At 48.8% G+C, this 128,939-nt stretch overlaps 8 protein-coding genes across 8 annotated transcripts in view; 4 read left to right on the top strand and 4 right to left on the bottom strand.

Annotated features, from left to right (window-relative positions):
* Positions 1-13,481, top strand: part of LOC144728731 (uncharacterized) — a 25,365-nt gene extending 11,884 nt beyond the window's left edge. Inside the window, exons 7-12 of the mRNA XM_078608338.1 lie at positions 1,635-1,707; positions 2,571-2,682; positions 5,751-5,875; positions 7,434-7,509; positions 11,243-11,358; positions 12,448-13,481. Of these exons, the coding sequence (XP_078464464.1) occupies positions 1,635-1,707; positions 2,571-2,682; positions 5,751-5,875; positions 7,434-7,509; positions 11,243-11,358; positions 12,448-12,576 (631 nt within the window). The 3' untranslated portion in view covers positions 12,577-13,481. The remainder of the gene's footprint in view (positions 1-1,634; positions 1,708-2,570; positions 2,683-5,750; positions 5,876-7,433; positions 7,510-11,242; positions 11,359-12,447) is intronic.
* A 14,549-nt stretch (positions 13,482-28,030) lies between these two features.
* LOC144728784 (potassium channel subfamily K member 1-like) lies at positions 28,031-36,450 on the top strand. Its single transcript, XM_078608425.1, has 3 exons — positions 28,031-29,153; positions 32,167-32,568; positions 33,063-36,450. The coding sequence occupies exons 1-3, from the start codon at positions 28,841-28,843 to the stop codon at positions 33,419-33,421; spliced, it is 1,074 nt and encodes a 357-aa protein (XP_078464551.1). The 5' UTR covers positions 28,031-28,840; the 3' UTR covers positions 33,422-36,450.
* An 8,536-nt stretch (positions 36,451-44,986) lies between these two features.
* SLC35F3 (solute carrier family 35 member F3) lies at positions 44,987-63,899 on the top strand. Its single transcript, XM_078608422.1, has 7 exons — positions 44,987-45,248; positions 52,155-52,527; positions 53,310-53,529; positions 55,882-56,016; positions 59,137-59,329; positions 61,142-61,231; positions 62,675-63,899. Exons 1-7 carry the CDS (start codon positions 44,987-44,989, stop codon positions 63,058-63,060), a joined length of 1,659 nt encoding a protein of 552 aa, XP_078464548.1. The 3' UTR covers positions 63,061-63,899.
* A 2,968-nt stretch (positions 63,900-66,867) lies between these two features.
* Positions 66,868-71,746, top strand: LOC144728782 (uncharacterized). Its single transcript, XM_078608423.1, has 2 exons — positions 66,868-68,319; positions 69,319-71,746. Exons 1-2 carry the CDS (start codon positions 67,975-67,977, stop codon positions 70,054-70,056), a joined length of 1,083 nt encoding a protein of 360 aa, XP_078464549.1. The 5' UTR covers positions 66,868-67,974; the 3' UTR covers positions 70,057-71,746.
* Positions 70,392-92,362, bottom strand: LMF1 (lipase maturation factor 1). Its single transcript, XM_078608424.1, has 11 exons — positions 92,054-92,362; positions 89,374-89,692; positions 88,373-88,383; positions 87,739-87,887; positions 86,874-86,939; positions 78,164-78,331; positions 76,788-76,959; positions 76,016-76,169; positions 75,191-75,374; positions 73,357-73,469; positions 70,392-72,784 (listed from the first exon to the last, which is right to left on the bottom strand). The coding sequence occupies exons 1-11, from the start codon at positions 92,247-92,249 to the stop codon at positions 72,595-72,597; spliced, it is 1,722 nt and encodes a 573-aa protein (XP_078464550.1). The 5' UTR covers positions 92,250-92,362; the 3' UTR covers positions 70,392-72,594.
* On the bottom strand, positions 79,727-86,052 carry LOC144728780 (uncharacterized). Its single transcript, XM_078608421.1, has 2 exons — positions 84,635-86,052; positions 79,727-79,821 (listed from the first exon to the last, which is right to left on the bottom strand). Exons 1-2 carry the CDS (start codon positions 85,904-85,906, stop codon positions 79,810-79,812), a joined length of 1,284 nt encoding a protein of 427 aa, XP_078464547.1. The 5' UTR covers positions 85,907-86,052; the 3' UTR covers positions 79,727-79,809.
* Positions 92,363-95,735: 3,373 nt separating the features above from the next.
* Positions 95,736-104,934, bottom strand: AP5M1 (adaptor related protein complex 5 subunit mu 1). Its single transcript, XM_078608420.1, has 9 exons — positions 104,556-104,934; positions 102,283-102,718; positions 101,755-102,030; positions 100,685-100,915; positions 99,690-99,937; positions 98,882-98,967; positions 98,029-98,138; positions 96,197-96,293; positions 95,736-96,059 (listed from the first exon to the last, which is right to left on the bottom strand). Exons 1-9 carry the CDS (start codon positions 104,624-104,626, stop codon positions 95,974-95,976), a joined length of 1,641 nt encoding a protein of 546 aa, XP_078464546.1. The 5' UTR covers positions 104,627-104,934; the 3' UTR covers positions 95,736-95,973.
* Positions 104,935-106,102: 1,168 nt separating this feature from the next.
* LOC144728778 (protein FAM89A-like) lies at positions 106,103-128,533 on the bottom strand. The gene is made up of 3 exons (XM_078608418.1): positions 127,703-128,533; positions 121,864-122,206; positions 106,103-112,412 (listed from the first exon to the last, which is right to left on the bottom strand). Exons 2-3 carry the CDS (start codon positions 122,140-122,142, stop codon positions 112,065-112,067), a joined length of 627 nt encoding a protein of 208 aa, XP_078464544.1. The 5' UTR covers positions 122,143-122,206; positions 127,703-128,533; the 3' UTR covers positions 106,103-112,064.
* Positions 128,534-128,939: the final 406 nt, after the last annotated feature.

The raw sequence follows: 128,939 nt of genomic DNA, 5'->3' as shown, positions 1-128,939 counted from the left end.
GGAAGAGCATTCCAGACGGCCGCAGAACCGCATCTTAAAGCATGCTTGGCGGTGACCGCCTTTGTTTTTTTTTGACGAGGAAAGGATGGGCAGTTTAGATGACATCTTGATCTTAAGGAGAGATTCCTTGACCATGAATGTTCAGGAAGTCTCTCTGAGTCTAAAACAATTATTGAACGATGAATGTTGTAAGGGTGGGCACTAGGGTGTCAGTGGGATATTTTCGTGCATAAGAGGGACAGTATTTCCGATTGCGGAGGTCCTCGGAGGAGACGTGAAAGTGCCTGCAAAGCTCCGCGCTGAGAGAGGAGGACGGGGAACTTTGGGTCGGAGCGAGTGAAGATGCGGCCGCTGGCAAGGTGGTGCGGCAGAGTGGTGTCAGAGGAGACCGGGGAGAATGGACGGACGCTGTGATGGGGGGGGGGGGGGACGTTTCTAACATCGCAAAGTTGTAGAGAGTTCGTAGTAATAGGGGTTTTTTGTATAAAGGTGTCAGTTTTGTTGCCAGGTAAAAGGGTAAAAACCTATTACTATATCTTGCTACTGGCAAAGGAGGTTCCATAATGTAATTGTAGAGTTATCGTTGTCGATGATCTAGAGTTAAAAGTGTATCCATTCCTTCAGATGTTATCTTGCCGGTAGGCTGAGGCTGGGAACGCTACGGCACTGATTCCTCCGTTAATATTTAATAAGAATTACTGAAGGAAGCTTTGTTTCCACGCGAGAGTAGAAATTGCAAATCAACCTCGACAACAACAAAAGGTTTTAGCCATTCGCTGTATTAAGGCTTCGGTTAATGATGGGATAAAAAAAGACAAATATCCTGGTGCAGCCTACACAGACTATTGGGGCAAGTGCTGTTAGCACCCACCTATGTATAAGCTGGCACGGCACATGAGTGCGTGGTGCGGTCAGGACCGTGCATGCCCAGCCACCTTTGTCTCCCCAGTGTCGATGTTTACAAACACTGGGTACTAATGTAAGGCTGTGTCGCTCTGGATGATGCCCAGGGTCGGCTCAGATGTTAAAATGTCACCACTTGATGTGAGCCAGGTTCATAATGTTGCGTGCAACTTCTGCACCGCTGTTCACTTAACCAATGAGTCTGGTGATCGCTACAAAGGGGTGTCTTTGTATTTTTCCTTCAAATAATTGTCAGCCAAAATTAATCCACTGCTGGATGAATGCCTTCCCAAAGCCACCACGGCCCTGGGAATCGACAATACATCTCGCTCGATAACCATTAGTGATGACACACGTACATTAATGATGGTACACAAATACAAAGATGCCCAGTATAGGCTTAACAGACTGTCGGGGCAAGGGCTGTTCACGAGCACCTATGAAGGCCAGCACGGCACACGAGGAGGTGGGTGGCCAGCACCACGCCTTTGTCTTTCTAGTGGAGATATTTACACACCGCACCAGGTATTCATTTGAGGCTGAGTCGAGCTAGGGGAAGCCCAGGACCGGTTCAGATAATCGTCACTGGTGTTGACAATGAGCGGGAATCGAACTCGGGTCCCCAGGTTTCGTAGCGCAGCACGCTCACTGTTACACTACTGCTCCCCTACTAACAAAAAATGCCCACACACACACACAGAGCGTGCATGTGTGTGCACGTGTGCGTGTAGGACCGTGCGCGTGTGGGCGGTCAAAGGCGGCAGGTGCTTGCACATTCTGCGTGGGCATGAAGACGAGATACAGGTGGGGGCCATCTCATACCATCCCATACTGGCCTCGAAAGCCAATAGGCCAACACCACTCCGGTTCAGATAATCGTCACCGGTGTTGGCCGTGAGTGGGAATCGAACTTGGGTCCCCGCTTTCGTAGCGCAGCGAGCTAACCGCGACACAACCGCTCCACACACACTCACTTTCACACGCACACACACGTGCGTGCGCGCACACACACACAAACACTCACTCGCAGTGCGAGGCAGACTCATTACGTCTCGCGGAGGATCGCTCCGCTGAACAAAATAGTTCCATGGTTCAGTTTGCAAGTGCGAGGTCGTGTTTTAAGTCAATGTAAAAAAAAAATGATGGAACCTGCTTTGTAAGTGCGGGTATTCGTAAGTCGAGGACTGCCTGTGAAGTTATTTGTATGAAAACTAAAATTATAAAACATTTCTGGCACATTGCATTCTGGGTAACCCTGTTGCAATGAGGTCAACACGACCATAACAATCGTTTGATGAAAATTAGATGTAAATTGTATCTTAATGCTCCATGTAGGCTAATGGAGTGAGCAAAAATATGCAAGCAAGACAAACAACAAACAATACAGACGAGTAGATAAACACCGAAATAGCTTCTCGCGTCGAATCGTGGCCCTGCATTGCACAAATGTATCTGGCAGTGAGTCAATTAGTTGCCTACTTAAAATTCAGAAAGAGACTCAACCTGATACCATTGGCCATAGAAAATGATTGAGCGTAGTGTCATCGTGAGTCACGCTTCCAATGCAGTAGCATACGTGAAAACAATACGAGAAAGGTCAAATGTGTGGGAGGACGCTGCTTGGGCTGAACAACTCTGAGCTTCGCCCACTGCCCCGTCACTTGCAGGCCCTTCATCAGTGTGGACTCCTGGCCCTCAGCGCCTCCTGGGACTGCAGCCTGCGACTGTGGGACACGGAGCGTGGAGTGTGCCAGGCCATCCTCAGGGGTCACTCCGAAGGTATGCTGGAATGTGTGTACCTGCTAGGCTCGCCGCGATACGTGTGTATGTTGGACTTCTTTTACACCGTACGTAGCCAACCGTGCTAATCGGAGGTGCCGGGGAAGGACAATAATACATCCACGACTACGATACGTCGTTTGATATGGTTTCCACGGTAATCGAAACGCCCATTTTTTCTGAATATAATTTTTAATCGTTGCTTATCCTATACAATTTATTAACTTATTGACAAAATATTATTGAAATAACACACTCAACAATTTAAGTTCTCGATAAATAGCTAATGTCCATCATTAAAGCCGTGCTTTGCAACATTTTCCGGAGGAAGTGAAGGCATGTCGGTTTATATGACTCAAGTCATTTTCGTAATCCGTGTAATGATGTATTTACATCTTGCGTAAGCCAGCCAGAATGTTATGAGGCTGGGTGACCACCATGCACGCCAGGTTGGCATGCTCTGCCGCGGGACTTTTGCAATGTAACATCAACAGAGGGCCTTGCAGCAAAATCCATTGTTGTACTGTAATTCAATGTTCCCGTATACATGGACGTATTGGTGGTACAACGGTGCAGCATAACACACCGGTCCTCATAAAACAGTATAAATATAAATTTGAATCAGCACATCTGTTTATCAGTCTTTAATTGACCCTGTCGACAAGTTTGACGCGATTCAAAGGTTTATTCAGTCTACTGTGACTTGCCAAAAAACGGGTCATTATTGGCCGTTGATTTGGGTCCTTTGAATGGAGGAACCGTTCGACCAAGTTTAAGGCACGAAGAATCAAATCTGCCTTCGGAACACGGAGCCAGCCAATCGTCATCAGGCTGGGTGCTGCTATACGGCAACAGACTGTGAAGCTTCTTCGTGTTCAGCCGCTCATGTAAAGATTTGTCTTCCGGCTGCTTCGACATCACGAGAACTGATTTTGACTCGCACCACCACACCTCAAGATGCTCTGACCGGGGTTGCAAATCGCGGGAAAATAAATGATTGAGTGCGAAAATTTAGTTTAAAAAAATATCTATACCGTGAACCACCGGTGTGCCGCCAATATGATCATACGAATATCCACGTTCCCCAGTTCGCCCTGACCAGCACTATGAAGTATGGTTGTATTAATCACCACGACCCATACGGCGCGGGGAGGCCCTCATCCAGCAGTGGATAGACCCACACACATTGTGTTGTAGCTGATTTAAATCGCCAGAGAATACCCCAACAAGAACAACAACATTCCGGGTTTTATAATACCTCTGAGCTCAATTACAATTCGGCTCACCAACTGCGCATTTCAAATTCAATCCCCAGGGTAGCAGTTCTTGGCCGAATGTGATCACATCTAACCCAGGTGTTAAAAAGCATTGACGTCATCTTGCACGGCACCGAGCCAGAAACCCCTCCGTTGAGCCTGATAATGTGAGTCGGAGAAAATTGCCACTTGAAAAAATGCTAAAGAAATGAATAAATAACAGCAGGGCGATGTTAAATATTAAACATTGGGCTTTGGTACCAAGACCACTCTGTATATGACTCCAGTGAGACATTGTCAATAGGATCCACATGAGTTCCTTTTTCCAAAGCTGTCATAACAGAATTAAATAGTGTGGCCACTGCTGCAGATGACACATCTCACGTCGTGTGCAGTGTATATGTCATGGCTATATTGGGAAAGTGGTGGCGCAGTGGTTCACGCATTGTGCTTTGAACCTGCTATCCCGAGTTCAATTCCTGGCCATGGCGAACATCAGTGGCGAGTGATAGTTTAACCCTTCCTGAGCACCCTCTTCAACCCACATGGTGAAATATGGTCAACACACCCCCTTGATTGACACAGCATGATGAGGCATCAATGTTGTGGCTGTATTTATCATGAATTGCACCTTGTCTGCTCAGATACCATGATATATCATGAGTAGGCTAGTGCCAAAAAATGAAATACGGTAGAAGCCCTCTTATCGACGGTAACTGGTTTAACGAAACTGTTCGTTAAGTGATTTGGTCGTTAAGCGAGTTGATGTTTCAACTTCAAAGTGCTGCAGACACTAAATGTAAACAATGCCCCAATGCTCACGAATGAACGTTGCTGATTGGCCGAGGCCTGATCAGACCACTTTGGAGCTCGCCGATTGGCCGAAATTGGCGGTCGCATGCTCATCTTAAGCCCGTCGTTAACAGGGGAATGGTCGGTAAGCGAACACATTGTGTTCTAGGGAGGCCCGTCGTTAAGAGATTAGTCGTTAACAGGCGGCGGTCGTTATGAGGGGTTCTATTGTTCTCGGAAAATTAATGAATTGGGTAAAACCACGAAACAACATCGCCCCCTGCTCTCAAACTAAACTCGTCTGTGAAGCGCAGCGCCTCCGTGATGGCCTTGCGCTATGGGGATGGCGCAAATACCAAATGTAGTGAAATATTACGAACAATCATTTAAATAAATAACCCACAACAGGGTTTCGTCTTCATCGAGAGCAAAACTGCACCCTGTAGGTAGGCTCTAACAGGGCCGTATTCTCATTCATGGCTCAGCTCTGGCTTGGCTCAGTCCTGAGCCGCCCGGTTGCTTTCAGAGATGTGTGAGCGAGCGGCTGCTCAGCCACGGCTCCGCTCACTCTCAGCTCACGGAAATCCTGAGTGGCTGGGGACCATGCTCAGAGCCGGCTCAAGGTTGAGCGTGGCTTCGTTGAGCCGGCTCGCTTGAGCCAGGGCCAACACGCCTGAGACATGCAGGGACTGGGAATAGGGGCCAAACAGTATTGAAACGTCGTGAGTTTTTTGGTTTTTATATTTTTATGATTTTTATTTTATTTTCTATCTACGTGACTTTACCAAAAGAACAATTGAATATGAATTCCTGCAGTCACGAAAGTTTTAAGTAAAAATTATAAAAACATCCATAATAAAAAGCAATTTTTTTGGCTGCGTCGGGCAGTGGCAGGTTTAAGGACATATGACTATTTACGCAATCTAACCCAAAAAAACCCTTTGTTACGGATAACATTGGTCGGGAAAGCCTCCGTGTTGAACATTATCAAAAGAATGCGGCTGCTGCGCCTGTCCGCAGCGGTGTACTGCTGCCAGTTCGACGTGGCGCGCGTGGTGAGCGGCGGGGGCGATGGCCTCGTCGTGGTGTGGAGCACCGCGAGTGGGGAGCGCCTGGCCACGTGCACGGGCCACACGGAGGAGGTGGTGAGCGGCGGCGTCGGTGTGGCACCGATGAGCTCATGTCTCTGATCCAAAACTGACGTGTGTGTCTATCCGCACTCTCAATCCAGTCCCCTCTCCTCACCGCCCGCTGTGAAAACAGACGCTGCACCTTCTTGGTTCTTTCGGTAAAGTCACGTAGAAGGAAAATAATAAAATAATAAAAATAAAACATAATAAAATAATTCTCACGACGTTTTGGCCACAACGCAAGCAGCCGTCTTCAGGTGGAGAACAGGTCTGTCGAGAAGGCAGAGTCTGCCTTCTCGAGGTGGAGAACAGGTCTGTCGAGAAGGCAGAGTCTGCCTTCTCGACAGACCTGTTCTCCACCTGAAGACCTGTTCTCCACCTGAAGACCTGTTCTCCACTTGAAGACCTGTTCTCCACCTGAAGACCTGTTCTCCACCTGAAGACCTGTTCTCCACCTGAAGACCTGTTCTCCACCTGAAGACCTGTTCTCCACCTGAAGACCTGTTCTCCACCTGAAGACGGCTGCTTGCGTTGTGGCCAAAACGTCGTGAGAATTATTTTATTATGTTTTTTTTCCCTTCTACGTGACTTTACCGAAAGAACCAAGAAGATGAATCCCTGCAGTCACAAAAGCTTTAAATCGAGACGCTGCACCGTGCAGCGTAGATGTCCTTGTGCGGCCTCTCCCTGTCCCCATATTTTCTGACCTTTTGCTCCAGTTTTTTTCTGTTCTTTTCCCATCCCTTTCATCTCATTTCCCATTCTTTCTCTTCTCTCTTCCTTCTCCCGTCCCCTTTGCCCATTCATAACATCCTTGACTCTGACTTTTCCTTCCCGCGGTGTGTGCCATGGATGCAAAGCTGTTTGTTCATGAAGCAGTCTTGTATTGATTCACACACACACATACACCCTGCTCTGGCGATTTGATTAACAGTTCAGTTCTATTTGGAAACGCGGCTGAGTAACACTCAGCCATAGGCCGCTCTGCAAGAGAGACCTGTGGAGTATCATATCACTGCAGCTGTAAGCTCACGCCACTGCTGGAAGAAGGGTCTCCACTAGAGGGAGCTCTAGAGGGCCTCTTCTATACCCTATTGCGACCTACTCTTCCACATTCATTTCCATATATTCGGCATAAATCATAACATCATTTGTTCTACAGCAAACAAATTGATGCATATGTATGGCGAGTGCAAGGATTGAGCCCGATCTATTGTTGGGTGCCTGGTAGGCATGTAATGGGTACGTTTTGGGTTAATCAAGTGTGAACACGAACACACTTAGGTACGTGTAACGCGAGCATGAAAATATTTTATTTATCGACTGCATCGTTACATGCCTAGCAGCCGATTGGCAGGCGGCGTGTGGTGGGGTAAATTGTGGGCACTCCCACCTCTTACAAGTGTTTGCAGGGCTGAGCCTTTGCCTTTACAGTAACATTGGGTGGAATAAATGAGGACATTACCATTTCAAAGGACCGCTCGTTTGGTGGCCAGGCATGCAAAATTCACGGTCGTGCTTCTGGACTTTAATCAGAATTTCAAAGTCACGTGTGCCTCTTGGTTTTTCACAGTACTGCATCGCCTACAATGAAAATGTCATCTGTTCCGGATCTGCCGACAGTTCCGTCCGGGTGTGGAATTTTCAAGGTCTGTACCTGCACACACGGCAACAAAAGCCGCCCATATCGCCACTCTGCCTTAACACTTCATCCATTTGCAAAACGACGCTATGATGATGATGGCGGTGATAACATTGCGTTAACCACAACAACAACATCTGTTTGCATTCGAAAGAAAAAAAGTCACCCGGCTGCTTTATTTCACATCATACGCCTCTGGATGAAAAGGGCCAAACAAATTAACGCGTGTCAGTCAAACCTCATCAGACGAGCCTTCATCACGAAGACGGTCAAACGGAAAAGGCCGAGGGGCCTCCCTGCCGTGACCTTTTGCGTTTTCTTCATTTGGCCGCGTCGCTGCCTCGTTGTGATCAGCAGCCGCTACGACTGTAGGGGTTGCAGGTCGACATCAAACAGGCGCCACGGTGAAGGCGACGTACACAAAAGTGTCGGCAGCGCAGCGTCTCATCCTTGCGCTTCCAACGCGGCACGGAGGAGATGGCGGGCGTCGTGCAGCGAGCAGTCGTCCGTGATTCATCCCTCTCACGATTCAATGAACTGTCACAATTATAGGCGTGTAAGAATTTAACGTTAATTTTTATTTAAAGCTTTCGTGACTACAGGGATTCATATTCTTGGTTCTTTCGGTAAAGTCACGTAGAAGGGAAATAATAAAATAATAAAAATAAAAAAGATACAAATTTCTCACGACGTTTATTATTTTATTATTTCACTTCTACGTGACTTTACCGAAAGAACCAAGAATATAAAAATAAAAAAGTGAATGGTGCAGCCCTGCATTGTCTGGCTCACGACGCTGCTGGCAGAAGGGCCTCCACTAGAGGGAGCTCCAGAGATGACCTCCTTGTAGGCTAGAGGGCACTTTGGCCTACTCTCCCACACTGGCCAGATGTATTTGAAGAGGTGGGAGTGTATTGTAAGAGGTTGGAGCACACACACTTTTAAGTCTAGGCATGTACGATTACATTCTACTATAGAATCACTCACTCCATTGCACTTGAGCCACATATGCTGCTGTGCCAATCACAGTTTGCTCACTGAGCCTCGTACCAGTGGTCAGCTGTATAAGGCAACAACAACAATTAATTTGTGTTTTACACGAGCTACTTCATGCATCGAGCTGCTTAAAACATTTTGAGTGGAGCGGTGGCATTGTGGTTATGCGTCCTGCGTTATAAAATCGGTGATCTGAGTTTGACACCCGGCCAAAGGCGAACATCAGTGATATGGTCCTGGGCCTCCTTTTTACTCACTGATCAACGCAGTGAAGTATGGGTCAACAACCCCCATAATCATCATGACATGGAGAGGCTTTCATTCAAAAGTGGATTGACGATGGGTCTGTACATTATTATTATTATTATTCCATGAGAACACCGCTATTCCACTGCAAATCTCAGTGCTTATTTGGAGAAACGGAATACAGGGAGCGACGGAATTAAACTCATTTATGAAGAAATAAAATGCCAACGGACCTCAAGAGCAGTCTTTCTGGCAGACATCGCTAGGCGGTGTGCTGAATTAATTATGCTTCTTCAATACTCTTTGGTTCTTTCGGTAAAGTCACGTATAAAGAGAAAATAATACATTAAATACTAGCTTACGACGTTTCGATTGCAACACAAGCAATCATCATCAGGTATAAATGAAATTGAAACACAAATCTAGTATACTTAGAAATGTAATGTAATACACTAGAGAGTCGGATAACATAACAGTCAACACCCTACCTGGTTGATTACGTTCTTCCTGAGAATGCTAAATTTGAGAGAGAGATAAAACACAGAACCAGAGACATATAGACAGACATATAAGTAGGGACAGATATCACAGAGATACATAGAGAGAGACACATACATAGGCACACAGAGAAACTTCTTCAATAACCAATGTGGATGGAGAGCACGGGAGGTGCTGGGCGTAGGGCCTCAGGTAGTGCGAGGGGCACCCAGAGTACTTAAAAATTATAATCTAAAATGCACATCTTCTAAAACACAAATCTTATTAGCATAACGAGTCACTTCATTTCTATCATCATTTTTTGGTCTCCATCTCCACTATCAGTTTGTCTTCTGTCACCTCAACAGGATTTGGGTTTTTGTTTTAATGGGGGTAGCGCCGCCACCGGGGGAGTTATTTTTTCAGGTGGAGCCACTGAGAACACGGACGTGCTGGGATTTGCCCGCGCGAGACTCGATAGCGTGTGGCATCACCACCTTGTTGCCTGCAGCAAATCCACGGACGCATTTCCAACGCTCGCCGCCACCGTTCGCCACTTAAGTAGTGGTGACAACACCACAGCGTCTCCCCCAGGCTTTGAGGCCACGTGAAATGTCGAAGGCCGGCTGGCAGGAGGCCACGCGGCAGACCCAGGTGTTTTTGAGTTAGCTCAGAGGTCGTCGGCAATCCGCGGCTCCAGCGCCGCGAGCGGCTCTTTAAGGACTTCTTGGTGACGTTATTTATGCACGACCACCGTCTGGTATTCATATTCTTTGCGTCTCTTGAAATATTTCGTTTTTTTTATATTTCGGTTGCCGACCCCTGGGTTAACTGAATGAGATAGTTGGCAGACACGTAACGTGTATACTCGGCGTGCCAAAGTTACGATAACCACGTCTGGAAACATAAAGAAATATGCCAGGTAGATGTCAACTCTGGCTATTTCGAGGGTATTTTTTTTTATAGCAGAAGGTGGCCATACCCATTGGGAACCCCACTGACAGGAGGCAGTCATGTGAGTCGGGCACGTCAGAGCACCGAGCTGGCACCGCTGGGTTCCTGGGTCTAAATCCTGGCAGCCGCCTACAACGAAACGAGGCTCTCACGTGGGGTGAGCTGACAGTGTCAGCATGGTCAGCGATGAATTATAAAAAAAAGTATCCGTCATGTTATACGTGATGTTGGACTTAATTTCGGCTGGGTCCAGCTATGAGAATTGAAAATGTTGGCTTCACTGGCACGTGACGATAAAGAGGGATTAAGAGGTCAATGAAAGTGACTTCAGAAGGAGCCTTCTTATCTCATACACCAGAGTTGTGCTCCAACACAGGGTGGTGCACTGCTCGCCGTGAGAGTTCATAACAGAAACACAGTACATTTGTTTCATAGCATGACACCAATGAGACAAATTGAATAGGGAGCCACTGGCTGATATTGCCGCTGCTGCTATTATTATTATTATACTGGTAGGAACCTCCTGGTTACACCAGCCCACAGGGGATTATTGTGTCCGTCGTGCAGGGAGGGGCTGGGTGGGGAGGGAGGGGCTGGGTGGGAAGGGGAGGGTGGGGTGGGGAGGGGCTGGGTGGGGAGGGGAGGGGCTGGGTGGGGGTGGAGAGGGTGGGGAGGGGCTGGGTGGGTGGGGAGGGTGGGGCTGGGTGGGGGGTGGGAGGGGTGGGGCTGGGTGGGGAGGGTGGGGCTGGTCACGCCGTGGTGCCCTTATAAAACTCAACGTTTAACCTACTCACGCCGGCTTGTGCCCGCCCTCACAGTCGGGCATATTTGCGGAATACACCATGCCGCCGTTGACCCTGGCCATTGACCGAGCAACCCAACGTTCCTACCAGCTCCCTCCACAGGAATGTGTTTATTCTGGTATTATTTTTGTTGCTGCTGCTGTTAGCATATCTGGTGTCGCCGCTGCTGTCGGTATCGCTGGCGGCGTTACTGCCGCTGTCTGGTATTGCTGGTGCTGACGACCGCGAGCGTGACAACTGGGCGCGTGACGCGTCTGCGCGCAGGGCGCTGCCTCTTCACTCTGCGCGAGCACGTGGGGGTGGTGCTGTGCCTGCACCTCCTCCGCGACCGGCTCGTCAGCGGCGGCAACCGCAAGAAGATCGTCGTTTGGGACGTGAAGGTGAGAACCGTGTGACACGATCCGAGCGGTCGCGCGTTCGCCGCTTGCTGCAAGAGGTTCGCGCTCAGCGGCCGCCTGGGTTGGTACTGCGCGTGCGTATTAACTGTCAAATACTATGCGATGTCTGCTTCATAGTGGACATTAAAAAATTGTTGTTGCACTTCAACAAGAGTCTGATACAAAGCGCTGGTTTACCGAACGAAGGGCGGAACATGAATGCCGCAAACAGCAGCGCGCGTTCGATGCGACGTGTTCGATGCGACGCGGCCGAGTGAAGGGGGGGACATGGTGGACGTTAAAGATCCCACGAGATTCCACGGCTGGGCCGTTCGTGCAGGGCGTTATGGGTCACGACGTTGGTCGTGACATTTTGATACATTACTCGCAAATTACTTCATTGGCAGGAAAAACAATAGTAGATTCATCCTGACAGACCAGTGCTGCGTACAACCTGCGTACAACCTGTGCCAGACTGGGACAGCTGCCACTCGGGGTCCCCTCGGCTACTCTGCACAGGGTGATTGGAATGGTTGAGACGGGATGTGCCGTCAGGCGTTTTTAATTGCCGAGGCATGTTAAAGAGAAACACCTGTAAATGCACGCCCTGATCATCATCATCATTATGATTGCATGGTAATGCCCATGTCTCCAGTAGTGTCGCAATCATGAATACTTTTATTATAATAATTTCCTAATTTACATTCATAAAGTGCCCTGAAACAATCTTTCTCAGGGCCCTATCGAGTGTGCAGGCGGTGCAACTGCTCTGGCTGGAGGGGTCAGGCCACAGGGCTACGAAGAGGGGCTAATGGACACGGGGACCCCATCGCTTTCCTCGCACTAACACCCATAACAACACCCGTACAACCAGGCGACACCACACTGCATTCCCACCCCTCTCGTTCGAGGCGATATTTCATGGGTGCCCACAGTGAGCGCTTTTGCGGATGAACTGAGGATCTTTGCATTTGAGCCAGACACGGTGGTAAGCGCCCCGTTCACCAGCGCTTGAGAGGCGAGGCTTGGTGGATCGCGCACGTTGGCGGAACCTGAATCATCACCGTACGTACCGCTTGTCTCGGTTCACAGAATGGCCGCCTGCTGAACGTGGTGCACAGGAACCCGTCGCTGCTCCACCGCATGTGGGTGAGCGAAACCGCCGTGGTGATAGCCTCCCCAGAAGCGCCGGGCACGCTCACCCTCCTCACCTACTGGTGAGCGTGTCGTCAGAGCCGAGTCGAAAGGGAGGCGGCCGGTCCAGCCTCGAGCACCCACGCCCACGAGCGCCGTGACAAACCGATGGTGCGGCTATCGAGCACGCGGACGTTGCAACCGTGCCAGGGTCTGCCAGGCCTGGAGGAGTCCCGGCGCCGGGTTACGAAGATCAAAATTGGACGCAGCACCACATTGCATTTCATTCCTTGCACCAGGGCCCGTGCCAAGCACGCTACGCCCACCGGACTTAACCGTTCCCCTGCAGAGACACGGAGCGGTAGGCAAGTGGTCACCGATACGGAGGAGGAGAGTGTGTGTGTCTTGCTTCACAAAAGCCAGCAACTTGTCTGCCAGCATTCTGACCTCATATTCGTAGCTTATGTCATTCAACCCAGAAGCCCCAACACTGTTTTTGGTTGTACTGCATTTGAAATTATTGTTAAACGGACAACTTATTAACTGCTGCTGAAACCATTATCAAAGTGCCTTTAATGCACGTTTTATTTTTGTTTTTTTGCGATGAATAAAATCAATAAGGATATAATCTTGTAAAATGTTTACATTACATTCCACTGAATATGTTTGTGAAACATGTAATTGACTGATGAGCAACCGCAACGGTCACTGGATATGATGAATTCAATATACGGCTCAAGAACTGCAATGATGTAAATCAAGCTTTTAACCATTCTCACATAAATGATACACCCTTGTTTACATTGACATACATTATACAACCCTGTTTACATCTACAATCCATACATTGATTTCAGACACAGGACGCTGCCACAGCGGCGTGATGGGTCAGGACACCGTAGTGTACTTGCAATCCAGAGGACGCCTGTTCAATTCCATCTTCTGTTGCAGCCGTTCAAATATGGACAAGATTCTTGATTTCCTCCGACATCGTCCACCCAGCAGTATAAACGGGTTTACGCCACAGCAGGTCGCGTGCGGTGGGGTAAAGTGTGGGTACGTCCACCTATTCCTACACGTGTGGTCAGCGTGGAAGAGTAGGCCAAATACCCTCCAGAGTTCGCTCTGGTGGAGGTCCTTCTACCGGCAGTGGGTTGAGCAAGGAATTGCAGGGCCGCACCTTTACCTTTTTTATGCACACACGATTAACATTTGAGCAAAATTCATTAAATACGAACATTGGCAACCGCAATGATGAATTATTACTTTTTTATATCCAACAATTAGATCCGACGGTGCGTCACGTGCACAGTTTTCGCCTCCTAAACGGCAGCTGCACGAGGGATTCGTTTTTCGTGGGATATTTTCCAGACACCAACCCCAGATAACTCGAGCTGAAATTAAGTCCCCCCCCCCCCCCCCCTGGGTTCTACGTTTAAAAAAATCACGCAGGAGCGTTCGCGTTCTCAGCGGTTTGTCGGTGAATCAGAATTAAGTCAGTCGGCAGCCGTTTTGAAAGAGCTCCGGTTAGCACGATTTGGCCACGTTACGGTGTGCGAAAGGAGTTAAACGCGCGGTAACACAGACACACACACACAGTGGGCGTCCCTCGATCTGTCTGCGCATCTCGGTGGTAGTTGTTGGTTTTTTTTTGCCAGCACTCATCTCTATGCACAGCAGCGCCTCTGGGAGGGAGCAACTCGCATCGGTGGCACGGCACTGGGGAAACATTGCGGCAAACATTGGCTCGGGCATCCAAGTGGCTCAAGGGGCCCCCGGATTCACGAATAAAGAAACTACGATCCATCAAAGAACACCTCGAATTCGACTCCCAATAAATGTCGACGTTAATTCGAATGCAAAAAAGCAATGCACATCTCACATCCCTGTCTTGGCTGTATCTCCCTTATCTCATCTTCATATGTTTATAATTAAAAAACGAAAAAACAACGTAAGCTGATTATGGTTTTATAAAGCCAATAAATTCCTCTCATCGCGATCTTGTCTGCTCGTATCTTCTCTCAGACCACCGTACAGTTATTTCATCCGTTGCTCTCTCCCCTGCCTGCATGGGCGTTCTCTTGTGTCTGCATCGCTTCTGTCACGCACGAGGGATGCGACCAACGGAAATGGAGGAGAGACCTGAAAAAGATTTTCTGCTTAGGGCCTCCCACTGGGCTAGCAACCACCACTGCTCCCCCACCCCACCACTCTCCCTTTATAAATGATGCATGGAGGTTGCAGGCTCGGCAATTGCACACACGGGGATAAGGAGGGCTGTTGGTGGGGGGGCGGAGGTAGCCGCGTGCATGAGCTGGTACGTGTGGTTGTGTGGGGCGGTTGTGTGCACAACAACGAGCGGAGCGCGAGAGGGCACGGTGGTGGGGAGTGGAGCTGGTGCCTCCCTACCGGTCGTCATCATTTCGCACCTCCTGGCGCGCGGTTGGCTACGTACGGTGCGAAAGAAGTTCGGCGTGCGTACATCTCGGTCAGTCAGCCCATGGGCACCTGGATCTGTTCCGTGACGCTCCTGTCAGTGAGCCTTCGACAGTTCACGTGGCCTCAAGGTGCACCTAGCCTGGCACAAGCGCGCCGTGGTGACATTGCTGTGCAGGGCAGAGAGCTGCTGCTGCCTGGCAGCTGCGTGTACACCCTCGCCGTTATATTAAGTACGTGCGATCGGGGTGAATACAAAATGTCGTATTTGTTCACGTTGCAAGTGATTGCTTCTAAATTATGATTGTTGTTTGTAATGTTTGGTTAGAAACACTTCGTCTGTGCTCTCCAGGTGCCTGGGTGAAAAGTCACGTGATACGTTTTTGCCCAATACTGGCCAGCTTGTTCCAAAAACTGAATAAACCAAACTAATTCTCTGCAGATTTTCATAAATCAGTCACGTACTTAATGTCACGTACATTCCCTTCCGAAGAACAGTCCAGCCTTTTTCCCCGTCCAAGGAAGTGTTTGCTCTTCACTTTAGTCCAGTCACCCATTTGTGTTGCACGGTGCAACTGACGTTTTCTATTGATGTTCGCTTATCCGACCTTTTATCTGCTTATAAACCTCAGCCCCAGCGAGACGGGTCTGTACCGGTGTTCTGTTCTGCAAATATTGTGTTCAATCGATGGGCTATGGGTGTCACGTGACGAGGACATGAATCTCACGCAGCAGTGCAAGCCCTTCGTGATCGAGAATGGCCCACGCAAGCGGACACTGCAGAGCTACCTCTGAGTTCCCTTCAAGTCACTACGTCCATTCAGTAGACGGGGGGCATCACTTTCCCGCCAGCCCTGAAATATGAGAGTGATGTTTGTCACGACGGGCAAAGCAATTAAGGCAAATTAATTCAAGAAGCAAAAATGTACGTGTTGGGGTTGCTTGTACAGTCATTGGCGACCGGGTTGAGGTCATCAACTCAGCACACTTGAGATCCTGGTGAAGTCAAAAACTATTTCTAACAATCTAATTTTTGAATGTGTTATTATTTTGTTGCAGTAAAGATATCTTCCGTTTAAGCAAGTTGGGTCAAAAATAATTCCGAAGGCGACGGTCATCACATCCTAATTTACGAACCGAACAAATTGCAGCGTTGCGTTTGTTGTTGTGGCATTCATGTTTAAAAATAAAGTGCTTTGTATCTGCAATGCACGTGTGGCCCTGCATGCAGACATGAAGACATGGGTGGTGTTGCAGCACACACAGGTATAACAATTGATCTAAAGCCAGGCAATGAGTAGCATTGGGGTGTATTACATTTGTAATCAATGCGTTTGCAATTTGCTTTTGTTCACCGTCATCTTTCGATTGAAACGCGTAAGATTGCCTCTGTTGTCTTGAGAAGCAACACCGTGTATAATGTAGTTTTGTGTCGAACTCGGAGCCATATATTACAGGGAGAGTGGTGGGGGGGGGTGTCGTTGCCTTTTAACATCTGCAAGTTAATCGGTGGGACGCTTAGTCATCGGTGAGACACTTAGTATCGAAACCGGACCAGTTTGCTTGCATTGCACCAATGCTGCTGATATGATGAACCCCCAGAAGGCGCAGTGGCTGATGGGAAGTGTACAATATAACTTATATATTTTATGCAGAGAAAGATCTGCTTTGTGTGCTTATTAATTTGGTTATTAACTTACCGTGTGTGTGTGTGTGTATATACGTGTCCATTTGTTTAGTGCACCTCAAAGTGCACCTGGCCTGGCACAGTCGCGGTGGAGACGTCACAGATGCTGCATGTTTTACGCAATGGCTTTGCGTGATCCCCGCAGCAACGAGAGAGAGAGAGGCCCGCTGCAGTCAGCACAGTGTTACAATCAAGAGGTCAATCTTGCATCAAGCTATGATATCGCATCCTGGCACTTCGCGGAATTGCAAGGCCGGGGTCAATGTGTTTGACCCCCCGCCCGTGTATGATCAATACAACATCAAGATAATTCAATTTTCGTTTTTTATACACGCAAATTACAGTTAATGTAAGATTAATGCAAATATATGTGATGTCGTGCTTAGAGTCTTAGACGGTGGATTTCCTATGGATGGATTTGACCCCACCGTCGTTCCTATGGATTCCCACCAATGGCATCAGAGTGGTGTTGAGTGGCAGCTGTACTCATTTGAACAGGAAACCACTGTTTTTTTTTATTCGCATCAAGTCTGTCCATGGGAACAAAACAGTATGTTCGACAGCATGAAATAAAGACATGAGACACGTCTTGTTTTTAATCCTCTCTCGCCTTAAAATAGGCGTTATTTAACAGACCCTGTAAACTGCGTGTGTGTGTGTGTCCGCTACCACCCACGGCTATTCCACTGGGACGCAATTAATTCCCTCGTAGCGTGTGGTCTCAGCAACGGGGTTTTGTAACCCACCAAACACGTCCGATGACACATCACTGCACCACCACCACCATCTCGTAAATGGGCCAGAGCTGAAATCGGTACCACCACAGGCGGCATAACTTGAGCCGCAGCAGCGCTGTACTCATGCGGTCAAACGAAGAGCGAGGTACACGCTAGCCCCCCCCCCCCCACCACTCATTTCAAATGATGATCACATTCATTGGTTCACAACTTCGATTTAAAGCTTTCGTGACTGCAGGGATTCCTCTTCTTGGTTCTTTCGGTAAAGTCACGTAGAAGGGAAATAATAAAATAATACAAATAAAACATAATAAAATACAATTCTCACGACGTAGGTAAAAAATTAAAATTAATAAAAGTAAAATAAAAACCTAAGAATAAGAAGATAGTTCACAACTGTTTGCGGCCAACAGCGAAATGCCGGAGACGAACGCCGTGTGTCGGCCAAGAGGCAGCTGCCGCTGCTGCTGCAGGCGGCGTGGCTCGCGCTCATTAGGCGACACGTGTTGTGTTTTCGCTCGAGCGAAGGACGCGTGGCTTTTGTTTATGATTCAGGGTTAGATGCCATTGGGGGGAGGCAGTGGCGCAGCCGTTAGCGCGATGAACGGGCCCACCCGAGTTTGAATCTCGGCCATGGCTAGCATCGGTAGGGAGTGATATAACCTGGCCTTCATCCAGCAGTGAATAAAACGAGGCTGTACGTTGTTAATTTTATAGTGTGAACCTGGATTTAATTGGCGACAAGGTGGTTTATGGACGGGAGTACAGCAAGTAGACCTGGTCATGCGTGTTGGGTTTTTTTTCCTGGGAAATCCTGCTTCGTCTCACACACATCAAATATTCTGGAATAGTTAATTAAAACATGTTTTATTTTTATTATTTTATTATTTCCCTTCTACGTGACTTCACCGAAATAACCAAGAAGATGAATCCCTGCAGTCACGAAAGAAGCTTTAAATCGAAATTTATATTTAATTTGGTCAAATATTCCCTGTCAGGGTCGTTCTACAAGAGCATTGAGGCTTCGTGATATAAATATTATTATTGAAAGATGAATATTATTTCAGCAGTATTATTAAAATGGTAGTAATTATGAGATGAATAATGCCCCAGGGTATAGATATCTTAGAATTCACCACATTGTTTCCTCGTGAGCTGCATCGGCAATCAGCAGCTTACTGGGTCTTATGCATAATTTCTAAGGCCCAAATTGGACAGGACGCGTCATATTAGAGACGTAATATTGACTGAAGTGGGCTTGGGCAGGCCCAGTCACGAGAAGAGACACTGGCCAGTGGGTGAGAATGACAAGAGTGACAGCCAGAGGAGCGACAAAGACCAAGAGGACATGGGAGATGGAGCGTCACCTTTGTAACTTCCTTCCAGCTATGTAACTTACTCTGCCATATTCCACGTTAAAATAGCTTCATAGCTCATCGGGTTCCTCCAGCTTACTAATGTCTATGTGTCTATTGATATCGAGCGTTTGATTCAGCTCATGTGCAAGAGCTAGATGGATTGTTGTATTGAAATATCATTAGAGATGGTAATGGCTTATGGGAATGCCTTCATCCAATAGTGTATCATGGCTAATGATAATGATGATGAAATGGTTTGGGACACTTCTTCCATTAATTCTGATTAGATAAACTGGACTGGCACGTCGACCAGTCCCGAGACTTAATCTCAAAAGGACAGGACCAGGGGTAGCATCTTAGGAAAAAGATCAAGATTCTGTAACATTACCGCTGGTTTCCGATGCATCTTGTTGCTGGGCTTTAGGAAATTACGCAAGGGCTCCTCTGATCACTCAAGCTCTTGTGTGCGTGTGCTTGTCTGGAAAATCACTTGTTACTGTAAACATTATATAATACACTTGGAGGTCCAAGAGGGGAAATGCACCATTAAAATGTTTCACGAAATACATAAATGCATGATTGTGTCTGAACTATTGAGGTCATGGTGCTATACACTCTGTGCCCTGGAATGATAGTAACTACAAACACAATTAATTATAGCTTGTGAGCTTCGCTTACCTGCTCAAGCAAGTGAAAGTGTGCTGCTAGACATGATACCACAGCAGCCTTCCATGACAGGTTATTTAAAAAATGCATCGCGGGTTATAAAACATTTTTCAAGGACACCCTCCTATTATTGGTTTGCAGTAATTTGACCCAAATAGACGCGGTTGTTATTTTTTTTCACGCTGTTGACAGCCATCTCCTGCTACGAGTAACGCGAGGAATATTTTCGGTGCACGCACAAATGAAGCGGTGGGAGAACAAACAAAAAAACCCGCGCGATTAAGACGTTGTCGGGGAAATATAAAAAAAAATACATCGGAGATACAGGGTTGCATGTGAACCCGTGACCTCTGAACGCAGGTGGGGGGGGGGGTTAGCACGCTAAGTGGCTCAGCCACACAAGCCCTCCTTTTCCACAACACGGAGAGGAATAAAAGGAGACTTGACATAGCAGTAAATTATTCAGCGGTCGGCATTCACGAGTCACATGAATACTATCAGCCGGAGGAATTTTTGTTTGAAAAATATATATCAGAGATTGCTTTCCCGCCATTCTAATTCGGAGTTCAAGCTGACAATGTTTCTTTTCTGTTGCCACAACATCATCTGAGCAGACCACACGCAACACACGCAAAAGCCCGTGGTGCCAGGTCTGAGGTCGTGGCACCAAGGGCTCTGTTCCTCCGAAACAAGGGACCAGCTTCCCCGGGAGTGCAGTAAAAATGAAAGTGTCTGGTGTCTCCAAAAATTACTGTCACCACCACCACCAGCCAATACAGTTGCTATGGCAGCGTGCTCTGGGTTTGCTCTACTTGAACCTTTCATACCTGTTACAAAGATACCTCATCTAGGTTACTGTTTACTATGTCAAATTATAAAGCTGCAGCCTTTTGTCAATCCACTGCTGGATGACGCAATAGCCAGGTGGGGTTTAAACCATACTTCACCACGCTGGTCAGTGTGGGTTTGCAAAGCTGGGGCACTAGGACCGGTTGAGTTATCGCTCACCACTGATGTCAGCCGTGGCTGGGTTCACAGTGCAGTGTGGATAATTACCACTGTGGTATAGCGCCAACCATAGTTTACAATATAGGGGTGTGTATGCTGTCAATTATATAAGCCTCGGCAGACTGAGAGCAAGTATTGTTATTTAGCACCTATGAAGGCAGGCACGATGCCCGACATTGTGGGGATGGTTATCACCACGCCCGACCACCTTTGTATCCCATTCTCACACGCACTGCACCATATCCACACACACACACAATATGTATAGTGAATGAGCAAGATTAATACTGTATCTTGAAAAAAAAACTGACAAAATGTCGTAATCATAAACGGGAAATGGCTTTGGCTAAGCAATGATGCACATTTCGACTGTAAGCGCTGTGTAATCAGCAAAGGCGTGCAGACCAACAGCGACTGTGAGAAAACAGCTGCTACTGCTGCTGCGTATTCGTGGCAGATGTGAAGTGGTTTAAACGGCCGTCTCATGGAATGCTGTGCTGTAAACACAAAGCGCGGATACAAATCATTCATCATTTTTGACGCTGCTTCTGTCAACCCGCTGCTGAAGTCCACCCGCGCGCGTCTCCTCGTCGGTCTGTGGCTGGGGCTTGTTCGTTTGTTGAACTTCTTTCGCACCGTACGTAGCCAACCGTGCTAATCGGAGGTGCGGGGAGAGGGGGGACAACAAACTAACACACGAAGAGCAATACACCAATTTTCAATCTGGATTTAAAAGCGCATCGCTCCGAGCGGCTTCCTAATATCGGAAGGAAGAGCGTTCCAGACGGCCGCAGAAGCGCAACCTGAAAGCGGGCGATGCGGTGGCCGTCTTTGTTGGATCGGGCCAGCCACGCTTCCTCAACGCGGACCGATGAAGGCTGTGGGGAGCGGTGGAGCTGGGCCCAGGATACAATCTCTCAGTCGCCACTGATGTTAGCCGTTGCTCGGAGTCGAACTCAGGTCGCCGGGTTCATCGCTAACCACTTGCACCAACGATCTACCAATAAAAACGCAAAGATAATGATGAAACGATAGTTTACAGGCTGAAGGAGTTCTGTAAGGATGTTATCATTGCTTCATGATACAACTCTAATTACACATTTGGCATACAGTATCAGTAATAATAATAATAATTTACAGGCCTTTGTCAATCCACTGTTGGACGAAAGCCTCCCCATGCCATGACAGTCATGGGAATTGTTGGCCATACTTCACCATATTGGTCAATATGGGTTGAAGGGGTGGGGTGGGTGACAATACCTATTTAGAAATCACTCACCACTGATGTCAGCTATCACCGGTAATCAAACTCGGGTTGCGGGGTTCGTAATGCACCGCGCTCACCACTGCACCCACCGCTCGACCCAAACCTCTAATACGTGGTAAAGAAATGTTACATTTGATGTTTTATTTATGATGTAATTACCCAATAAATGCAATCACACACATCTTCATTGTATTTCCTATGTAGTAAAGTGATGCTTAAATAATTGATGAATACTAAAGCTCTGTGAGATTTTTTTAACGAAGGTAGGTTAAAGGTCTGCGTGCACATAATGCACTTGGAAAAAATAAATCAATGACGTCCTGCTTTGACAATTCCTGTAACATTCCAGTCTGGTTCAGAAAAGCCATTGAGACTGTGAAATCAACTGCTGAGCACACGTCACTTTACAAACGATAATACTTTGCAGGACAAAAGGATAACACATTATGAATTATGCTTTTAACTTACACAGGATAGGCTCTCGGAGTCTCAAGACTACTTCTCAGCCTACTAGCCATCTGAGCCAATATTATGAAGCGGCATCTGCTAAAGCGAGCAATCCATGGCCTGGTATTGACATTCTGGATATCCCGAGCCAGGCGTGTTATACAACTGATTCAGGTTTATAGTTATAGATTATTATTGTTTGACATGATGTAGGAAATCTAGCAGTGAATGGGAAAAAAACCCACATGTGTGTGGGAAGAGGACACGCTACCTATTCCAACTTTGTGCATTGTCAGAGACCAAACGCCATGGTGTGCAGAGGTATCCAAAAATAACTGTATTCACTCAAGGGAGCCTCACTGGGTGTCAATTTAGATCTTCAGTAGGGTCCTGCTACATTTTGATATGAACGAGTGTTTGACTTTGTATGGGAGGAAACTGGTGTTGTCAGAGAACACCGACCATGCATACTCTCACTTTATTTCAGCTGGTAAGGCCCCATTGAACTAAGCAGATATTTTATACAATGATGACCAGCCCCAAGGCCACGTCACGGAACACATTTTTACATAAGAAAACTGCATCTGTATTTTAGATTAAATTTTATTTTTGCTATGCCCCACATATGCAGAGCCTGGCTTTAGATTGTGTAATTCAGATGAGATGTAAATGTTGCCATTACTCCTGCAAAATTTTCATGAATGCCAATTATGACAATTTATTTAGCATAAATGCTGGACATTACTGGTTCAATTTGCACGACACTTTGGAGTGAATTTTCGCTGAAACTATTGCATGGTTATTATTTGCAGAGTTGGCCAAACATTCCAATAGAGGACCACATAGCTTGGGCAATTGTTGGCATCGATTCTGGCTGCCCTCCGGCTTGTCCATAGTCTCCCCTCGCACCTCCGTGCCAAAACTGCGCACTCTACAAATTCTGCTACAGCATTTTCAGATGCAATTTTCATGAATGCTGCAATGTACAAATAAATCATTAATATTTTTCGATGTAAAACGCACTGTCTCTGCATGGCCCGAGAATATCATCCGAATGTTGTTCAAATTCTCGACGAGGCCCTTTTGGGCAGCGCTTCAAATCAAGTCCAGAGCACTGCTCTGGGAATGATGTTAGCACTCCACATCCATCTCGCTTGACTTTGTCCTCATTGTGCCCTATATTCGTGTACACTTCATCATAGGAGTATATGGATATTGGGTACAATATAGGATTATCATGGATAGACATACCTTGTACTCTAGTGGTAGTACCTTATGCCAACAATCCCTACTCCGAGCCAGGCCAGCAGCATTGCAGAAAATATCGAGTTAGAAATGATGCCCTGCTTACACAGCTGACGAGGACAGTGCCTGCGGATTAACGATTTGCTCGAGCGGCGTCTGAATGCTTCTGGTATCTCCGTAGACGAATGGGAGGAGGTAGCTCGTGATCGCTCACAACGGAGGAGTTTCCGAGGCGTAGAGCAAATCGTGGGGACGAGGATGGAGAGACACCGAGTCTGCAGTGGGGCGGCGTGTACCCGAAGCCTGATCACGAATCGCCTTCCTGCCGTCACCTGTGATGTCTGCGGGAAAAGGCTTGCTTCATCGAGTCGGGCTAGCCTCCCACTCTGGGTCTCTATGTGCTTCTATGTAACTCTATGTGAGAATATGAGTCTATGGACCTGTATGTGACTCTATGGGTGAATCTATGGATCTCTATGCGAGTCTATGGGGCTCTATGCGAGTCTATTGATCTCTAAGAGTCCAGATAGCCATTTGTAAGTCTATGGGTCTCTATGCGTTTGACGCTATGGAACGCTTACTTGAATCTATGGAACTCTATGTGAGTTTATGTAACTCTGTGTGAGACTATAAATAGTTGTGCCAGTCTACGGGTCTCTACGCGAGGCTACGGGTCTCCTCTCTATGTGGGTCTCCACAGGGTCACGCTGCCTCGCACTGGCGCCAAGCACGCGGCACATCCTAACTCTTGTCATCGCCGATGCGACGGACGCCAAATCTACGTGGCAGAGTTCAAAATCAATGGCCTGGGGCAGGGTCTGTATGCGTCGGTATGGCACCACTTGCGGTTAAATTGATGTGATGTTATTCGAGGATATACTGCCAAAAAATCACGATGTCAATTCCCAGCCTAGGCGCCTCTGCTCTGCCAATTAAGAGCATTCCTTCAAACGTCAGCTTATATTTCTATTTTTTTGTTTCAACTGTCCACCAGTGTCATTAGCTGGGGAGTGCCTGCGCACGACTGTAACTCGGCAATTCGGGTGGCGTGCACCATGAAGGGTTGATGGCGATGGACGAGACTGGTGACTTAACGCAGCCAAACGAGGGAAACCTGCCCATAAGGACCACCGCCCTGGAGATGGATCGATGAAACCAGTTGAACCGCATTCCTACGGAGACACCGTATCCCTAGTCGTTAACTCTATCATCAAATTAAGCGCACATTATTCCAGCTGAAATGTCAATTAAAACCCTTAATATCGTTAACTTTTCAGATTGGCCAGACATAATTTCCGTGGGGACAAAGCAATCAACACGACTGAAATGTAATCCACAGTAAGTGCCATCAGCACCTCCGAATTATCACGATCGGCTACGTACGGTGTGAAAGAAGTTCAACATAATACTGTGCCAGAGACATGCCCCTGCGTTGGCTCAATGATCATCAATATACCCGGGTCATGCCGCGGACCGACGTGTGTGTGCAAGCCGATGCAGTATCTAACAATGAGAGCAAGAGTCAGCAGAGGGCAATTACAGAGCACACCGACGCCACCCACAAACTGCCCACAGTTTCGAATGGATCTGTGCGGGGAAGAAAACAAACCGATCCGTTATTTTGTTTTTCATTTGACCGGACGATAGCACGATATTACATTTCAAGATGTACAGCGGTACACGATGTCGCGACGATTATCGCGATGTCAGACACGAAAGGGGACTAAATGTCCCAATTCTGCTGGAGGCTCGGCCGACCTTCTAATATCTTCATAATCAGCCCATGAACCAAGAAGAAGAATCAGCCCATGGCCAATCCACTGCTGGATGAAGACCTCCCCAAGTCGCCGCCGCCTCTCACGAAGCTGCGATGGAATAATAACACTGTGTAACAAACACAATTGTTCCTGGGTAATAAGTGTTATTTCCTAATTGCTAATGCCTCAAAAGTACAGAACATGGCTATTATTCCCCACGAACTTTTATTTTGTCACCAGGACACAAAAGCAAAGTTAATAATCCACTCCATCAATAACACTGTGTAACACATTTAATTATTTTTTGTTCCTGGGTAGTAAGTGTTATTTCCTAATTGCATATGCCTTAAAAGTACAGACAATTGCTATTATTCCCCACAAACTTTCCTTTTTCTAGGCATAAGCAATAAATAAGTATAACCCGTAAAAACAAAGTTTTTCACTATAAATCCTTTATATGCGTGGCAGCGAACGTAATATAAAGGATTTAAAAATATATTCGCCTGTGGAGGACGCGGGGATCGATCCCGCGACCTTTGGCATGGGAAGCGAGGGCGCTACCAACTGCGCTACTCCGCCACGGCCTGTGGAGGGGTTACGCTCTGGGCTCTTATACTGTGACGTTCAGCCAAAACGATGAATGAGTTATATTTGAATATATGTAAAATAAAAAAATTTTGCCTAAAAAGTGTAAAATTTTGGGAATTTTTTTTCACGAACATTAATTGTCTGGCACAACGAGTCTGTGTGGAAAATGTCAGCTCGATTGGATCACGGGAAGTGGGTTAAAAAAACGACCGAAAGATTTGCACGGTCGTAAGCAAGCAAGCAAGCACGCAAGCACGCAAGCAAGCAAGCATGCGAACTTAATATAAAGGATTTAAAAAGAACACGTACTACCCAGGGACAAAAATCGTGTTGCATCACGAATCCACTCAGCCACCTGCAATTCCATGAAGCGATCGCATCGCTCCAGGCAGGATTGCTAAATTAGTAACGAAAATCTTACCCCCACAAGCATCATCATCATCATCGCAAAAACCCTTCCCCATCTCTCTCTATGAACCTTCACAGACTCGCAATGGACCAAACGGGTCCGTTCAGGTCCCATTTTAGGATGTGATGTGAATGTTAAAATACATCACGTGGGGGTGTACAATAATAATAGCTTACACGCGTGTACCGTCCTAACACACACGCACTCGTATGTGTGTGGTCATGCTAATACAAGGGGAGTGGGTGGGGTGTTTCTATGAATTGTTCATCAATCGCACCTTCCCAATTAAGGCATCAAAGCCCTAATTGGTATGCATTCTCAACACAGAGATAAGCGTCCGCACGCATATATTGAAAGTAACGTTTACCGTATTCTCTCGATTGCAAGACGCACAGATTCCACTGTGTTTCTAAGAGCAATGCGTAGTTGGAGATTGCGTCTTAGAGTTCGGTAGGAGCGTGTGTGTGGGTGTGAGATGAAGATCTGAATAACTTTAGTGACACCAGCCACACGTTTGGGGTGCGTCTTACCTGCCAGACAGTCTTATAATCCGTAAAGTAAGATATAACGTGCAGTCATTACACTGAATGTATGACACGGTACTGACATTGCACATTCACTGATATATGCTGACTACATTTACTTGTACGCAAATGAATACAACTGTAATGTCCACATCTTCCTCCACGCCGTGTCGACCACGGCAGTTGTTTGGCCATACTTCACCACTCTGGTCACTGCGGGTTGGTAGAGGCGGGGGAGGTTGTAGGGGGGGGGCTGGGCAGTTGGAGGCAGTCGCCCTCCAGCAACAACGGAGGGCAGAGGAGCGAAGCTCACAACAACGAGCGGAGCTCCGGGCGGATAAAACACAACAAGTTGGCATTGGAGGTGACACGGGCGGTGCATCGGCCACTCATCTCAGTCAGTCAACCCCATGGCACCACCTGGGTTTGACCCATGACCTCCTGCCAGCGGGCGTTCGACACTTCACGTGGCCTTAAAGTGGTGCACCTAGCCTGGCACAAGCGCCGTGCTCGCGTCGGTTGTCACCGATGTTGGCCGTGGCCGGGGAATTGAACTCAGGTCGCCGGCTGAACAGCGCAGTGCGTTAACCACTGCGCCACCGCGTCTCCCCCTGCCAAAGAATAAACACATTCAGTACAGTATGTAAACATTAACATATCGGTGCAATTAATGCTAATTACATGTACGGTAACCTCGTAACGCTTAGCGTATGCCACACACACAGGATGTTGCCTACGATTAATTATGAATTAATTATTGTTTTTATTCAATAGAGTACTGTATATCCCTCCCACTTTGAGCACGCATCTGACAATCCAACCCACGACAATCGAACGCACACGAACAGTTCACCACTTAATTGGCGTACTACTTGTAATGTAATGTTGTGTTTTTACGTGTATAATTATTATAATCACGGAACAAGATTGTAATCAGCTCGTGTGCAGATGTTGGCACGGTGGATTACCGCATTACATTCGCGAGGTCGCGTGAGATGATGCTATAGTGGATTAATACATCCCAGAATCATGACATGATGATAATGATAATAGGTGGATTATAAAATGGCAGGATCGTGAGATGATGATGATGCTAGATGATTATTAAATCGCAGGATCGTGAGATGATGCTAATGATAATAGATGATTATTAAATCTCAGGATTGTGAGATGATGCTAATGATAATAGATGATTATTAAATCTCAGGATTGTGAGATGATACTGATGATGCTAGGTGGATTATTAAATCGCAGAATCGTGAGAGATGGCGAAAGCTCGGTGGGGTGGGGGGAAGCGGGGGGCGGGGTGAGGGCTTCATCCAGCAGTGGATGTACCACGACCGCTCCTGCCTATGATGAGACGTAATTGTTTACGTGCCGTTCGGCATCACCAGTAAATCAGTGGCGACATGGACCAGGCGGCGGGTGTGGTTTTTCATTGACTCCTCCTCTCTTCAAAGGGCTCCCTTCCCCCATTGTTGGTTTGCAAGGTGGGGATTTTTTTTTCGCGATCGCGTGTCAAAGAGACGCGTGGCCAACACGGGGAGACAGCGGCGAGATCGATTCCGTGCGATTGTTCGGCTCTAATAAATACATAAACAACGTGCACATTTTATATTTCAAAACCGCCGTTTCTGGTTCTCGCTCGCTCGCTCGCTGTCTCTCTCTCGATCAGCAGGCCAAGGTCGCTCCAAACTCGATTAAAACCTCCCCAGAAAGATGTTGGGCTCGACACGCTTCGCGTTCAGATCGTCGGCTAACATTTCGGCAAGTTGACGCGCGCAACGTGTACCACGCGACTTGCAAGCCGGGATGATTTAAATAGCGCCCGCCTCTAGCGACTTGTACGAATGCAGCCGTAGGCGGCGATAGGTTCCACGGAGACGCACAGGGTGCCAGGGTGCCGCGTCTTCGTGATGACACAAAACGACCGTGCGTAACTCGGCCGCCTAACTTGCGCGTTCAACAACAACACATCGTTATTTTAATTCCGTGGGTTATTCTGCAACTAATATAACAACACGCCAGGCTTGCCAGCCCTTGTATATCCGTACACGGTAGAACACCTCCAACGCACGACACTGCAGTAGACGTGGAGAGAGAGAGAGAAGGCAAACGAGAGAGAGAGAGCTGTGGAAATTAAAGTGTCATAGGGACAGCAAATATCTTCTGCAGGGTGGGTTGGGTGGACTTGCTGCTGTCGGAAAACAACAACTCACACGATGGCTTCGAGTTCGCTGGTGTGCTTCGTCGGCTTGCTGGCCACCTATGCCTTGTACCTCATGCTGGGAGCCGTCGTCTTCTCCATCCTGGAGCGGCCGTACGAGGAGCGCCTCCGGAGCGACGTGAGGAGGCTCCGGGACGAGTTCGTGCGGCAGCACGCGTGCCTGGCCGACGAGGCGCTCGAGGTCTTCCTGCGAGACGCGCTCGAAGCCAAGGCGCACGGCGTCTCGGCGCTGCGCAACGCCACGGCCGGCCCCCACTGGGACTTCGTGTCTGCCCTGTTCTTCGCCAGTACCGTACTCACGACAGTCGGTAAGGAGTTGGTTGTTGTTGTCGGTTGTGTGGTGTCCTCCCATCCGGGCAGTCGCACACAATTCGGCGACCCTCAAAGAGTCCGAATTTCCGAATGGCCTCCTTAATCCTGCTCGCAATAGTCGGGGAGATGTCGTCTCGCTCCCCTTGTTGTTGTTTGTTGTTGTCCGTCAATGCGTTCATTCATCCACGCGGGGAGTTTAGCTCGGGCGGTGGTGGCTACCCACGTGGCCTGTAATCCAGCACTGGAGGTAGCAGCGAAAGTTGGGGGATCACCGCGCCGATGTTTGCGAAACAAACTCTTCTCGCGAACGCTGGGGAGGTGCCATGGCCCTGACATGCCAGGAGAAGTTGGCACGGCAAACAAATCTCGACTCCACCTGCTCCGTCTGGATGGGATGAGAGTGTTGTCTCCTTGAACGCGTCTCCTTGAACGCGTGGGTTTTCTCCAGGTGCTTTGGTTTACTCTCGCATGTATACCGTGCGCTTATCATTGGGCCGATAACACTTTAATATATATACAGGACTGCAAAGCTTGGGTAATTGTTGGTGCTGGCTCAACGCTTGGCTCCGAGTTCGTCTGTGGCTCCTCGTGCCTCCCGAGTCGTCGTCTCTCATCGAGAGTGAATTCTGTCTGCTCCGCAAGTTGATATTATAATTGCACGGATTAGGCGATGGTCAAAATATGCAAATTGTTCTAATAACACAAATGGGGTGTCATTATAATCAACGGTTTTAGAAAATGTGGCCTACAATCTGGACTGAATCAATGGATTGATCTCTCCATAAACATAAATGCACCCATCGCCATCAAAATGTGTCCGTGTCTGACATGGTGGTATTTTATGAATATGCCTCGTCTGGAAAGGTGGACAAATTGTTTTAAATTTAGTGAGTTTTCATTGGTTGACATAGTACACCCACACATGTGCACTGGACGATCATACGTATGACCCACATATTTAAAGCGTGTGCAATGTACCCCTGAGTTTGTGGAACTTTCCATCTCTTGTCTTTGAGCGCCTCTAAGTGTCTCGTTCTAACTTCTGTTCAAGACTTAATGCCGGATTTGGAGGATGCTCCTTCATCCATGACATAATTTGGCGTCTAAGCTGGCACTTGGTATTTTCTCCTTCACATGGACTTGTGTGATTAACTAGATGAATTGCTTAAACATTTTGACATTGTTGTGTCGTGTATAATTTGTTATTCTCTGTTGTGTGTTAAATTCCCTGCACTCCCCCATTGTTGTACAGTGCTGTCTTTCCCTGGCCACTTCGCACCCAGTAAAACATTGACCGATTTGCAAATGTAGTATAGAATCTCTTAAATCCAAATCCCAGTTCTGTATTAGATGATGTATGTTGGGTGGCAAAATGGCAGCCACAGCCATAGATGATTTAATTATTACGTGCAGAGATGGACGTACGGTCACTTTCTTTTGCACCATACATAGCCAAACCGTGTTAATTGGAGGTGCGGATGTTATACCCCAGGAATACAATGGTGGGTTTTCTCTGAATACGGTGATTTCCTTTGACATACCAAACACCCAATATTGGCATTGTCCAAACATGTCAATACAGGACTTGAAAGCGCCTGGAGTTAAGAGGTGTTCACACGCGTGGGTTTTCTCAGAATGCTGGCAGGTTTCCTTATTTCATGCAAAATCCTTCAACATGCAAAATCTGCAACAACAAATTAGCCTGAACGGGTTGTTTAACAGGTCTGACTGGATGAAATCAGACCATAGACAGATTGCTAGCTTAATTAAATTAATCTGGCACTTAGTATATTCTCCCTCAGGCTGCTGAACCACAAATGTATAATCTTACAACTTTTTGTCAAGTTCCTGCGGGAGGATCGCCCCCCCCACCAACACCGTGTTGGTCACGTGGGTTCTTTGACCATACTTCACCACGCTGGTTAGTGCCGGTTCGTGAGGCGTGGGAGGTAGAGGGGGGGGACAAGACTCACTTTAAAAATAAAAATATTCTGGAGAGGATTCGCGCTTTTTCTAATCTATCATTTGTTTTAATCCACGTGAAAAGAGGTTGGCAAAACATCGCCAAGTTGAAACATCCTAACAATTCCTGGCTGAGTGGATGATTATACTCCGCGTTGAAATGTCAGTGCATGCCCTGCCATTTGCACAGTTGGTAATGTCTCGGCAGTGACTCACTTTAATGCCTCAATTATAGACGTCGGCAAAATCTGTTCTCGGTGGAATAGGGTATCTGGGATGATGATAATGATTGTTGTTATTTGTAGAAATTCCTTTCACGCGTGTTAGCCTACAAATTGGATGTCCTCACACAATTGTTCGTTTCTCAGTGGCTTAGCTGTGTGCCTTTTTCGCCCAAGTGCGATGGATTCTGCACTGGTTGGTGGCATCGCCTCGCAGTGTGCGGGCAGTGCAGCTGCCGCTCGGTGGCCCCATGGGCCGAAGGTGCTTGCGTGGAGAGAGGTGGGGGTTTGGGGGGGGGGCACCAATTAAATTTCACTGGGGCCCAGGACAACCGCACTACGCCCCTGGGTCGTGGACATAAACAAGTTGCTGTGGTTGCTCTCCTGTCCAGTCGTGGCTCCCGAACTCTGCGACGTCATCTTGCTGCTGCTGCTGCCGCTGCCTCCGTCTCTAGTGCCCTCTTACTCCGTTTTGGTCTCCGCTCCGCAGTTGACATGGCCTCTCATCTCTCGCCGGTTTGCTGTCCATGTGCACGCTCTCCACGTGGTCGCGTCTGGATTTTTCACCAGGTCCTCCGGTGTTTTCCCCTCACCATTTGAAAACATGCATTTTTTTGTGAGTATTTGGCTGCAATAAATACTAAGTTGAGCTGTCATTGGTGGCCAGGTCGCTTCTGAAAACGAGCCATACAGCACGGTGGGCCTTACCGGGTAAAATAAATAAAAGAAAAAGTAAATTTTTTCAGTTTATTTCCACTTTATGTACCATCCGCTCCTCTCCGCCGACTCCTCCTGCCCTTGACTGGCGGACACGCTTTTGCCGCAGGCTACGGGCACACGGTGCCCCTTTCGGACGCCGGCAAGGCCCTGTGCATCCTCTACGCCGTGCTGGGCATCCCGTTCACCCTGCTGCTGCTCACCTCCATCGTCCAGCGCCTCATGGAGCACCTGACGCGCCGCCCGCTGCGGTCGCTCGCCTCCTCCTCCTCCTCCTCGTCGTCGCCCGAGCTGCTGGCGGCGGCGCACGCCGCGCTGCTCCTGGCCTGCGTCGGCGTGCTCTTCTTCGTCGTGCCCGCCGCCGTCTTCACGTCGCTGGAGGAGGGCTGGGGATTCCTGGGCGCCTTCTACTTCTGCTTCATCTCCCTGAGCACCGTCGGCCTCGGCGACTACGTGCCGGGGGAGGCGGACCGGCAGCCCAGCCGCGAGCTCTACAAAGTCTGCGTCACCGGTGCGTGGCGCCGGACCGCGCCGGCACGGTGGCGCGAGCTCTTTTGCGGCTGGGCTGTGGCTGGGGTTCGCGGCTCGAGTGCAGCGGGTCGCGCCCCGGTGAACGCTTACGGGTGTATTAGCCGGGAATATGCGCAGTCTGCTTTGCGGTGGGCGTTGATTGGGTGGCGATGCAATTCACTGCGTCCGATCAATTTACGCAGCGAAATAGAAACGTATGTGATTGTTTGTTTCGCTCGCATGTCACTGTCCTGCGATTGGCTGAAATGGCGATCCCTTGAGCAAACCTTCATTTAGCTGTGGATTGATTTTGGCTGATGTTGATAATGATACAAATTTATCCACCGCATCCAAGTTTTAATTCGATTAAGCGACACTTGTGTTCGGGCAAGACGACATGAATCGTCGCCCCTCGTAAGCGATTAGGTTTCTCATTCCTTCTCGCTGCCCCACTCACTCCGTGTCCCCCCCACCCCCACCCCTGTCTCCCATCAGTCTATCTGCTGCTGGGCCTCGTCTCCATGCTGCTGGTGCTGGAGACGTTCTGCGAGCTTCCGCAGATGCGCCGTCTCACGGCCGTCTTCCACCCACAGTGGGAGCCGCCCTCTCTTCCCGAGCAGCAGCAGCAGCAGCAGCCGCCGCACGGCCTCGTGCGGACCCACCGCGGCGACACCGTCAAGGAGACGGGCGGCGAGGCTTCCGCGTCGCCGGCGTCGCCCGCAGAGGCGGCGCAGGCGGAGAGCGGCGACGGGATGCTCCGGCGTCTGTTCGATCGCAAGCGCGACGGCCCGGCCGTGTCGTACCAGGCGCTGGGCGGCTCCGACGCCACGTCGCCAACCGCCGGCAGGAAGTGAAACGGATTCGTTGCGGTTTTCCACGCGACCGGTTCAAGCCGCGGTGAGCGTGGCGAAATCTCAACTCCGTTGGGTTACATTCGTTTTTTTAAAGCTGTGTTTTGTTTAACACCCTCTCGTGCGCATATTGTTGGGAGTGAAAGCAAACATTTTTAAATTGGTTATGAAGTGATTTATTAATTGGCAACGGAACCCAACCCCGCCTCAAATACGCAAAAAAAGCGTGCACGTAATTTATCGCAAGAATTCCGATAATGTCTCTCTACAGCGGGTGCCAAGCTTCCAGCCGCCAGCTTGTGAATTCCAAGCTCCGCTTTACCCAACGTTTGGGCCGTGATCTTCAATTTGTCCATCGCCACCAACACCGCCGCACTGATGGACCACGTCCGAGTTGAGAGGGCTGCGTGCACCACAAACGCTTTGGGGCTTTTGTGCACCGTTGCTGAAATGCCGCCCCGAATCGGAGCGGTCCACCCGCGGGGGACTTGATGCATGACACGGGGAGGGCTTTGGCGTCTCGCCTGTTTGCATGTAGAGTTTAAACAAAGCGCAGTGTAAAGTTGGAGTTGACATTTCAAAGCATTTAACAGAAAAAAATTATTTAACTGTTCATGAAATCTTCACGATAAGAAAAAGGGGAAATTTTTTAACTCGCAAAACAACACAGAAGCTAACTTTACAAACATAACTGACCCTGTTGAGTTCGGAAATTAACTGTTGGATGTACATTTTTCACTCAATGTTTAAAGCCATTGGATGGATCTTGAATGTGTTTGTTTCTCTGATTACCAAATTTCAAACCGTGAAAGTTGCACCCCGTTCGTTGATGCGAGATGCTTGAGCACACGCGCAGGCTCTTGTGCCAGATGGCGTTCAAGGCCATTTAAGTCCGTCACTAGAATCCACGACACCTTTTATTCAATTTCGTTCTCCGATGCAGTCGTGAGCTATGTGCTTGGTTCATTGATAAAAATGTATTTCTTGCGCTCATGGAACAGCAGCAAGTTGTGTGTTAACGTGAAAAACGATGGTTTGCGATTTGTGCAAATTTGACTGAGTAACATTGAGTATACCGACGTGAACAAAAACTTGACGTGAGACAGAAGAAATAACATGCAATAGAAACGAGATTGTTAAAACGAGACCTAATTATACATTTTTGGATTCGCATCACAATCTGGAGTTGTGACAATTCACGTGATCTTTGCTCCGGTGAATTGTTACGTTTCTACTGTGCAGTGCATCGCATCTCAACTGAACGCCCTTGGGCAGCATGAAGTAAGAATGTAGGAAGCATTACATGGATGCAGTGCATGTGGGTATTTATCTGAATAAATGATGTTTTACTTATAAATAATGAAGTTCACTTTGTTTACACAAAAAATAGCATGCTTCGCATTGGAAAACGATCGTGTATTTAAGCTACAACGCAACCAACCGTATGAATCTAACTCCATTGTTGGCCACAAAGTGCCCTATGGAATTATTATTTTGTGTTGCTGTATGCACTAAGACGAGTCTTCATAAACTTTGCATTATTTGGGAAGGCTTTTTTAACCTAATTTCTGAGCTGAGATGTGCAAAGCTATTGCTAGGTATTTTGTGAACCTGGCTGGGAAGCTATTGGTCGCATTTTTAGTGCAAATATACGGACTTCAAAACGAGAGAATGCTGCTTAGAAAGTCATTGTTTACAAATCTTGTCGGCGGCGACTGATGAAACGCCTCTGCGGTGAACCATTCGCGAAGGGTGGCAAAGTGGTCGTCTTTGCTGGCCCACACACTTTGAATCGAGGTTGTTTACAGTCACGCTGCATATGGCTTTAGGTATTTATGTCTGCACTCTCGGTCGGCATGCCTCATTTGACTCGTCGGTTTCGAGGTCGAGGGTTTAATTCTCGCGTAGCGAATGCCGTACAATGCGCTTGCGTATGTATTTGCGGTTGTTCTCTTACGGGGCTCTCCGATTGTAGGTTCCACGTGCTGTTCAAGAGTGGCTGCCCGGCGTTTTTATCTCTTCCCCATGTGCTGGGACAAATGAACGATGTTAAGTCCTGCTGTAAAGCCTGGATAATTCGGCAAGTGTAGAAACAAACAATGAGCAATCGTAATAAAATGTGAGCTGGCAAGGGTAATGGGCACCAGTGGGTCGAGGGAGCTTTCATCGCGAACGGAGATGAATGTCGCGCCAAACGAAACGCGGTGCAACTCGAACACTCTTGGGATAGCAACACAACATTGTCAGCATCTTGAACGCGCCATGTTTTTTTATCGCACGAAAACAACGTTTGATGTCCGACAAGAGATGCGCAGTGAGCAGCTAAAGGTTCCGTTCGCGAGACTTTTTTTTTTAATCGGGTCACGTTTGTCCCACGACGCTGTGGTGTAACGAGCTAACGATGCAACGAGGAGGCATGGTATTACCAACACAATGCGATTACCATTGTTGCTGCTGTGCAATTTGCTCATTGCGCTATCGGTTAACGCTGCCTAACGCCACATTGGCGTTACGGGAGTTACACAACTCGTGAATTGTAGCGGTAATTAGACGCTCTTGATTACAAAGTGGCCGATGGCAAATGTCTCCTTGAAGGCACTCCGTCTCACCCAAATTGACGCATTCCCCAATGGTTGTAACGGGAATTGGAGAGTCATTTTTTAGCCATTTTTCAACGGTTTGATCTCAAGTTTGCACGTGCGCACTTCGGCAGCGCCTTGCGTGGGTGGTGAAATATGAACCGCAGACCACTTCAGATGGAGTGCGTGCCGGTTCTCTGACTTCGCATTCATATTTTAACTGCAGTCTACCCCACCGGTTGTGCCGAGTTGAACCAGCGCGTTAGATTAATAACGAATCGTGTGTTTGTGTGGGTGTTTTGTTTGTATGTTGCCGCACGGCCGAAGGCATTGTTCAGTAGAGTCGTGGTGACTAACGTGCTGTGGTTGGTGATCGGCTGGCTTTTAATCTATGGTTGTTGTGTTTGTGATTGACTGCACAAGAGAACAAAAAATAAAGGCACCTTTTTTTGAGCTTTGTCATACGAACGTGGCGTGTGTTCTTGTGCAGAGGACGATGGGTAGTGTCGCGAAACAACCGGTCTCCAATGTGGTGATGTCGTCTCATGAAGGAGTCAACCCATTTTGGAACTCTTTGAGCAGCTTCACAACTAATATTGTGCCTGCTGTTCAACGAAAACAATTCTTCCGGTTTTGCTGATGTGACAACTTGATTTGTTTTGCTTTGTTGGATGGTGGAGGGTTATACTTAAAAAAAACTATCTTAACATGCCTACAAGAAACCAACTATGAATTTGATTAATAATAGGTCCGAAAAGTTTCTAATTTTCGGACGTTTGATGTGCAGTTTTAAACTTGTGTGGACACCCCATTCAGAAGTTTACTGATTAAACCAGAAGCGATGAAGAGGCTTGTGAATATGATCGGGCCCTTTGAAGATTGAAGCCTTTTGAAGGTAAGGGCCTCCACGAAGCGCTTCCTATAATCTGGCAAATGTTTGCTGCGCAGAGTGAAGACTACTGCTTAATTATAAATAATTACAGAATGGCAAACGTGTAGACAACGGAGCCATCTAACCATTCTTACCTCCCACATGCATAATCTATAGCATGTCTACTACAAAAACATCTCCCATTTAGCCTTAACAGACTTGGCAAGCGTTGTTCGCGAGCATCTATGAACGTTTGTATGGCACACGAGGGGGTGGGTGGCTAGCACCACACCTGACCACATTTGTCTCCCCAGTGCTGATGTTTACACACCACACCAGGTACTTTTTTTAAGGCCGAGACGATTCAGATAATCGTCACTGATATTGGCCGTGAGCGGCAATCGAACTTGGGTCGCCGGGTTTGTATCGAAGTGCGCTGACCACTACACTACTGCTGCCCATCACTACTACGAAAATGCAGAGATTCGGGATGTAAACATGCTGCATGAATGTGCAGTGGCATAGAATAACAGTTATGTAGCAGCATAGCGCTGGCTGCTGGCAGGGAGGGGGATCTGCGGCTTACGGGCAGCCCTGACGTCAGCAGGCCACGTGATACACCAGAGGAGGATCTCGGGGAAAGGTCACAGAAGGGGCACAGAAGGGGCACACCCAGAACCTGCTGGTAGCTTCTAGAAAGGGGGCGTGGCCGGAGGCGGAGCCAGGCCACGTGACAGTATAAGAGGGGCCCCTATGGGGGACCTCGGGGCTGTCGTATGGAGTGGGATCCACATCGTGCTGCTCAAGTCTTCATCCTTCTCGTCGTCTTCACCATCCTTCTCGTCGTCGTCTCCGTCTTCATCTCGGGGCGTCACCAGTCAGGCAGCCTACCAACTCTCCTGACTGAGTAACGTCGCTGATCATAGACGAACTAATTATAAAAGTGTAAACCCCGATGGTGCTTGTTAATAAAGAAGTGCCTCCAACGCTTAGTGTCTCCGAGTTGGTCACTACAAATGTAAAAGGGGATTGTCTATATAGGTTTACTGGGAAAGAGCTTCACAGCTCATCGGATTTCTCCAGTCTCAGGATTATGAGAGGTAGGCGTCAAGGCCAAGATGCTCGTTCATCCTGAGCCTCAACGTGAGTCTTGCCTCTGACCGAGAGAATTCATCTGTTAAGTTGGGCAACAGACCACATGGTTATCCGATGTGTTTTTGGGTTGTGCCACGTGTTGTTCGGCCTGGTGTCCCACGTTTAACTCCGTGTGATGGGAGATCCTTCATAAACGATGGCCAACATGCGAGATACCCCGAAAACAAAGCACAGCCACATCATCTTAGCTAGCCACATGGTGACTGCAGAGAGGATGTGTCCCCGTGAATATTAGATATTCTGTAACTCGTGAGAGTGTGTGAGGCTGGGAATGGCGAGAATACTTGGTTCGTTCCTCAATCTGTCTGCCAGTCCTTTTCTGGGTTTCACCGATGCACGTGGGCGAAGTTTCCACATTGGTGTCGTGCATGTGAACTGATGTCTCGCGTAGAAACATCAACTGCGTTAAGTCCAAATGACCTAAAAGTGCAATTGACACTGATACTACCACCACCACCGCCATCATTATTATACTGACCAGCATGGTGAATTATAGAATCATGGGTGGTGAGACGTGGCGAAAGCCTTCATCCAGATGGGGGGGGGGGGAGTTGATGTAACCGCATTGTCCCTCTTGGACTGATGGGAGGACAACAAGAAGCGAGATAAAGTGGAAAACCACGAAACACTGAACACTGGGCCAACTTTTGCCAACGGTGCCAACAACCTGCCAGCAACGTTTGGCCCCGCCCGTTGTACGCTGAGAGAGAAGTGCGCCGACACCGCAAGCCAGTTCATAATCAAGGTTTTGGCTTAGATAGCGTCAGTATAAATGTTTCGTAACCCTCCACCACCCACCCGACACAGCCAACTAGTAAGGGATTTGCCACGTAAACAAAACGCGGCAATTAGTTACCACATCAGCTCACCTGTGTGTTGGAGAGTAAATCTAGAACATTGACAATTTGAGTAGTAAGACGTTTGGCTGGTAATTACATCCAGCATCATCGGGCGATTTGTCAGAAAGCCCACACGCGTGACGCTGACCGCAAGCCAGGATGCTGCAAGTCTTGCCAATCGGCGTCAGCTTTAAAATGTGCAACCCGGGTGTTTATTTTCTGCACTTGGTTGCCGGAAAGGAATGATTATAATTCGTCTTAAAATTGAACTGACGAGCTACAAACTCGACCGTGTATATGCAGACGACGATGTTGTTAGTGATGATGTCTGTGGGTATTCCTCATCATTGATTTGCGTCCGAGGCGAATGAGCTTCGGGTTTCTGTGTGAGTCAAGGATGGAGGTTGCACAGCACTGGACTGGACAGCCAAACCTCACCGCTACTTTGTAAGCGATGGGCAGTGCTGCACTATCCAGTCTTGTACTGTACTATGCTCCAACGTTTCTGTTCCCACCCCTCCCCCAACCCATACTGACCAGCATGGTGAAGTATGGTCAAACGACCCCCACAACTCGCACAGCTTAGAGAGGCCCTCTACCAGCATTGGTTTGACAAAGGGCCTGCACATCTACATGGGACTTACATTTCTCATGGAATCTTTTCTGCAGCTCCCAGTTCATTGGTCCGAAGGTGGGAAGGGGTAGCATGTTGTTGGTATACAGAGGTGGGACAAAGTCATTGTTATGCAAGTCCAAGTCGAGTCGCAAGTCATCAAATTCATGACTCGAGTCTGACTCGAGTCCAAGTCACATGACTCGAGTCCACATCTCATAGGTGGGACAAAGTCATTGTTATGCAAGTCCAAGTCGAGTCGCAAGTCATCAAATTCATGACTCGAGTCTGACTCGAGTCCAAGTCACATGACTCGAGTCCACATCTCATAGGTGGGACAAAGTCATTGTTATGCAAGTCCAAGTCGAGTCGCAAGTCATCAAATTCATGACTCGAGTCTGACTCGAGTCCAAGTCACATGACTCGAGTCCACACCTCTGTTGGTATATATTTTGCACCTCAGCCCCAGAAGCTTCGGTTGAATTTCAGCCACGCGTTCACACATATACTACACGTACAGTATATGTGAATGTATGCCATCGATGAACTTGCTTGCTTGTGCAAGAGCAGCTTGTAACAAAACAAATTACTCCCGAGAATCGAATCACCACATTTATTGCACGCACATCCCCTGGCACGGTCGATTTCACAACGACACCGACTGTGGGTGGACATAATGAATCTTTCAAATGTGTCTTTGTTTCGCCATGCACTGCAGAACAACATTAGTATTATTATTTGACAGCTGACACTGGACACAATCCGCTCGCCCAACCGAGATCATTGATCTTATCTCGCCTATTTCACAAAGACGTTCAAAAATAGATTTCTTTGATATGTCAGAGCATCGCTTCTGATCAAGCCATGCACGAGAGGCTGTGGGGGGTTAACGCAACCAATGCCAGCACTGCTGGGGCTGGTGTAATGCTGCTAGTATCATACAATACATATGAATATGCTTGTACGTATGTTGCACCGTACGTAGCCGACCGTACGGAACGGAGGTGCGGGGGGGAAGGACAACAAACGAAACACATAAATCAGTTCTCAATAAATGAGTTTTCAATCTAAATTATGTAAAAGTGCATAGCTCCAGCGATTTCATAATTTCGCAAGGCAGAGCGTTCCGTATAGCCGCGGAAGCGCATCTGAAAGCTTGTTGACTCACGGAAATGAAATCACCGAGGCTCATGAATATTTTTCAGCAGGATCCTGCCAAGTTTTTTTACAGTAAGGGGCGATAATCTAATTGCTCTGTCTGTTCCAAATGAGCAATTTGCGGGTCATTTTTCAAATTTGTCCAAATTTGGATCATGGCACCACCACATAATGGCCTAACTCTTATGCTTAACGTCAAATACAAAGCAGACGGCGCTTTGTATTTATGTGGTTGTTCGACCCACGGTAATAATCAGGGCGGTCGCTGGATTCGAACCGTGTACCTCTGGAGCCAGCGGCGACCGCGCTACCCGTAGGCCATGCCATGAATACATAATTTTGAATTAATAAAACATCATGCTTCCTTCCCATATTTGTCTCTCACATCTGGCGGTTTACCAGCTTTGGCCAAAGCAAGGCTGATTTTTTTACGAGTCAATGAATGTCAAGACCGATCTCGAGTCTGCTTGTATCGGACAGATGCCGCTGATAGGGTGCGCTCAGAGAAGGCCGTGTGACCAATGAGTAGAGCACAAAATAAAACACATTCCTCCTGCGGAGGGAGCTGGTAGGAACGTTGGGTTGCTCGGTCAATGGCCAGGGTCAACGGCGGCGTGGTGTACTCCGCAATTATGCCCGACTGTGAGGGCGGGCACAAGCCGGCGTGAGTAGGTTAAACGTTGAGTTTTATAAGGACTCCACGGGGTGAGCAGCCCCTCCGCACCCAGTCCCCCCACCCAGCCCCACCCTCCCCACCCAGCCCCTCCCCACCCTCCCCTCCCCACCCAGCCCCTCCCCACCCAGCCCCCCCACCCTCCCCTCTCCACCCAGCCCCACCCCTCCCATTTTTGGATGCACGACGGACGGACACAATTATCCCCTGTGGGCTGGTGGAACCAGGTGGTTCCTACCAGTATTATTTGTTTCTTCCTTGAGCTGAATTCCATCACCAGTTTGGTGCGCATGCTTCCATCTCTTACAGTACGCATGATGCTTCTGACTCATGTGTTCCTCGTTCTGTCTCTCAGTGAAATTTCCAGCATGCATCTCTCCAGGCTTCTGTGTGTGTGTGTTTTCAGCTTATATCCATGGTTTTTATCAGAGTCAACGTATTCTGATTCACGGGTCACAGCAGACAATATAAGTAATAATAATGTACTACCATGTCCATCATGGGTGGTGATTGACTATACTTCAACCACGCTAGCCGTTGTAAAGCGCATCCAGGAGACGTTCAGATATCACTCGCCACTGAGAGTAACTCCAGGAAAAATGTTCCAGACTGTTCTGGACTGAAATAAATGACTGGCTATAATGCGTCAAATGTTGCCATGTTTTTTTTTGTGTTGAATTCCCGTGCAGCGAGTGATTCATCCTATAAACTCAAACTCCAGCCCGAGCGAGCCCCCGTGGGTAGTAAAAACATCTAACGGGTAGTATATACATCTAACGACTGTGCAGCGCCGGTGGTGAGATAGTAGTAGTCGTGGTGGTGCAGTGGTTAGCGCACCGTGTGTGCGATGAACTCGGCGACACGAGTTCGATTCCCGCTTACGAACAATATCAGGGACGAATATCGGAACCGGTCCTGTTCCTCCCCTAGGTAGACTCAGCCTTAAATGGGTGTGCGGGTGTGCGGGTGTGTAAACATCAACACCGAGGAGACTAAGGCGGTCGGGCGTGGTGTTGGCCAACCACCCGCTGGTGGTGCCGTGCCGGCCTTCATATGTCCTCCCAAACAGCACTTGCCCCAACAGTTCGTTAAAGACTTTACGGGGGATCTTTTCCTTTGGTGTTGGTGCACGGGGAGTGGAGGCACATTGACAGGTGGCGGCTCTTCTCTGTCCGTGCATGTCGAGATAAAAGATAATGATGACACATTGTGTTCTTGCTTGACACCGATACGCGCACGCCTGGGGCAATTCGTATCGGGCTATAAATAAACATCATGAATTAGCTATCGTCGAGAACACTTGCAAACTGATTCTTAAATTGGACGAATCGTGGTTTCTTTATCATGCCGCTCGCATCGCTTTGCGCCTTCAACGATGTATCAGCAGACCGAGCCGCAGGCGCTTCTGCGTAATTCTTTGTGTAATTTCAGCATTATGTAATGCGTTTTGGGAGAAATTCTCCCCCTTAAAAAAAAGTATTTCGCCAGTGGCCAATTAAAGATGAATGTAAGTAATTTTAATTGGTTATTCTGGGGCATATGAGACGCGCGGAGGGGAGTGAATATTCATCGTTGACCTATAAGCGCGTGGGTGCTGCTGCTGCTGCTATTGCTGTTGTTATTGCATCCGCTGTTGTTGCTGCTGAGGCTGCTGCTGCTGCTGCGTCTGCTCATGCCCGCCACTGCTGCTGCTGCAGCAGTAGAAGCAACACGCTTATCCATTTCCCACTTGCTCGGCCGTGAGTAGACGACGCCGCTCATTCGCTCGCTCGCTCGCGGTGTCACCGCCACTCACTCGCAGGTGAATTGTCGGGAAAGTGCCACGGATGCGACCGCGCCGCGGAGTCATTCACGAAAGCTGCAAGGGAGACACGGAGCGCCCTGCTGCTGCTACTGCTGCTACTGCTGCTGCGCATTCGGTTTGCAATTTGACGACGTCAGGCAGGTGAGACTTGGGAAGGAGTGGAGTCGATTTTACGCATTCACGTTGAGAATGCAGACGGAGAAACAGATGCACAGCGGGCGAGACAGAGAGTTCGGCACGGACGTGATGATGGTGGGATAAAGAGAGGAAGGTTATTCGGCTGTGGCATCGAGTGGCAACTCATCCAGCAGTGGATGGGCAAATGTCTGTACGTTCTTTAGCGGATCACTCAAGGCACTCTCGAATGGGGTTGCCGTAGACCCATAGATTAAAGAGACAGAGACACTGGGTCAACACCGGCGTGCGACTTTACACGAACCACACTCGGACGCTCGGAGAGGCGCGCCGTCACATCACGCAGAGGCAGGGGGAAGCGCATCGGAAGAAGCTCTTAGGAGCAGGGGACTGTGAACGCATTAGCACGGCGGTGCTGCGTGGCTCGATACTACACACAGCAGTTGCGGAGAGCGTGAGACAGCGGCCAAGAAGAGGCGGCCACCCCTGTATTGTAACGCAGCTCTGCGTTGGCAGCGGCGATGATCGAGGCTTTGCGAGTAGAGTCGGCAATTGGAAAGACCGCGACACTTGCACGCCAAGCGCTGGGGTCGGCTGGCGTGTGACTAATATCGTGGCCGCAGCTACAGCGAGAGGTGATCCTGGATGCGGTGTGCCGGGTGAGGACACTTAATTTTCCTGGTCGATGATTGACACCGGAGTAGGTAGCAAGTGATCCTGCAGACACAGCCACAGCGAGAGATATACTGAGTGTGGTGTGCCGGGTAAAATTGCACCTGCAGTTGCAGCCGGGACGCCTGCATGAGAGGCTTGCTGTCGAGAAACCTGCATCAGACGGATAGTTGCTTCGAAGTTACCTGCAACGCGGAACAACTGCAGCTCGGACATCTACATCAGAGACGTACAGCTGGGACACATGCATCAGACAACACACAGCCAGGACAACTGCAACAGAAACACCTTTATCCGACACACATGCAGCAGGACCACTTGCAAAAGAGACACCAATACACGTGAGACACCTGTAGCAGGACAATCGTGCACCAGCCGTTGAAGACATCTGAAACAGACACCTACATTGAAAACAGCCGCATGCGAACCACTTGCAACAGGACCATCATCATACGAGACACCTTCATCTGAACCACCTGGAACAGGATCATCTATATCCGTGCCATCTGCAGCAGGACCATCTACATCCTAGAGACCTCCACCTGAACCTCTTGCCACAGGATCATCGGCATCCGAACCAGCTGCAACAGGACCCTCTACATCCGAGACACCTTCATCTGAACCTCTTGCAACAGGACCATTTGACATCCGAGACACCTTCATCTGAACCTCTTGCCACAGGATCATCGGCATTCGAACCAGCTGCAACAGGACCCTCTACATCCGAGACACCTTCATCTGAACCACCTGCAGCAGGACCATCTACATCCGTACCAGCTGCAACAGGACCATTTTCATCCGAGAGACCTCCACCTGAACCTCTTGCCACAGGGCCATCTGCATCCGAACCACCTCCAACAGGACCATCTGCATCCGAGGACACCTGCAGCCAAAGGCCATCCTCGCAGCAGCAGTAGCCCCAGCAGCAGCAGCAGTAGCCCCAGCAGCAGCAGCAGCAGTAGCCCCAGCAGCAGCCCCAGCAGCAGCAGTAGCCCCAGCAGCAGCAGCAGTAGCCCCAGCAGCAGCAGTAGCCCCAGCAGCAGCAGCCGTGCCTGCCCACGTGTTCCCCATGCGGCGCCTGTCGGACATCAGCCCGCAGCTGGGGCAGCTGCGCTCGCTGCACGCGGCGCGCGAGACGTGGGGGGGCTTCCCCGGGGCGGACGGGGTCCGCGCGTCTCGCTCCTTCCTCGACGTGCCCAGCGTCACGGGGGGTCTCGCGTCCATCGAGCAGCGCATCATGCGCATCACGGGAAGCTGCTACGGCCACTACGCGCCGCGGGCAGGGCTCGCGTGCAGCCGCAGAGATTCACTCCTCTCCTGCTCGCACCTGGGTGAGTTGTCGCACCCGTTATTGTTGTTGTTGTAACATTCGGACTTTGTGATCGCGGTGGTAGTGGTCAATTTTTGCGGCACTTTGGTGGATTTTTTGTTGTTGAATTTCACTTGTTTGGGGTGATTTTAAGGCAGTTAACATCTTGTCACGGTGGCGAGATGTTAGCTGCCTCGCCTGGTATACAGAAGCGCACGGGTTCGATCCCAGCCCTGACGCCTGCTGTATATTTGGAGGTTGCATATTCTTCCCGTAGTCACGTACATTTTTCTCCGGGTCCTCCGGTTTTCCCCACGACGTTTAGAAAGATGCGTTTCGAGTATTTGGCTGCTACACATTTCCACACCATAAGCCACTTCGTTGAGCTATCATTTGTGGCCAAGTCGCTTTTCAAAAAGAGCTGTATATCTCAGTGGGACCTTACCTGGTTAAAAAATAAAAATACCTAGCCAAACCTCGATTAGTCTCAGGACTAATTTTCAGGAGGGCCCTGTCAAGGTTTCAGAAGTTTTCCTACACAACAATTCAGGGCCACATATTAAGCCTGAGTACATACAGGGGGTATTGTGTACTACACACAGGTATTGTGTACTACATACAGGGGCTATTGTGGTGGTGGGGATGTACTACATACAGGGGGTATTGTGTACTACACACAGGTATTGTGTACTACATACAGGGGCTATTGTGGTGGTGGGGATGTACTACATACAGGGGCTATTGTGTACTACACACAGGTATTGTGTACTACATACAGGGGCTATTGTGGTGGTGGGGATGTACTACATACAGGGGGTGTTGTGTACTACACACAGGTATTGTGTACTACATACAGGGGATATTGTGGTGGTGGGGATGTACTACATACAGGGGGTATTGTGTACTACATTACATCTTTGTGGACTGCGCTGTCCCATCCACCAGCTCAGAGGTGTCACCCATAGATTTCCATCTGCTCGGCCCTTTGAAGGATGGCCTACATGGGCCACATTTGCGAACGACATCGATTCACGTTGTGTTCGTGTTCCCAAGCGGTTAAGTGACGCCAGCAAATCCTTCAACTGTGATGGAAATGTTTGCCTTGATTCCACGTTTGACGCAATGATGTAGAGACTCCGTTGAAATTTCCCCTGAATGAATATCCGCAATGTTGTATCAGTTCGACGTCAACTATTGTGGAGACAAAATGAAGTTGCGGACCGTATTACCGTTTCGGGTTCGTGGTGTCCAGCAAAGACAAAGTTACCCCGTATAGCCTTTTAACAGATTGTTGGGGCAAGTGCTGTTCGCGAGCACTTTGGCAGCACAGGGCAGTGCAGCACCCACGCCGATGCCTCCCCGTCGACGCTCCCCGCCTTCACCAACCAGCACTGAGCAGAGTGGTGAAGAATGGCCAAATCACCTGCCCACCCCACACACGACCCGCATGGCGCGGGCAGGCACTCATGCCGCAGTGAATTGACAAACGTGGCTGAACGCGTACACTGGCTGTGGATGAGCATGTAGAAGGCTTTCGCGACTAATATCACCCGTAATACAGGTGTCTTGGGTTAGGTCGCGTAAATATATAAATGTGTCGTTAAACCCGCCACCACCCGACACAGCCAACTAGTGAGGGGTTTGTCACGTAGACAGAACGTGGCCAATTCGTCACTAGTACAGCACGCCGGTGTGTTGGAGAGCAAAGCCACAACAATTACAATCTGAGTACGATGTTTCGTCAGTAATTACAACTAGCTTCATCAGGCAAATAGCCAGATATGTGGAGAAATTCTCCTGTTTCGTTCCTCAAATAGAGGGGTAGATGTGATGAGGTCACTTGTGTGCCCTTCGTGAGCGAAGTGGTGGTGGGGATGAACGAATGCATATAATGACTATGGGTATCCATTGCCGGTTGTGTTATATATATGGTAATCAACGTACATTATGCATACCCATTATGCAAGCCCATTGTTCTTGTACCTCCTGTCCATTGTACGCACTCAAATAGTCGTGCCAGTTAATGTTCAACGTTAATCTCTATTTGAAGTATGGTGACCTGTATAGGCATGCATTTAAATAATGCATTATTTGATGATTCGCTTCCAAACAGCACTAAGTCTGTAGCTGTGGTTATACGCTCATAGTAGGGCTGCATGTGTACGGTATGCCGTCAGATGTTAACTTGACGTGCAGACGGTAGCGGATTTCTCGATCTTGCATTGCCATCTAGGGACAGAGTCTTGCCACTGTACGAACACTGAACAGCTCCGTTGAGTCTCCAATAATTCAAGAGGAGTTCCTGACTTCGCAGGCGGGTGGCGATGTTGCTGCTGCTGCTGTGTGTGTGTAATCCCAAATGAGTACGTCATTTGACAGGTAAAATGTTCAGCATTGGGATGTTTGGCCAAAACCAGTGACGTTGTATGGCTTTCTGTCTGTTTGTTTAGCTATGGGAGGAAATCGCAGCCATGCAGAGCAGGGAGAGAGAAACTCACAAACTACACGCTCGGAAGGTGGCCCGAGTCGGGAATCGAACTCCGGGTTCTTGCCGTGAAGCACAACGATTACCACTGCCGCCCACAACAAACACAATAAACACAATACATCTTATTGGTTCTTTCGGTAAAGTAACGTAGAAGGGAAATAATAAAATAATACAAATATAACATAATAAAATACAATTCTCACGACGTGACTTTACCGAAAGAACCAAGAAGATGAATCCCTGCAGTCACGAAAGCTTTAAATCGAAACAAAATACATTTATATTTGTTGGTTCTTTCGGTAAAGTCACGTAGGAAGAAAAATAAAACAAAAGTAACACATCACGACGTTTCGATCGCAACACAAGCGGTCGTCCTCAGGCGGAAAAAAATTATCCAGCAGTGGAACTGCTGAACCAGCGAGAGAGCTGTTACAACAAGAGGCTATTTATGTGGCGATGGTCAAGCAAGCGGAGTCTGAATCCCATCCCCGGACGCAAGCACGTCAGTTGTGTTAATGGGGGAGATTAGAGAGAGATAGATTAGGGACATTTAGTCAGTGGCGGCTCGTGGCATGTCCACTAGGCGTGGCTGTTGTGAGTGACATCTGTAAAAACAAAAACCTCGCCATGTTATTGCCCCTCCCGGTAGGCATTTATAAACAACACGAAACAAAACAACGCACACAAATGCTGTCCCCATGAGCCTCAAGTCCACACTACACACAACCCCCTCTGACACTGACTAATCGAGCGTCTCGGCTGTGAGCTGATCTCTCTGCACGATGCACCCTCGCGACTCATCACGGCCACGGGCGCCTTTGTCACCGCCCTGAATGGGTCTCAAGCGGCGTGGCTACCACGCTAGACGCTGATCGTAGTGAACCAAGAAGGGGAAATCTCTCACTCGGACACATTCACAGCCGCCCCGAGACCACCCCGAGGCACAAAGCCATCAGACCGTGGCGTTGCGGCGGTTTTTAATACGAACAACTTAACATTTTATCTGCAGTAGGGAATTCACGTTGAAGTAATCATTATGTACTTATTTATTTTTTAAGACACAACAAAGCAATTAATAGAAAAGTACTTTTTTGTATTAGAAAAATCGTTTCTCATGTCCAGCTGCTCGGTGGAGCGGCGTCCCATCGGCCCTAGAGGACACGAACCGCGCCTGCTTGAAGGCCATCGGGGTTTTTTTCAGAGCAATCTTATCCAGCAGCATTTGCTAAAGCAAGTAAAACGCTGGGCTGGATTCGACATCCTGGGTCTCATCGGCGAAGCAAACGCTCCTGCTGTATTATTACCATATACAAAGATCCCCCTGGTTAACCTTGACAGATTTTAGGAGCAAGTGCTGCTGTTAGCGAGCACATAGGAAGGCCGGTACGGCACACGAGGGGAGTTGGGTGGCCAGCGCCACGCCCGATCGCCTTTGTCTCCCCAGTGGCGATGTTTACTACACACCGCACAAGACGCTGGTCTTGGCCGTGAGCGGGAATCGAACTCGGGTGGCCAGGTGTGTAGCGCGCTAACCACTGCACTACTTCTGTGTATACCGTGCTGCATCAACAGACACCGGGGTGCCGTCTGTTGGTGTCGCTGGAGCATTGCTGCGTCGACGGAGAGTGTGGTCGAGATAGGTGCCCTGCGGGAAATCCACGTGCGTTAGTGGAACTCCACGTTGTGGTTCGACTCTGATTATAGACTCCGGTGACAAAGGCGTTGCTAGCAAAGCTGCGGGTGTCGGATTAACAACAATTATTTGCCGCTCAAGCGAAGGTTACAATCACAAAATATTGTCGGAATATGTGCAGGATTGGACGACGATGATGATGACGATGATTTTTATTTAAAAAAAAAACGCATTGTATTCGGAAAGCAAAGCGTGGCTTGCAAGGCAGGAGTTGTGTGTGTGAAGCGGTGACTCAGTGGCTAGCGCACGACGCTCTGCACCCGCAGGTCAGAGTTAGATTCCCGGCAGCGGGTAACATCGGTGGCGAATAATATCTGAACCGGTCCTGGCCCCCGCACAATATCATCAGCCTACCGTGACCGGCGTGGTGAAGTATGGTCGATACACGCTCACGACCTACACGGCTTGGGAAAGCCTTCGGAAATTAATTGAGAAAGGGCTGTTTTAATAGGCGAATGTTATTAATGCAGAGAGATTGTGATATAGATACCTATGATGCTGATATTTTTTGGGGAAAATACAAAGCAATGACCTTTGCCAACAAAATCATTGGTTTCAAGCATGATGATTATTATTCTACTTTACAAAAACATGATTAGCAGAGATCATCAGAGTAGTCCTTCATTGGGAAATGACACTCCGACTGCTGCTGGTGATTGTTATTCTTACCGAAGCATCATTATTATTATGTAAACAAAAGCATTGTTTACAAGGAAGATGATTACCGAAGGTTGCTACAACGGTCCAGAATTGTAAAAATAATAATAATAACAGTTGTGATGATGTGATATAACCACCATCATTCAATTAATAACAATGCACATATTTGTGCAGGAGAGCCACACGAAGTGGCGTGACTTTTTTTCAAGAGTGTCCTGCCAATTAACGAGTTTCATACAATAACGATCTAATAGTCATGAATGTTCTGGGGAGGACTGTAACAAAATATCAAATCAAGAGAATGGGGGGGAAACCCTGCATATGTATCAAAAACATATTCCAAGACATCTGGCAGGTGTGGAATAATAGGCCAAATACCTTCCACGAGAGAAGCTCCCTGTACATAATAGGCCATTCCGCCAGCAGTGACGTGAGCAAGACATTGTCAGTACTGCACCTTTACCCTCTTTATTGTTTAAAAAGGGAAAATGACATTAATTGATGCACCACAGGGAGAAAGAAGTGGTGTTATGCCGCAAACCATCTGAGTTTAACCAAGCGCTAAGAAACAAACATCAATTGTCTGTGGTGCCACGCGGCTATGGATAGCGGCGCTGCAATGCTTGCTGAAGTGTCTTGATGATAGCTGCAAAGGATGAAAGGTTGAGGAGGGGACACATTTGCCTGTGGTGGTGAGATCCACAGGAGAGAGAGAGACAGGAGCCTACAGATGCGCTGCTGCTGCTGCTGCTCGAGTGCGGGGTTGGAGCCAAGTGTTTGTTTTTGCGCAAATCTATGCGCGTGTGACGCGTGCGTGTGCGCACACGCGAACGCACAGACGTGGACACACACACGCGCGCGCGTGTGTGTGTGTGCGGAGCGGTAGTGAGCAGTTAGCGCGCTGCGCTACAAACCCGGCGACTCGGGTTCGAGTCCCGCTCATGGCCAACATCAGTGGCGGTTTTCTGAACCGGACATGGGCCTCCGACTAGGTCGACTCAGCCTCAAATGAGTACCTGGTTCGGTGTGTAAAGAAAAAAAAAATCGCCACTGGGGAGACAAAGGCGGTCGGGCGTGGTGCTGGCCACCCACCCCCTCGTGTGCCGTGCCGGCCTTAATAAGTGCCGCTCGCTGACAGCACTTGTCCCAATAGCCCGTTTAGGCTACACGGGGGATCTTTGCCTTTGTGCACGTGGGGCGCACGGTGTTTATTCCACTGCGGACACTCACGTGCGCGCGCTGGATAGGAAATCGTCCGCGGGGGTCGCTGTAATCATCAGCAGAATCATCATCAGCAGCAGTGGCTTCAGCAATAGCATCATCAGCATCAGCAGCAGCAGGGTAAAGCAAAACCAATGAAGAAGCATTCGCCCAGAGTGGCGCCTCTAACTGCCTGCGGCGGACCCGCAGTGGCTCTCAGCCACACTGAAGGTGAGCGAGAGACGCGACACGCTTGGCCGCATCGCACGGAACGTCGGAACGTGGTCGGGCACAACGTTTGCTCGTGCAGTGCGAAACATCGCCAGGGCCGCGTGTCGATGTCGTTGCGTAGGCGCCAGGGTTCGAAACCAGCCGCCGCCCTCACGGTCACCGCGGGTGTCACACTAAGTGATGCCCCGCTTCGCAGCGAATGTTAAAGATGCCCTGTCGTCAGTCGCAAGAGTGGGACAAGAGTAGGTGAGGGTCCGAGCTTGTCACAGTGCCAAAAGTAGCCCGCGAACCACTCAAACAAATCATCGCCAAGTCGCTCTTGCAAATGAGGTTGTCCTCCTGGTCTCTTAAGTTCGTAGATGATTAAACAGACTGTTGGGGTAAGTGCTGTTAGCGAGTAGCACCTATGAAGGCCGGCACGGCACAAGAGGGGGTGGGTGGCCAGCACCACGCCCGACCGCCTTTGTCTCCCCAGTGGCGTTGTTTAATTTCTACACACCGCACCAGGTACTCATTTGAGGCTGAGTCGACCTAGGGGAGGCCCAGGACCGCTTCAGATAATCGTCACTTGGTGTTCGTGGCCGTGAGCTGGTGGCCAGGGTTTGTTGTTTGTCGCGCAGCGCCGCGCTTACCGCCCCCACCCCTCCCCCGCGCAGGCAGGGCCAGGCACGACAGCCCCGAGCCAACAAGACTCGAGGACGAGACTCGAGATGCGAGCGAGGCGAGCGCCGCTCGCCGCTGCTGCTGCTCCTGCTGCTGCTGCCCCGGCTGCTGCCCCGTCCGCAGGGCGCCACCATGCTCCAGCCGCGTGCTGGCACGGGTCGCCCTGGGGGCTCTCGTCTCGGTGTCCGTGGCCGGGTGCCTGGTCGGTGCCAGCCAGCTCGCCCGCCTCGCCTTCTGCAAGGTGTCTGCGCCATTCTTCCTGGCGTGGTTTTCCACCGCCTGGAACGTGCTGCTCTTCCCCATCTACTACGCCATGCACGTGCTCAGCCACCGCGGTGACAAGCGCTCTCCCATCAAGATTTTTCGGTACGTGGCTGATGTTGTTGATTTTTTAGTTTGTTCGGAACACCGTCTCAGCCGAGGGGTCGCCGCGTGAGACCTCAAAAGCGTTGACTCTGTCCGTCTCTTCTGCGGCGGCGGAGGAGGAGGTCTCGCTAACACGCGCGCTCAGCGGCGGTTCTCAACCCGTGGGTGTGGAGGGGCGTAGGCTGCAGCATGGATACTGCGCTGGGAAACAAATGTTGAATGTGTGCATGGGCGGAGGAAGCAGTGGGGACAGTAACCATGATCAGTGCGATAGACCAGTGGTTCTTAACCTTTACTGCAGCCGTGCGCCCTTGGTTCTCATCGTAAAAAAATGTATAATGTTAATAAATACATAGGGTTGATGAAACAAAGTAGTTGTACTTACGTGCCAATTCGTGTTTCGATTATTTACCTTCTAAAAAAATGTCATGTCTCGCACCCCCAGGGAGTGCGTGCACCCCAAGTTAAGAATCACCGCGATAGATGAATGGTTGGGCGTGTGAGCGGATGGGAGCGGGTGATGGAGTGGGTGGTGGAGTGAGTGATGGAGTGGGTGGTGGAGTGGGTGGTGGAGCGCGTGAGCGAGTGGGTAACTTGGGCGCGTGAGTGTGTTGCTGTGACCTGCATTATAGCAGCAGGCGCGTGAACACATCGCGGACGAGACAAAACAAGCCAGCGCGGTAATGCACCGAGTCCTCGGCCATGGGTGGAGGAATCTGTGGCGCGAGAGGGCGACAGGAAGAGGGCAAACCTCCGCGTCTGTTTGCGTCTCTGATTCTCAGGGAGTGTGTGCGGCTGCGGGGGGAGGAGGGAGTCACGGCGCGCCTCTTCGTGAAGCGAGCGGCTCCCTTCTGCGCCCTGTGGCTCGCCACGCACTACCTGTACCTGCTGGCGCTCCGCAAGCTGCCGCCCAGCGACGCCTCTGCTCTCTTCTGCTGCAACAAGGCCTTCGTGTTCCTGCTGTCGTGGATCGTGCTCAAGGATCGCTTCGTGGGCGTCAGGGTGAGGCAGAGCCCCCGCGTCTGGCCCAAGTGCCTCCAGATCGATTCTCGGCTCGTCGTGGCGTTTAACTCTCCAACACACCCGCGCGTGATGGAGTCGTAACGAATTGGATCAATGCGCTATTGAAATATAAGATACGAATTGGCACGTTTTGTTTACGTGACGGAACTCACTCATTGGCTGTCGGGTGGTGGCGGGTTTTCACGACACATTTATCGATTCCATTGGTCGTGAAAGCCTGCGACGTGTCACGCTGGTCCTCCTCGTTCGTCTGTTTGGCGTCCACCGTCAGCTTGCCGAGTCAGTTGTCAGATTTGTTTTTCTGCCGCTGCGTTGGTTCTCGTGGCTGCTGTTCATCTCACGGATGCGTTTTCGTGTCGTGTCGCGCGTGCTGTCTATCGGCACGATGTCCGACGTTTCGTTCCCCGTGGTGCAGCCCGCTGACGCGTCAGAGCGCTGTTATGATTTTGCAAAGAATTGGCTGAAAAATTAAATATCCTCATTATTGGATGGTGCCCACATTCCCAGCGGCATGTCCTGCTGTTCGGAATTCTCGCGGCGGAGTGCGATCCCACATGCCCAAGGACGTAGGAGACTTCATGGAACTTCTATACAAATATATATATTCGTGTCGCCTCGTCATCTTTAGTCAATCAGGGGTGCACTTCCCCACACACCTTCATATGAGATTGACATTCCTCACATGGCAGCCTAACCGATATTCTAATTCCAGAATTACCCAAATTAATTTAAACACCGAATATTAATATGTGCAGTCATTGGCGACTGAGCTGAGACCATTCACTTGCTAAACTTCAAGACCCGGTGTAATCACGGGCAGCTGGATCTCAGATTCAAATCCAGGATCTCACAGCGGCGTTAGTTCACCTCTCTGACCTCTGACCCACGCGGCCACCTCAACATTCCACATCCCTGCGATGGGAGCCAGGGCTTACTTTTCTCTCTCACTCCAGGGGCATGATCTTTAATTGTTAATGCATAGCCTCCTTCCTGGTTTGCTGGAATACATTCGCCATGAATTACTAATTAGAAATTACATTTAAAATATCACATTGCTCAGTAAATGGATAAACGTCGTGGCGAACAAAATCAACATAGATGCAATGAAAATATATTATACCGAGCCCTTTGTCAATTAATTTCTGGATGAAGGTCTACTCAAAGTCCTGTCAAGTCACATGATTGTTTTTGACCATACTTCACCACAATGATGAGAGCAGGTTGCGATGTATGTTGAGCTTCTTTCGCACCGTACGTTGCCAACCGTGCTACCGATCGGTTGGCCAAGGCAGGGCTCATGAGCAGTCGTTGATGTTAGCTACGTCCGTGAATCAACCTCGGGTCAGCGTGCTCATGGCACGGTGATGCCACATGCACGGTTAGATTAAAACTAGACATCTACCGAATAAACACTGTGGCTGAACGCACACAGATGCGGCGCATTAGTTAATGAACGGACCTCTCAATACCCGCGGCATCTATCGCGTCTCGATTTGCATTCAACTTGCAGTCCATCTCTGCGCGCGTGCAATTCATTCATCTGCCGAGCTGTCAACTCGGGGGGTTTCAGGGGGAGCTAGGAATCTGGCACTTGATGCAGGAAGACCTTTTACTTTGATGTGTGTGTGTATGTATGTGTGTTGAACTTCCTTGGTACCGTAGGTAGCCAACCGAGGTGCGTGAAATTGGTGCTTCATGGGCCAGGAAGCGACACATTTAAATGATGCATGACATCAAGCAACCTCCACACCCCCCCCCCCCCCAATGTTTTAAGCTATTGATGTGCGTGCTTGACCACCGCCCTGCGCGTCACTTTCAAGTGTAATCGATGCGTCACGTCACGTGCGTCTCGGCCTTTGATGCAGTTGGTGGTGCATGGCCCCGCTGCATATGTGCCGCCCTAGCCACACGCGTGTGCCCAGGGTGCGCGCGCGACTCTCTGCCGTGACACCCATTTATACCCGCGTGGCTTGGCCGTGCGGGCCGTTACGTGATTTCTTAGAATAACTGGCAGCGTCAGTCGTCAGTGGGGCGAGTCTACGACCACGTTACCTGGAATGCGCCCCCATCACGGTGGCGAAGCAGGGTCGAGCCTGGATAGTGCTTGGATGAATTATGCGGGTTATTATTATTATTTAGTATTTTTATTTTTACGCCGGCAAACGGTGGCCTACTCATTGCGACTGACGTCACGGGATCTTTAACGTCCCACTTTGGAGCAGATGCCGCCACTTCAGTGTGATCACCAATTACCACTGCAAATGCCACTCAGCCACGGGACGTCCCTCACTAACCAATGTCCCCCCCACACCGCCTCCCGCGTTGCCGCAGATGGTGGCCACTATCCTGGCCATTGCCGGCATCGTGATGATGGTCTACGTGCAGTACGTGGACGGATTCAACCACGACTCCGTGGTCGGGGTGGCCCTGGCTGTCGGCTCCGCCTCCACGTCCGCCCTCTACAAGGCAGGGACTGTGCCGATGAGTGCTGACAATGACAGCCGCCGGTCCGCCCGCTGTTGTCTGCCTCTGTATCGCAGCTGCCTGTCGATCGGTCACATTTGCTCAAACTTACTTTGCATGTGTGTATGTTGAATTTGTTTCTCACCGTACGTAGCCAATCGTGCTAATCGGAGGTGTGGGGGTAGGGCAACAAACTAAACACTAAAAGCAGTTCTAAAGAAATGAGTTTGTAAATCTAGATGATTTAAAAGTGCATCGCTCCAAGCGGCTTCCTGATATCGGAAGGAAGAGCGTTCCAGACGGCCCCAGAAACGCATCTGAAAGCGCCACGCGATGCGGTGACCACCGTCTTTGCTCGGTGGCTAGCAGCCAAAAACAACGTTGACGGTGGCCGAAGACGAGAGGACCACAATGCACCTCTTCAGGAACTGCTGCTCATGGTTTTTAACACAATGCACAGAGGCTGTGTACAGGTTTTTTTTTCTTGTACACGTTTTCGTTAGCCGGTTTTTTTCCGGCCTGCACTTTAATAATGTTGTGACGGAGGCATCCTCAGCATATACAGATGTCACTAAAGTCCATGATTCTCCCTCCCATGATAATTTGATGAATTTTCGTAATTTGTGATCGACAATTCAATTCAGGAACTTTTTTTCTCACTTGTACCGTCTCATGAATTCGCTCATTAGCCTAAATGTAACATGTGTATACATTGTAAATAAAAGCTTTTTAACATGCAATTTGATACATGTATTGCGAGTGAGCCTTAGACCAAATCATCCGAAATCTCGTCAGATCTCAGAAGCTAAGCAGGCGTCAGCCCGGAGAGTGATTGTATGAGTGGCCGTTGTGTACAACACAGGTGTTGTAGCTGATGTGGCAGCAGAGAACAGCGGCGCAGCAAAACCCATTGTTGTACTGCACTATGCCCTCACGTCTGCGCTCTCTGCCGTCACCAATACGCGCACTGACCAGCGTGTTGAGGTATGATCCTCTAACCCCCATGGCCTATACACCGCCCTAGGGAGAGGCTAATCCAGTAATCTGTGGGTTTATAATCTCATTTGTTCTTTTACAAGGTGCCATTCATTATGTTGATTACCAAGATGTTATCCTACAATTAATGTTCCTTTTGAAATTGTCACGCTGGTATACATCGTTCTATTTCTAAGACAAGCATTTATGAATTTTGGCCATGTGTCAAGACTCTTGCCCTGCCATCTTGGCGCCGTCATTAATACATATAACTTCGCCTGCAGTAATCGTGTTTGAAACTCTGTTTGCTTGAAGTAACATCTGCAGTGAATGCAGCAATCCCGCATTTGGAGCTTTCTATCTCCCTGGCACCCTCCTGCAGTAATAAACCAAATCCAACGGTACGAGTGGATTGACTAAAGGGCTGTGCACGTGCTAGTGAATCAACTTGAATCGATTTCATCAAAGCATCGTCGTTACATGGCTAGTAAGTGCAGCATATCTAGATTTGAAGCTTTCGTGACTGCAATGATTCATATTCTTAGGTTTTTTCGTTAAAGTCACGTAGGTAAAAAAATAAAATTAATAAAAGTAAAATAAAAATCACGACGTTTCGGAGGCAACACAAGCTTCCGTCTTCAGGTGGAACCGTCACAGTACGATAGCTGTATCAAGTGATACAGCTATCGTGCTGTGATACAGCTATCGTGCTGTGACGGTTCCACCTGAAGACGGAAGCTTGTGTTGCCTCCGAAACGTCGTGATTTTTATTTTATTTTTATTTCACTTTTATTAATTTAAATTTGTTACCTACGTGACTTTACCGAAAAAACCTAAGAATATGCAGCATATCTTCCGTGCGAAATCGTTGTATTTTTTGTAAGGGAGGGTTTACAGGGGCCGCATCGAGCAGCCGGTACGACGGTAGCCAGCACGTTACATGGATGGTGACTCCCATTAGAATACTTTAGCCAGGTCTGGACTTGTTTCCACTGACCTACTTCTCACATCGCCTCTGCCATGTGTACTCTTTATAGAGTCAGATTCTATTCAATTGGCGGGTAACCCGTTCCAATAGTTCACCGTTTTCTTGTGTTAAAGAATTCGCTTCCAGAGGATTTATGGAAGTAAAAAAACAGTTTCATTAATAATTCCGCAAAGAGAGTCCGGGGAGAGAACGGGGCCGAGACGATGTGTTTAATTTCCTAGACGGTTTAATTGTTTCCAGGGCCCATCACTTATTGCAGTGCATCACGTGCCAGAGATGGCGAGCCACTCTGAGACGGAGAGGGCATTCACAGGCTGCTCTGCCGACCCACTGCAGCATGTGCTTCGTGTAACCTCCAGCCAGAGCCAGACAGAGAGATGGGGATGGGGTGGAGAGGAAATGGGGGAATTTGTCCATGGCCCAACATTCCATGAGAGCCCCATGAAAAGCAATACACGTGAGATTTTTTATTTATTTAGATAAGTTACACTTATTCATATTAATGCTTGAACATGAACAAGTAAAAAAAATTAGACGTAATAAACGGTAAAGGTACAGCACTGACATGTCTCTCATGCCACACTGCTTGAGGAACAGCCACCACTTAACGGGGAGGTATTATTGGCCTACTCTTCTACGCTCGACCAAACGTCTTAGAAGAGAAACATAACACCGTTAAAAATTGCTGTTTTGTGAGTATCGTTTTAATGTCATACTCCAGTTTCCACCCCTTGACGTAGTGAGTGGGTTTACTTGAGCCAGTAAATCTATCTGTGACGGTCCCATCTGATGACGGAGACTTGTGTTGCCTCCGAAACGTCGTGATTTATTATTTTATTTCTATTATTATTTGTATTATTTTTTATGTTTTACCTACGTGACTTTACCGAAAAACCCAAGAGTATGAATCCACTGATCTACCACCATCTCTTGTCCACCTTGTAGCCCAAACCTACAGTGCCGAATATTCCCTGCCAGTCTTCCCTTCCAAGTGCTAGCCAAGCTCGACCGTCGCTTAGCCTCTTGAGATCTGACGAGACCGGGGACCCATGCCCGGGCGATTCTCTGGCGATGCAAATCCGTCCGCGGGCTCCCGGCGGCGATACGATCGGGGCCGTCGATTAAAGCGCCCCCCCCCCCACTCGCCGTGCCCCCCGCAGATCCTGTGCAAGATGCTGCTGGGCAGCGCTACGCTTGGCGAGGCGTCGCAGTTCCTCTCGTCGCTGGGACTCTTCGACCTGCTCTTCGTGTGGGTGCTGCCCGTCGCGCTGTACTTCACGCACGTCGAGTACTGGCCCTCGCCAGCCGCCCTGCCCTGGGGACACGTGTGCGGATTCGCCTGCCTGCTGCTCGGTGTGTCCTCGCGTCGCGGCGGCGGCCGTGCGGTGCGGCGCTGCAGCCGGTCACCATTCATCCCGGTCACGTGTCCGAAGAATTGCAGATTCCTCTACTTGACTCGGTCGCCTCGAGTCGACATCCATTCTTTTCAGGACTTCATACGGGCACAGATACATTGTGGCTGTTGTTGATCATGAGAACATGTATGGGCATGGACGCAGTGCTGGATTAAGCTAATGCGGGGCTTGTAGAATATGTTATAAAGGGGCCCTAAATGAAAAAAAACACATAAATATTAAAACACGCATTTTTAACTTGCATAGTAAAGTATTTGTATTTTTTCATTTGCTATACGGCCAGATAATACGACAAATCGCTCACCTTAAACACCCCGTCGTTCATAAATGTTGAAGGCGGTATAGTACTATAGTTGGAATTATCTGGTAAAAAAAAAAGAGTTACAAAATAGTTATAAATGACAAATGAATATATACTGCTGGGTAGACAAGAGATGGTAGGGGGGGGGGTGAGCGGCGGGGGTGGTGAATTTAATAAACTTGTTTCCAAATTCCGCCCCGGGAGATTGACACCGGTGGGTGACCTCTGGCTTGCAAGTCGAGTGAGTGAGTGAGCTATCGTACGGCCGGCAGCGGCCCCTCTCAAGTAGGGACTCCTTGAGAGCGAGCGAGCTCTGGGACTCGTTGAGGCACTTCCAGTTGGCAAGGAAGCGTGGATAGTTTCATACATTAACATCGATTTTTCCGCTTGCAACCTCGCATTAGTGTGGCTTAAGAGTATACCGTATTGTTTGCAATGCCTGCAGACTATATGCAAATCACAGGTGATTGTTCCTTTGTGATAATAAAGAGGACTGAATAAACTGGAGAGAAATTGCAAGATACGTGCTAGAAATAGGACATAGGATTTGGTCATAAACAGTGAAGATGTATCAAGTCAGCAATGTGCCAGGACTGCAGATTGTTACCTGCTTCGTTACCAGGGTGAACAAATAGAGTAATAGGTTTTTACCCTTTTATCTGGTACAAAAACTGACACCTTTATACGCCTTTTGGCGTCATCTGGTCCAACACCAATGGAGACTAGGCTCTAAGAAAAGCTGTCTCGGTTATGGACCAATCAACTTCAAGGACAGTGCATATCATTATCATTATCAGAGTTGTTTCTTTTTGTTTGCATTTTGACTGCTTGTGTTGTGGTTATTGCAAACATGATCCCTTGTATAAAGGTGTCAGTTTTTGTACCAGATGAAAGGGTAAAAACCTATTACTATATTTTGCTACTGGTAAAGGAGGTCTCATAGTGTGAACAAATAGAGGCATCATTCGTCTCTGTACCTCTGATCGATTGTGCGAGGACATTTATTTGCACGCAAACCGTGCGTGGTTTTGTCACGTTTACGTGAGCATGCTAAATGGTAAGACACATTCCGACCATTACGTCGTAATGATGATGATGATTCACATCACCTTTGTCAATCCACCTTTGGATGGGGATTGTTTGACCATACTTCACCATGCTGGTTACAAAACTCAGGTTGTTGGGTTCAGAGTCGAGCGCCGCTAACCATTGTGCCACTGCTCCAACGCATCCTTCCATTTAGTGCCTCTAAGTTGGTCCAACGGGGAGCCATTCCTCAACGCTGTTTCAACACGTCTCAAACATTTTCGAGGCTTAAAATTACAAAAAAAAATTCCACTCATACTTTGAAAATTATTAACAATAAAACAGTTGATATTTCAAGATGTGTTTATTGCTCACTTGGCTTTGCTCCAAAAACGTTGTGATGGTGTTTTGTTTGATTTTCAGTGTTCAACGTTCTGGTTAACTTTGGAGTGGTGGTCACCTACCCGATATTCATCTCCCTGGGGGTGCTTCTCAGTGTGCCAGGAAACGCAGGCAAGTACCCTTTGTTGTACTGCACTATGCTTCCACGTCTATGCTACCGGCCTTCACCAACCTGCATTGACCGGTGTGGTAAATTGTGATTAAACAACCCCCACGACTCGTTCGGTGTTGGTGGGGGTGGACCTCATCCAGCAGTGGATTGACTTGCAAGGAAACGTCGTCTCAGATGAGACAACAATCTGTGGTCCTGTATCACCGTCTGTCAAGAGTGGAAGAGTAGGCCAAAAACATACAATCTGGAGGGGATCTGTAGAGCTGCTGCTAGTGGAGGCCCTTCTTTGCCATCAAGGCAGCGCCTTTGCATTTACCTGTACGTGCATCACCTCGCGGAGAATCATTCACGGTCCCTTGATGCTCGTTAATAAAGGCAGGTGCCATAATCCTACCATCCTGGGTAACATCCCAGTTCTAAGCTCTGATCTGGCCAAATCACCCCTTACTCACCAGTATGTAAAAATACATTTTTTCCATTAGATTTGGGACATCCATATCAATTAGATGCCGGCTATATATATAGAGTCAGTGGAAATACCTGGCATCAGTATACAGTCGTGAAGATGGACAACTAGGTGACGATGGTGTTGCTAAAATAATTCGGCAGCATAGGCTCTCGTGTGAAACGTATCCAGCTGTCGGATCAGCTGTATACGCCTATGACCAAATCACATCGGTGAATGTGCGCGCTGTTGTCAGATCTCGAAAGCTAAGCAGACTTGAGCCTGGATCGTGTTTCAATGGGCGAGCATCACGATAAACAACACACAGCGTCCCCTCCCGCCCGCTCCGCTCTCAATCCCTCCCACCACTCATCACCTCCCCCTCTCCTTGTGCACAATTCACCGTTTCTGCTCCTTTCCCTACTCGCCCCCTTGCACCGGAGCAAACTTCCCCTCCACATGAAGCAGCGAGAAGCACCCCTCTCCCTGTCGAGTTTCCGCTCCTCCCTCAAGACCCCCACGTCTTCTCCCTGGCCCATCCTTCATCCCTCGGCACCCACCGTGATTCCCGTTCCCACGAGGTTGTCTCCACTTACCCATCCCTACCCCCTCACCTATTTTCCTCCTCCTCCTCTCATATGCCACCATATCACCCGAAGACAACCTCATTGTAGCATTATAACCCTTGTAAAGCGCCTTGGATATGAGGCACTATATAAATATAAGGTTTAGCAGAGGGCAGTGGAGCTAAATCCACGGTTGTGTTGTACTCTGCTCCAATATCTCGTGCTCTCCGTCTTCGCCAAACCGCACTGACGAACATGGCGAAGTACGGTTAGATAACCCCGATGACCCGCACGGGGTGGGGCAGCATTCATCCAGCAGCGGATTGACGAAAGGGGCTGCGCGCGTACGCGATTACCTGGTAACGCAAGGGATCAAGGTCAGCGGGGAGCTGCTCTATAACGGGGACGTCGCGGGTGCGTCGTCTGTGCAGTGACGGACGCCCTGCGATCCGACGTGGACTTCAGCGCCGTGCGGCTCAACGCGACCCTCCTCATCTGCGCCGCCTTCGCGCTGCTGCTGCTGCCCTCCGACTGGGACGAGGCGGCGCTGCGCCTGCTGAGGAGGATGCGCGCCGCCCGCCACTCCCGCGCCGGCCGGCCCGCCCGGCCGGCGACCCCGGGCGGCCGCGGGCCCGCGCCGCAGAACGGAGAGCGGCCCCTCGGGACGCCGCGCGCGGCCGGCGCCGCCGCCGGCGCCTCCGCCGCCACCACAGAGGCCGCCACCGACGCCGCCTCCGATGAATGCCACCGGATGGGCGAGTGCTCCAGTGTGATGCAGGCCTTCCGCGCGGCCAAGCTGGCCAAGAGCGCATTCTAGACGTCACAATTAGAGTCAAGGAATGTGTCCACCCTCATTCATCTCTCGCACCTTCGAGGGTGCTGTTTTGTCGATGGCTGCATTGCGTTTTGGAGCTCTGGGCCTGTGGTCAGCGACAGCGATTTAAGAAAAACATATTGCATTGCAGCTTCTGGAGCACACTTTGTCTCCGCGTAAAGATGACACTTCGTCATTGCGGTCTCTCGGCCTGTTTTAAGGCTACGGCGTAGGCTTTCGCCCTTGTGCTGCATAGGCTTCCGGGTTGTATCGCGGGGACACACAGACAGCAGGTGGTGGAGCAGATGCCAACAGTTTCCCAAGCTCTGTGGCCCTCTATATGTAAAGGCGTTTTTAGCCATTTAATAATTTTTTTAATGTGGGAGAAAAGTGGACGCCCAGACAAAACCCATGCGTGCACGGGGGAGAGGCTTCATCCCATCCATTTGGAACCGATGGGAGTCCACGTTCGCTTTCCCGCGTTCTCCTGGCAAGCCAGGGCATGGCACCTCAATGCCCAAGGGATTTGTGATGTACCAACCCTCACCTCCGCGGTGTTGGATTATAGGCATGTGCCACCACCGTCTGGATTTGGCATTGATCCGCCTGATTAAACCGGATTCTGAAGTTTAATGATTTGATGGTCTCAGCTGAATATAAATGACTGCCGAAAAATGTATATTAAATACGGTTTTGCAATTTGATTTGATGAAATTCTAACTCTGTGAATGTCGGTTTGACCAATTCCTGTTCTGAGAATTGAAAAAAAAAGACATTGGATTGTCACGTTATAATCTCATTGCAGAGCTCGTGTGAAAGTGAGCCTCATACTGTGTAAAGGATTAAAAAATGTTAAATATTTTGTAGTCCATTCTCGAAACACTTCTTTGAGATTCCTAAATGGATTATTTGTATCCTGTTATGATGCTGCTAACACAAGTGGGAAGTGTGGGGGGGGAGCCATATTTTTAAAATCAGTTTTCGTAGTCCACACACACGGGCACAATGTGATTTCAACACATCTTAGAGTGGACAGTGCATACATTTCCATACAGAGTTGGCAGACTGCAGTTCTTCACGTAAAATATATGAGCTGCACTCAGCAAAATTAAACTGTGCCATCCATAAACAAGTGGACAGATAAACAATAGGCTAAATACATGGTGGTTATTGTTGTTATTATACACCTGAGCAATGCCCACATAATATGACGAGTTCCAAAAGAACTGGCAGTATGCATCCAAAGAAAACCCCCAAAACAAATGATGCAGAAACCCTGCACAGAGTTGACATGTAAAGTAGTGGCATAGCATGGTTGGCATGGGCCTTGGTACCAATACTAAAATGGGATCTCCTGTACAATATTTTTCTCTTTCTCTGTAACTTGAGACCTGGGCTCCCGTAGCTCGCGGAACGTGGCGCAGTTCACCGCCTGCACACTCAGCAGCTACTCCACTGCATGTAAACAGTTCACTGCAGGGAGTGCAGACCAGACGAACAGTCGGTGAGTGTTGACCCCAGAGGTGTGGACTCGAGTCATGTGACTTGGACTCGAGTCAGACTCGAGTCATGAATTTGATGACTTGCGACTCGACTTGGACTTGCATAACAATGACTTTGTCCCACCTATGAGATGTGGACTCGAGTCATGTGACTTGGACTCGAGTCAGACTCGAGTCATGAATTTGATGACTTGCGACTCGACTTGGACTTGCATAACAATGACTTTGTCCCACCTCTGGTTGACCCGTCGCACAGAAGGCAGCAATTCAAAGGCGCGAGAGGAATTGGAGGGAAGGGGAGAGAGACCTCTGACATTATTTTACATCTCACCTCAGTCAGACTGCATCCATTGCGATAAAAACTGAACAGCAGCTCCAGAGATGGGGCAGAGCAGAAACGGATCGGGACTATGGCTTTGTGTGGGGAAAATAATAAAAATCATAATAACAATTATGTTATGTATTGAAATGTAAATACATATTTAAGTATGTAACACTACGTTGCATAGATATATACTGATATATATACAGCATAGTGCGTATACCTCGTACAAATTTCTAAGCAGCAAAAATTTATATGTAATTTATTCAACAGATATACTGCACAGTTTGCATATATCGCGTAACAATTTACAATGCATGCTCATATAATCCGATTATTAGCAGTGCACCATCGTAGCCACAGTGCAGGCAATGACAGACAAACCCAACTCACAAGGCAGAATGGCCACCCTTAGCAGGGTACAACTGTGCAACATCAGTGCAGGAATCACTCTTCAGATGCTTCTGTAACTTAACTTACCGTTACTGGTTTTAAAACGAAATGTATTTTATTTAATATTGATTGATGTTTGTGTGCTGTTTTCAACCTCTGCTGTAACTTGCTCGTGACTTCTATTTGCTATATTGTTGGACTGTTTTTCATTGCTTTTTGTAAGTATGATCACCCTGGTGGCTCTTGCAAACGAGACTATTCTGGTCTCTTTGGCTAAGATTGCATCATGGATGGATGTTGGACTTATTTCGCACCGTACGTAGCCAACCGTGCCCATCGGCGGTGGCAGTTTGCACTGCCACCGCCGATGTTGACTTTTTTTTCCCTTAAAAATATAACGCTTAAATATACTTCTTTTACACATTCGTAAACATTAAAGTACCGTAACAACAAGTGGGTAATTTAAGCGAATATTTGTTTTTGTTCATTTTGCCTCGATTCGAATAGAATTCAAAACGGCACCACAATGAGATGGATATTCTGATCTCATTGTCCGATTCAAATCCCTCCCACGGAGTGCCACAGTGAAGGCGCTGGGGAAACACGTAACCCTGGCCTTGGCCAGTCACAAGCCATTGTTCCAAGGCTACTGATGTAGGGACAGCTCTACACAAAGGTGCGGACACTTTGTTGAACTGATCACATGACTCCTTGTGAGCTGGTGTTGGATTGTAATCGTTGCTATATTGCGCACTACTTTTGGGCCAAGTATTTGCATCCCCACGGTCACAATGCTGCCGTACGTATATATATATCTAACCCAAAGCAATACAGTCGTATTGAAACTTCTACTGTGTGTGAGATTCGCCTTGTAAATGGCATATCCTGAAAAGAACGCAAGAAAACATAGGCGTAATAATTCTAGGTGCGACAATGCATCTATTGATATATATTAATATTGCATCTGTACCTATAGTCCATGGAATCTAATCGAATTGCACATGTAAAGATCGCTGTTTTTCAATGCATATATTGTATGTAATAGCTTCATGTGATTCCCTTCAGCCACTCGAGGCCACTACATTCAGTATTAAACAATAATTGAATCTTGAATCTACGCCTTCCAATACATCCATATCGAGGAGTTCAAATCGATCATACCAATAATGTGGGTGATCGTAATACCTTCGGGATAACAATGCAATGTGTTCACGTAGAATGGACTTAGTCGGGTCCTATGCATCTCGGTAAATGCATTGTTTTTATGCCTAACAAACACGACAGCCCATGTCCCATCGCATTGTGTTCAAGTTACAATGACTGGATTTCCAATGCACCTGAATTCACTTTCACGCAGTGGGCAATGCAGCAAAGTGGATTGTTCTGCTGCACTTCTATGCATCCCGCCTGCACCAACGTACAATTATCAGCGTGGTGAAGTATGGTCAAATAACCTCCCACGGTCCTTCATCCAGCAATGGTTTTAGGACGCAGCGAATTTGTCCCACGTGAAATTAAACCACGCGTGACATGAATTCAGTCAGGGACAGGTCACAGGCAACGCTGCACGTTCAACCGATACATCACCAAGCACACGCCGCTCGATTAAACAAATCATCTGACTTACACATTCTTCATATTTTATTCTCGCCAATTAAAAAACAAATCACCAGGAAAATAACGAGAATGTGATTACTCGCAACATTTCCCCCGCCTGTGAAAAACTGCGGACGTTGTGAAACAGCGCATTAGCGGCAGCTTTGCGCTTTATGAACGAGGAAATTCCCGAATGCAGTGCGTTATTCATCTTTATTATTTCGATATTCTATTCGTGCCTCTGCCAATATGTTCAGGAGCTGGTTGTCAATGTGTAGGTCTGGAGGCCAGGACGAGAGAGCTCCAGGCGTTGGGAGTTCGTCGAGTTTTGCTATTCCTCCTGCTCTGTTGAAAGAGCGTAGACTTCGTGCTTTTCCGCACGGCCCATAGTTTGGGTTGCATGGCCACGACTTACATTTTGATCCCAGTTTGCCGAGTTATATTTGTCACACTTACCGGAAACCCAGTGATTGGGCTATAATGTGTAGCCAGGTCGCTTCTGAGAAAGAAACCCAGGTCAGTGGGCTTTACTTGGTGAGATACAAAAATAGTTTAGTTTTATTTGTATATATTTTCAAGTGATTTGTTTACCTTATTGATACTTCGCACTCCTATCGTGTTTTTGTATTGTTTGTTGTAGCGTTCTGATCCGATTCCTCCAGTATATATAAAAAAAAACATTCTCATTCTGATATAAGGAGAATTCATTACCCAGCACTCAAAAGAAGCACAACACCCGTTTAGTTGGACAGACACTGGCAAAATGATCTTGAAACAAGCTGAAGCTCTGGCATTTACTGTGTGCAGTATAACGACAACAACAACAGTTTCGCCCACGAGACAGCCACACGCCCTCCCCCCGACGGTATAGCCGCTGTTGGGGCAAAGCGTTGTTCACGGTCAGCTGGTGGTTGCACGCGGCTGAGGAAGGGAGGCGATGGCGGCGCTGCCGCCGTCACCATCATCACCCCAGGACGGCCGCCTTCATCTCGACAATCGCCGTTTCCACATGGCACCAGGCATCGTATAAGGTCGAGCCGACCTAGAGGAGGGAGCGGGGGGTCCAGGGGACGACCCACACGCACCGACCCACCAACCCCCACTATGGGCAACGCGATCGCTGTCCTCACCGGGAGTGGTGCTGAAGTTCAAGAGGGGACGCCGCGTGGAGGAGGAGGAGCTGGAAGCGGCGGCGCAGGACACGCGGAGGGACGGCAGTGGGACCGTGAAGAATCTCCGTGTTCTCGCTCGGTGCTGTGCGTGCCTCGGCCGGACAAGGACACGGGCTGCTGGACCTGCTGTGCCCTCCCTGCCGGCTGGAGCGTAGCCCAGGCCTGCGACCTCCTGTTGCTGCTGCTCCTGGCGGTGCTGCTGCTCCATCTGCTCGCTTGGCCGTTGCTGCCGGTCGCGCGGGGCCTGCGGGCGGTGGCAGTTACGGTCATCTCCGTGGTGAGTTCGGTAAAAGTTCCGTTGTTGTTGTTGTTATGATTTAAACCGGGCGAAGGCCCCAAATGAGGCTGACAGATGTCTTGAGAACGGCAAAGGGTGGATCTTTAAGATCATTGATTTACACCTCGTCATTGTTTACCGAGTCCCCAAGACTGTTGTGCGGTTTGGTTTATTTTGGGTACGGGATGGGGACTAGGTTACAATATTAATTGAACACGGTTAAATCAACACGCACGGACCTTTGTCGATAAAGCATTAACATTCAGGTCCGTCAGCCTGAACGGGACTTGGAGACGTCTTCTAAATGAACATCGCAAACGACCCTCCTGCTTCCCGAGTCGACGCATTTTCGATTCGATGTCGCGATCTGATTCGAGAATCGATTATTTTAACATCGTCGTGAATGCAGCGCCTCCAGTGGCCGCAGGGCTCAAATGGGAAGTATTAACACTTGGGACGTGTTTGAATGGAAAATGATTCTACCCCACACATGGCTGGTTCACCGCGTACACCCAGTGCAGTATTAAATTAGCGCATTGGTGTTGCTCTTATTCGCTTTGGATGTTCACATATCTGACCTTTTTTCACATATACGCCTATACCTCTGTTCTCAGCTGGTCCGCTATGCGACAATGTACAATACAGTACTCACACAATCATACCCGTCAACCCCTTATCAGTGCCGACCTTTTGACAGACCAATCCATACCTTATTGGTCATCCCGTGCCCCCTATAAATCTCAACGTTCATCCTACAAAGACCCATCACAAGGGAGAAGCACAAACAAATACAAAAAACTTCGCCCGTATTGAAACGGCTGTACGCCGTATGGACCTGAAAACTCAATTTCCTGCACAAGAATAGGGGGTAAACCGTACGGGTTGACACGGTATGCACATTGGGCATTATTTCATTATTTACCCGTGTAAGAAACGTCCGAATAGTTTCAAGTTTCTCCATCAATTAACTGTTCCGTGTTTTTTTTCTTTTCTGCACAGCTACACAGTGCGTGGAACATAGTCGTCGGCACTTTATTCAGCAGACAATCGGCCGGCAGCGATGCAAGGCAGGGGGCCCCCGCCGAGGCCACAGGGAGAGCGTCGCTGTCCGAGACGCAGGTGGCCACCGTGAGGGCGTGCGTCGCCGCGATGCTGGCGGTCACCGACAAAAGGCCCTACGGCGAGGCGAGCCCCGCACATGTCCTGACCAGTTCCGCGACCAAGCTGGGGTCGAACGGCGACGACACTGACGAGGTCACCGAAGAGGAAATCGTCGAAGTGGAGATCGACGAGGAGGAGATCATCATCGACGAGATGGAGTCGGGCGGCTACGCCGATGGGTTCGTCGACGGCGGCAGACTCGACGGGGCCGAAAAGCGCAAAATGTTTCACGCGTCCTCGATGGCAGGCAACGGCAAGCGCTTCAAAGCCGAGCAGCCGAGGGAAAGCTCCACCCGCGCGGACGGAGAAGCTCAGGAGCAGAGCAACCTGGCGATGCTCGCCCACATCAGCGAGAAGGTGCGCCTCATCATGGAGAACCAGCGCGACCACAAGAGGCAACTGAAAGAGATGCAGGTGAAGGCAGCGGGTGCCAATGGCCAGGCGCCAGCGCCCGTGAACAGCAACGACGGCGGGAGCAGCAGCAGCAGCGGCGGCAGCGCCATCCTCGATGCTGCCAAAGATGCAAAGCCGGGCACCTCGAGGCCTCGATCTGCTTGGCCCCGCAAGAACCGATAAAGCACGTCCATGCCCCGTGATATCAGCGACCAACTGCGTGCACTCGGTACGCGTGCTCATACCTCCTCTTTGCACCTCCGCTTCAGAGTTTTGTCATGTATACTTTGAGAACCCTTCATCCTAGTTTGCTCGCTCAACCACACAAGATGACCACGTTGAGGCATTCATTTCAGATATAATTGACGGTTGTTCGCTTGAAAATGTATTTTAGATTTGATCTAAAAAAAAATGTTGATGTCGTCCACAACGGAGTTGTGTGTAATTGATACACTTGGCGTCGCTCAGGCGGCATCTTTCACAAGTAGCAATTATTCAAGGAAACACGCTTCTGATGGTCACCGTACCAAATTGACATTTATTTGGAGCCACAAAATAAATCTTTATTCATACAGCAGTGTTTTTTTTGGTGTTGCATGAAACGTAACAGGATGTTAGGCCAACGTTGGGAAAAAAACGTTGCCTGCCAACCTTTGGCTGCCGACCGAACCACGTGCCGGCAGTGACCCATCGGTCGCGTGTTGCTGGGTCGTCTCGTTGAGACACACGCGTGGACCACCTCGCCTCCCTGCGGCAATGACCCCTTGTTGCTACTCCATTCACTCTCAACCGAAGAGGCCTCACCCTCCCTTGTTCCTGCTCAGAGTAGAAGGGTTCCCGTGAAGTAAAGTTTCAGTCTTGATCCAGAAAATATGGAATGTTGGGCCGAGTGTCCAAAAGCTTCTAACCACATTCTAACGTTGGCCCAACGTTGCGATGTTTACTGGGAACGCACACTTGCCGACGATTGTAAGAAAACACAACGTTAAATTGGCAATCGTTTGATTCGGCAAAAACAGTTCAACAAAAGGTGACTCGGAGTGAAACATACTTTGCAAATGAGACTATCCTAGTCTCTTGAGTTCTGGTAAAAAAATACACTTCATGCTTTTACTTCCAAAACATACAATAAAGCAACGTAATCTTGAGTCTTTCCAGACATGTAATCCTTGAAATTAAACCAATTCCACATTCTTTAAATGTGACTCGCTAGACAGGTGTTGGGACAAGCTCCGCAGTGCCTGATCATGCAGCCAACTCTGAATTTCCCGAGGTAATGGGAGAGGAATGATGGCTCGGATAGATAAACAAAAAATATTCCGTAAAACTTATTTACTATTCACCTAAGTAGAATGTCGTGTGAAGAAGTAGAACAAACTCGTGTTTCTACACGGCAGGGCAGAAAACACGTGACGTACACATCACTCAGCTATTTAAATATATTTTTTCTTGAATTAAAGCCACGTGTTTGCATTTACTTATGGATATTTGTGGTGGAGTAAGAACCGGGTCACTGTCCCTCGATGAGCGGAAAGTTGATAGAATCGGTGCGTACATAGATATTTTATTTTTTCACAATGACGGTTAATCCGCAAGCCAGATAATCCACCAATGGAGAACCTCGAGGTAATTGTTTGATGGTCTTCCCCAATCGATCGGCGTTACTGTCTTCGCAGTGCAAAGTTTCCGATTACAGAATAACTCCATACAGTAGACTTGGTATGCGCAGTACATGGTGGAAAAAAGTAAACATTGCCAAAATGATCATCATAAGTAGGTCTTCTTTTCGCCCTATAAAACGTATTAAGTGCCCATGGCCGTGTTAAATTAGGATATGGTTTGTGTAAAATGTGCCCAATAGCAAGGCTAATAAGTGCAATACCAACACCATGATCCCCAATAATCGATATGGCAAGGTTCTTCAACTGGAGGCCCATAGGTCAAATATGGTCCATTGAGAGATATGGTAAACTAACAGGGACAGATTAGTAAGGTGAGATATTAAACAAGCTATGAGTATGCTCCAAACAAGGGATAAAGATTTGTGAGATAAAAGCAGCCGCGGATCGTAACGCAGTGGCAGCCAAGGAATGGAACGCGTCCGACAGGATGTCCATTGGGAAGGTGGAGCGATGAAATCAGTTCGTGTCGAGCAGGTGCTGGGAGGATTATTAGATTGCAGGATTGCGAAAGGGGACAGGGGGGGTAGCTTTGGAAGGGCTTCATCCAGCAGTGGATTGACCATGGCTGATGGTAATGATAACGGTGCAATGAAAGCAAGATAAGCAAGAGCCCTTGAGACGAGAGAGGGACAGATTACTGGTCGCGCGTGCCGACGTTACGACGTCACGGAGACACGCAAGGTCATAAACGTCTGTACGCGTGACACTGCAACGTTAAAACGTTACCGGACGTGTGACGTCACGTGGGCCTGCCGGCACACGCTAAGATCGTTAAGCACCCTCGGGGCTACAGCAGCAGCACGAAGCTGAAAAACCGACAGCAGTGGGCGCATACTTCCCTGCAGCCTCACCGGCCACCGCCACCCTTCCGTCGTTCACCCAAACATCTGTCGCCAAGCGAAGCACGATCAGCACGGTTGGCCTGCGTGCGGCGCGAAAGAACTTCAACATACATCACGGCTTTTTGCGCCGCAAACGTGCTTCGTTTTGTTGTTGTTTTCCCTGTCTTTCGGGAGCGACGGCGGGAGCGCAGCGGCGTTTAAATGGGCTGGTTGCGGGGCGCGCGGAGATGCGGCCACTCCTGCGCGCGGAAGAACGCGGCGAGCGAGTCGAGGTTGACGGGCGGCAGGTAGCGGTCCAGGAGTTTGCGCTGCCACCAGTGCCCGGCGGACGCGCGGGCGCTGCCCGGCTCGCTGAACTGGTAGCGGAAGTGCTGCGCCCTTATCCACCTGCAAGGCGACGGTGTTAGCGGCCTCTCCCGGCTGGTAGGTTTAGCTTGCAGCCGTCGTTAACAGTGTGCGGTAATGGGATGGTGTTTGTCGTGGTACGGTGGTTTCGGGGTTGTCCAGCCAACGCTATGGGACGGGATATTATCATCTGGGTGATTCGAATCGTGGATCAATTATAATTTCTTTGGCGAACATTTTTACCAAACTCCTTTCCAAACTCATTCATTTCTATACCTCGTTCATACAGATTTGCTTTCATGAGGCCGAGTGTCAGATTATTATATTATTTGCATACATTGTAAATAAGCAATTTTCATGCAAACGATTCGATGTGTATATCGCGAGTGAGCCGATGGTGTGTTCGTTGCATTTCAACCCCATCCTACACACGTCTCCGAATCGATTATTGTTTGCGACGTCAGCAGCACGGCACGGCGTCTGCAGCGGAAATGTCAACCTGGCGCCTCCTGAGCCGCACCAGACTCATTCGGTACGGCCCCGGCACGGCTCAGTCAGTACAATGGAAAAGGGGTAAACAAGTGGCTGTGGATTTTAGAAAGGTCGCCACTCACCGGGGAGGGTCGCGGCCCTCAAAGGGGTTCTTGCCCATCAGAGACAGCGTTTGGTTGTCGTTGGTGAGCAGCTTCCCGACAAGATGCAAAAGCCAGGGGTTCTGCTCGTACGTCTTATTGAACAACAGGGACAACGCCGCGTTCGTTAAACACTTCATCGAGCAACGCTTCACGTCGGCGTTGACGTGTTGCCGATCTTTTTTTATTCGCTGAGGATTTACCATGGCCGCTGCAGTTGCGTGTAAAATAATCACATTGATTTGCAGCGGTGAATCAATCCAATACGGGATGAAGGCTTTCCCATGCAATGTTGATAATGGTTCTTATTTTTAGTTTTCACCATACTTTCACCATGCTGAGTAAAGTGCGGATTGTTGAAGGGGGCGCCCAAGGTTGGTTCAGACATCGCTCGCCACTGATGTGCGCGGAGCGATCCCCACGCTTCTGGGTTCATAGCGCACAGCGTTAACTACTCTGCCAACGCCCCAGAGATATCATATGTCATCGGGTTCTATTAAAAGAAAAAAAAAATCTGTAAAAAGATATTTATTGGGGTTATTTGAGGCAAAATGGCGAGACAGCTAATGGCCACACATTCATAAAATTTACACCCCAATGACACAGTTAATTAAAATGACAAATGTATGCATTAATTTTTCAAGTAATAAATTCATAACATTGATTAAAAAACTAATTACTAACACTCCTCGAGGGTTCTGAAGTATATTTTATCATTTAAAATTCATTAATTAACTTTGATTAAAATGATATCAGAGAGTAGGCAAGTCATGGAATTCATTCAACACAAAGATCATGGCTAGCTTTCCAAAATGGCTTCGTCCTTGGAAGTATCTCATCAGTGCTATGGCAGCTGTCAGAGCAAAATGCATTTTCATATTTGAAAATTGTGCTTTTTTTTGCTCTGCATTGGATCTATAGGTTCTGGCAAACCCTTAGATCAATTTGGCCAATTTTCATAAGGGTAAGTTCCAAATATCTACAGAACTTTATGCTAAAGTTTTTTCCATTTTGAACCGTCTGTACGAGACTTACCGTGCCCCTCCTAGCTAATAAAGAACTGACAGCGCCAACGCAAAAACACGTTTTGAACAAAACAAATATTGTGAAAACAGTAAACGGAACATCATCATCACCTTATCATCTAGATGTATGCAGTGCCTTATTCCCAGGCGCTTTCAAGCCATGATCAAAATGATACAGGAGGTGATAGTTGTTGAGAGTGCGGTTTATTAAAAGTGGTGGTGTAAAGTCACGTAGAAGGGAAGTAATAAAATAATTTTTAAAAACATAATTAAATAATTCTTCACCTGAGGACGGCTGCTTGCGTTGTGGCCGAAACGTCGTGAGAATTATTTTATTATGTTTTATTTTTATTATTTTATTACTTCCCTTCTACGTGACTTTACCGAAAGAACCAAGAAGATGAATCCCTGCAGTCACGAAAGCTTTAAATCCAAATTTAGTGGTGGTGTAGTTTTGGTGATAGTTAAGAAAGGTTACAGAGGGATTGGGGTGGAGCTGGTTGTAGCTGGGGGTGGGGGCAGGGAGTAGCGGTAGTGATAGGGGAAGTCAGGGGTAGTGATAGGGGTTGGGGTAGTGAAAGGAGTTAGGATAGTGATAAGGATAGGGGAAGTGATAGGGAAAGTGATAGGGTTAGGCCTGGTCATCACTGGGGGGCGGAGGCAGGGAGTAGCAGCAGGATGGGCGAGGGAGGAGAGACGGCTTTCAAGGGAGCAGGCGGAAGCCGGTTTACAGTGAAGACCGATGCCGAGGGGGCAGTCGAAAAGGCTCCTGGCGAGGCGGCCGAACGCACCTGGAAAGCGGCGAACCACATGAGCCAGTCGAGGCGGTAGTGGTAGGGCGAGACGAGGCAGGGGCGGCGGCGCGTGTCGCCCGGCTTGCACACAAAGTCGTACTCCTCCCACTCGGTGGCCGCGTCCGCCGGGTCCACGCTGGCCGTGCCCTGCAGCACGACCTCCGTGCGCTCCTTGGTGATGCTGCCGGCGGCGGCGGCCACGCGCACGACACACGCGTTCACGTTTTTCAAAAATTGCTTTCATGATTTGACCGTCGCTTTGTTGTCACTGTGCTGAGGGTCTGCTGCTTGCGTCTTGTACAGCGCTTTTGAGATATTTGATGAAGGGCGCTTTATCAATACAATCATTATATATATGTCTTTTAATATAATAGTCACCCCTATATCTGTTTAATGTTTCTGTAATTGAATTTTTCCTGTACAGTGAAACGTAAAAAAATCTGCCCGAGCCGACTTACCCCGACAATGAATTTATTGTTTAACTTAGATTTACGTTTCTGCAATATTATCGATTTCTCATGTGACGACACATTTGTTTTCCTACGAGTTTTATTTGCCAGGCCACTCCTGCAATTCAAGAGCACCCTGGTGTTGTTATCTTGAGCTCTCACCTGGTTAAACAAAAACAAACTTGAACAGTGCCAAGAGAGGCAGGCACGCACGCACACGCACGCACACACACGAGCGAGCGAACGGGGATGGGGATAGCGAGGTGCGTATACAATCGGGTCACGCAGCTCGTGATACATTCAATTCGCTCGTGGGAACACAAGAGACAGACGAGCGCCGCCTTGCTCGGTCGCACGAAGCCGGCGGGCTCACCTGCCGAAGGCGCCGTAGGTGTTGACGATGCGCAGCGGGTCGAAGGAGGAGTTCATGCGCTGCGTGGAGCTCATGAGGTTGTGCACCACGGGCACGCTCAGATACGCGATGAGCAGTGCGAGCAGCACATGCACGCAACTGCGCACCAGCGCACCTAGAAGGAACGTTCAAACGTTTTAAGTTGAACAGATTAATTGATACGCACGTGAAATCGCGTGTTTAAAATATATGTGTATAACTGAATGTAAACAAATCTCGAGATGTATTAAACCAGGGGCGGGGAAGCTATGGTCCACAAATGTATTTCGTACGGCTTGCAGCCAAGTAAGGCCCACTACTTAAAAATAGCCCACAAATTATATATATATTTTTTATCAGATACAGCACAACTGAGAAAACCTATGCGCAGTAGTGATATTTACCATCCTTGCAAGCATCTTAGCCACACCAATTGAGGACAAGAGATAAATAGTTTCAACCTGGCAACACCCATTCGTCATTCGGTGACATCTGAAAGATCTGTTATGAAAAAGGGGCATCGCCCGTAACATTGCCGATCGTATATATATATGTTCCTCTTGAGGGCAGTGTTATTGATGAATATGTTGAGATTTTGTTCATCGCCACTGTCCACCCCACTGCCAAGGCAGCATCACAATTCAGTGGCGTTTTGCGTTTAAAATTCCTATTGGGCCCCCTCCCCCCCCACCAATAAGCAAAAGCATTGACGACAGCTGAAATTAAACGCATGTGGAAAGGCACCCAGGTTTACCCAGTTTGCGGGGTGGCTTATCCTTTTCTTCTTCCGCTTGAAGTGCCATCAACTTCTCCCTTTTGGACCGGCTCATGAGGAAGCTCAGAGACGCGTCGTCGAAGCAGGCCAGGCTCGGTATTATGGTAAGCCAGTTCAAGAAGCTGAGGTTCCCGCTGATTATCAACACCACCTGGCACGAGACAAAGAGACGATGAAAACCACATCACTGTGAGGAGTTCATTTCGAAGTCAACCAGAGTCACGGATGGGCATGCTGATAGGCCAACAGAGCATATTTTTTGCTGACCAGACGAAGGCAAATTTTCATGCAGGAAAGTAATTTTCCATAATACAGATGTTTTGGGTTAGATCGCGTAAATATATAGATGTGTCGTTAAACCCGCCACCACCTGACACAGCCAACTAGTAAGGTTTGTCACATAAACAGAACGTGCCAATTCGTTACTAGTACAGCACAGCGGTGTGTTGGACAGCAAAGCCACAACATTTACAATCTGAGTACGACGATTCGCCAGTAATTACAACTAGCTTCATCAGGCGACAGCCATGTCACTACTTTTGTCATCTTAGAGCATTGCATGTTTTACTAAACATTTGCTTTTTCATCTAAATTATATTCCGATTGCGCTATGACCATGATGAGATATGAATACATTTAAACGCATCACGTTCTATCGCATGTTAAAAATTACTTCAGAGGTCCATTCAATTGCCCTTTATCCAAAAAAAAAACCCAGCGCAAATTCCCATGTGCTCTACTACAAAATGGTCGTCACATAGCAATTACGAACTACATTTTTTGTTTCGTCTTCAGAGTTGCAAAGAGCCAAGTTCGCGTAAAAACGAATGATGACCGTTTTCTTGTGCAGTCATTGGCGACGGAGCTGACACACTTCAAAACGCTTTTGAATCACAGATGGGTTACCTGGATTCGAACCCAGGTTCTCAGTGGTCCAGGCTCAGTGCTCTGACTACGTATTAGCCCATTGAGCCACCCCAGCCACTTCATGCATTTTCAACGTCGCACCGAGTGCTCCATAAAATACGAATTTGGTACGACCGAGTTGATTTCACACTCTCCCTTCTGAAGCAAGTTCCTCGGTAAGCATTGCATTAAAGTACTGACCAAAAATATAATGGACTTACATAGGGAACCGGATTTGTAGGCATGATGGTATTGGCAAACTGTTCATTGACAGTGTTTTCCCAGCAATGTTTTCCCCTCCCCTTGGCGAGCAGTCCATCGTTATGTATGCACGAACATGTTGAACTTCTTTCACACCGTACGTAGCCGACCGTGCTCATTGGAGGTACGGACCCCCGGCCCGTGATCCCTTGAGGGTGCGCGTTTCGTGCGACGAGTGCGGTCCGCACCTGGAAGAGGATCTGCAGGAGGCCGTGCACGATGCGGAAACGACGCCCGAGCAGCAGGAAGAAGGGCACCACGAGCTCGATGAAGTGGTTCGTGAGCGTCTCGGCGCGGTGGAACCACGCCGGCTCGCGGTGCATATAGTACGCCACGGGGTTTGGCACCGGCTGAGTCTGGTTGAGACACCGAGGAACAACATCACCACGATCGTCGTCGTCATCAGCCAAGATCAATACGCTGCTGGGTTAAGGCTCACCCCGCCATGCCGCCCCCCCCCCATTCCATCGCCATCTCTCAGACGGTCACTGCATCGCACGGCACTCTCAGATGCACTTCTGCGGCCATCTGGAACGCTCTTCCTTCCGATATTAGGAAGCTACTGGAGCTATGCACTTTTAAATAATCTAGATGGAAAACAAATTTTTTAGAACTGCTTTTTGCATTCGAATTGTTGTCCTTCCCCTGCACCTCCAATTAACATGGTGGGCTACGCACGGTGCAAAAAAAGTTCAACAAACATACATTCATCTTTCAAGAGTCGTGCGATGTAACAATCCACCCAGCACCTGCACACCAATTGATTTCATTACAACATCTCGATGTGATGGATGCATTCTCCGGCATGTTCCATCCCTTGGATGAGACTACATCATTATTCTCGAAATGAATATGAAGCATCCCTGTCAACCCCGTATCAGTGCCTATCTTATTACCAGAGGTGGGACAAAGTCATTGTTATGCAAGTCCAAGTCGAGTCGCAAGTCATCAAATTCATGACTCGAGTCTGACTCGAGTCCAAGTCACATGACTCGAGTCCACATCTCAGAGGTGGGACAAAGTCATTGTTATGCAAGTCCAAGTCGAGTCGCAAGTCATCAAATTCATGACTCGAGTCTGACTCGAGTCCAAGTCACATGACTCGAGTCCACACCTCTGCTTATTACAGACCAATTCAGACCGTATTGGTCACCCCGTGCTCTTATAAATCTCAACGTTCATCCTACAAAGTCCCATCACAAGGGAAAAACACAAACAAGTAGACAAATACTTGTTAAATTTTGCTCGTATTGAAACGGCTGTACACTGTATAGACCTGAAGCCTCAATTTCCCTGTGTAGAGAGGAGCCGACACGAGATTGCAGGGGTCTCGTCCTTTATTCCTTTCCTTCCATTCACACCTGTCGCCAGCCGTCCCAATCCCGTTCCCGCCAAAGGCCCCTCTTTCCCGCCCGTTCTCTCCTTATATCACCTCGATCACCCCTCCCCCTAACCCATCTATTGGTGGGAATCCTTCCCCTGACACCCCTACATCACCCCCCCCCCCTGGAGAAAAAATAACCGTCCTCGGTTCTGCCTCCCCCATGGACCATTTAAGTCTCCCCATGCCTCCCACCACTGACAGTGACGACAGCCCTTACCCCCCCCCACAACCATACAATGCAATATAACACAACAAATCAATTGCGCGGCCTGCCCAGGTCTCCAGCCAGCATCCCGTAACAGCCCGGACATCCACAGGCAGCAGATGACCGTGGCGGCCCCCTCCTTCGAAGGCCCTCTCGTCGCGGTCCCTGGTTCGGTGGTGCCGGTGTCGCCTTGCCTGGCGCCGCTGTCTCTCCGGCCCCCGCTCGTGCCGCCGCTCCGTCAGGCCTCACATGGGGTGCTGTAGGTGACAAGGGAACACAGGGCACCGAACCCCCTGCCGGTCGGCGCGTGGTGGTCGGCGACCTTGGCCTGGGTAGGGATGATGATGATGTTGGCAGTGATGTTGGTGGTGATGTTGGTGAAGATGACGGTGGAGAGATGTATGGCTTAAGGCGGGTGGGGTGTACAAACCATCGTCGCTTACCCAGTTGGACCTGGACGCACTGCGGTCGGAGTGCTTTGATGACCTCGACCGGCCCTTTCCAGGGTCGGTGCAGCTTTGGTGAGAGGCCAACCGGCACCTGAGGACAGTGTAGCCATGCCTGGTCCCCGACTTTAAAGGGCTTGGCTGTCACTGTCCTCTCCCGTATCCGTACATTACTCTCTTGGCTCGCGGCCGATGCGGCCTCGGCTGCTTGGCGGGCCTCTCTCAAATAAATGAGGGAGGTCTTTAGTGCCTTCGGCCATGCGTCGGCTCTTGCCGGAATGTCCGTCAGCTGCACCTCAATAGGCGGAACGGGATCCCGTCCGTACATCAGGAAAAACGGCGAGAACCCCGTCGCCGCGTGTGGGGCCACCCTGTACGCCGCTAAGACCGATGGAATGTGGAGGTCCCAGTCGGAATGGTTTTCGTCCACCACTTGGGACAGCATGGCCGCTATGGTGCGGTTAAGCCGCTCTACCATCCCATCGGTCTGGGGATGATATGGAGATGTTCGGACCTTTTTAGTGCCCAGGATAGAGCAGACGTCCTTCAATAGCTGTGAGGAGAAATTCCTGCCCTGATCCGTGAGCAACCGCTCCGGTGCCCCCTTATCAAGGACATAGCCTCCCACGAAGGCATCGGCGATGGTCTGTGCCGTTTGGTCCGGGAGGGCCCACGCCATCGGCCACCTCGTGCAGTACTCGACTCCGACCAACAGGTATTTATTTCCCCGTGGCGTGACCGGCAGCGGTCCCAAGATGTCCAACGCAACCAATTCGTTGACCCTGGTCACCGTGATGGGCTGTAGGGGCGCCCGGCTTACCCGGGGTGGCGGCTTTCGCCGCGCACATTCGACGCAGGTAGCGACCCATCGATGCACGTCAGCGGTCATACCTGGCCAAAAGTACCGACCCTGTAATGTGTGCAGTGTCTTCCGCCCTGCCAGATGCAGCAGCTGGCGGCCGTGTACGTCCATAACCAATTGTTGACGCAGCGACTCCGGAACTACCAGGCATCGCCGGCGCCCTGTCGGGTCCCATCGCATGAGGAGATCCTCCCATACGATGTACTCCTCCCCCCCTGCCTCTGCTGAGGCGCGTAGTGTTCGCAGTGGGGCTTCCTCCAGCTGTAGCCGTCTCCAATCGTCCAAGGTCAGCCCCAGGTCGTGGTCGGTCAGCTGGACCTCACCCTGTGCGCCCTCCGCCGTGCGTACGGGAGCGATGACCGTCCCCTCCGGCCTCGCCTCCTTGCAGCGTGCCCCGCCTGTGGTGCATGCACAAGGGCCCTGGGGCACCAGTCGGGACAATGCGTCTGCGTTGGCATGTCTGGTCCCTTTGCGATGCACTACTTGGTACCTGTACTCCTGCAGGCGTTCTATCCATCTGGCCAGCTGGCCCGAAGGCTGGTCGATGCGGAGCGAATACTGCAAGGCCGCGTGGTCAGTGCGGACCGTAAATTTGCGACCATACAGGTAGGGTCGGAATTGCTGCACAAAGTGAACGACTGCCAGGAGTTCCCTACGTGTGACGCAGTAGCGCTGCTCCGCTGATGAAAGCACGCGACTACCATAGGCGATAACCACCTCCCGACCCTGCTGGACTTGCGACAAAACACTGCCGATGCCCACATCGCTGGCGTCCGTGTCCAGGATAAAGGGGAGGCCAAAATCCGGAAAGGCCAATGGTGGTGCATCTGTCAGACGTGAGCGCAGCTGCTGGAATGCCTCTTCCTCCAGAGGGCCCCAATAAAACCTCTGGTTCTTCGCCGTCAACACGTGCAAGGGCTTGGCAATGGTTGCGAAGTTGGGCACAAACCGGCGGTAGTAAGAAACGAAACCCACAAACCGGCGTACCTCCGGAACCGTTGTGGGAACAGCCCAGGCCCTCACGCAGGCCGTCTTTTCCGGGTCTGTAGCCACTCCCGACTCACTGACGACGTGGCCCAAGTAGCGTACCGACGACTGCATAAGGTGGCACTTCGACGGCTTGAGCTTCAAGTTCGCGTTCCGGAACCGCAGGAACACCTGACGCAATCGGTCAATGTGTTCCTCGAATGATCGGCTGAAAACAATGACGTCGTCCAGGTAGATGAGGCACGTTTCCCATTGGAGGCCTGCCAAGGCCAACTCCATTATGCGTTGGAACGTTGCCGGCGCCGTCTGGAGGCCCATAGGCAGGCAGTTGAACTCGAACAGGCCCTGTGGTGTCCGGAATGCTGTTTTAGGCCGGGAGTCCGCGTCTAGTGGGACCTGCCAGAACCCGGACAACAAATCCAGCGTACTGAAAAATTTTGCTCCCGCCAGTGCATCCAATGAGTCGTCGATACGTGGTAGGGGATATGCGTCGGCCAGCGTGACGGCATTGAGGCGTCGGAAGTCCACACAGAATCTCAGTGACCCATCTGACTTCTTGACTAGGACCACCGGTGCCCCCCAGGGACTCGAGGATGGAGAAATTATGTCGGCCCGCAGCATCTCCTGCACCGCTTGTTGAATGTGCCCTTTTTCCATTGGGCTCATTCTATATGTGTTTTGGCGCAGGGGTGCGGCATCTCCCGTGTTGATGTGGTGCTGTGACAGATTTGTGCGCCCTAGGTCGAACGGTCCCCGGCTGAACACGTCCGAGAACTCCTGCAATAACGAGTGCAGCTGCTGTTTCTGGTCGGGCGGCAATCCCGGCTCAGGCCCCGCCAGCTGGTCCATCCACGATTTGGCCCCTCTGTCCTCGGACTGGCTGATGCTGCCTACAAGCTCGGGCTCTGTCCCTGGGGCTCCTAGTGACAAGGGACTAACGTGGGCCAGAACTGTTCCCTCCTGCACCGTCGCTGTTCTATCGGAGGTGTTCAGCACCTGAATGAACAGATGCTGGTTCCTCTGTACAATAGTTTCGGCCCCCACCAGCGCATGACGATCCATGGCCGCTGACGCCGGAGACACCAGGATGGGTGAGTCTGGTCGGGCTGTCACGAGGGGGGACCGATATTGCAGCGGAACCAGCATCTGGGCTGCCGGGGGAATGGAGACAGACTTACTGACCAGAGCCTGCACGTAGGGTACACCCCGGCTGGCCCCCTCCGCCTTTAGGAAATGGAGATGCGTTCCCTGGACTTCCACCCGCCCATTGGCCAGATCGATTTTCATTGGCATCCGCCTCAGAAAGTCCGTCCCCAACAGGCAGGGTACGGGCAACGTTGCGGAGACAAGGATGGGTCCTGCTACCGAAAGCTGCCCAATCTGTATCGGGGCTTCAACCTGGCCCAGGAAGCCCATGCTGCCTCCATTTGCTGCAATGAACGTTGTCTTGACGGGGACTAAAGGTCGGATTTTATCCGGCAGCATCTCATGCATGGTGCTCGAGATGATCGTGGCTGATGCTCCCGTATCGACCAAGATACGTGCCGACACTCCCGCGATTTCACCGACCAGGACCGAGGTTCCTGACGTGGCCGCTACCACCCGCCTTGCCAGCTTCCTCCATTGTGTGGCTGAGTCCGGCCACTGACCAGGCGGCGTCTCGTTATCCTGTGGTGCATGGTGAAATGATGGGGGATGGGTGTGGATGGACTGAAGATGGGGTTCCTCCCTTTGGAGTGCGTCACAGCAGGGTGAACGCGCCCTTGTTACATAGTGTGGGCTTACCCCTGGGTTGCGGGCTGGGCTCTCTATGTAGTGCAAATTGCCCCCCCTAGGTGACGTAGGATGGGCCCCCCTTGTGGTGTGGGGGGGCCCCCCCATTGTAGGGGGCGGTGGGGACTGGGGGGTGGGCCTTCCCGTGAGCCCCTCCCTTTCCTTTGTCACGGGGGCGTGGTCCCCCTGGTTCCGTCTCGCTCTGTCGCAAAGCGGTGGTGAGGCGGGTCGTGGAATTGCTCCAGGGCGCAATGTCAATCGTGTGGGCTGCCTCCGCCCCCGGGCCGTTGCCCCTGGCAACTCGCCGGCGTTGCAGGTAACTGGTGACGTCACGCCCGCCGGCGACGTCACGCCCGCCGGTGACGTCACGCCCGCCCGCGAACCCACGCCCGCCCGCGAAACCACGCCCACCCGCGACGTCACGCCCGCCCGCGAAACCCCGCCCGCCCGCGAAACCACGCCCACCCGCGACGTCACGCCCGCCCGCGAACCCACGCCCGCCCGCGACGTCACGCCCGCCCGCGAAACCCCGCCCGCGCGCGACGTCACGCCCGGCATCGACGTCGCTGCCGGCCGCGACGTCACTTCCGCCCGCGACGTCACCTCCGCCCGCGACGTCACCTCCGTCCGCGACGTCCCTCCCGGCGTCGGCGCGACTCCCGGCGCGGTCCCCGGCCTCGGCGCGATCCCCGACGCGGTCCCTGGCCCCGGCGCGATTCCAGGCGCGGTCCACGGCCCCGGCGCAATTCCCGGCGCGATCCGCGACACCACTTCCGACCGCGACGTCACTTCCGGACGCAACGTCACGTCCGTTCGCGACGCCACTCCGGGTCGCGATGCGACCACAGGCCCCGGCGCTATCCCCTTCCCCCGACCAGAACAGCGGGGACCGGGAAACGACACCACCGGCGCCCACCCCGAGGAGACTCCCGGTGAGTTCGCGGCGTCGGAATTGTAATTACCCGGCCCGCCCGAGAGGCCGGGTGGGACGGCGTCACTCGCCTGGCTCCTGTCGGCGTTCGGCCCCGGCAGGTTCCAGGTGACGTTGGCGGCCTCCGGCTCCGTGCGGCACCCCCTCGCCACATGCCCCTCGCGACCACAACGGTGGCAGACCCACGGGGCGTTGCGTCGGGGGGGCTCGGCGCGATGTTGTAGAGGCGGCTGCCAGCGACGCGGCGGCTGGTCCCTCTGCTCCGCCAGTCCCCGGATCGCCGCGTACACCTCCCGCAGCGATGGCTCCGTCTCAGACGTCGGCGGTCCGTCCCCAGATGCCCCACCGGCAGCCTGTGGTGACGGTGCAGGTTCGGCGGTTAGTGTCGCTGGACCAAGTAGCGCCGCGGCAACGGCTCGGCTGTTCCCCCCCGCCGCGCCAGCCACCGGGCCCACGGGTGGCGCCCGGCCCATGACCTGCTCGTGGGCTTGGATGGTCCGGGCAGCCCACAGCGAGGTGCGTTCTTCCGGCGTCACTACGGGCATTACAACGCCGGCGCGGCAAGCGTAGGCGATGAGGTGCTCGACCACGAGGTCCTCGAGCGCTTCTTCAGCCAGGCGAGGGAAAGCTCTCCTCGCCAACACGAGCAGCGCCCCCCTGTAGGCTAAAGGGGATTCTTTAGCCCCTCGCTGGCGATCCTGGAACCGTTTAAAGGCTCCTTCCGCCGGGCAATAGATCTCCCCCAAAGCCTCGTAGGCCGCCTGTAGCGTGGACTTGCTGTGCGAGGGAAGGGAGGTGTAAGAGGAGAGTGCTTCTTTGCCCAGAACAGATGGCAGCGCTCGTAGGGCCTCTTCGTCTGTCCACTCGAGAGCGTGGAAGGCAGCCTCGAATCGGCGGACAAACTCCTCCCAATCTTCTTCCTCAGCCACAAACTTGTCGACGGGCCCCAGCCGACGCGGCCGTCCGGCCACCTGCTCTCCGTGTTGGGTGTTTAGCCCTGGGGGTTTTGGCGGGAGCGGCGGCGGCTGGCGTGACGAGGTTGGTTGCGGCTCCTGCCCGGCCGGCTGGTCGGCGTCCGGTTCCCGTGGCCTCTCCTCCCGTAGTACGCGTGGGGGTGGGGGTCCCGGTGCCGGCGGGCCCCCCATAGGGAGCCTCTGCAAGAGCTCCTGGAGCGCCCTCTCCACGCGGGCCATGCGGTCCTCCATGCGATCCTCCAGGCGATCCGGGCCCCCTTCTGCTGCTTCTGACAGCAGGCCCCCTTGTTGCCCAGGATGTGAAGGATCCCCGGCCCCTGCTTCCTCCTCCCTCGGCTCCCTCCCGCGAGGATTCTTCTTTGTAGCCATTAGGATCCCACCGCTGCCACCAAATGTAGAGAGGAGCCGACACGAGATTGCAGGGGTCTCGTCCTTTATTCCTTTCCTTCCATTCACACCTGTCGCCAGCCGTCCCAATCCCGTTCCCGCCAAAGGCCCCTCTTTCCCGCCCGTTCTCTCCTTATATCACCTCGATCACCCCTCCCCCTAACCCATCTATTGGTGGGAATCCTTCCCCTGACACCCCTACACCTGTACAAAACGGGTAAGCCGTATGGGTTGCCAGGTATGATGAAGTAACCGTGTTGGTTTTCAGCAACAGTATGTCAAACCCGCCAGTTCAAGTTAAACTTGCTGCCACAGTGTCAGATGGAGAGTTTTATGTTAATGTATATTGGCCATAACGAACTAAGAGGACATTTTTGCCCAAAAAAATAACAAATATTTAGTTAGGTGATGTTTTATATAAAAATCGGTTTTAGAGTATTGTGCAATTGGGTCATCACTTAAACTCTTATTACGATTGGTATTATCAGTGTGAGGCTGAGATGGTCAATTTTGTGAACTTTGTCACTTTGAAATTGCAATCATTGCCTCGACCGAAATTAAAAGGAATTTGTAATAAGTGGTTGATGGTCTCACTCCAGTCACCAATGGGTGCACACAAAAAACTACTCCCTCCTATTCAATATGTATTTTTTTTATTACATTTGGCACGTCGGTCCTTGAGATTGAAAAAAATATAGATGTATTTGACTGCCATGCAATGAACATTTCTACAGCAGGGCATATGGGAAAAACACAGCACTCCGAGTGTGAATAAGAGGTTACTTGAAGGGATCTCGGAAGCATTGCATTGTGCTGGGAGAGTTCCGAATTGAAAATGTTGATAACAACACAGCTAGAATAACATTGGGGGGAAAAGGCGGGAAAAAAGGCGGGGAAAAAAGGCGGGGAAAAAAGGCGGGAAAAAGGTAAGAAAAATGGCACTCATTACCTCATAGTGGTAATCCATGCATGTGAGGTCTCGCCAGCATTTATCGCCACGGATTTTAATCAAACCCTGAAAAACATGGTTTGTTGCTGTAATAGACGACTTAACAGCGGCATTCATCAGGTGCATTTATGTAACCGTACTCGCACATTAATACTTCACATGTACACGTCCCTGCTGGCAATCATTGAGATTATGCCTATAAATTGTGACACATGCAACTTAAGAACCTGAATAAATCTCAAGTCAGGTTAAACATTGACACACGAAAAGAGTCCATCACTGCCAAAAACACAGCAGTACATAATTTAAACAGATTTCATTGCTGTACACGGGAATCTCAAAAAAGTCCAAAATCGAAAGATAGATTTTTAAAAATGCGTTTCAATCTGTAAACTGCGAGCTTAGCAGCGTATTCTGGTTGAACGACGTTATGGCTCGAGGGTTTCACTACTGTTATTCCTTTATTGTGTAACATTCATTTGCCCAACAATGTTTCACTTAGTCTCAAGACTCTATTAGTTTTCACAGGAGGGGGCGACGTTGCTACGCATCTTCCTAATTGAGTACATTTTATGAGAATTTCTTCGAATTTGGAAATTTTGTCAAATTTGACACCAGTACACATGGCTTACATTTTTTCCAATAACATAACAGGATCACTGACCCCCCACTGCGAATCAGACCACACGTATTTATTTTGGTTAATACACCCGCAACATTAACCAGGGATGCCGTGGGGCTCGAACCGCAAGAACCCTCTGCAACAGGCGGCAAACGCGTCACCGCTCGGCCATGTCACCGTCCCAGTGGCAGTGATGAGAGTTACTGTACGGGCAGCAGAAGGATGCGTGTTAATCGGACTCACAGCGCCGAGCATGATTCGAAATATGAGCCAGAGGAAGGCCCATAGGACGATACGTGAAGGTGGCGAGCCACGTGGGTACTGCTTCAGTGACAGCAGCGGGCACAGAAATATGGCGAGGAAGCCAGTCTCGAGCAGCTGCGATTCCCACCCTGCAAGACACGCAAGCCCCAGCCACCGGTCATTATAGGCAAGCCAATAAACGAATAGAATATTAACTTGTACACACGCCTGGGCTGTGGGTAATGGGTTATCCGACACAAGTTTAAAGCTTCACGTGCGAGAAAAAAACTTTAAAAGTTACGTAGTCAGGCACCAGTGATGGCACTGCACCCACATGAAAACGTATCAGAGTGATCTCATTAGAGTGCGATAATGACGCACTAAAGCGTACGTTTTTTCTACTCATGAACAAAGCTTCAAACTTATTTCAGGGAGCTCAGCACACAGCATAGCTATACATCGACAAGAGCTTTTTGTTTTTTTGTTGTATTTTTTTCTGATGAAATCATCTATTTTAAAGAAATTGCCAACTTTTGAAAGAAAAATAAATCAAACGTTACATTTAAGTTACCTTGAAACTTTACCTTTCAATTTTGACTGTAGATGAAAGTTATATAAAATTTGTATCACTCACCAAAGGAGTACCTGAAAGAGATCAAAATCATTTTGAATATTAGAAATAGATAAAAAATCAAGTAAAAAAATAGCAAACATTACCAACGATCTTTCCAAAAAATTATATCACACTGTTAATATTTAGAGGCACGTGCAAATATAGTGTGAAATATTCTAAATAATCAGCCCTTTGTCACTACATTTGTGGATGAAGTCCTGCCCATGCCATGTCAATTATGGAGGCTATGTGAACATCCTTTATTACCACATGGGGTCAATGTGAGTTGGTGAAATCGGAGGATCAGGTTTTGTATCAATATCACTCGCTAATGATGTTAAATCGTGACCAGGAGTCGAACTCAAGCCACTGAGATCATAGCACAGTGTTGCTAACTGTTGTGTCACTGCGCTCCTCTATAACGTGTTGACATACACATTTAGGCTTGAATATTTTAAGCAGTTTGTGTTGAGTGAATGTTTCCATTATTATATTCAATCTATAGCCATCTTTGAAAATACGATAACTTTACACTTGATTCAATAAAAATCAAACATAAATTGCTATATATACACGCTATATATATTAGAGGTGCAATGATGCATCGATTAATATCGCAATACTGGACACGTATAAAATCAAAGTGAAGGAATCAATGTTTTATTATTATTAATAAACGCTGTATTCAATGATTCATGTGACTTTTGCAGGCACTAGCGACCGCAAGATCCACAACAATTAAATAAAAGATTATTGAATAAAATCATGACTGTGTTTCGCAATAATTAATCAAATAACTGGGTGATTAAGTGAATTGTTTACACCTCCAAAATTCATGAGTTGAGTTTATTTTGTTTGACCAGATGAGAACCAGGTGAGAACACAAGAGACTAGGAAAGTCTTAAATGCAAAAGTGACAAACACGGCCATTATTATTCCAGCTGGTAACGGCTCATCGAGGATTTTCAACAAACTTACTGCGGCGAATGCCACAGCCCTCTCAACCACGAAGGCAGACTCACCAAATCTGTCCGACCGCCACAAGCGAGTGGTACAGCATCCACAGCGCGGCCATCACGATCATGTTGGCACGGCCAGTCAGCGCCACAAACGCGGCCAGGGCCAGCCCTGCGCACGCCACGGCGTCCAGGGCCCAGTCCAGCGAAGAGGCTTCGTCCAACGCCAGCCACAGCAGCGTGGGCGCGTGGGCGAAGGCCTGGAGGCCCACGGGGCCACCGCCGACGTAACGCAGCATCCGCCGCAGGTAGAGGCTCGCCGGCAGGAGGCCGTTGTCGCCGATCAGCGCTTTGTTCTGGTGCAGTGCCACCAAAAATGCCACCACTGTTGGGACAAAGATCCCCCCGTATAGCATTTACAGACTGTTGGGGCAAGTGTTGTTAGCGAGCACCTATGAAGGCCGGCATGGCACACGAGGGGGTGGGTGGCCAACACCACGCCCGGCCGCCTTTGTCGCCCCAGTGACAATGTTTACGCACCGCAACCAGGTACTCATTTGAAGCTGAGTCAACCTAGGGGAGGCCCAGGATCGGTTCAGATAACACTGGTGTTGGCCGTGAGCGGGAATCGAACCCGGGTCGCCAGGTTCGTAGCGCAGCGTAGCGCTGACCGCTACACTACCGCTCCCCACCGTTGAGATCCAAGGGACACACACGCATGCCGTATTCAGTACACGAGGTAATGGTAAAACGTGCAGGCCTGGAGGTTTCTCGCTGACGCCAATGCTGGTGGAAGGGACTCGAGTGCAGAGAGATATAGAGATCCGATCGAGAGGGAATTTGGCCTACTTGTCCACACTGGTCACACATCTTGAAAGAGTCCCTACGCTTTACCAAAACCACATTTGCAATAACAAATCCGCCAATAACACTGCCCCGAAAGAAATAGGACGTAATTATCGGCAACGTTTCGGGCAATGACCCTTCTGCGTAGCACATGACACACGCGTTCAGTTTTTATTTTGGTTAATTGGGCACGTGCATCACTACCAACGCTGCAGCAACCACATCATTGATTTAAATCTCGGCTGGCTGGAACCCGGATCTCAGCTGTTGCCTGCCAGCCTACCCAGCCCTCTCTCAACGCACACTGCGTCCGCGGCAGAACGTTTGCACTTCGTCTTTCGCTTGCCACATCTAATCGATCACTGTCACCATTTCGCTGCCGTGGATGTCTCATTGTTGCAAAGGACCGCAAAGGTGCTGTCGGCTCGTGCAATACAGACAAGTTGACGGATTGTGGACGCTGGAAACATCCCCATGCTGTCATGAAAAGTGTCGTCTACAGTACTGTGCTGAAGTTTAAATTACTTTAGTACAATATTGCTGGGTGGGACCGCCCTAGCCAGAGGATGTCTCGGGATCATCAACAGTATCATTCCTGTGGTCGATAAAATGCGTACCACTTTGTGGGAAGTTAACAGTGGTAATCCTATGGTTACTATTCCATTACACTCTTTGGGACTGTAGATGCGGTAGAAACGACACAATAGTAGTGTACTAACGAGACGACAGTACATCATGAATGTAGGAGTACTGGCATAGGATAGATGGGTAGTCCTAAAGCTTATTTGCGTATAGCGAGACTTTGAATTCTGACGTTTTGACATAATCAATAGCTGTTCCATTAAAAACAAAACAATGATCTCTCTTGGGCAATTGGGTCCTACTACAAACAATTCACATTTGCAAACGTTCTCATTCATTGACAACAATGCAGCCTAGCTCGCAGGCAGCGTGCAAGTCAGCAGCAGCAGCAGTGAGCCAAGAGCCACCGTGGCCTGCTGGAGATGTGAGACTCGAGAGAGAGAATTGGTGGGTGGGTGGTAATGGTGGTGGGTGGTGGTAGTGGTGGGAGGTGGTGGTTGGTGGTGGTGGGTGGTGGTAGTGGTGGGAGGTGGTGGTTGGTGGTGGGTGGTGGTGGGTGGTGGTGGTGGGGTGGTGGTGGGGGGGGTGGTGGTGGTGGGGGGGGGTGGTGGGTGGTGGTGGTGGGGGGGGTGGTGGGTGGTGGTGGTGGGGGGGGTGGTGGGTGGTGGGTGGTGGTGGGGGTGGTGGGTGGTGGTGGTGGGGGGGGTGGTGGGTGGTGGTGGGTGGTGGTGGTGGGGGGGGTGGTGGTGGTGGTGGTGGTGGGGGGGGGTGGTGGTGGTGGGGGTGGTGGTGGGTTGTGGTGGTGGGGGTGGTGGTGGTGGGGGTGGTGGTGGTGGGGGTGGTGGTGGTGGGGGTGGTGGGTGGTGGTGGTGGGTGGTGGTGGTGGGTGGTGGTGGTGGTGGGTGGTGGTGGTGGTGGGTGGTGGTGGGTGGTGGTGGTGGTGGGTGGTGGTGGTGGGTGGTGGTGGTGGTGGTGGGTGGTGGTGGTGGTGGGTGGTGGTGGTGGTGGGTGGTGGTGGTGGGTGGTGGTGGGTGGTGGTGGTGGTGGTGGGTGGTGGTGGTGGGTGGTGGTGGGTGGTGGTGGGTGGTGGGTGGTGGTGGGTGGTGAGGGGGGGGGCGGTGGTGGTGAGTTCACAAGGCACGGGTCGACTCACGCCCAATGCGTGAGACCCAGCAGGGCGCATGGGGCTTGAGACGAGCCACTGCCGTGCCAAGAATGTCCACGGCTGGGAGGCGTCAGACCAGATGGGGTGTGGGGGGGTAGTCGTGGAGGGAGGCAAAGAAGTGTACCAATGCACGACTTTGTCTCACGCTCTGACCGTAGATGAGCGCCAGGGCCCGCAGCAGCAGCTCCCGCGTGGCCCACAGAGATCCGGGCCGCAGAATCCGCGCGCTTCCTCGCTCCGTCTCCTCCGGAGGCTTGCCTCCATCTCCTCCTCCTCCTCCTGCTGCTGCTGCTTCATTGACCCTCGTCGCCTGCTCCTTCTTCCTCTGCCTCACGCCGTCTCCGTCCATCGCTGGGGAGCGGCCGACCCAAGAGGCGAAGCGAGCAAGGCCACAGCAACACGCCGCAAGCTGCTGCTGCTGCCGCCGCTGCTGTCACTGCCGATATGAATGGGGGAAGTGAGCCGAGAGAGGGCGTCCTTGAGAACGAAGTTGCGGCGCCGGTCCATTGACGTTTGATATTCTTGGTTCTTTCGGTAAAGTCACGTAAATAGAAAACAAAAAAATCTAAAAAAGTAAAATAATACAATTTAATGAAAATAATAAAATAATAAATTTTAAATAATAAAAGCAAAAAACCCACGACGTTTCGATCGCAACACACGCGGTCTTCATCAGGCGGAGATTTTATTTTTATTATTTTTATTGACATTTTTAAAATAATTTTTTTGGTTTCCTATTTACGTGACTTTACCGAAATAACCAATAATATTAATTCCTGCAGTCACGAAAGTTGTAAGTCAACATTTTAATTGACCTTTGAATTTGACACCGTGCACGGGGGGTGGTGGGACATTGATGGGTTGGTTGCTGCGGCTTTTGTGTCCCGCGAGCGGCTGACGTTCAACTTGTTTCGCGCCGTACGTGGCCGAACCGCGCTCGTCGGAGGTGCTGGGGAAGGACAACAGCACCTAACACAGCCAGCAGTTCCAAAGAAATTAGTTTTCAGTCGAGATGATTTGAAAGTGCATCGCCCGAGTGTTCTTCCTAATATCGGAAGAGCGTTCCAGACGGCCGCAGAAGCGCGCGACGCGGTGCCCACAGTCTGTGTTCGATGGGCAGCCAAAATAGCGAAGCCCTTCATGTCAACCCACTGCTGGATGAGGTCCCCCCCACCCCCGCCCGTTAGTCGTGGGGGTTGTTTGACCATACTGCACGTGCCCCCCCCCCACCAATGATCCGATCGACATCCCTAATTTCGATCGGATCATTGTGGTTTATTAGTAATAAATCGGCATTTTGCGACCCCCACTGCCACTGTGTAGAATATTATTACGTGCCAGGGACTCTATGTTGTCTTGTGGTTGTTGTTGGTTGTTTGACTTGCATCCCACTAGGAGTTTTGCACACAGCTTTGGTGTACGGTGTTTTTTCTGCAATATTTCGCTGTCTTTTTTTGGATTTTCTGTTTGCACTCAGTCACATATTCACTTTAAGATGTTTTTTGTTCATGTTTTTGTTTGTTGCGGTTGCACCCGATTCAAGAACCGAATGGCTCACAGGGCTATACCTAATAAATGAACTGGAACTTGATGAGATGATAGGACAATAGTCTGAGTCCATAATTGGCAATAACGGCAAAGCGGCTATAAGTGATTCAGAATTGTGCGCAGTTACGTATCCAGCACACGACTTCCCTGAAGGCATCAACACCTCCAGCGAGCGCGATGCCGATCACACAACGCGGTTCGAAATCGACCCTCGATCGATGGCTGCGCCATCGCCGCACACGCGTCGACTAAAAAGCGAGGGACAAAGTCCTCACTTGATTGGAAGCTTTCGTGACTGCAGCAATTACTCTTTGGTTCTTTCGGTAAAGTCACGTAGAAAGAAAATAAATTAAGTAATAGAATACGTTTCAAAGTTCATTTATTAGGTATAGCCCTGTGAGCCATTTGGCTCTTGAATCGGGTGCAACCGCAACAAACAAAAAACATGAACAAGAAAACATCTTAAAGTGACTATGTGCAAACAGAAAATCCAAGAAAAGAGCAAAATATTGCAGAAAAAATCACCGTACACCAACCCTGTGCAAATATCCCAGTGGGATGCAACACAAGCAGCCGTCATCAGGTAGAAAACAAACCTAGTGAACTTCAAAATTTGAGACAAAACACAGACACGGAGACACATTTTGAAGTTCACTAGGGGTTGTTTTCTACCTGATGACTGCCTTTATTGCAATCGCAACGTCGTATTATATTGTTTAATTTACTTTCTTTCTACGTGACTTTACCGAAAGAACCAAAGAGTAAGTCCATACTAACAACTCCTATCATTTTTCATTGCTGGAGGGGTTTGCCCATCCTACCTGAAAATCCTGGCTCCGCAACATTGCCACTGCAGTGCTCACCAAATGGATTTCCCCCCGCACCTTCGATTAGCACGGTGGGCTACGTACGGTACGAAAGAAGTTCACCGTACATCCATACAATGCGTATACCTCCTCGTGTATTAAAGTAGGGCGTTGTATGATCTCCTTTGCCCCTCTCCGCACAAGCCCTACACTGCTGTGTTTGATCTGCCAGCTTTGACACGGCCACGTTGCTGTGGGTCTCCTGTTACACCGTACACACGCGATTATTGTAGTAACCAGCTTTCACTCACGCACGCTTTGATGTTTCACGTAATAGTTGCAATGTGATGACATTCAGTAAACACGAATTTGATAAAAGTGGCCACAATGTTTTATAGGAGCAAAACCACTTATTTTGTTACCAAGCTGCAACTTCATAATCCTTCCCATTGACAAGATATAATATAATAGGGGTTTTCCCCTTTTTTTCTGGCAACAAAACTTAAACCTTTTTACAAGGATTCATGTCTGCATTAACCACAATACTTGCAGTCAAATGCAAACAAAAACACACTCATAATATATGCAGTCCTTGAAACTGATTGGTCCACACCAAGGGACGGCTTTCTTTTGAGCCTCGACCCAATTGGTGCTCGACCAGAGGACGCCAAAAGGCGAACAGCTCAAAGACAATGCACCATCAAAGTAATGAGGGCTCGGGGTGAGCATCTACATCTTGAAGACGACAGTTTCCACCTGCGCTCAATAACACTACTTTATTTTGAGCTATTAGCTCTTTTCAGAGGTGACCTTGTCACACACGACAGCTCATCGAAGTGGCTAATCAGAGGTATTTATAGGAGCCAAATAATGTATTATCAGAAAGCTATACCCGGTATGAGTGGTAAAACACATGAGCGCATGGCAAAAACTGGGTTCATGTTTTTTTTTCCGGGTTAGATAGCATGTGTCGTTAAACCCGCCACCACCCGACACAGCCAATTAGTAAGGTTTGTCACGTAAACAGAACATGCCAATCCGTTACTAGTGCAGCACACCGGCGTGTTGGAGTGTGCAAACCTTACGGATTGGCTGTCGGGTGGTGGCGGGTTTAACGACATTTATATATTACGTCATCTAACCTAAAAAAACTCTATTATGGATATTGGTTGCGAAAGCCTACGTGTTACAAAAAATTGGTTCACTCAATACACTGACAATATTCATGCTACTCTGCGATTTGATGCCTTTTCAGTGTCTTTCCCATGAACTGATACTTGTGAAAACATGTTCTAAACATAAGCGTCACAGACTTCCAATGCACACTGTTGAGTAATGCGATGTATATAGCCCATTGTAGAAATGCAATGTGTCTTAATCCCAACATCAACTGTTCAATCTCCGGTAATATTCGGCTGCAACCCTCGAAAGAAAAACAATAATTATGGCAGTTTTCTTTTTTAATAAACAAAGAATACATCTTCACAATCATCACAGTCACTTTATTGAAAAGGCTTGAGACCAGGCATTATTTACAGCTCCATATTTTTCTTTTGTCGCTTTACAAAGATGAAAAAAGACCCACAGGCTGGCCGACTTCTTAGCGTGCAGGATGAGAAATAAACCTATGCAGTTACTGTTAAGTCACTGATTCGTGCTGTGCTTTGAAGCCCCCGTTTGCCAATGAAAGAACGAGAGCTTCAGGGTCGGAAGCTTCCTTTAAGCATAGGCATCGGGCCTGTAGGCAATAGGCGCATCACCCAACTTGTTCCAGATGATGTATTCTGCGGAGACGAGTTCTCTTGCTGAAAAAGAAAAAAACACAACAATCAAAAACAATCAACAGGTTTTTTTAAAGGTTGAGACTTTGTAAAGAGTTATGGTTGATTGCAGCACCACCCACGGAGTGGGCACGTGTGCGCCCGTTATGTGTGCTGCTTGCCGGTGATCAGCTTGGGCTTGACTGGTGGCTGAACTTGTATGGAATGTGGGTCCACGGTGCAGCCCGTCAGCGTGTAGTCCTGAATCTTGAATCGCAGCTGCATGGAGAGAGACATACATGGACTACATGGACTTCACGGTGCAGCGTGGCCACAAACTGCATTTAGTCTCAAGCATGAGCGCAATGTTTAATCACCACAAAAAAACATTACAAATAAAGTGCATGACATTATCGGTATGCGTGGCTTATGAAAAATATTCACAAGTCTCAAGCAAATTGCATCTGCCCAATCGGCTTAGTCAACGTGCATTCGCTTAGAATTCTGAAATCAACTTCTATCAGCTCAAGAGTCTTAGTCAACTTGTATCAGCCAACGTGTATCAGCTCAGGGCTCTGGATCAACTTGTAACAGCTGGGTAGACTCAAGTCAACTTAAATCACCTCAGCAGTCTCCGGCAGCTATAATCAGCTCAGTAGTCTTGGTCAGCTTGCATCAACTCAATGGCCTTCGTAAACTTGTGTCAGCTCAGTAGCCTTAGCTTACATCAGCTCAGCAGTCTCAGGAAACGAGTATCAGCTTTCAGTGTGCTCTTCCCCCCCCCCCCCTGTTAGTCAACACATTGAGTATGCACACCTATCAAGTAGACGTAACACACTATGTTATAGCAGTTCATTGGACCAGCATGTGTACATATGAGCTGGCATATTAAACATCAATAACTTATCTTCTTGGTTCTTTCGGTAAAGTCACGTAGCAGCAGTGTGGTGTGCAGTAGGGTGGGTAGAATAATACATAGTGTAATCTTACAAAAATATGCTAAAATTCCTCTTGATATGCAAATTATTTTGTCAAGGCGCTCTTCCTCCTCCCTCCCAGCTTAAATAGACGCTCCAAGCCCAGGACGTGTCATTCAGACTCGGTCTTATCGACGGACCTGTTCTTCACCTGAGGACGGCTGCTTGCGTTGTGGCCGAAACGTCGTGAGAATTATTTTATTGTTTTATTTTTATTATTTTATTATTTCCATTCTACGTAACTTTACCGAAAGAACCAAGAAGATGAATCCCTGCAGTCACGAAAGCTTTAAATCGAAATCAATAACTGAATTCATCTGCAGGCTGGGTTCTCCAAACTGGCTATCCCCAGCCCATGTACTGTACAGCTGGCCATGAGGTTTTCCTCCAATGCGTAACGCTATGGGGACCACACCCAAATGCATTAACGCTGATAACCTGCAGGCAACGTTAATCTACGCCACCGCGGTATATTATTAATTCATTTGTTCTCAAGCACATCGCTAAACAGGCAATGTAACATTTCTTCATTAGTTTGTCATCATTAATTCAGGTTTGTAGTACAAACATATATTATTGTGGTGCTTTATTACATTGGCAGATTTATTTTAAATTTGATTTCCTTCCCTTCTCGCTTAAAACTGCCACTCGTAAAATGCATTCATCTATTACTGCATGTATTATACAGAGGAACTCGAAAATCAAATAAGAAAATTTACAATTAGGCGTATTTGCCAACCCTACCAATTTAAGCAGAAGGCTGCCAATTTTGAAACCATTTCACCACAAACTGAATTTCAAAGCTGATCAAAGCACCTTAGAATTTTTTTTTACTAAAACGTTGACAATTTTTGCATTGCAAATCGTTATGCGGTGGTGACACTAAAAACATCATTAGATTCCTGCTTAAATCAGTAGGATTGGCAGATGTTAGGTAGTCTGAATTTTGGACAGGATATTGAAACAAACAGGATTATTTTTTTTCATGTCTGCATTACTGTGGTTTATTGGCAGAGAATGTGTGTTGCTTTTCAAACCTGAACGTAGGAATCGAGTACATTGCAGGAAATGTCTACAGCTTCCTTTTCCGAGCTCACACCAATGCACGCAACGAGACTGGCTTCTAGGGACTTTGGAAACCGTTGACCTAGCAAAGGGGAAAAAAAACCCACGTCAGAAGATTTCAACATCAGTTCTTTAACCCACAAACAGCCTAGTTCCTTGTGCCTGCCATTTTTCTACACTTAAGTGTTCCTTCGCTATGTGTTGCACACCATTATTCTCATACAGTTGCAATGTAATCATATGTAGCTTCTGTTCTAACAATGTAGATCAGTAATACAAAAAGGAATGTGCCGGGGTGATTAGCGCAGTGTATTTATAAACCCAGCAAACAGTTTGATTCTGGGTCATGGTGAGCATCAGCGACGAGTGATATCTGAACGGGTCCTTGATCCTCCCCCCCCTCTTGACCAACCCACACTGGCCAGTGTGGTCAAACGACCCCCATGACTGACACGGCAAGGTCTTCATACACAAGTTGATTGACGAAGGGCTGTACGTTTCTTTTGCCTAACATTCTAAAATCAATGGCAATTCACAGAACAATGATATGTGGATCGATATCTGAAAATTGTACAGGATCTTATCCATACATTGTACACGACTGTACGAAGCAAAATACAACTACATTTAAATTATTAAATTGGTAAATGTATTAAATGTTAGGCTTGTATGTAAATTATATCACGTACATATTTACTGTAATTTGTTATGTAGTGAAAAGTAGACTGCTGTGGTAAAACGTAATTCGAGTTGAAAATCATAGCTTTAAGCATCTAATACCATACAGACCCTTGCTCATACCATACAAAATATACAATTGCTTACCAATAGTCCAGATGAGCAAATCCTGGTCCCTGAGTGCTTCCAACTGACCACATGATACTTTGTAAGCCACATTCGTTATGGGGCCACTAGAGGTGACATAAAATATACAGAAAGCATCAATAATTATGCATGACCCCGTATGTAGTGAAGTCAATTCCAAGACATCAAAGTCTTAATGTAACTAGGTCATTCATCCATGCCCCACACGCTTGTATCAATTCTGCATTACTCAATGCAAGATTGAAATGGTGACTAGAGTGGGATTTTTTCCCACCCCATTTAGAATATTTATGGCACGGGCCTCAAAAGCAGACACCCTTAAGATATTCATACACACGTAATACGGAGTTGTTATTCCTTAAAAAAACATCTATTTAAAACATCGTTATTGGATTACGAATTCCAAGAATTTACCAACATTTCTATCCCATCCACGTCAAATATACTTGTGTAGCATTAGTAAGGGAAAGTGAAGTTTCATACATTCAATGATGAATTTCCATGTTACATCTGAACTATCATTCAGCTGCACTCAAAAAAACAACCTACAGCATGTGCATCGTGAAAAAGCTAACAATTCAGCCCTGGGATTACTTGCTTATGCCACAAGAGGGAGCCCTAGATAATCCCTCGATGAGGGTATATGGCCTACTCTTCCACGCTCGCGAGGTGCCTTGGAAGAGGTCGGAAAACTCGTATTACAATCCACCGATCAACTGTGGTGTGACTATACGGTTGGGTGGCCAGAGGTAATGGAAGGGGTTTAAAAAAAAAATGCCCATTTTCAAATTCCACGCCAGGGGTGTACCTGTTCGCCAAGGGAATGCGTGCCTCGAAGTGGTCAAAGGAATTTTTCACGGTTTCATGTAGCCTCAAGTCGAGGGTCAACCTCAGAGCCAGTCCTTTGCCATTTCGTTCACTTCCAGCCTCCCCAGTTCGTCGATCCGACCGGTCCTGGTCGCCGCTCTCCCTGTCGTAGCGCTCAAAATGGTCTTCTTTGTCTTCGTCCTTCTCCAGAGCGAGGCGGAAGGAACCACGGACAGGCGGAATGGGCGCCTGCACAATGCACGTGGATTAGACATGGATTACAGGATTTAAGAAAACCAATTTTTCAATTTGTAACGTTATTACATTACTTAAACACCAAGACTTTGTTGTGGGGTGTAACACAAACCCAATTAACTGAATTAGTGCCATGAGCAATTCAATTAGCAAACACAAATGTAATTTTTAACCATGTTAAAACTGCTAAGAGATTAGCTTCAAGTTTCTATGAAATTGATGTTCGTTGTCAATATACTGCACTATAGGCTCAATGTTTACAACTCCTACAAGGATATTACTTTTATAGAGCTACATATAATCCTTTGTGGACCCCCAGACTTGATAATTTTTTCTTATTATTTTATAAAGTAAAACATTTTAACACATTCAATAATTCACACGGATGTGAAAGCCTAATCAGCTCCATCGTAATACAATTAAAACACAATAATAGATCCGATTTTGGGCAAAGGTCCATCATCATAGAAAGGCCATTTCCTACCATTGCTTACTATGAAGAAGGGCTATTCCTTGAAACACCAAATTTAAATATTTTATCTTTAGGGCAACGATATCGATAAAACCAAGTAATTGTTATTTGCGCTTGTGCACCACTGGCAATGCAATATGTATGTACGACTTCTTATGCACCGCATGTAGCCAACCATGCTAATCAGAGTATCACAGTTTATTTAAGGAACAACATCTTCATTCACGGACAAAATAAGTAAGACAAGCGTCGCTGCATCTTGCCAACACCTGCGCCGTGTAGGAGCACAGCGCGAAGCCGTCGTGCGGTGGCACGAAGCGGAAGCGGTAGGGCCCCGTGAAGGACAGGTCCCCTCCGTTGGGAGCGGCGACGCTCAGCGGGCACACGAGCTGCGGGTCGGGTGCCAACACGCACTGGTGCAGCAGCAGGTCCTCCAGCGGGACGCCGTTCGCCGGCAGCGTCAGATTTGCGCTCACGTCAGGCGTGCCGTCCAGCTCGCACTGCGAACGACCGCACACGGAGATGACGCGTTTGGCCCCGCACAGGATGTTGAGGCAAAGTGCTGTTCAGCGGGCACTTATGATGGCTAGGTGCAGCGCATGAAAGAGCTGTGTGGCCAGCGACCACGTTCGACCGCCTTTCATGTATCTCCGGTGGTGATGTTTATACATCGCACAAGGTACAGATTTAAGGCAGAGTCGCGCTATAAGAGACCCGCCATCATTTAAGAAATCAGCCACCGATTGTCTGGGTCAGTGACCTGAAAAGTATAAACACAGCTGGTGCACCACATCCAGTAGACCTCTCCCAATGGCTGTGGCTGCTAGTCACGTGGCACCTACTGCAGTCTTACAAGGACCCGGAGAATATTCAGTGAAAAATTAGGCGCCAGCTGTAGCTTAGGAACATTTGACAGTGAGGAGCCATCAAGCGAGGCATATAGCAGTACAATGTTGTTGAAGCACCATTAGGCGTGTTTTTCTCTGGATTAGAAACACGACAGACATAAACATGAGACAGCATATATGGTTGATGGACAAGACTGGTGATGGAACAGCAGCTAAGTGCACTCGAAAAGATGACCAACGTGGAAATTGAGCATTAAGATCAGCTCATGTGGAGGGGTGAGATGGATTGTGTGGCATCACGTAATAGTGAGGGATGGAAAATATATGGGGATGCCTTCATCCAGTGATGGATAGACAATAACCAACGATGATGTTGATGAGACATGCCTTGCGCGCCAAGCTGCGTAAGTTATTAATTACAAAAGAAAACGTGAGTTTGGCACAGTTTGTCACAGTTTGTCACGTAACTTCGGGAGCGCCGCTGGGCTCACCTTGCACTCAACGGATCCGTACACCTCCCAGACGTCGGGCACGTCCCTGCGCCCGTACTGCACGGAGCGCACCACCTCCGCCACGCTCATCCGCACGAGCGGCTTTACTCGCTGAGCGCACAGGGGCCGCCATGCCGGGGCAGGCCGCTGCTGCTGCTCTGATGTTCCGCTGCTGCCAGACGGTGTGGCCAGCTCCCGCAGCAGCACTCTGAAGTCGGTTTCGGCCGGGCGGCCAAACGGGCAGGCGTAGATCATGAGCGTGCTGAACTGGGCAACCTGTTGGCAACAAATTGGATTGGCGCAAAACGTGGTTGTGGCCGAAGGACAAGATTGGTGATGGAATGGTGGCCAAAGTGAGGGTGCGTCCTCGAGGGCAACCACTGTGGAGATGGAGCAATTCAATCAGTTCATAAAGAATGGTGGCTGCACTGGAGATGGCATGAGGAGGCCTTCATCCAGCAGTGGATGATGATCATGATCATGATATCTCTTTATCATTTTGTGGTCCCACACTGGATGTGGTTTTACCTTGGCATCAACAGCCCCTGGCTTTGACTGCTGCTGATCCACCATGAAGGCAGCCATGCCCTGCAGGAGGGCCATGCCCTGAGGGACCCCGAGAATCATCCCCAGGGGTGGCCGGGGCTCCAGGGGTCCCTCGACGAGGGGCAGGCACACGAGATGCCACTCGGGGGTGGCACGCGTCACGAGCAGGGGCCACGCGCTCTGCCCGTGCACAGAGATCACCAAGCCCGCGTGGAACGAGCCAACGCCGCCGTCATCCACGTCGTCGCTGCAGCAGTCCGGATCGTCGACGTCATCATCACTATCGCCACTGTGGTGGTGGTGATTGTGGGAGTGTTTATTGTTGCCGAGTAAGCGGAGGAGCTCTTCGTGTGTGGGTGCCGGAGAGTAGGAGTGTCCGTTGAGGCGCCGGGCTTGGGCCTCCACGATGGGATAGCATCTGTGTGAAAACAGTCAAACACATAGGCTTTCGCGAGCAATATTATTAATAATAAAGGTTTTTGGGTTAGATCCCGCAGTATAAATGAGTCGTAATCGTCCACCACCCGACACAGCAAGGAAGGTTTGTCACATAAACAAAGCGCGCCAATTAGTTACTACTTCAGCCGACTGGTGGATTTACGACAACATTGTGGATTTACTTTTTGTTTACGTGACAAACCTTACTGTGTCGGGTGGTGGAGGGTTACAACACACCTATACTTACGCGATCTAATCCAAAAACCTTTGTTATGGACACAAACATGTCTCGTATAAAACATATTTAAAATGTGAAAAGGGTCTAGGTGCAGCCCCTGCAATTGCTTGCGGCATGTCTGGAGATGAATCCCTGCAGTCACGAAAGCTTTAAATCGAAATCGACCAGTGTGTATGATATTATACCCTTAAACATGATATCTATACTCTTTGGGGTTTTTTTCCGGTAAAGTCACGTAGGTAAAAAATAAAATAAGTGATTTAATTTAGTTGTTTTCATTTATTTTATATTTTACCTACGTGACTTTACCGAAAAAAAACCCAAAGAGTATGAATCCTTGCAGTCACGAAAGCTTCAAATCTAGAAATATCTATAGTACAGGTACAACATTAGAGGAGCGGTGGCACAGTGGTTAGCGTACTGCCCTATCAACCTGGCGACCTGAGTTTGATTCCCGGTCCCGGCTAACATCGTTGGCCAAGTGATAACACATCTTAAGCTACCCACAGCGTCGCGCTTGGTGAAGTATGCTTAAACAATAAGTATTCATCCAGTAGCGGATGGCCAAAGGGTTGCAAATGATCATAATTATTGATGGTGCTGCTGCGTTGGCAGTGGTGCGAAAGCACAATTAACAAAATAACTAAGGATAGGGGCTATTATTGCCCGAAAAGTCGCCCAATATGTATATATTGTTATATTCTAAGGCAGTATTGTTGACCATTGTGTTCCTTTTATTTACGTATATCACGCCATGCAACTGACGTTAAACAATATCCAGCACTAATCTTCTGCTTCAGGAAGGAAGGTTTAAAAAAGACATCCTGAAGCGGGAGAATAGTGCCGATTAGGGACATTTGCAAATGTGATTTGTAACTTTGATCATTATCTGTGTAGTATCGATCGTGCAATGTGAATGTGCCATTGTACTGTGTGGCGTTATCTTGGCGTGGTCTGGGACTGTTCTATTGGTGCTGTATGCTGCCTTGCCCAACCTTAATACATCGCATTTATGAATACACAACGAATGCGTTAATTAGATATACTTCGTGACTTGTTCATCATTTTCTCTATTTTGCACTGTCGTCTTGTTTGCTGCTGCTGTAACTCTCCGACCCCTGTACCCATCCTTGGCACACCGGTGATTTAAAAACCACCACCACCACCGAGCTTCACACCTCATCGGATTCCTCCCGCAAATCTAAAACAAAAACAGATTCCGAGCACACAACCCAAGGAGCACGCCGCTCGACACAAGGCGGAGGGGGGAGGGGGGGGGAGCGTCGCTCGCTCGCTCACCTCGAGTATCGATCGCTCACCTCGAGTATCGATCGCTCACCTCGAGTATCGATCGCTCACCTCGAGTATCGATCGCTCACCTCGAGTATCGAACGCTCACCTCGAGTATCGAACGCTCAGCTCGAGTATCGATCGCTCACCTCGAGTATCGAACGCTCACCGCGAGTATCGAACGCTCACCGCGAGTATCGATCGCTCACCGCAAGTATCGATCGCTCACCTCGAGTATCGAACGCTCACCGCGAGTATCGATCGCTCACCTCGAGTATCGATCGCTCACCTCGAGTATCGAACGCGCGCCTCCTCGCCGCGCGCCGTGCGGGAGACAACCCAGAGCGCTCGCACGCTCATCCTGACCACTCGCGATGTGACCACACTCGTCACGGAGCGTCACCGCGGCGACGACGGCGGCGATCGTTGTCGCCCCTTGGGCAGACGTCTTCACGAAGTCGACCCTTGGGCAGACGTCCCCACAGAGTCGCCCCTTCGACAGACGTCTTCACAAAGTCGACTCTTCAGCAGACGTCCCCACAGAGTCGCCCCTTCGACAGACGTCACCACAAAGTCGACCCTTCGGCAGACGTCTTCACGAAGTCGACCCTTCGACAGACGTCCTGCAGACGTCCACACAGAGTCGCCCCTTCGGCATCACCGGAAGTGGGGCAGAGAACCTCCCCACGTGCTCGTGACGCCAAATGCGGCACCAGCTCTCGATTGGCTGACGCGGAATTAGTTATATTTTTACCGATTCGCAAAGCCGATTCGTCCACCGAATCAGAATCTGTCTTGACTTAAAGCCTTCGCTGGGAAATTGGCATTTGTATGATGGTCCAACTGGCTTGTAACATTTTTGGCCACTCCACCATCCCTCCTATGAATGTTCTCCTAAATCCGGCGAAATGTTGGGATTGTAGTTTGGGGTATGGGGACCGAAAAGATTTATTCATTTTAATTTATTTTCTCTGCGATGATTTTTTTCTTATGCGTATATTTTTTCTCCTTATTTACGTATTCATGTTTTTATTTTCTATGTAGTAGGGTTTTGTTTTTGTATTATCTGTGTAAAGAACTGGATAATTGATGTGCAGCGTTGTGGGATGCAATTGCATGAATGACGCTCTATAAAATGAAATTACAGTATTATCCTGGAAAGACTAAATATCCCAACTCCATAATGTCAGCTCTTCCTCTGCGACGGGAAAAAAGTTGCCACGATGAAAGCGTTTGTATATCTCTCCCTTTCCTCTCACCTCCGAGTCCAAGGGGCCGTCCATAAATGACGTCACGCGATTTTGGACGATTTTTGACCCCCCTGGACATATTTCCCAGTCAGCCGAGGTCAATCAAAACTGGACAGTGTCCCGTAACAATGTTCAACACATGCCAGTTCCCTTGCCTTGGTCAAACCCAGAGAGGCGTCAAACCTAAGTGCCAAAATCCTCAGTGTTGTACAAATACTAATTTACAGATACTTGATGAAGGCCTCCCAACGCGGTGCCATTTATTGGGGTTGTTTGACTATACTTCACCATGCTGGTCAGGGAGGGTGGCAACGGCTGGTTATGTTTCTCCCCGCCACGATGTAGTCATATCGGAGGGTCAAACTCGCACCACCAGGTGCATAGCTTAGTGCACTCACCACTGTGTCACATCGAAGTGTAGGGTTTAAATGTTGAATTCATGCCAAGTGAAAACACATCTATATTAGCTAAGTCTTGTGTTTGGTTTGTTTATTACAATTTTACGATCCAACTGTCTAATGCCGCAACACGCACAATATCTTCACGGACATTCATTTCAAAACAAAAAAAAGTGGACACTCAACTGTTCTTTCATCACTCATCTTTATTACCAAACTGTCAACAGGTTCCAGATCACATTGACCGCAGCAGACATTTACATTAAGCGTGTGCACTCTTCATGTTGGGATTAAATAAAATAAAAACACCGTGGTTCTCAGCAGTTAGGTTTCGGATATAAACGTTGCCGAACAGAATGTCGCCAAGAACACAAACAGGCTAAGCTGCACGTCCAATTCAGCACGACGCTTGCGCAAGGCGGCTTTGGATGAGCCTAACAGTAACAATGTGCCCACAAAAGAGCTAAACATGCGAGGTCAACTGAAATTTCCTAACATGCCCATTTTAAAACACTTGTCTCCATTTGCCACTTCGCAAAGGGTCCTTCGATGTACAAAAACCATCGCTGGGTATGGCAACTACTGGAAAGGCATCCTGGGCCACCGATTAAATATGTCAATGTCAGCAAACAACCTCCATTCGCCTTGAAACTGCATAATACTCATTACCAAAATGTATTTATTAAACAACACTTTTCGTGATACTGGGTTGGCAGAGGTGTATACGCACAACACATTAATCAATAACACCGGTGATGTTTTTGGCAATGGCCCGTTTTCTCTGCTATGAAAAAGGGCCATTACACAAAATATTACTGATAAAAAAAACTTTTATGGTATTTTTTATAGATGGAAGTGTAGAGTTGTAATTGTTTATTGGCTCATATAGAACGGATTGTTTTCCACACTTCCAAACTTTACATTTTCCAATCTGTGTTCATGTCATTTTTGTAAACAGAAAATAACAATCGATTTTCTGGAATTCACCGAGTCAAGGACAAGAGGGCAAGAACCATTTGGCCAAAAAGTTGCCCCCCATAAAGGTAATGAACGCATGCAGCAGAACACTCAACCATTTAGCAAAAGCAGCACACGAAACATGACAAGTCAGACGGTCGATAACGATAAAAAGACAAACTAAAGTGCATACCTTTAATAAGAAGGCAGCTTTACCATCTTTAGGTGTTGTTTTAAGCCCGTGAAATAGTTTCTCTAAAATGCAGGGGAGCAATTTTAAACATCGGTCCACACGAGAAGCAGCTCACAATCATTAGGAACGGCGAGAAAATCCACACGATCAAGAGGGAAAGTTGTAGAAAACACGTGGGACCCTTCTGCAGTAATAGTCAAGCCATAACAGCGGTAATGTGCATGCATCCAAAGTGCATGGTGATCACACAGGGTGGTCCGTGTATCGATACCCCACTAAAATAAGGGAGGCATAAAAGAGGAAAGTATTTTAATTCAAAGCCTCGACATATATCCCGCCATTTTCAATACAGGTACAGCCGAGATTAACTCTCCCCTCTGTGATATAGAGCAATTGGTTTCATGAATAATCAATCGCCCAGTTCATACGATGGGTTGTTGAAAACCAGTGAGGTGTCTAAACGGCTCCGTCCGTGTGTATATTGAGCTATATGCCATCCACGCACGCGTCTCTTTGAAGTTAACGTTGCATTGAATGAAATATTCCAAAGAGATAGCAGACATACCCTGTCAACAACTCATGCCATCAATAGCAAGATGCAGTCACAATGGGGAGAAGTCAACGGGCCAGGATGTATAAACCGACATAGTTTTGGCATGGCACTGTTTGCTGGTAAAACTTGAACAGTTTTTGATTATGGTTGAAAACCATGAAAATAGCCCTGATGTTCAGACATGTAGTACTGTGTACACATATACACACACACAATCAAGGACCCACTGCACAGTATTGGTCACTCCTACCCATACATATATACAAATAGAAGTACTGTACCAAATTTCGACTTTCACTGCATTTGATCCAAAATATTATAAAATGCCCTGCATAAAGAAAAAACAAAATCACTCTCTTAGATTGTCACATTAAATCAGTCCACATCGACGTTGCTGCCAAACAGTCAAGGAATTGTTTTCTTTTTAAATTACAAAATTACAATACTGAAATTAATTTACAAAATGTACACCACACATACACACAACAAAATAATTGTTACAAAAATGTTCCACAGCGGTAAACAAAATTGATGAGTTAACCAAGTCAGGGTGATTCATACCTAAGTCTCACGTTGCACAGAAAGTGCTGGAGCCGTTTCATTTCCCGACCAAATTTCCTTGGTGTATGTAAACCCCGGTAATTCCACAAGGTACCGTACTCTGGGGCTAGCAATGGTCTACTCGAAAATTACCTTGCAATCGACAACGCTTTACAAACCACGGATATTAAAAGAGCACCAGCGGACAGCCTCCAAATGTACGAGGCCGACGAGGGTACGTGCGCCTGATATATTTTGAGCGCGCATGCAGATATAATAAAAACAACAGTCACAATCACTGCAATGTACAATACGTTGAAACGAACGGGCTAGTTTATTAACCCCCCCCCCCCCCCATACTCCTTACAAACGGGTACACCACGTGGCAGCACGAACAGGTCTGCCACAGAACGTCGAACGACAGGTTGCACGTGGTGGGGTAAAGTCTGGCCAGCGTGGAAGAGTAGGCCAAATACCCCCTGGAGGCGGCTCTCCAGAGCTCACTCAAGTGGAGGCCTTCCATCGGTGGGTGACATGAGCAAGAAATGACCTTCAGTTTTTTTTTTTCAAGAAGGAAAGGAACAAGGCGATGGGTGATGGAACGCTTACAAGGGCCCCCAATGTGCGACTGGGCTTCAGAAAATAATGAGCAGGACTCAGATTGTTTGGCAGGTGATAAGCCTGGGAAAGCAGCGATTAAGGGACCCTTACGATTGAATCACAACGCTCCCCTGCCTTTACAAAACACCGCCCCCCCCCCCCCCCCATGTACCATCAGCACCCCAACAATAACAAAGTGAGTTGAAGGTCAAACGTCGACCATCTCTATATTTTCACAGTGTAACTTATAGCTGGTGAATACTCTGTTATTAAATAAATAAACAAAATATATAATATGCAAGGACCTTTTCGATAATAGAGACACTGCGTATTGAGTCAGTGCAGTTTTTGCCTGCTTAGAGAGAGTATATGTTGCATAATCAAAGTCGAGGAATCCAGAGACGTACAATGGTTTTCAAATCGTGCCACACCACAAAAATGTGGAATGGAAGCTCCACTTGCAAAGAAGAGGCTGTACGTGATGGACTCTAAATATTTGAGTACAAAAGCTTTCCAGGACACGCACGGAGTTGAATTTGGTCCTTTTGGCACTTCACCAAAATGTTACTTAACACCGAAACCCCACAAAAACTAAGAAATGTTCTCACCAAAATACGAATGATATGGCTTCACTGAAAGATCCGATTTGTTTTTGAACTGTGATGTTGTCATTAAAGCAAAGGCACGAGCCACGGTATCGCGATGTTGTTTGGCTTGTCTTGTAATGTCATCCTCACTTGGCCGCTCTGATCTGTTGGTGTTGTCTTTCGTCCTGTGTACCTACCCGGCCAAGAAACCTCAACCCATTAATCAATAACACCGTGGTCTTCATAGGGAAAAGTAGAATGACTGGCTCATGTTTTTGAGCAATGGCCCTCTGCATAGAACACCACTTCTGTGACCTCTCTCCGTGCTTCGAAGGAGGGCCATTTCATGAAACGTCACCGATTATATACTTTATTTTTGTTATTGATGAGTATTTTGTTATTTATGCTTGTGCACCACTACCCAATAAGGCAGCATCAGCATCACCAAATGATTTGTCTACTTAATCAAGGTTGCATAAAGGACAGCCAGCAAAGCAAAAGAAGAGCTTCATAGCTCATCGGATTCCTCCAGTTTAAAGCAAGATTCAGATTTTTTAAAACAAACCACAAACTGGCACTTCCTTGCATGGCTGAAACAAAGAGTTACTGCCCCAATGCTGCTCATGGCATAAAACAGAGTGATGTGGATGCAGCACCACCTATAATAATAATATACAGCATACTAGGCCATGCCTTGGATCATGGTCACAATACTCCAGGTAATTACTTTCATCAACCTTATGTTGCCAAATTTTGAAAGTCCAAATGATTCATATTCTGGACTAAAAGGGTAAGAGAATGCCGATTAGTACAAAAACGGATCGTGTTATTTGTTGAAATATTACATATATTTGTCTCGGCGTGTTTACTGTAATACAACAGCATTATTGTGCTCAAACTATAAAAGAAAACATTTGCAAACATCCCCTTTGTTAACTTAAAACGTAGGGGTAGTTACTGTATGTCGTCATGCTGGAGGGTTAATGACGAGAAGTTTGGAATAAAATCACTGCGTGGCCGAAGCCAAGAACAAATATTGAGAACTGCATTGTTGTTAATACACCACGTGATACACCGTTGGTGAGGTCACGACATGGAAATGTGAACATTTGAATCGCAAGTGAATGTGCTACCCCAGGGGCCGGCAACCTACGGTTCTTTTAGAACTGCTTCGTGACGTTATTTAATAAGAACCACATTCCAGTGTTCACATGCATTGCGACTCTTGAAATATTGAGTTATTTAGCGAATTCGAAAAAAATGGCTATACTTGTTATTTTGGTTGCCTACCCCTTTGTTACCCTCTTAGATATACATATTTGTTTATCTTGAATTTTACAAATGGAGATGTTTGTGTTGTAAAATATGGCCACTCTGCACTTGTGGCAGGTAAGTAATGAACTCTATTAGGCAATGTTCCATCTCATCTTTTTGGGGTCTGATTTGAAGGAAATGCACATGATTACATGGTAAATCTGAGAAAATTACAAGATTTTAACATTGTTTCAGCCGTCTCCCTAACGCCTAACAAAACAGTATGTGCAAGAGCACACTTCTAGTTGAAGTTTTTTTAAACACTTTATGTATGCATGGTGAACTTCTTTCGCACCGATCTACAGACTTTCCACCAATGTTGATGTATCCCTTTAAGTTATTCAACTGCATAGGTATTCGCGGATGCGAGGGATAGATCTCCGATGCGTATTCGGGTCGTACTGCATGTTGTTCGGCACAATGTCCGACGCTTGGCTCCACATACTGGGAGCCTTTTTGGGAAATGATGAACCCAAGTAGCTCCCAGCACTCGCAGCAAACACGTCGGGCATCGTGCCCTAACAACACAATGCGGTACACGTATGTATGTTGAACTTCGTTTGCACCGTATGCAGCCAACCGTGCTGATTGAAGGTGCAGTACAAAACCGAAACCACTTCAGAGTCCTTTAATTTATTTGTTATTCATAAGCAGAATTAAAATATGTGGTGGCAATAATGTTCTCTACTGCGAAAAGTAAGGTCATGCATGGTGAGACCATTTATACTGCCTTTCCACAATCGATGGGCATGCATACCCAATGAAAACAGCAAGATTCTTGTCAGTAGACGAAGTTTATCACACCTTTAATCCTTCAAATGTCCTATCAATAACTCAACAGAGATATGTCGAGGATGACTCTCCATTGCCTGTTGTTTGTTTAAGCCAGCGCTTCCATTTTGATAATTATATTAAAATGTTACCAAAGTTTTAAGGCAAATGGCAAAGTTCGCCTGCTATGCTGTATAGACGAACGCAATCTCCAATCGCTTTGAGTCTCAACTCCGATGCCATTTCACACGAAGCTGAAACACAGCTCAGCGTACGATGTCCTTTACGACAAATGTCGATTATCTTTAATTTCGGGCATGCATAATCACGCGCGCACCAGCGGTGCCCAAATCGAAAAGGTGTCTCCTTGCGACCGGAGTTTCACTGGGCACTCACCTGCCTCATAAATACAGCTTTCAAAACGAAGAGTTAATTAATTACAGCACGGCAATTTGTTTTAACGGTCTCCATGGTCTCCCTTGCATCTGGAACAACACGTGGAAGTCTCGCCGGGCCATCACAGTTTCACAACGTACGATCGAACGAACAAACGAAAATGAAACCAAGGCTGCTTTCCCCTTGGCCGGCGCATTAACAAAGCAGCGACGGGAAAATCGTTTGGGCGACGGACGGCGTTAGATGGTCATGTGGAACGAGTCTGTGAGCCACGCCCCCCGGAGCCCCATCGCCGACGACGAGAATCCAGAGTGCGCAGCCGGCGACGAAGGAGGCGTCATCGCCGACGTCGCAGCGCCGGACGAGGAGGGGGACGGGCGGGAGAGGGAGCCGTGCGGCGACGGCCGGTCCAGCTCGAAGTCGTCGTCGAAGCAGCCGTTCATGTCGAGCGAGGAGAGCGGCGCGTCGGGTGTGGAGGGCGGGCCGCACGGCCCCAGGTCCTGCACCAGCCCCTTGTACTCCTGGATGCCTTCGTGCAGCGACCACAGCTGGCACAGCAGGGACATGTCCAGCTGGCGCAGGCCCAGCTGTGCAGGGGGACACAGTCGGGACGGGGTTAATGGCTCACGGTCTCAGTGGAGTTTCACTAAAATACATTGATGTCAAATTGCCAATGCCTGTTAAACGAGGCGAGTAAGCGGACAACGCTTCCTTCAATTCAATAAAAGCATTTAGCACACATCCCATCAGCCAGCACGGCCTTATGGGAGTACAGAATGTTCAGCAGCATCGGTTTGAAACTGTGCTGGTGAACTTCCAGATGTATACAGCATAGGCAAATTCCTGTAGAGTACAGTCAAAATAATCATCAGCCATGATTCATCCACTGCTAGATTTGGTCTGCTTGAGTCGTCGCCATCTCTCACGGTCTCATGTAAGTGTGTACTGTATGTTTAATTTATTTTGCACCGTACGTAGCCAACCACACGAATCAAGAGGTGCGGGGGAAGGACAAGAAACTTAACACAAAAAGCAGTTCTAAACAAACTAGTTTTCAATCTAGGTGATTTAAAAGTTCATAGCTCCCAGCGGCTTCCTAATATCGGAAGAAAAAACGTTCCAGACGGCCGCAGGAGCGCATCTGAAAGCGCGCGATGCATTGACCGTCTTTGTTTGATGGGCCAGCCAAAAGCTGCTGCTACGAGGAGCGGCCATCTGGAACGCTCTTCCTTCTGATATTAGGAAGCCACTGGAGCTATGCACTTTAAAATCATCTAGGTTGAAAACGAATTTCTTTAGAACTGCTTTTTGTGCTTAATTTGTGACAACAATCCGTTGAGCCTCTTCACAGGAGCGGATTTCAGCATGGAGAGGGTGCATGCTTGGATTTACACCGAGACAGGTCGAGGAAAACGAAGGACTGGAGAACGTGCACACGGAAGCGACATCATATGTTGGTTGTTAAGACAACTGCGTGGAAATGAGCAGAACACATCGCTAGAAGGGATGACGGACGGGCCAGTGGTTGAGACTAACAAGACGACGTCCATCACGGAGCACAGTACAAGCTATTCGGTTCCCGCTGCGGCAGTTTTGCAAAAGAAAAAACACGTGTTTGGGTGACCGTCTGACCCCCCACGAATGCCTCTCCACCCACACTGTGAAAACTCATTCCACTTCGGTAAGGACAATCCCCACATTAACTTCTGGAATTTAAATGTTTACAAAAAAAATTCCAACGACTCATTGCACCTCAATGAGTCCATCATACCCACTTCAATCTGACATGATCTGCCACTCAACCCTATCTGTAACAAGACGCTCTGTAGATGTACACAGCCCTCTTGCCAAGCCACTGCTGGATGATAGGCTCCCAACATGGGGGTTCCTTGAGGATATTTCACTAAACTTCAATAACTCCTGAGGAAGGACAGTCAGCCCGATTTCCACTCGGCAACATGAAATCTATTTTTAAAAATGTAATTAACATGTCATTTACTGTACATTATAGCAGCATGCTCCGCATTCCAATTTCTTCACTGACCCAGGAAATTCTTCCCGAGTTTCAGGCCTTTTTTTTTTCGCGTGAGGTCACGCTTTGGTATACAGTATTTCAAATCAAACCGGGCGATTGAATTTCTTGCACACAGCAGACGGGAGCTTCTGCTGAACAAAAAATACGAAATGCTCAACGACGTCATTGAGCATCGGTGCTGGGCCGCGCGCACGGGGAAAGTCTTCCGATTCGGTAACGGTCACGATGCTCTGCAAGTATCGTGATGCGGGGAAGACGGGAAACCTGCAGCGGGCATCGTTCGGTTTAAGCAAAGACTTTGAAACGCGACAGGGCGCAGTTTGGCAGGGCGCACCTCGAGGCCTCCGTACAGTTTAGCGTGCAGAGTGGCGCCCGTCAGGTGACACTTTCCATTTTGTTTATTACTTTATTATTACTTTTATTAATTTTATTATTTTTTTTACCTACGTGACTTTACCGAAAAAACCTAAGAGTATGAATCCTTGCAGTCACGAAAGCTTCAAATCTAGAACTTTCCATTTTGTTTCCCGAGAAAATTGCCAGAATTCAGAAAAGTGGAGGGAAAGCCATTTGAAGTCAAGAGAGGCCCTACATGTGTGTGTGTCATACATTAATCTCACTTCCACTCCTGCCTGCACTTGTCTGGTTTCTCTCAACCACCTTGACCCAGTACCGCTTAAAACGAAAACAACAATGATCTCGTCGATATGACACTGTGCGTGACGTGCCTCGCGACTTATGAAGCGAAGTAAAATCCTCAATATACCCATAGGAATTTCTACCGAATCCTACAAATCCTCATAATCCGGTATAAGTTACGCGCCGCCGTCTGTTCCCGGAGACAGACAAGGCGGCGTAATTGTGTTGGCACATGTTCCCATAAAGAGAGGAGTTTTGTAAACCCTGCTCTGCGTGGTGTGTGTATATCCGAAGCACTTTTTGCACAACTACTGTTTGCCGTAACAATTAAAACCGTAAGCTCGAGTGAATGCATTTAACTGTGGCGCGTTTGTAATCATCGAAAGTGCCGAAAATAAATACCGTATTTCATTACATTAATTCGACCGAGTTGTTACATTAAGGGGCTACTTCACTGATTGAGGATGTACATTTCAGGTGCTTGAAAGATGTGCCGGTAATCGTGAGAGCAATGGTGAAGTGATTTTTGTTTTAACTCGGGCACAGCATGTCAACCAATTAGTGCTGCCATTCAGAGAGGAATCATTTTGTCCACCTTTCTTCTTGACAAGGGAGAGACTGGCCCATAAAACACCACCGCGGGTTGCCACCTTGAGTGAGCGCGTGTGGTCTCTCATCATTGCCACCAGATGTCGGTACAAATCAATTCCTGCCACCTGAACACATATGCCGATTCCCAGGCTGTGCAGGTCAATTCCAGGAAAGTGGAAAACTCTTAAGAGGGTATTTATATCGTGGAATATTTTCGATTTCTCAAATGACGCAGTTTTTGTTTAACCTCTTCTTTCTACTCTTAGGTTTTTTCATTACTGTGCTTTATTTAATTTGTTTTTGTAATTTTGGTGGCCCGAGTTACAAATGAGGCTCATGGCTGGTTTCTTGAGATCTCTCTCACCTGGTTACACAAAATCAACTTGAAACTTGAGAGTGGATATTTGGACTGGTTCAGATTTCACTCACTAATAATATCAGGCATAGCCGGGGAATCAAACTCAGGTCACTCGTTTGAGGACGCATTGCGCCAACCACCGCCACAGTATTTCAACAACAATATAATTAAAGGTTTTCATACGGTGCATATAATTTTAGCAAACAAGGCTATTACTCTACCCTGATAGCCATGGATGCTATTAATACCAGTTTGTTGGCTAATTGGGAAGGAAACAAGTTCATGGTCACAATAAATCGTAGGGAAAAAACGAATTTAAACACTAAACATTTACAGCCAGCCACCATCTCTGCATGGGCCCGCAAGCATATTCAATTGACTCCACACAAATTAGAGATGCTCACAACGTGTGCTTTAAGCCAAATGAAATTAGCTAAATTGAGCACGCGTAGGGCCGTTCGACCATCTGTTATCGTCGGACATGGCCATTCAGGCTCCAAGCAACAGATTCTATGACGGCAAGCAGTATACACTGGTTAGCGTGTTGTGCTATGAACCTGCCAGCCTGATTTGATTACCAGACACGGCTAGCATCAGTGGCGCGCGATATCTGAAACGGTGCTGCCCTCTCACCTCCTTCACCGTTTCGTTACGACCATTGAGGTTAAGCATGGTCAAAAGCCCAAATGACCAAAATGTAACGGTGAGGCCAACATCCAGTGGTGGATTGAGAATGTCTGGAATGTATTTTTTTGTTTTTTATCCTTCGCTACGCGACGTACGTTCTGCATCAATATCGCCGGGCAAAACCAAACAAATATTTCATTCTAAACAAGTTGACCTTGTAGCCCATACACAGCGGAAATGCCTCGGATATTCGAGCCGCATAAAACGAGTGAGATAAATGTACAATGCGATACGGTTTATTTGTTCATGGAAGATAGATAGGATGGGCAGAGGGAAGGAAGGAGGATGAGGTGGGGGGGGAAGGCCCGTCAGCCCGGAGGCTGGGTTACACGGGAAATTGCAGATTATGCCGAGTATAGCTCCTCACAGATTACAGCGGGCTTCCCCTTACCCACAAACTTGAATGTTTTTCAATTGAAATGTGCACAGTGTTCGCAGTAGCACATATTGGGTGGAAAATCCTTTATACCAGGGATGCAAACACGCATCATGCGTATGATGCGAGTAAAAATTAAGCATTTATTGTACATATCCGCAATATTATCCACAAATTTGCTCAAATTATAATCTGCAAAAAATTGCAGATAGTCGCAGATCAACAAGAGAATAGGGCGTGGCACGGATAACCGCGAGCAAAATTTGGGGACCCTGCAGCTCCCCCGGATAACAGGAGTTGCGGATAAGAGGAGTTGTACTGTAAATATATGTGCCCCTCTTCAGTGCCGCGCTGGCGGAGGCGACGCACCACGGGGTCACGTCCTGTAATTGAAACACGACCGCCAGCGAGCCAGACTCGCGCCCACACAGCCATGTCAGCGGCGATGGCTTCTTGCGGTTGCGGGCAGGGCAAGGGTGGTGGGGGGGTGAATGTTGTGAGATGGGGTAGGGACAGGACGTGAGTGGGGGGGTGGATCGCGTGATGTGGCAGCTGGGCACAGATGCGGGTCAGATAACAGGGCCAAACAAGAAAACCATTTACTGCATGTGTTTATAGTGCAAACAACTGGCAGCTACCACATGGCAGAGGAACCCAAGTTCCGCCACCGTTCCGGCTCTGCAGGAACAAGCTCACCCGGCAGCCAAGTTAGCCGGGCCCAGAAGAAACTCCTGCCAACCCAATGCCACATCTTTGCTGTGTATCCTGGATACAAATTCGAAACTAATAAAGTAATAAAATAACTCATTCATTCTCCGTTCCTCTCTCTCTCCTTCTAATAGACAAGTTGACTGTTAAGAAAGGAAAGCGGGCTTGGGTAGGGCAAGAGACGGAGGATGGGGTGGGCAGTCCAAGGAGGGAAACACATTTTAGCGGTCCTCCATCCGCAGAGATGGGAGCGTTGAGATCCGCTCGCGTGCATCGCAGGATCGTCGAGAGAAATCGACGGCTTGGGGAGCCCTCCGTGGAGGAGTGGATTGGTCACGGCTACCCAGTAAACATGGAACGCTGGGCCAACGATAGTCCAACGGTTCCAACTACATGCCAACGTGTGCTCAATGTTGCATGCTTATCAAGTAACGATGATAAATTAAAACCAACATTTCTGCAGATCAGTAAACGGTACTGTTTGAAGTTGTACGTACATCTGTCAACTGAATGTCAATCAATTTGATCTGGCACATTCATTGTTTGGAAAACGACACCAAATAGGTGGTATCTTAAAAATATCGATGTAACGATTCATTGAGTAGAATCAACAGCTATGGTCACGTTACAAACATTACAATTATGTCTAAGAAGCAAACGTATGCTTTAGGAAAACTAGATGCAAAATTAATCGAATGTACCCTTGAGCTAATAAGAACGAGAGAACACACGAGACGTGACGTTACAGATGGATACTATGTGGCATGCAGTACTAATGGTAAATTCGGCACAAACAATACCAATAAAACATTTTTTTTGTAAAGTTTAATTAAAGCTCGACTCCAAATCAAGATATTTAAGGTTCAGCTTGTGCGATTTCTGTCCAAACTTCTATCAACGCAGTTTGAAATTCACTCGTACGCGGCTGGGCAGTCGTACGTCGGACACCACTGTGTGTGTACTGCGTGCGCCACGCTGACTCGCCCCGACTGGACATCTGTGAAAAAAAAGCTTTGTAGCTCATCGGATTCCTCCTGCAGTCCAAATAAAGATTGCGATTCTGGCGGGCAGCCGTCTCGTGCGCCATTCTTGTTTAATCGCGTAAAGCACGGGGAAACTAGTACCAGGGCATCGAATTATTGCACGCACAATTAAAATGCGCAAGCAAGCGTGTCTTGGTTTAATGCCTGCCAATAGTCCGAGACAGATGGAAACAGATGGAGATCAATCCACTTGCTCTTCTGTCCTCTCCTGGCGAGCCAGGGTATGGTGACATCGACGGCCAAAGGGGAGTTGTGGCATGACATTTGTGCGATCCGCCAAACTCTCGCTGCCACGGTGCCGGGCTATGGGCACGCCGCGCCGCCGACGACAAGCCAACGAAATAAAAACGAAGCCACTGTGCCGGCGGAGGACGGGGACACTGTACGCGTTGGGGAGAGATTTCCCTAAAACCGACACCCCCCCCCCCTCCTAGCCACGAATTGGCGTTGTGAAACCGACACACGAAGACGTCGACACGACCGACGGCGTTCACAGCCTATTGGACGTGGGACTTTTCTGCCTTATGAAACCATTACCATTCACACCACCGCCACCAAATGACCTCCGACGTTTTTTTTACTCACGAAATGACGAGGGCTGCGCACTTACAGCCAAGACTGCAGCGCCACGACACCGACATTACCAGCGGAAGAATTTAAAATAGACTACATTACTTTTTTATGCAACATATTTGCTAACGTGTCATCTATATTTAAGAGATATGATATTACATTGGAATATGTGAACGTAAATTAAGTCACCACTATTACTATCACCGCGTCCTTTATCGCCTCGGGAAAGCCTCGCTGAGCCTCAACTCTTTTTTCAGGAGGGTATTGCTAAATTCTGGATAAAGCTACATATCGATGTTGACATAAAAGGACATGGAAGATGAAAACAAACAACAGTTATTGCACACTATGGCACGAAACAGCGGTGCTTATTTCAAGTAAAAAAATGCGTCATTATATTTCTAAACTTTATTGCCTCCCTTGTGAAATAGTCTGATCTCATTGGGCTCTTGCATGGTGACAGCCTTTGTGCATGTGCGTAGGGTCCGCTTGCGTACGCCTGCGTGTAGGTGAAGCGGTGGTGTAGTGGTTAACACACAGCACTGCCAACCCCCGTGACCCGAGTTCTTTCCCCGCTCACGACGAACATCGGTGGGAAACATGGGAACAGAATGCTGGGCTTTCCCTCACGCAACTCGGCCTTGAACGAGTGCCTGGACCGGTGCGTAAAGATCAGCGGTGCGAGCCACGCCACCGCTTCTTGAACCGTGCCGTCGTTCATTCGGTCCTCGCCGACAGCACTTGCCCCAACAATGTGCCGAGGCCACGGCGGGAGATCTTTGTCTGTAACACCTCCGCCTCCGCGTGGGAACGGGCAGAGTGCTATTATCTTCGCAGTCTCTTATATCGCGCAGAGTGACGACAAAAAGAAATCTAGCGCTGGCCAAAGCTAACCAGACATTGCCAACGCAAGCAAAAGCCCCCACCCCCCCCCCGCCCCCACACATTTCTACAGGTGTCACGGTTTTTTCTCTCCAAACAATGAACTGAAGACGATGTACACCACCATCACTACACCAGTGTCAATGCGTCCGAGGCAGACAAAGCGTTTACAGGTGCATGCACGCGCGCGCTTCCTCGGGCGCTCCGTCTGGGTCTTGTTCCCCGCCGTGCGCACCGCCGCGAGTCGAAGGAGACCGTTTGTAAATCACCGACGATCTCTAGGACGCTGCTGCGGCGGCTTTAAAAGCCGATTATTTCGAGACTATTCGAACACAGTCCTGTGGCGCATACGCGACAATGCGGTTATTGTTCGTGTGGAGAGGCCGATGTGGAAAGTGCGAATGTCCTCGAGCTGTCCCGGCTGTAACAAGAGGCTTGAATCCCGCACCCCCCCCCCCCCCCGAGATACGCGATGCCATCTGTCACCTCCGGGTTTCCCGCAGCCCCCAACCGAACCCCCACCAACCACAGGCCAAGCAAAACCCATAAAGTGGCGTCTTCTTCGTCTTTTTCTTCTCGCGCAGTTCGTAAATCAAGTCGCCAAAACCACCGCCAACTTTTCAAACGGTACTGACAATAGGTTGGACGGACGACGGACGGGACAATTAAAAGTGTGTTTTGTTGTTTTTGTTTGGGGACAAATGAAAGGAACCGCAGAGAGAGAAAGTCCGAACAGAGAATGGGCTTGACGACATAAGAGACCGGTGCCAAAAAGATGTTGCACCCTACTTGAGCATATTTGGCGCTACAACACAGAGGAAAGTGGACAAACAACAAAAGACTCAAACGTGCAGCGGTCACCCACTAACGGGGCTATCTGCCCCATGGATCGTGATCGTGACGGCGGTTGATGGCGATCCACACACGGGCGCACCATCCGCCAACCGGGATGATGAGGGGGGCTGTTTTGTTGCCGCGCTCGCTACTGTACATCCCCTAATCGGTTGACCCGCGCGGCAGCTGTTGGCCTCTCACGCCGAGCGCCCTGCAACGTCGGCGGCCTTCTGCCAATTGCGCTGCTGAATTATTCAGTCGCACGCTCGCACGCTCGCACGCTCGGCCACGTGCACGCGACGGTCTCTGCAATTAAAGATCAGTACCTGCGTACAAATAGGAGGGCGATTTTATTACACACAATGGCCAATACAACGGTCTTACGTTGCGCGTTGGCGTGGCGCGTACGCACGTAAGAACGCGTTGGAGGCATTATAGCAATTGTCGGATTATTCTGAAAATCCTGGTCATGTCAATTATATTTCCGATGATTAGAAATTGTGATGTCACCAAGAGTGACATCACTTTCATGGTGTCGCATCTGTGCCTTTCCAGCCAAAAGTGGCGTCACATGATGTCACTTTTTCCTTAATTAAATTTTAAAAATATAGTTTTTCTGTTGGGTCTTTACATCAAGATGTAAATGTCGGGGATGAATATGAAGTTATTACATTTAGTGCATAGAGAACAACAATTAACAGCATTTAATCAGTTTAAATACCAAAATATGAAAACATGCAATGAATCCGAAATTTGGCCTTAAAACCGCAGCAAGTCACATGACATCCGGTGACATCACTTTTGTTAACACGGAGTCGCATTCCATTATCACGTAATGGGAATCATCCAAACGCCTGAAAGCCGAGTGAATGCATTATAAGGTCATCATGCTCATTACACACAAAGTGCTTGCCACAATCAACCACAATATTTTGATGATCTCGTCAAGGAGTATAAACCATCACGCGAACTCCGCTCATCCTCACAGCAGCAGCTTTTGGCTAACCATCGATCAAAGATGGTCACCACAACCGCGCGCTTTAAGGTGTGCTTCAACGACGCCTGAAATGTTCTTCCTTCCGATATTAGGTAGCCACTGAAGCTACGCAATTTTAAATCATCTAGATTGAAGACTCATTTTGTTAGAAATCCTTTTTGTGCTTAGTTTGTTGCCTTCCCCCACGCCTCTGATTTGCACGGTTGGCTATGTACGGTGCAAAAGAAGTTCAACACGTACATACAAAGCAATCCAAACAAGTGCTGAACAAATCAAAAGGACGCGAAATCGGAAACCGATCCCCCGTGTACATACCATCTCCTTGCGGAGCAGAGCCAGCGCCAACTCCATGTTGCCGGGACGTCCGGCGAGCAGGCGAGAGTCTCCCGCGGTGCCGCCCCCGCCGCCCCCGCCGCCACGCCGGGCCCGGCTCAGGTCGTCCTGGATCATGGAGCGCTTGGTGCACATGCGCTCGAGGTCACGCCACGAGCCCCCGCTCGAGTTGAGGAGGCCGCTGAGGCTCTTGGGCAGCGGGGGCAGCCCGTCGAGGCGGGCTGGCACCATCAGCTGCGGCCGGGTGCTGCGTCCGTTCATGGCGCCGCCCGGCCCTGCGGGTAGGGGCCCGCAATGCGCCCGAGTCTGCGCCCCCAGCACCACTCTGTAGGGGAGGGGGGGGGGGAGGACGCGGCGCGTTGTTTTTACACGTCGCGCAGAACGCTCGTGAGCGTCGTCGGCCACACGACGGGCCGGACGCAGCGCGCCTTGAGGCTCAAGCGAGCCTCTCCTCGGGATTGACCAGGTTGTACCGCGGGGGGATTTTTCTTTTGGTCCGACGTTTCGCTCCACCGGCTCGGAGCTTCTTCGCAGGCTGAAATGTCGGACATTACGCCCAACAACAAGCGGTAACAACCCCAAAACGATATTCAAGAGCTCTAGCGCACAACCGCGGAAACCTCTGGAGGTATAGGGCGGTATTGTTATAGAAGTGACAAACGATTTGTGCACGTACATATACAGTCCTGTTGTCAACGTACTGCTGAATGAGGACTTCCCCACATCGTGTGGATCGTGGGAGTTATTTGACCATACTTCACTATACTGGTCAGTGTGAATTGGCAGAGTGCACAAACTTAGAAACACGGTACCGTACAACAATGTCATCTGCTGCACTGTCTTCTGGTGACAATGTCGTCCTGCAAAGGAGTGTGCTGCGGCAGAGAGGTGCAACATGTCCCTGGACGAAAAAATGTTGGATAACACTCATCACCTTTGGGGGTCCCGAACCAGAATTGGTAATTCCACGTGCACATGGCCAGAGATAATGTCCCAGTGAACATGGAACGTTGAGCCAACATTTGTCCAACCACATGCCATGGTTGACCCAACGTTGCACGTTTACTTGGACATCAACAAGCCTCGTGGCTGTTGTTACGTATCAAATGGGAGCGATGGTTCACGCCTGTAATCCAGCACTTTGGAGGCAAGTGCTATTGGGTCTGAAGAGATTTTGTGAGAATACTAAGCCTGCTAGGCTCAGCGGTGGCCAGAAAGACATCGGTACAGTGGACCAGCCTAGGCGGAGCTTTGAGTGTTGGGATTACCACCCTATGTGCGTGTGGGGTTTCTCCAGGTACCCTTTGGTTTCCTACCAAATGCCAAATAACCTAATATGCAGGATCCTCCTGAGAAACGGCATATTGAGACTCAGGAGGCGCTGATCTGGATTAAAGGACATTTTTGCTCCGTAATTAATATAACTGGTCCGATTGGCTCACAAGTGACGACATCACATTTATCCCTCGATTTAAGAAGGAAACAGGAGGATTTCACCACAAATCTGGCTGTCGCCTGACGATGCTAGAAGTAATTACTGGCGAAACATCATACTCGAATTGTAAATGTTGTGGATTTACTCGCCAACACACCGGTGTGCTGTACTAGTGACGAATTGGCCTCGTTCTGTTTACGTGACAAACCTTACCAGTTGGCTGTTGTGTGGTGGCGGGTTTAACGACACATTCATATTTACGCGATCCAACTCAAAAACCTCTATTATGGGTGACTGATTTGCCAAGGCAGAAATATACAATCCATATGCTGGATGTCAATGAAGGTAAATTTCATTGCCGTATTGATTGGTAAATGTCTGTATGATGTAATTAAAAATACAGAACTGTATATGCAAAAAAAAACTGTTACAGCAAATGATCGGTAAGTCGCGTGTGATGAGATAAAGTGTTACCCACGCTTCATCCAAGACTTCTGGCCAGTGCGGACGTGTAGGCAAACATACCACGCTAAGAATCTTGATTTAGTTTGGAGGAATTCGACGAGCTTCAAAACTCTTGTTCGCAGATGTCCAGGGATTCTCCCGAGTCTGGATAGTCACTGTCCGATGGACTAGGAACATCTGTTTTATTTTGTGCTGAGCAACTCCAGGGCTCAAAAGTGCATTTTACCCACGACAATAAACATCCAAGGACAATCTTTGCAGAGAGAGAGAGAGAGAAAGGAAGGGGGTAGGAGAGAAAAAGTTGCGTGAGTAGAGAGGGGAGAGAGAGTGAGAGATATAGAGTGGAGTAAAATAGATCGAGAGAGAGAGGGGGGGGGAGATAGTGAGAGATATAGAGTGGAGTAAGAGATAGGGGAGCGAGAGAGAGGGGGGGGAAGAATAAGAAGATATTTTAGATGAACGAAGCAAAGTGCCGACTACACCGAGCATCTTAAAGAGAAGAAAAAAAAAGAAAAAGACAAAAAAAAGAAAAGTGAGAGAGAGAAAGCCTCTCGAGTCTTGGGATGGTGGTAGAGGCGCAATGCATTATGCCCCATATGTACGCCGAATCCAACTGGCCGCATTCACCTGCAGTTTAACCACATTGCAAAGCTGACCCCCTTTGTGTTCACGTCCCTTTGTCTCCATTGTGCACAGCAGCTGTCTGCAGCCTGCAGCCAAATGCTCGTCGACTCTATACAGTTCGGCTTTATACCAGCAGCTATATCACAGTCGTCGCCTATGGACCACACACAACCACGCTCTCCTACCCCATGACCTTATATGACCATGCCATGCGGTGAACCCTATAACATTTGTACGAATGCACCGCGCGCGAGTAAATGGTAACGGCGCAGCCCTGCAATTGCTTGCTCACGATCACTGCTGGCGGAAGGGTCTCCACTACAGGGAGCTCTGAAGAGCCGCTCTCGAAGGTATTTGGCCTACTCTTCCACGCGCATGTACACATCCTAATAAAGTGCCCAACCGGGTTACACGAATCGATGCTGTTACAATGTTGTATGACGGGTGTAGGGGTGGAGCGGTGGTGCAGTGGTTAGCACACAACGGTAATTGGCGAGCGACATACGAAACGGTCCTGGGTCACCCCCTTCACCAATCCGCATCGCCCAGCGTGGTGAAGTATGGTGAAACCACTCCCATGAACATTACAGCATGGGGAGACCTTCATCCAGCAGAGGATTGACAAAGGTCTGCACATCATTATTGTTGTTACAACTACTGCGATACGACCGGAGCGCGTATGTTTTCCTATTCACATTTAATCGCATGGAACACGATACATCGGTAAAAACAGCCTCGGCTTATCTGACAGCCATGTAGTTATTAAGCAATATTTAAGTAACCGCTTTACTGTAATTTAATACCCTCCCTGGACTTACTTCCTTCCCCTCTACCTCCCTCGTCTCATGTAGCTCTATTCCCCTCTCTCTCTCTGCGTTCTGCTCCAGCAAACCAAGCCCTTGCGTCCGAGCCTCCAGGCAACCTCTGCTGAATGGGAGGTTGCCCCTTCTCTGCTGCTCTCTCTCGAAGACTGAAATTCCATCTCGCTGGTTGCCAGGGCTGTTGAGACCCTCCCCAGTGTCCAATTCTGGCTGAAAATCATCATCATCATCTTCTTCTTCGCTTCCTTTGACTCTCCATCCGTGCTGCGTGCTTTCATTCAAACATCGAGTTATCACTAATTGCATTCATCGCACTTTCTCGTATCTCATCCCTTATTTATTGGCCTCCAAAATACAAAATATTATTTTTAAATCCCTCCGAGTCAAACTCCGTTAAGATTGGCGTCTGCTCATTTGCAGAGCATCAATTATGTCCATACACACATTTAAACAAATTGTGAATTGTTTATTATTGTAATGAAATCGGGGGACGAATGTCCCCCCCTGCTTATAAACATCAATCTCCAAATAAACAGCAATGCTGGGACATTCTGCAACGTGAAAGCATTAAACTATAATAGAGTAGCACAGAGTAATGAATGCATTTGATCTCCCAAGCAGAGTAATGTGCACGTGAGGTGGCCAGGAATTGGACCATATATGGTGCTACAGCGGTGGATTGTTTAATTTATTGCCGTGTGGAACTTTTGAGCGTTACCCAACCATACGTGTGGGTCATCCCCAGGCTCTCTAGTTTCTTTCCACTTGACACTCATTCAAAAAATGTGCTCCATATCACAATATGGCAGGACTCTCCTGGAAGAGTGTCTTGAGATTCAGGGAGGCTTTCTTTGCAAAAATAATGGACATTATTATAAGTGATATAATCATCAATTACCCATCAAACTTATGGATGATGGCCACCGTAAGTATTTGCCATCCTGTGATGCCGCAATAACCGTCACGCCTGCAAGTAAGGAGCTGATATGATCGCTCCATCTCCAGGGTGGTGGTCCTATTGGGCAGATTCCCTTCCTCTGGCTTCCATACCACCAATAGTCGTGTCCACGGGATATCATATCCACTCGCAACTCATGTGTCCTGCCCAAGATCGCTTACCTGTCTTAACAGTGAACAATGTCTCCAATTCGGCTGTGTTTTCTGACCCATGTGTTCGTCTGTCTGTGTCTCAGTGTAATTCCCAGTAAAAATAAATAAATCTCCATGCTTCTGTGCAGGCTTTTCAGGGTTTGCTTCCTGCTGTCAAATTCTATGTTTCTGATCCATATGGCAAACGTTCGACTTGAAGCACACTTAGGTATATTGATTTTCATCACCACGTTCAATTTTGCAAATGCACATCAGCCTGCTCTTCTTTGCATATTTAAAGTCATTATTTTCATCCTGGTCCACATTCAATAATTGCCCAAAGTATACATCATCAGTTTCGTTCCCCAGCAATATCCAGACATCAATGAATTACTTTTTGTCCAGCAGAAGAATTATTATGACTACTCAATCTCAACTCCATCAAAACAAGCTTCGGTTTAAAAAAAAAAATGCCCCGTGTTTTGGCATCTTTGCATCAGCTGGCACACACACAAACAGACACAACAGGGCTCTCTTCGGCTTGGACAGATGACAATCCATGAAAAGTGGTAAGAGAGGTTAAGGTGCAGCCCTGCAATTGCTAGCTCATGCCACTCATGGCAGAAGGAGCCTAATCTACCATGCTGGCCAGACGTATCAGAGAAGCCGTGGGAGTACAAAGACAAAGATCCACCGTATAGCCTTAAACAGAACTGTTGGGGCAAGTGCTGTTAGCGAGCACCTATGAAGGCCGGCACGGCACACGAGAGGGTGGGTGGGTGGCAAGCACCACGCCCATGGGAGTACCCACACTTCACCCCACCACACGCCACCTGCCGATAGACTCAATGAGGTGTACCCCATTAATACCGATTGAGATGTAGGGGCCGGGGGGATTTAAAACTCACTGCCCCCTTCCACCCGTAATTTACAGCTATTGTTGGGGGGCTGCGTCTTATAATCCGGTAGATGTGTGCGCCAGCCAGATGTATCCACTCTCATTGACACACCGGGCACACGTTCGGAGTGAGACTTACTCTCTGCAGCGTCCAATAATCCCGTGATTCGTTATCCGCGAAACTGGTATTTCGAAGACAACCTCAATACTGTAACCACAGTAAATACGCAATCAACCTTTTTCCCATTTATATCTCTCTCTAAAAAAGCACGTTAGTATGTTTGTTTCACACACATCTCATCAGCCAGACGGCCTTTGGGTGTGGGTATTGCACACACACACATAATTTCAACAGCACCCATTCTGCGGAACCGGCTTCCACGTCTCGCGTCTCATCAGCAGTCAACCAAAGCCACCGCCGGCGAAACTCGAGTCGTGAGACGCACGTGTCGTGCGAGTGGCTCTGTGTGGCTCTGTGTGGGCTCTCACCGTCTCTCCCCGATGACGGTGGTCCTCGTGTCTCTCCTCGTCTCCTCCGTGTTTGCCTCCTTTTGTGTTGTTGTTGTTGTTGTCGTCCACGTGCGAGACGAGGACGGAACGGAGAGGGCCCGGCTCGCCACTCCACGCCACTGGCCAGTGACAATGATGCCGCTGCTGATGGTGCTGGTGGTGGTGCTGGTGGTCGTGATGGTGCTGGTGGTCGTGATGGTGCTGGTGATAGTGCTGGTGGTCGTGATGGTGGTGGTGCTGATGGTGGTGGTGATGCTATCACTGCAACGCGCGTTCGCTACAAAGGGGCGTCTCGCGCTGCGTTGCTGCGGCGTGGGTTGTGGGAGCCGCTTGTGAATGTGGCCACGTCGTCGTCTTCTTGTTGATGATGTTGTTGTTGTCGCCAAGTCAAACGCGGTTCGGAACCCCAACGACAGCCGATGGGCCCGAGGCTGGCGACTTCTTCGTGATGAGGAGTGTGCCGGGACAGACAGACAGACAGCCAGAGAGAGAGAGACGGGGCGGGGTAGATACGCGTACAGCAACTGAACACAAAGCTTTCGTCTTGCCCTATTCCCGCATTACAATCTAGCCCGAGCCGTCGGCTTCAGAGACATTAACGTGAACGCATGGCGTGCGCTGGTGATGATGATGGTGGTGACACATGGAGCATTGTAGGCACACAGCCGACTCCACCGCATCTAACGGTGGAAGTGTGAGACCCAGAGCACAGCCAATGCCTCTTCGTGTCTCTCTCTCTCCTCTCTCTCGCCCCGCAATAAGCACACTCCAGCTGCCAACTGCTGCCCGCGATTGGATGGAAGAGCCCAGCCCGGGACGCGACTGGAATCATTCCCGCCCACTTCCACGCGTGGAAGAGGAGGAGGAGGAGCGAACGCCGTGGTAGAGAGACCAAAGGCCAGCCCCATCCATACATTTGCATGGGTTCCATTAGCCTCCATCGCACTCCACCCACCACCCCCTCCAACTCTTGTCTGGCTCATGGGAGGGAAGCGTGTGTGGGGTGGCTGACCCTGCCCGGTCGGTCGTTGGTCATGCAGGCATTGTGGTGGTGGTGGTGGAGGAGGGGGGATTGGAATATTGGCTGCGTATGTGCAATGTTTAAAAAGACAGAGTGGTGATGCTGCTGCTGCTGCGTTGGCAGTGGTGCACAAGCACAAATCATTAACAAACAAAACAGAACCTCAACACATTCGTCTGTAGCGCTGCTTTAAAA

This window comes from Lampetra planeri, chromosome 30 (genome assembly GCF_965212315.1).
Source record: "Lampetra planeri chromosome 30, kcLamPlan1.2.h2, whole genome shotgun sequence".
NCBI classification, from domain to species: Eukaryota; Metazoa; Chordata; class Hyperoartia; order Petromyzontiformes; family Petromyzontidae; genus Lampetra; species Lampetra planeri.
The sequence above is the reverse complement of the archived record's forward strand: the minus strand, read 5'-3'. Positions and strand labels throughout refer to the sequence as shown.

What these genes read in the sequence shown, in the direction of transcription:
- LMF1 (XM_078608424.1), bottom strand. Translation starts at nt 92,249, where the DNA reads ATGGACGGAGACGGCGTGAGGCAGAGGAAGAAGGAGCAGGCGACGAGG. An exon ending in GGCCCTGGCGCTCATCTACG is followed by an intron (nt 89,693 to 92,053) that starts GTCAGAGCGTGA and finishes TTGTCCCAACAG; the next exon opens with TGGTGGCATTTTTGGTGGCA. An exon ending in TGTGGTTCGCCGCTTTCCAG is followed by an intron (nt 73,470 to 75,190) that starts GTGCGTTCGGCC and finishes TTGTTCAATAAG; the next exon opens with ACGTACGAGCAGAACCCCTG.
- LOC144728778 (XM_078608418.1), bottom strand. Translation starts at nt 122,142, where the DNA reads ATGAACGGACGCAGCACCCGGCCGCAGCTGATGGTGCCAGCCCGCCTC. An exon ending in CTCTGCTCCGCAAGGAGATG is followed by an intron (nt 112,413 to 121,863) that starts GTATGTACACGG and finishes CCCCCTGCACAG; the next exon opens with CTGGGCCTGCGCCAGCTGGA.
- AP5M1 (XM_078608420.1), bottom strand. Translation starts at nt 104,626, where the DNA reads ATGAGCGTGCGAGCGCTCTGGGTTGTCTCCCGCACGGCGCGCGGCGAG. An exon ending in GCGCGCGTTCGATACTCGAG is followed by an intron (nt 102,719 to 104,555) that starts GTGAGCGATCGA and finishes GTTTTCACACAG; the next exon opens with ATGCTATCCCATCGTGGAGG. An exon ending in TTTGCTCATCTGGACTATTG is followed by an intron (nt 98,139 to 98,881) that starts GTAAGCAATTGT and finishes CCCCTTTGCTAG; the next exon opens with GTCAACGGTTTCCAAAGTCC.
- LOC144728782 (XM_078608423.1), top strand. Translation starts at nt 67,975, where the DNA reads ATGGGCAACGCGATCGCTGTCCTCACCGGGAGTGGTGCTGAAGTTCAA. An exon ending in CAGTTACGGTCATCTCCGTG is followed by an intron (nt 68,320 to 69,318) that starts GTGAGTTCGGTA and finishes TTTTCTGCACAG; the next exon opens with CTACACAGTGCGTGGAACAT.
- LOC144728784 (XM_078608425.1), top strand. Translation starts at nt 28,841, where the DNA reads ATGGCTTCGAGTTCGCTGGTGTGCTTCGTCGGCTTGCTGGCCACCTAT. An exon ending in TACCGTACTCACGACAGTCG is followed by an intron (nt 29,154 to 32,166) that starts GTAAGGAGTTGG and finishes CTTTTGCCGCAG; the next exon opens with GCTACGGGCACACGGTGCCC. An exon ending in CTACAAAGTCTGCGTCACCG is followed by an intron (nt 32,569 to 33,062) that starts GTGCGTGGCGCC and finishes GTCTCCCATCAG; the next exon opens with TCTATCTGCTGCTGGGCCTC.
- SLC35F3 (XM_078608422.1), top strand. Translation starts at nt 44,987, where the DNA reads ATGCGGCGCCTGTCGGACATCAGCCCGCAGCTGGGGCAGCTGCGCTCG. An exon ending in TCTCCCATCAAGATTTTTCG is followed by an intron (nt 52,528 to 53,309) that starts GTACGTGGCTGA and finishes TCTGATTCTCAG; the next exon opens with GGAGTGTGTGCGGCTGCGGG. An exon ending in CCACGTCCGCCCTCTACAAG is followed by an intron (nt 56,017 to 59,136) that starts GCAGGGACTGTG and finishes TGCCCCCCGCAG; the next exon opens with ATCCTGTGCAAGATGCTGCT.
- LOC144728780 (XM_078608421.1), bottom strand. Translation starts at nt 85,906, where the DNA reads ATGGCTACAAAGAAGAATCCTCGCGGGAGGGAGCCGAGGGAGGAGGAA.